The 123,728-nt window shown below is 42.5% G+C and overlaps 1 protein-coding gene across 1 annotated transcript; it reads right to left on the bottom strand.

Moving 5' to 3' along the window:
- Window positions 1-77,641: 77,641 nt before the first annotated feature.
- On the bottom strand, window positions 77,642-120,351 carry LOC149449890 (uridine-cytidine kinase 2). Its single transcript, XM_089692646.1, has 7 exons — window positions 120,191-120,351; window positions 103,049-103,208; window positions 98,581-98,677; window positions 93,673-93,815; window positions 83,991-84,088; window positions 80,546-80,594; window positions 77,642-78,181 (listed from the first exon to the last, which is right to left on the bottom strand). The coding sequence occupies exons 1-7, from the start codon at window positions 120,284-120,286 to the stop codon at window positions 78,039-78,041; spliced, it is 786 nt and encodes a 261-aa protein (XP_089548772.1). The 5' UTR covers window positions 120,287-120,351; the 3' UTR covers window positions 77,642-78,038.
- Between the last annotated feature and the right edge of the window lie 3,377 nt (window positions 120,352-123,728).

Below are 123,728 nucleotides of genomic sequence, written 5' to 3'. Positions count from 1 at the left end.
CCACTTCTTGCTTCAGTGCCCCTTTAACGTAGAGGTGTATAAACAGGTGGGAGGGGCTCTGGGTGTTCCTTTCCTCCATCGCATGTCGTATGCGGAGTGGGTGTACGGAGCATTCGAGAGTCGCATGGGTTTTAATTTGGACACCCTGTTTTTAGTCAGCTTAGTTGTCCATTATTACACTTGGATGGCACGGTGTCAGGTCTCCATTCGGCAGAAGGTCCTCCCTGTTCAGGTGGTGGCGAGTGACATCCTTGGTGAGGTGGGGAAAATTCGGGGTCTTGAGAAAGACAGGCTGCGACGCAGAGCTTGGATGGAGGCGTGGAGGAACATCAAGCCTGTTGCTGCGGTCTGTTGATCTCGGGTGGTGGGATCTGTCCCTAGTTTCTGCCTTCAGCACTCCCTAGATTTTTGCGTTCGGATCTTTTTGGTAGCCTTTTGCATGGTAGGTTGTAGGGGTCAGACGTGGAAGATTTGCGGGTTCCTTAGCCCTCCCCTGTGGTGTATATAATAGTATGGTTAGGTCCTTTGTATATAGTTTAGGCCATATAGGCCGTAAGCAGCAGGTTTGAATATGGAAATTGCATATGGTTTATGTTTTTGTCTGAGCCATAAAGGCTCTTAGTCATGTGGTCTCGGCCATAAAGGCCTTGTACTGTAAATATTGTATATAGTTTCCGTTTTTTTCCTTTCAGGTTATGGACTTTTATTTATGAGCCGTTCAGGCTATGTTTGAGTTTTGTTTTTGTTTTTTTTTTTCTGTTTTTTTGGGGGTTTTTTTGTTTTTTTTCCCCAGGGACTGTTGGGACATTTTAGTTTCCTTTCTGTTGAGTTTTGTATTTATTTATTTATATTTCTACTTTTATGCATAAGTCTGATGGATATGTATGACATCAATACATAATAAAAAATCTCCATTCCTGACAGATGCTCAGGTGATTACCAATGTGACAGTTACTGGAAACCTGAGATAATAGAAAAGTAACAGGAAAGTTGAATCAGGAATGAAGGGCAAATCAGCTAAAGGTGGGGGCTCAAAAAACCCCCAACTGAGTGCAAAAGCTATTCCAATAAAAAAATTCATGCCCCCCCAGGAGAAAAGCTCAGAGAATCAAACTCAGGAAAAACAACAAAAAGAAGTTAGAAAATATGACAGAGATCAATCTAGATTGTCATCTGGGTCCAGGGAAGGAACCAGACTATCGGATTGATAAGTTTGGACAGTGTCATGGAACAAAGTGTCACGGAACAACAAGGAGCCATGTCACAAATACCTACAAAAACCGATATGGTGGAAATGTTTGCGAAACTGGAGACGTTCTTGAAAAATGAGATGGGGGTACTACGCAATGACTTGGGTCAAATTCTAACGCGAGTGGAAGAAGTAGAGGGGAGAATGGAAGCACACGCTCAATTAATCAATAAATTAGAAACGCAAGTGGAGGAGATGCATAGAGAACAGAGAAAGTTTTCATTTAAATTGGAAGACCAGGAAAACTGTGATAGAAGAAAGAACCTAAAGATTTTTGGTCTACCAGAAGAACAGGAAGAGGATCTAAGGGAGAAACTAAAGAGACTGTGTAACCCAATCATTGAAATACCAGCGACAGAAAATCTGAAAATTGAGAGAGTACATAGGATTAGATGGCCAAAAGGAGTTTCGGCAGAAATCTCTAGAGATGTGATAGTTTGATTTCATCATTACGAAGACATAGAAAAAATATGGAAAAGTTTGCGTGACATTACTAAAATAAAATATGAGGAAACAAAGTTGCATATTTTTGCTGACATTGCTCCAGAGACAATGGCTAGAAGATTTCTGAAATCCCTTCTGCAGCATATGAGAGAGAAAAAATCTTAATATAATTGGGGATTTCTTGCATGCCTGATCAAATGGAAAGATAGGAAATCGGCAAGGCTGAGGTTCCCAGAAGATCTCAGTGACTTTTGTGAGAAATTAGATTTATAGAAAATGGACCTTGAAGGGCGGTCAGAGGGGCCTAAAGAGAGTGGTGGGCAGGGGTCAGGAGAATGGCAGCGGGTATCCAAGAAGAAGAAGTAGAGCGGTGTAGTTTGGGGGGGGATGGGGGGAAAGTTTGGAGAGAGGGTTTTTTTTTTTTTTGAAGCTCCTCCCTGCCCCCCGGTCCTCCACCGGCCGCACCATGGCTCCTTCGCCCTTGGTCCCTTCCTCCTTGGTCGAGAATACAGGTGGGAGGGATGGAGGTGTTGGGGGAGCTATCAAACCTGAAACCTAAACTCTGCAAAGTCAGAAATTTTAAATATCAATACACAAAAAGACTTTCCATTTACGTGGCGGGAAAAGGAAATAGGCTATCTAGAAATAAAACTAACACCTTCAATAAAGGGCCTATACCAGGCAAATTTCATCCCATTAATAAATAAAATAAAGGAGCAGCTGAGGAGACTTTTAAAAGGAAGAGCTTCCTAGATAGGTCGTATAAGTCTGGTAAAGATGATGATAGCACAAAAAATCCTGTATAAGTTTCACATGCTTCCAATACATCTACCAGGACTTTCTTTGGGATAATAAAGAAGATAACACTCAGGTTTATATGGGCTAATAAGAAAACGAGAATTAGGTATGAGGTATTATGTAGGGCAAAAGGGAAGGGGAGATTGGGTTTACCTAATGTTAGGAAATATGATTTAGGGGTGTTATTATCATGAATAGTAGATTGGATATTTAATTCACATAGGAAAGGTTGGGTTAACATGGAAGGGATTTTAAGTAAGGCACAGTCAGAGAAGATTTTTTTGGATTCCACATACATTTCACATATTGGATGTGAATACTAATCCATTGAGAAAGAAAGTTTTAAGTGTTTGGGATAGAATGTTTAACTACTTGCCGCCCTGCCACTGTAGAAATACGGTGCTGCCGCCCTATCTGTCCCGCCGATCACCGCCGCGGATGTCAGTCGCCGGGTCACAGCCAGTCCTTACTGGCTGTTTCCCGGCGATCGGCGGCAAACAGTGACAGACAGCACAGCTGCAGTAGCTGTGCTGTCTGTCACTTCCCTGACAGCTCGAGGACGAGCTGATCGAGAAAGAAGAGTTTCTCTCTCTCGATCAGCGGTGTCCCGTGCAGCACACACCCCCGCCCCCTAGTAAAACACTCCCCCTCACACAGATAACCCTTCCCTGCAAAATAAAGTTAACCCCTTCCTCCCCAGTGCCATTAGTACAGTGTCAGTGTTTTTTTTTGCACTGATCACTGTATTAGTGTTTTTGGGGATGTCAGTGACCCCAAGTCAGTACCCCCCAATGTCAGAAAGTCCGCCGCAGTCCCGCAGTCCCGCCATACGTCGCTGGTCGCTGCCATAAGTCACTGATCGCCGACATTATTAGTATAAAAAAAAAACTAAAAATCCCAGTATATTTCCCGCCATTTGTAAACGCTATAACTTTCACGTAAACCAATTAATTTACACGCACTGTTTTTTTTTTTTAGCAAAGACATGTCACAGAATGCATTTTGGCAGAAATTTATGACTAAATTTGATTTTTGCATTTTTTTTTACTGGACATGTTTTATAGCAAAAAGTCCAAAATATTGTTTTTTTATTCCTCAAAATTGTCAGCCTTTTTTTTTATAGCGTAAAAAATAAAAACCGCACAGGCAATCAAATACCACCAAAAGAAAGCTCAATTTCTGGGGAAAAAAAGAATGTAAATTTCATTTATGTACCGTATTGCATGACCGTACAATTGTCCGTTAAACTAGCGCAGCGCTGTATAGCAGAAAAATGGCGTAAATTGCAGTATTTATACCATAGTTTGTAGACGCTATAACTTCCACACAAAGCAATCAATATACACTCATTGGGATTTTTTTTACCAAAAACATGTAGCAGAATACATTTTGGCCTAAATTTATAACCAACTTTGAGTTTACTATATATTTTTTATAGCTGAAAGTAAAAAATATTGTTTTTCTTAAAAATTTTTGGCCTTTTTTTGTTTATAGCGTGTAAAATAAAAAGCACACAGATGATCAAATACCACCGAAAGAAAGCTCTATTTGTGTGAAAAAAAGGACGTAAATTTCGTTTGGGTGCAGCATTGCATGACCGCGCAATTATCAGTTGAATTAGTGCAGCGCCGAGTAGCAAAAAGAGGCCTGGTCATTAAGGGGGGTAAATCCTCAGGAGGGCAAGTGGTTAAGCAAAAAGGATAAAAATACAATTCAGTATTGACTCCCTTTGTGGGAACGGAGTATTTTCCCCAGGGAAGGATAATATCTCAGGGAAATTGATTAACCTCCCTAGCGGTATGATTATTTCAGATTTTTGGTGCTGAAAGCGGTACCATTTTTTTGCATGGAAATATGTAGTTTTTTTATTGTAGACCTGTAATTTAGGAATAACTCACTGAAATCTGTACGAACAAGAGTCTAGTAAACATTCCGGATATGATAAAACTTGAAACACGAAATCATAAATTATAATTTATTAAATACTCATAAAAAATAATAATATAATAATAAATTTATTTCAATAATATAATCAAACCAAAAACACTGAAATTTTAAATATAGAGCCAAGTTCGCACATCACTGAGCAAAGTCGCAGAATCGTTTTCAGTGTTTGATGATGAATTTCCCCACAAATCATTATCACTCAATTCTAGAAGTGGTTCTGATTTACTAACGCTGTTCTCTAGCCGGTCTAAAACCGATTTTGACACAAAGGGACGCTTTTTGGATGCCATGGACTTTTCTAAGTTTCCAGGCAGAAAGAACAGTCAAAATGCAGGCAGGGCACAGGACAAAGCAGTAGGGACAAAATGTATGTGAAATGCTTTGAAACAGCAATGTTTTGCTATGAAATAATCGTTTTAAAAAAAAATGTCATTTTTTAAATTTTCAAATTTGCAGCCGGTTCTGGCGCCCGTATGTCCCTGACGTCCCAGGGACCGGAACACGGAAGCCGGATGCTGGCATCGGCCGGAAGAGATGGTCGGGGACGCTGCAGGGGACGCAGCGCGGGAGCGAAGGACAAGGTAAGCGCTGCAGGGAATCCCTGTGCAACGCTGCATGGTAAGCCCGAGTGTAGCTCGGGGTTACGGCTTTTGGTACTGAAACTCTACCCCGAGCTACACTCGGGAATACCGCCAGGGAGGTTAAAGATAAAAATGCACGTTTAAAGGGTATTTTGAATAAAGAGAAATTGCGCACTTTTTAGATTTAACGAGGAAAAAATATTTAGTTTTTACATTAGATGAGTGGTGGTATGGTCAATTAGTTCATTTTGTTTCAATGCTCCCACAACCACTGAGGACATCAGAAGATCAGTATCTATTTGAAAAATTGTTGAATGTAACTACAAATCCAAAACAATCCACCTCTAGGATTTGTAAGATCCTTTTGGATATGGAAAGAGCTGATCCTCCCCAGTTCTGGGTAAAATGGGAAAAGGAACTTTGAACGGAATCGAACGAGCAACAAAGGAATAAAATATTTAATTTAACACACAAGGTGACAAACATGAGAACAATTGAAACGAACTATAAATGTTTGGCGATACGGTATATTACACCGAGTATGGCACATAAACAACAAGTAGAGGTATCACCACTGTGTTGGAGAGGTTGTGGGGAAAAGGGAACAATAGCACTTATATGGTGGGATTGCCCAAAAACACAGGATTACTGGAAGGGAATTACCCAATATATTCAGGAAATATGTGGGATTACTGTACAGAGGGACCCATCTAATTAGTGAGGCCAAGAGCTTGATTCCCAAGTTCAGGCAAGCGCTAGAGCCGTCACGAATAAATGATTGAATAAATAGAGTGGAAAATATTTATAGGATGGAGGAGCTATATCACATAGAGGAGAATAAAACAGAAAAAGTTGGGAAAACGTGGAGTAGTTGGTTGGATTTTAAAACATCTAAAAGATATCTGGAATTGGTCGGAGTCTAGGTGGATATCTAGAGAGGGCTCAACAGAGTACCCTAAAGAGTGAGTGGAGGTTGGCCACCCCTCTCTGTCAATCCCTCCACTGGCTTCCTGTTGCCCAATGGATAAAATTCAAAACATTAACAATAACGTATAAAGCCATTTATAACTCTGCCCCAAATTACATCACCGATCTTGTCTCTAAATATCACCCAAACTGTACTCTCCGCTCCTCGCAAGACCTGCTACTCTCTAGCTCCCTTATCTCCTCCTCCCATGCTCGTCTCCAGGACTTCTCCAGAGCTTCCCCCATCCTTTGGAACTCTCTACCCCAATTTATCAGACTATCGCCTACTCTGCTCACTTTTAGGCGATCTCTGAAAACTTATCTCTTCAGGGAAGATCCTGCCCTCAGCTAATACTGGAATCTTCTACTCTTCCAACCAGTCCATCCCCCACAGTTACTACCTTTTGTACCACTAGCCCCTCCCTCCTAGATTGTAAGCTCCAAGGAGCAGGGCCCTCAAATCCCTCTTGTATTGAACTGTATTGTTACTGTATTGTCTCTGTATTGTAAAGCGCTGAGCAAACTGTTGGCGCTATATAAATCCTGTATAATAATATAATAATAATAATAATAATAAGAGATATGGATATTGATAGACAACTATAACAAGAAGCTGGAAATTGGTTATAGGACGTGGACTGGGATAAACGGAGGAGGGGAGGGTGGGGGGAGGGGGTAAGGCGCTATAAAATGGAATTTTAAGTACATGTGAAGGTTGTTTCTTTCTTTGTTTTGTACTGGAAAATGTAATACATTTAAATAAAAAAAATATATATACAGTCAGTATCACATTACTTGCCGAATAATCACATACCCAGTGAAAACCAGTACACTTATATAATAAGGAAAGTAAGGACAATTAAATTTAATAATTTCCTATAAAGAAAGAAATATTTACTGTTAAACCACAGTATGCAGCTTTCTAAAAAGAAACATTCAACCAAAAAAATTTATATTTTAAAATGATGCCACAATAGCCCATACAGTACATTTACATTTGATATACTTTTCAGAGTGCTTGATTTGCACAGTTAAATATTTATTATGGTAGTATAGCATTGATCAGTATCCACGTGAAGTAAATTGAGGATTATGTGTTTAAGATAATAAAATCTTACTTTAAAGTACGGGATGAATCAATAGCTATTCTGGCATCTGTTAGAGAGTCATCAACATCATTACCACACTATGAATTTATAGTACCAACAATGACAGCATCATTTAGAATATCGCTCATCTGCCATTTAGTTCCTTTTAGATTTTTAAGAGCTGTATAATTTGCCTCACATGTCTGCCAAGAATATATGACTAATATGGACTACAGTCATTTCTCATTTTAGCACCTTGTGAGGTGGATTTTTTTTATTAAAAGGAAAGTGTAGTCTTTTTAGTAGTTTAGGGTTTTTGCACACTGTACTGATTTATGAGCATCGGACATTGCTGGCAGAAAAAACATGAGAATGGGCTGTATATCACTTTCGAGTGTTTGCAAGTATGAACACTCAAGTAGGAAGTGTGGCATTTTCTCATATTTGTGAGTTGTTGCACATAATTGCGATTATACATGCAAAAATACTGACCGGCAGCTCAAATTTCTGTATTTTTTTTTTTACTGATCAATATACAGAGCATACTTACAGGTCTGTGTGTACAGGCATATTGAAAACAATGGGCTGCATTTAGATCAGTAAAAAAAACACCCATATGCCTGAAAACTAAGCATTTTCAGGCAGCAAAGTGCAAGAGGCCTTAGATATACTTGTAAAAGAGATCAGATTAGAATAAATAATCAGTGTGTTTTGAAACCTTGTTTCCAGGAGAAGTGAGTAACCAGCATTTTGGGTATTCTACTTTCTCACTTTCTTTCGAGTTCTAAAATAAAACCCTAAAAATGGGAGGTGCTATGTTAGAGAGAATTCAGGAAAGTCCCCTAGCTCCCATTTATGGGGAAGCGAAAATCATTTGGTTTGCAGAGAAAGTGGATGTAAGCTTCTAGGAGAGGGTCATCTCATATGAGCCCAACCAAGACAGGGTTTCATAAAATGTGTGACTTTACAGTACAGTATATGCATATGGGGCAGCTAAATTAGCTCATTACATTTGCTTATTACTTTGCACTGTAAAACATGGTTGAATTTTTTCATATTGCATGCCTTATGTATTAAGTAAAGAACAGGAGCAGGGATAAATAACTATGATGCGCTTGTATCGTAGGTTTACATAAGCATGTGAATAAACTTGTGCATAGCAAACCGATCCCTGAACCCATCTAGCAAATTGAATACTGTTTACTGCGTACTGTGCAGGTATACCTAGCTGTGCACATTGAATAAATAATGTTGCTTTTGCACCTTCTGCTGTTATAAAGTACACTAAGGAATGCGAATGTCAACATTGTATTAAAAAAAATTAACAAACTAATTTGATTAGTTTGCCAAGCAATGTACCAAGAATGCACCAACTAAAGCAGCAGGTCAAAGAAAACAATACATCATGCTATCAGAGCCAAAAACACCTCTGTACATGTATTTATCATTAGGACCTCTATTAACTACTTTTCACCAAGGCCAACTCTTGCATTTCTCTCCTACATATAAAAACCATCATTTATTTGCTAAACAACTCCCAAACATTATATATTCGCAATTTTTTATGTCACACATTGAAAATTGCTGCGCAAACGCAATTTTTTTGAAAAACTACACTTTAATTAATAAAAAAAAAACACAATATATAACCCAATTTTTTTGTAAAATATAAAAGATGATGTTACGCCAAGTAAATAGATATCTAACATGTCACGCTTTAAAATTGCACACACTTGTGGAATGGCGCCAAACTATAGTACTTGAAAATCTCCATAAAATGCTTTAAAAAATGTTAACCATTCACTGCAAGTGTATCTACTTGGTGCATGTGTAAATTATCATATGGGGGTGAATGTTACATTTCTAAATATGTCCCAATGAGTTAAAGTGATTGTAAAGGTTTACATTTTATTTAACTAAAATAACAAACATGTTATACTTACCTGTTCTGTGCAATTGTTTTGCACACAGCAGCCCCAATCCTTCTCTTCTGGGGTCCCCTGCTGGGGCTTCTGGCTCCTCCCCCCTTTAAAGTGCCCCCATGGCACTTGCTATGGGGGCACTCATGTGGGCTCACACCCGAGCCACACTGTGTGTCTATTGACATACAAAGCATGGCTCAGCCCTGCCGCCCACTCTCTGTTCACTGGTTGTGATTGACAGCAGCAGGAACCAATGGATCCCACTGCTGTCTCTGAGCCTATGAGGAGGAAGAAAGTGGAGAGAGACGCTACTCTTGTGACCAGCACAGGATGGAGATCGGGCACTGGTAAAGTATAAGGAGGGGGGCTTTTGTTGACAAAAATGCAATTCCATCTATGTGGATTTTAGCAAATATTCACATATTAGCAAAAAACGAACCCTAATTGGAAGCATTACTGTCCATGGCTATTAATATAATAAAAATACCAGCAAAACACTGTACATACAAAGTGTTTATTATGCTCATGAAAAATGTTAATTCAAAAACATTTGGAAAGCGTAGATGGGCCATTATATCTAGTAAGGATTACAGTATTTAATGTCTTCCTTCTAATTGTCCTTTTCCATTTCACTTTTCTCAAAACCCATTGAAAATGTGCCCCATGCTCCTAGCACACTAGTGCTCCCAGAGACTTTTGCACTTGTATTCCTGTTCTCCCAGAGACCCTCAATCCTGTGTTCCTGTGCTTCCTGCATCTCAGTGCTAGCAGAGACTCTTACAGTCATTTCTTCATGCGTTCCTGCAATCCCATGACTACAGTTCTCCCAAACTCTTGATTTTTTGTTTCTGTGCTTCCAGAGATTCTTCTTCTTTCCACGTGACATCGTGGAGTAAGGCATAGAGCGCAGTGACGTACTTCCAGTTACGCACATCCGGCAGACGCCATCTTTGGACACCCAGCACCTTGCAGTACACCCACAGCACATGGGAGACCAGCTGTATGAGATCTGCAATACTGTGAGTGTTCTCTTTTGGCTTGTTTTCATCTGCTATATGGAATAAACGGTATTTCACTATGGAGGCTCTCTTTGTCTACCTCTCTATGGCCTTGTGATTATCCTGGGGGTATTAATATCTGAGGGCATAAGTGACCTGGCAGAGGAGACTGAGTGGTACTACAGGATCATTATAACAGAGATCCCCAGTCTGGTGGAGCATTATTACTTAAAGCATTGTGGCCCTTAGGGGTCGCATGGTTAAGGTGAGGAGGCACTTTAGCCACTTTTGGATTACGATATACACGTGTGGCATGCTAACACGCATCATGTTTGGAGTGAAGAATTGAAGCACTGACATCGCGGTGTTTGTTTGCACATGAAATGTCAAGCACTTGTTATTGCACTTTATTGTGGATTTGTATCTTTAACCAACATTTATATTCATACTGAGCACCTGTCACTTTCAGTTAGAGTGCGCAATGTTATTGTGTATTACTTTTACTTTGCATATATTGTATTTTGGCACGATCTAGTCAGCAAACGCATGACCTGTCTTGCACTGACAGCACTTGGCACTTATATATAATTTTTTTGGGGGGGGGAATACTTAGCACTAGTCATTTGTATCTTTCAATACAGCGTGGTCACTTTATATATATTTTATATTTTCATATCATTGTACTTTATATATTTAGTTCTTTATGTAAAGCGCTTCACCAACATTGGTTTTTTAAATGACACAAATGTATAGGAGATCAGAAAGAAAGTCATAAGCCAGGGCATTACAAGATATTCATAATGCCCATCTCTGGTATTGAGAGTTGTTTTCCACTCATGCATTGTTTTTAACGCATACTGTTAGACAGGTTAATTCGGTTTGTTTGCAGGCTGGTTGGCAAGCTGAGCTGGGAATTTTACTCTTTTGTTGTTTTCCACTCATCTGCCAGTTGGATCCTCATCAGATTGTATGTTCCATAGAGATCTAGCTTTGTGAAAATTCGAGTATCCCGAAGCCTGTCAAAAAGTTCAGAAACCAAAGGTAGCGGGTACCAATTCTTAATGGCAATGGCATTGAGATCTCTATAATCAATTCAGGGCTGGAGCATACCATGCTTTTTCTCCACAAAGAAGAAGCCAGCCCCAGCAGGAGAGCTGGACTTATGGATAAATCCTTTCTGTAGATTTTCCTGGACATACCTAGACATGGCTTGAGTTTCAGAGATGGAGAGAGGGTAGACTTTACCTTGAGCTGAAGTAGGTTGGAGGTCAATTGTGCAATTGCACAAGGACAGTGAGGAGGCAAACTGTCAGCAGATTTTTTTACAAAAGATGTCTTGGAAGGCCTGTTAATGCAGAAGGAGCATCTGACAGGTGGTGACGTCAGCCACAGGTACACATAGAAGTGAGAACACCTTGGAGTGACATTGCGACTCCTATGACAACACTTGGCCAGAGTTCCAGTCTAGATAGAGTGAGTGTCTCTGCAACCACGGAAGTCCAAGAATGATGAGACTAGAAGACTTAGGCTACGTTCACACTAGCGCTGTGTGCAGGCGGCAGAGAGGCGTTTGGGAAGCGTTTTTACCGCTTCCCAAATGCCTCTGCCAATTCTGCACATGGTGCTGTTCTAACGGGAGCGTTTGCGTCGCATCGCAGCAAAACGGACGCCTCTGGTCGAGTCAGGAGGCGTTGAAGCCTCCTATTCTCGTCTATGATGCCGCTCCGCAAACGCCCGGCCGGCGTTTGCGGTGCGGTTGCGTTTGCGGAGCGGTAACACCACTCAAACTGCATTATAGGCATTTGTGGGGCGTTATTAACGCTCGGCAAATGCCTAGCAACCGCCAATAAACCGCGCATGCAGCGTTTGGGGAGCGTTTGCCGAGCGTTAAAAAACGCTCCGCAAACGCCGGACCAACACTTGCCAAACGCTATAGGGGCGTTGGCAAGCGTTGGTAAAACAGCCAAGTGTGAACGAGCCCTTAGGAAGGATCAGGAAGGAGATTTCCTCACAATGAAGAACACCAACATGCATAGTTATGGAGGTAGTTCGGAACCGTAGGGATCCTAAGGCCAAGGTAGAGCCATCAACTGCTGATACTGATAGGGGCATTGCCAAGAGAACGAGAATAGTGCCCAATTCAGAGGCCAATGACTGCTCTATGAAGTTCTAGAGTCCACATATGCAGAAACTTGCGAAGAAGAGCTCCCCCAGCGGATGAAGTCCTGCCAGGCACTGTTAGGGACCATCGTGACGCATGGGTCTACACATGCGTAGGTGTCTGTCAAGACATGCAGGCAGCAGGGCACTAGGACCCAGGCGCACCCATCGTCTATGACAGTACTGGGCAGGCAATAGGACCTAGGCTGCGCCTCTCAGGTGCAGGGCGGGCTACTTAAACCAGCCCTGCACAGACACTTGTTGCCGAATGGTCTTTGCGTATCCTGTTGCCTGTGTTGTGAGTACTCTGATCTGGATTGTCTGACCTTGTTGCCTTCTCCTGTCCTGACCCCTTGGCTTGCCTGACTCTGCTCCTGGATGCTCCCTTATAGATCTGATCTTCTGGTATTGACCCTGCGTGTGACCCGACTATCCCTTGCCTACCGTCTTGTACCGCACCGACCCGCTAGTTACCGACACGGCCTGTTTGACTCTGATCTTGCTCATCCATCCCTCAAGGATCCCCGGGCTCCCTCACATCAGACTCTTAACCCACAGGAGCCTCTGGCAGACTCCTTTACCTCTGGTAGAGATACCCGGTAGCTGCGACCTGGTCCCGGAGCGATCCAAGTCCATCCCCACCATCAGGGCCCTGGTGAACAAGTGTTCCGGTACTTAGACTCCGCACTCTGGGGAGGCTCTATCAGGGGACTGATAGAGGTGCTGTCAGGTGGTCCGTTACAGGCACATTGAAGATTTTATGGAACGCTTGCTGTAAGGCAGAGAGACTAGTAGGTTCTTGATGCTCCCACAGTGGAGAAGCCCAAGCCAGAGCATCATCAGAAAGGAGTGAAATCATGTACTCCACCTTGGAACAGTCAGTAGTGTGACTGTGCCGTCCGTTCAGAGCGCATGTGCTGGTGACATTACTGGCTGCATTGTTAGGGATCCGGGTATGACCGGAAATGTGTGGGAACACAGGTGTAGTCAGGGCTGGAGAGGTGGAATGGTCAGGCAGGCCGTTTGGTACTGTTAAGCACCACCTGGCGGCGTCTCTAGCAGCCCACAGCACGGGGTTTCTCAGGGGCGCGGGGTCTAAGTCCCAATCTGCCTTTTCACCAGGGCCCCTGATGGTGGGGATGGACTTGGAGCAGACTGAGACCAGGTCACGACCCCTGAGTACGTCCAGCAATGGTAGAGAGTAGAGATGAGCGAAGAAATGAAAAATTCGATTCGACTGATTCGGCGAATTCGTGGACAATATTCGATTCGAGTCGAATAAATTCGCTGTGAATTTAACTTAAAAAAGGGTGTTTCTAGGCTTCAGAGAGACTTAATATTAGTGCAGAACACTGTACCTTTAATTTAAATGCCCTTGGAGTCTGCTGGGGAAGAGAAATAATACTGTCTGTCAGTATGACATGCAGATGAGTGCCGTCGATCTTAGAATCACTGCACACTTCACTCCTTTGGCCAGTCACGGGGCCAAAACCAGTGTTTGGAGCCACAGTGTGGCGGTGGAGGCAGCAGCAATGGGAGGCCATACAGCAACCTATGACAAAATGGAAACCAGCAGGAGCGTAAGGAGACCTGAAAGTGGCACATGGCAGAGTGGGAGCAATGGGAGGCGGTACAGGGACCCAGGTCACACTGTGGGCCCAGCAGCAGCGTGACCAGGCGGTACGGGGGCCCATGGCCGATATGGGGCTTGGTGGCACCTATGGAAGGCCTGTAATCTGCCAGCAACCTATGACAAAATGGACAACCGCAGGAGTGTGAGGAGATTTCAAAGTGGCACATGGCAGAGTGGAAGCAATGGGAGGCCGTACAGGGACCCAGGTCACACTGTGGGCTCAGCAGCAGCGTGACCAGGAGGTACGGGGGCCCATGGTCGATATGGGGCCTGGCGGCACCTATGGAAGGCCGCTAATCTGCCAGCAACCTATGACAAAATGGACAACCGCAGGAGTGTGAGGAGATTTCAAAGAGGTACATGGCAGAGTGGAAGCAATGGGAGGCCGTACAGGGACCCAGGTCACACTGTGGGACCAGCATCAGCGTGAACAGGCGGTACGGGGGCCCATGGCCGATTTGACCTCATTCATCCCATAGTCCTGCCGACTCTCGAATAGCGTGGCCTCCTCAAAGGGCCTGAGCAAGCGCAGGTGTCACACATGAGCTGACAATGGCTGACATCTAAGTTACACAGGGAGTACCTTTATCCGCTTTTAACATCAGGAAATCTGTGATGGCCTTTAGCTGTTCGTAAAGGCGGTCTAACATATGTAGGGTTGAATTACACCTTGTTGCAACGTCACAGCATGAGGAGTCGGTACGGGGGCCCATGGCAGATTACATGTCTGGCAGCAGCAATGGGAGGCCCGTAATCTGCCTGCACCCTATGTCAAAAAATTAAACACACCAGCAGTGTGAAGAGACCTGAAAGTGGCACATGGCAGCAGAGTGTGGCGATGGAGACAGCAGCAATGGGAGGCCGTACAGGGACCCATGAGAGACTCTAGACTTGGCAGCAGCATGAGGAGGCGGTATATAGGGGCCCATGGCAGATTAGGGGCCTGGCAGCAGCTATGTGAGGCCCGTAATCTGCCTGCACCCTATGTCAAAAAATTAAACACACCAGCAGTGTGAAGAGACCTGAAAGTGGCACATGGCAGCAGAGTGTGGCGATGGAGACAGCAGCAATGGGAGGCCGTACAGGGACCCATGAGAGACTCTGGACTTGGCAGCAGCATGAGGAGGCGGTATATAGGGGCCCATGGCAGATTAGGGGCCTGGCAGCAGCTATGTGAGGCCCGTAATCTGCCTGCACCCTATGTCAAAAAATTAAACACACCAGCAGTGTGAAGAGACCTGAAAGTGGCACATGGCAGCAGAGTGTGGCGATGGAGACAGCAGCAATGGGAGGCCGTACAGGGACCCATGAGAGACTCTAGACTTGGCAGCAGCATGAGGAGGCGGTATATAGGGGCCCATGGCAGATTAGGGGCCTGGCAGCAGCTATGTGATGCCCGTAATCTGCCTGCACCCTATGTCAAAAAATTAAACACACCAGCAGTGTGAAGAGACCTGAAAGTGGCACATGGCAGCAGAGTGTGGCGATGGAGACAGCAGCAATGGGAGGCCGTACAGGGACCCATGAGAGACTCTGGACTTGGCAGCAGCATGAGAAGGCGGTATATAGGGGCCCATGGCAGATTAGGGGCCTGGCAGCAGCTATGGGAGGCCCGTAATCTGCCTGCACCCTATGTCAAAAAATTAAACACACCAGCAGTGTGAAGAGACCTGAAAGTGGCACATGGCAGCAGAGTGTGGCGATGGAGACAGCAGCAATGGGAGGCCGTACAGGGACCCATGAGAGACTCTAGACTTGGCAGCAGCATGAGGAGGCGGTATATAGGGGCCCATGGCAGATTAGGGGCCTGGCAGCAGCTATGTGAGGCCCATAATCTGCCTGCACCCTATGTCAAAAAATTAAACACACCAGCAGTGTGAAGAGACCTGAAAGTGGCACATGGCAGCAGAGTGTGGCGATGGAGACAGCAGCAATGGGAGGCCGTACAGGGACCCATGAGAGACTCTGGACTTGGCAGCAGCATGAGGAGGCGGTATATAGGGGCCCATGGCAGATTAGGGGCCTGGCAGCAGCTATGTGAGGCCCGTAATCTGCCTGCACCCTATGTCAAAAAATTAAACACACCAGCAGTGTGAAGAGACCTGAAAGTGGCACATGGCAGCAGAGTGTGGCGATGGAGACAGCAGCAATGGGAGGCCGTACAGGGACCCATGAGAGACTCTGGACTTGGCAGCAGCATGAGGAGGCGGTATATAGGGGCCCATGGCAGATTAGGGGCCTGGCAGCAGCTATGTGAGGCCCGTAATCTGCCTGCACCCTATGTCAAAAAATTAAACACACCAGCAGTGTGAAGAGACCTGAAAGTGGCACATGGCAGCAGAGTGTGGCGATGGAGACAGCAGCAATGGGAGGCCGTACAGGGACCCATGAGAGACTCTAGACTTGGCAGCAGCATGAGGAGGCGGTATATAGGGGCCCATGGCAGATTAGGGGCCTGGCAGCAGCTATGTGAGGCCCGTAATCTGCCTGCACCCTATGTCAAAAAATTAAACACACCAGCAGTGTGAAGAGACCTGAAAGTGGCACATGGCAGCAGAGTGTGGCGATGGAGACAGCAGCAATGGGAGGCCGTACAGGGACCCATGAGAGACTCTGGACTTGGCAGCAGCATGAGGAGGCGGTATATAGGGGCCCATGGCAGATTAGGGGCCTGGCAGCAGCTATGTGAGGCCCGTAATCTGCCTGCACCCTATGTCAAAAAATTAAACACACCAGCAGTGTGAAGAGACCTGAAAGTGGCACATGGCAGCAGAGTGTGGCGATGGAGACAGCAGCAATGGGAGGCCGTACAGGGACCCATGAGAGACTCTGGACTTGGCAGCAGCATGAGGAGGCGGTATATAGGGGCCCATGGCAGATTAGGGGCCTGGCAGCAGCTATGTGAGGCCCGTAATCTGCCTGCACCCTATGTCAAAAAATTAAACACACCAGCAGTGTGAAGAGACCTGAAAGTGGCACATGGCAGCAGAGTGTGGCGATGGAGACAGCAGCAATGGGAGGCCGTACAGGGACCCATGAGAGACTCTAGACTTGGCAGCAGCATGAGGAGGCGGTATATAGGGGCCCATGGCAGATTAGGGGCCTGGCAGCAGCTATGTGAGGCCCGTAATCTGCCTGCACCCTATGTCAAAAAATTAAACACACCAGCAGTGTGAAGAGACCTGAAAGTGGCACATGGCAGCAGAGTGTGGCGATGGAGACAGCAGCAATGGGAGGCCGTACAGGGACCCATGAGAGACTCTGGACTTGGCAGCAGCATGAGGAGGCGGTATATAGGGGCCCATGGCAGATTAGGGGCCTGGCAGCAGCTATGTGAGGCCCGTAATCTGCCTGCACCCTATGTCAAAAAATTAAACACACCAGCAGTGTGAAGAGACCTGAAAGTGGCACATGGCAGCAGAGTGTGGCGATGGAGACAGCAGCAATGGGAGGCCGTACAGGGACCCATGAGAGACTCTAGACTTGGCAGCAGCATGAGGAGGCGGTATATAGGGGCCCATGGCAGATTAGGGGCCTGGCAGCAGCTATGTGAGGCCCGTAATCTGCCTGCACCCTATGTCAAAAAATTAAACACACCAGCAGTGTGAAGAGACCTGAAAGTGGCACATGGCAGCAGAGTGTGGCGATGGAGACAGCAGCAATGGGAGGCCGTACAGGGACCCATGAGAGACTCTGGACTTGGCAGCAGCATGAGGAGGCGGTATATAGGGGCCCATGGCAGATTAGGGGCCTGGCAGCAGCTATGTGAGGCCCGTAATCTGCCTGCACCCTATGTCAAAAAATTAAACACACCAGCAGTGTGAAGAGACCTGAAAGTGGCACATGGCAGCAGAGTGTGGCGATGGAGACAGCAGCAATGGGAGGCCGTACAGGGACCCATGAGAGACTCTAGACTTGGCAGCAGCATGAGGAGGCGGTATATAGGGGCCCATGGCAGATTAGGGGCCTGGCAGCAGCTATGTGAGGCCCGTAATCTGCCTGCACCCTATGTCAAAAAATTAAACACACCAGCAGTGTGAAGAGACCTGAAAGTGGCACATGGCAGCAGAGTGTGGCGATGGAGACAGCAGCAATGGGAGGCCGTACAGGGACCCATGAGAGACTCTGGACTTGGCAGCAGCATGAGGAGGCGGTATATAGGGGCCCATGGCAGATTAGGGGCCTGGCAGCAGCTATGTGAGGCCCGTAATCTGCCTGCACCCTATGTCAAAAAATTAAACACACCAGCAGTGTGAAGAGACCTGAAAGTGGCACATGGCAGCAGAGTGTGGCGATGGAGACAGCAGCAATGGGAGGCCGTACAGGGACCCATGAGAGACTCTAGACTTGGCAGCAGCATGAGGAGGCGGTATATAGGGGCCCATGGCAGATTAGGGGCCTGGCAGCAGCTATGTGAGGCCCGTAATCTGCCTGCACCCTATGTCAAAAAATTAAACACACCAGCAGTGTGAAGAGACCTGAAAGTGGCACATGGCAGCAGAGTGTGGCGATGGAGACAGCAGCAATGGGAGGCCGTACAGGGACCCATGAGAGACTCTGGACTTGGCAGCAGCATGAGGAGGCGGTATATAGGGGCCCATGGCAGATTAGGGGCCTGGCAGCAGCTATGTGAGGCCCGTAATCTGCCTGCACCCTATGTCAAAAAATTAAACACACCAGCAGTGTGAAGAGACCTGAAAGTGGCACATGGCAGCAGAGTGTGGCGATGGAGACAGCAGCAATGGGAGGCCGTACAGGGACCCATGAGAGACTCTGGACTTGGCAGCAGCATGAGGAGGCGGTATATAGGGGCCCATGGCAGATTAGGGGCCTGGCAGCAGCTATGTGAGGCCCGTAATCTGCCTGCACCCTATGTCAAAAAATTAAACACACCAGCAGTGTGAAGAGACCTGAAAGTGGCACATGGCAGCAGAGTGTGGCGATGGAGACAGCAGCAATGGGAGGCCGTACAGGGACCCATGAGAGACTCTGGACTTGGCAGCAGCATGAGGAGGCGGTATATAGGGGCCCATGGCAGATTAGGGGCCTGGCAGCAGCTATGTGAGGCCCGTAATCTGCCTGCACCCTATGTCAAAAAATTAAACACACCAGCAGTGTGAAGAGACCTGAAAGTGGCACATGGCAGCAGAGTGTGGCGATGGAGACAGCAGCAATGGGAGGCCGTACAGGGACCCATGAGAGACTCTGGACTTGGCAGCAGCATGAGGAGGCGGTATATAGGGGCCCATGGCAGATTAGGGGCCTGGCAGCAGCTATGTGAGGCCCGTAATCTGCCTGCACCCTATGTCAAAAAATTAAACACACCAGCAGTGTGAAGAGACCTGAAAGTGGCACATGGCAGCAGAGTGTGGCGATGGAGACAGCAGCAATGGGAGGCCGTACAGGGACCCATGAGAGACTCTGGACTTGGCAGCAGCATGAGGAGGCGGTATATAGGGGCCCATGGCAGATTAGGGGCCTGGCAGCAGCTATGTGAGGCCCGTAATCTGCCTGCACCCTATGTCCAAAAATTAAACACCCCAGCAGTGTGAAGAGACCTGAAAGTGGCACATGGCAGCAGAGTGTGGCGATGGAGACAGCAGCAATGGGAGGCCGTACAGGGACCCATGAGAGACTCTGGACCTAGCAGCAGCATGAGGAGGCGGTATATAGGGGCCTATGGCAGATTAGGGGCCTGGCAGCAGCTATAGGAGGCCCGTAATCTGCCAGCACCCTATGTCAAAAAATTAAACACACCAGCAGTGTGAGGAGACCTGAAAGTGGCACATGTTTGAGGCATGATTCATGGCGGATTTAGTCAGTTGTGTCAGGAACTGGTGGTTTGAAATCCAGACTAATCCACGCCTGATTCATTTTCACAAACGTGAGTCTCTCCACACTTTGGGTGGACAGTCGTGTCCTCCGCGGAGTTACAATACCTCCTGCCGCACTAAACACGCGCTCCGATGCCACGCTACTGGCCGGGCATGACAGCCTTTCAAGGGCAAATTCAGCTAGTTGGGGCCAAAGGTCAAGTTTCGTTGCCCAGTAGTCAAGGGGATTGTCTACCTCGGTTGGCAGGGTGCTGTCCAAGTAGGCCCAAGCCTGTTGTTTGAGCTCCTGCTCCAGGTCCACCTGATGCTGCTGCTGCTGCTGCGGCTGGTTAGTAGTTTCCTCACTGCGCTGGTGAAGAAAGCTACTCATCATCGACTGCAGACTGAGGCAGCCGCTGCTGGTGGAGCTGCCACTGCTCCTACCACCCCACCCCTCCCCTGCTGCCATGCCAGCGGAACGCGAGCGCACAGGGCCCACAGTGTCTGAGGATGGACGTTGGCGCACAAAGGCAGAGACCAACTGACTACATAGGTGGTTTTTATAGTACGTAATTTTGGCCTCCCTCTCAGCAGGTGTGAAAAAGGCCACCATTTTGGACCGGTAGCGAGGGTCCAACAAGGTGGACAGCCAAAAGTCATCCCTCTGTCTGATGGTTATTATTCGGCTGTTGCTACGCAAGCAACCGAGCATGCTATGGGCCATTTGTGCCAAGGAATGCGAGGGACTCCCTGCCTCCATCTCCACAGCATACTGCCACGGTGCGTCTGGGTCCTCTGTCTCCTCCTCCTCCTCCTCTACCAGATGCTCCTGCTCCTCCACTCCTGTCCGCTGAGTGGAAAAACCACCCATTTCACTCAATAATTCCTGAGCACAAATGTCCTCCTCTACCTCCTCCTCTTCTTCCTGTCCTGCCCCCACAGGGGTCATGTGGCGTTGAGATCTGTGCGCCACGTCTACCGCACCCTGACCAGCCATTGTTAACAGCATTTGTTCCAGGACGTGCAACAGAGGAATGACGTCGTTCATCCCATAGTCCTGCCGACTCACGAATAGCGTGGCCTCCTCAAAGGGCCTGAGCAAGCGGCAGGTGTCACGCATGAGCTGCCAATGGCTGACATCTAAGTTACACAGGGGAGTACCTTTATCCGCTTGTAACATCAGGAAATCGGTGATGGCCTTTCGCTGCTCGTAAAGGCGGTCTAACATGTGTAGGGTTGAATTCCACCTTGTTGCAACGTCGCAGATCAGGCGATGCTGTGGAATTCCGTTCTGCCGCTGCAGCTCAATGAGGGTGTTCTTTGCGGTGTAGGAATGGCTGAAATGCATGCACAGTTTACGTGACATTTTAAGGATGTCTTGCAGTGGGATGGTGGATTTTAGGAACCGCTTGACAACCAGATTGAACACGTGAGCCATGCATGGCGCATGGCACAACCTTCCTTGACGCAGAGCAGACACCATGTTCTTTCCGTTGTCAGTCAACATGGTTCCGATTTTTAGTTTGTGCGGAGACAGCCATCTGTCGATTTCTCTGTTCATTACACTCAGCAGTTCCTCCCCTGTGTGACTACGTTCGCCAAGGCATACCAGGTGCAGCACAGCGTGACACCGTTGCGCCCTGCACATGTGATATGCCGGTCGGGTAATGGGACTTGGCACGGGGGTGGCGGCTGAGGACACGGCGGAAAAAGAGGTGGTAGAGGCGGACATGCTTGCTGGACCAAGGACGTGCAAACGTGGAGGCAAAAGCGTCGTGACCTGTCCAAGTTGCTGGTGCGGCTGTGCCGGCACCACGTTCACCCAGTGGGCCGTAAATGACATGTACTGTCCCTGACCGTAGTTACAGCTCCACACGTCGGCGCTGCCGTGCACTTTGGCAGAGACCGACATGCTCAAAGACTGGCCCACCATCTCTTCTACATGTGAATGCAGGGCTGGCACTGCCTTTTGGGCAAAGAAATGACGGCTTGGCACTCTCCACCGCGGCGCGGCACAAGCCATCATTTCTCGGAAAGGTGCTGAGTCCACCAGTTGGAAAGGGAGGGACTGCAGCACCAGCAACTTGGACAGGAGGACGTTCAGCTTTTGCACCGTCGGGTGCGTGCTCGCAAACTGTTGTCTCTTGGATACGGATTCCAAGAAAGACTGTTGACGGAATCCGAGAAGAGGAGTAGCAGGAGAAGGAGCATCTGAACGAGCGGAAGATGCCAACGAGCGACAACTCCCCTCAGCAGAGGTGTTGGAGCCTTGACTGGCTGATAGAGGGCGATTGACGACGTCGGGTGACGGAGCAAGTAACGGATCGGGTGATTGAGCGGGGGCTGGGGCAGGCAGAACCGCCGTATGTTTATCACGGTTTTCCCAGGCCACCGAATGGTGACGCTGCATATGCTGACGCAACGCTGTAGTCCCAACATGGGCCCCCTGGCCACGCTTGCATTTCTGGCCACATAGTCGACATACGGCTACGTTTACTTCCTCGGGCGGCTTGAGGAAAAATTGCCACACCACCGATTAGGAAACTTTGCCCCCGCTACTCTTCACTGGCTGACTGCTACTTCCTCCGTGCGCACCGGCACCACTACTGGCCGTGGTGGTAGGCTGCAGTGGAGCTGGTGCTCTACTCCGTGGACGTTTGGCTCCACTGACACTGATGCGACCCTGCTGCTGTCTCCTGGGCAACCCACCGACTGTTTTGCTCGCTGCCAAGCTGCCACCCTCTTCTCCTGATGATGCGGAAGAAATTGCCTGATGACGACGAGGCTGCCAAGTGCGATCAACCTCCTCATCATCAAGTAGGGTCTCCGCCTCACTACTAGCCCCCTCGGCTGCGTCTGGGTCAGGAGACAGACCTGTCTCTAGACCGGCTACCGAGCCACTCTCCTCGCCAGTACTTGTTCGCTTGGCTGCTGAAAAGGCCGATGTCTCCCCCCGTTCCTGACCGCCCTCTGTTAGCTCTTCCTCACTGTACAGTGGGGCTGAGCCCACAGCATGCGATACTTCGCTTGGTGAGGGAACAGCAAAGGACAGGGGCAGGTAGAGGACACGTGATTTCAGTGGGCTTGCTCCCGGGCCATGCCAACTAACGGTTGTGTCTGACGTACCCACCGACCGTTGGCTGTAGGTGTCAGAGGTGACCTGGGAAGAGGAAGACGACCGAGCCAACCAATCAATGACGGCAGGGTTGTCGGTGGAGACACGACCGCTGGATGACACCGGGAGCACTGGCCTCTGGCTGCGAATACTGCTGCCTCGACCCCTTCCTCTGCTGCCACGTCTGCTCGCTCCTAAAACATTGCCTCCTCTGCCACTCCTCTGCATGTTGTCTGACATACTATTTAATTCAACGATTAGGTGTCCCTGAGTAACAATTCTCTGGCACTCAGTAACAATTCTGTCTGTCCCTGAGTATGAATTCTGTGGCCCTGAGTAACAATTCTGTGTCTGTGCGAGTAACAATTCTGTGTCTGTGCGAGTAACAATTCTGTGTCTGTGCAAGTAACAATTTTGTGTCTGTGCGAGTAACAATTCTCTGGCACTCAGTAACAATTCTGTCTGTCCCTGAGTAACAATTCTCTGGCACTCAGTAACAATTCTGTCTGTCCCTGAGTAACAATTCTCTGGCACTCAGTAACAATTCTGTCTGTCCCTGAGTAACAATTCTCTGGCACTCAGTAACAATTCTGTCTGTCCCTGAGTAACAATTCTCTGGCACTCAGTAACAATTCTGTCTGTCCCTGAGTATGAATTCTGTGGCCCTGAGTAACAATTCTGTGTCTGTGCGAGTAACAATTCTGTGTCTGTGCAAGTAACAATTTTGTGTCTGTGCGAGTAACAATTCTCTGGCACTCAGTAACAATTCTGTCTGTCCCTGAGTAACAATTCTCTGGCACTCAGTAACAATTCTGTCTGTCCCTGAGTAACAATTCTCTGGCACTCAGTAACAATTCTGTCTGTCTCTGAGTAACAATTCTCTGGCACTCAGTAACAATTCTGTGTCTGTGCGAGTAACAATTCTGTGTCTGTGCAAGTAACAATTTTGTGTCTGTGCGAGTAACAATTCTCTGGCACTCAGTAACAATTCTGTCTGTCCCTGAGTAACAATTCTCTGGCACTCAGTAACAATTCTGTCTGTCCCTGAGTAACAATTCTCTGGCACTCAGTAACAATTCTGTCTGTCCCTGAGTATGAATTCTGTGGCCCTGAGTAACAATTCTGTGTCTGTGCGAGTAACAATTCTGTGTCTGTGCAAGTAACAATTTTGTGTCTGTGCGAGTAACAATTCTCTGGCACTCAGTAACAATTCTGTCTGTCCCTGAGTAACAATTCTCTGGCACTCAGTAACAATTCTGTCTGTCCCTGAGTAACAATTCTCTGGCACTCAGTAACAATTCTGTCTGTCCCTGAGTATGAATTCTGTGGCCCTGAGTAACAATTCTGTGTCTGTGCGAGTAACAATTCTGTGTCTGTGCAAGTAACAATTTTGTGTCTGTGCGAGTAACAATTCTCTGGCACTCAGTAACAATTCTGTCTGTCCCTGAGTAACAATTCTCTGGCACTCAGTAACAATTCTGTCTGTCCCTGAGTAACAATTCTCTGGCACTCAGTAACAATTCTGTCTGTCCCTGAGTAACAATTCTCTGGCACTCAGTAACAATTCTGTCTGTCCCTGAGTATGAATTCTGTGGCCCTGAGTAACAATTCTGTCTGTGCGAGTAACAATTCTGTGTCTGTGCAAGTAACAATTTTGTGTCTGTGCGAGTAACAATTCTCTGGCACTCAGTAACAATTCTGTCTGTCCCTGAGTAACAATTCTCTGGCACTCAGTAACAATTCTGTCTGTCCCTGAGTATGAATTCTGTGGCCCTGAGTAACAATTCTGTGTCTGTGCGAGTAACAATTCTGTGTCTGTGCAAGTAACAATTTTGTGTCTGTGCGAGTAACAATTCTCTGGCACTCAGTAACAATTCTGTCTGTCCCTGAGTAACAATTCTCTGGCACTCAGTAACAATTCTGTCTGTCCCTGAGTAACAATTCTCTGGCACTCAGTAACAATTATGTCTGTCCCTGAGTATGAATTCTGTGGCCCTGAGTAACAATTCTGTGTCTGTGCGAGTAACAATTCTGTGTCTGTGCAAGTAACAATTTTGTGTCTGTGCGAGTAACAATTCTCTGGCACTCAGTAACAATTCTGTCTGTCCCTGAGTAACAATTCTCTGGCACTCAGTAACAATTCTGTCTGTCCCTGAGTAACAATTCTCTGGCACTCAGTAACAATTCTGTCTGTCCCTGAGTAACAATTCTCTGGCACTCAGTAACAATTCTGTGTCTGTGCGAGTAACAATTCTGTGTCTGTGCAAGTAACAATTTTGTGTCTGTGCGAGTAACAATTCTCTGGCACTCAGTAACAATTCTGTCTGTCCCTGAGTAACAATTCTCTGGCACTCAGTAACAATTCTGTCTGTCCCTGAGTAACAATTCTCTGGCACTCAGTAACAATTCTGTCTGTCCCTGAGTATGAATTCTGTGGCCCTGAGTAACAATTCTGTGTCTGTGCGAGTAACAATTCTGTGTCTGTGCAAGTAACAATTTTGTGTCTGTGCGAGTAACAATTCTCTGGCACTCAGTAACAATTCTGTCTGTCCCTGAGTAACAATTCTCTGGCACTCAGTAACAATTCTGTCTGTCCCTGAGTAACAATTCTCTGGCACTCAGTAACAATTCTGTCTGTCCCTGAGTATGAATTCTGTGGCCCTGAGTAACAATTCTGTGTCTGTGCGAGTAACAATTCTGTGTCTGTGCAAGTAACAATTTTGTGTCTGTGCGAGTAACAATTCTCTGGCACTCAGTAACAATTCTGTCTGTCCCTGAGTAACAATTCTCTGGCACTCAGTAACAATTCTGTCTGTCCCTGAGTAACAATTCTCTGGCACTCAGTAACAATTCTGTCTGTCCCTGAGTAACAATTCTCTGGCACTCAGTAACAATTCTGTCTGTCCCTGAGTATGAATTCTGTGGCCCTGAGTAACAATTCTGTCTGTGCGAGTAACAATTCTGTGTCTGTGCAAGTAACAATTTTGTGTCTGTGCGAGTAACAATTCTCTGGCACTCAGTAACAATTCTGTCTGTCCCTGAGTAACAATTCTCTGGCACTCAGTAACAATTCTGTCTGTCCCTGAGTAACAATTCTCTGGCACTCAGTAACAATTCTGTCTGTCCCTGAGTATGAATTCTGTGGCCCTGAGTAACAATTCTGTGTCTGTGCGAGTAACAATTCTGTGTCTGTGCAAGTAACAATTTTGTGTCTGTGCGAGTAACAATTCTCTGGCACTCAGTAACAATTCTGTCTGTCCCTGAGTAACAATTCTCTGGCACTCAGTAACAATTCTGTCTGTCCCTGAGTAACAATTCTCTGGCACTCAGTAACAATTCTGTCTGTCCCTGAGTAACAATTCTCTGGCACTCAGTAACAATTCTGTCTGTCCCTGAGTATGAATTCTGTGGCCCTGAGTAACAATTCTGTCTGTGCGAGTAACAATTCTGTGTCTGTGCAAGTAACAATTTTGTGTCTGTGCGAGTAACAATTCTCTGGCACTCAGTAACAATTCTGTCTGTCCCTGAGTAACAATTCTCTGGCACTCAGTAACAATTCTGTCTGTCCCTGAGTAACAATTCTCTGGCACTCAGTAACAATTCTGTCTGTCCCTGAGTAACAATTCTCTGGCACTCAGTAACAATTCTGTCTGTCCCTGAGTAACAATTCTGTCTGTCCCTGAGTATGAATTCTGTGGCCCTGAGTAAGAATTCTCTGGCACTCAGTAACAATTCTGTCTGTCCCTGAGTAACAATTCTCTGGCACTCAGTAACAATTCTGTCTGTCCCTGAGTAAAAATTCTGTGGCCCTAATAACGTTTCTGTGGCCCTAAGTAACAATTCTCTGGCACTGAGTGAAAATTCTGTCTGTCCCTGAGTATGAATTCTGTGGCCCTAACTAGCGTTTCTTTGTCCCTAAATAACGATTCTGTGGCCCTCATTAACAAGTCTGTGTCCCTGAGTAATGGTTCTCTGTCCCTAAGTAACTTCTCTCTGTCCCCAATTCTCGTTTCTGTGGCCCTAACTCTGTCCCTGTCCCTAGTACAGAGCGGTCTGCCTCTGTTCAATGACTGCAGGCAAATGAAGATTTCCAAAATGGCCGCTATATATACCTCGACCATTACACAGTGCTGGCTGGCTGGCTGCTGATTGGCTGATGCGATCACATGTCGTTAAGGAATGCATTATGGGGCAGCGCGCCTTGTCTGCGCGCCTTCCCCGACATCCCCGCTCCGTCGCCGCACGTCAGCCGCCATTTTCGGAAAAATTTCGATTCGCGCGTCCGAATTAGGCTGTTTTTCGGATTCGGCACGAATCGAAATTTTTCCGATATTCGACTCGAATTCCACTTCGGATACTTCGATTCGCTCATCTCTAGTAGAGAGCGCCGTCAGAGGTGTGCGGGGAAAGGAGCCTGACGTGAAGAGGCTGACAGACCTGGTAACAGGGACAGATCCGTGCAGGATAGATGGATCGTCTGGGTTGAGTAAGGCGTAGTCAGGCAGGCCAGGTCAGCAACGTGCGGGCAGCGAGGTACTGGAGGAGCAGGCAGAGAATGGTCAGGGTCACAAGCCGGGTTCAGTAACTCACAGGCAGCGTGGTACAGAAGATCAGGCAGAAGGATGGTCAGGCAAGCCAGGGTTTAAACAGGAGATTGTCAGCAGGGTCAGGAACAATGCAGAGTTCGGCAACAGAAGATTCACAGGATACCAGGTACAGGGCCTCGTGGGAAACAAGCACCAAGGCACTGATTGCAGGCCTGGTCGTGCTTAAATAGACCTCCTGCAATCAGCCTCAGGTGATGGCTTGATTGCAGGAGTGAGACCTTGGCTGCTGAAAGCACCCTCTGGTAGGAGCTGGTACTGCAGCCCACAGAGCAAGTAAGCCACAGCACCACCAGTGGTGAGTCCATTCCTGACATGCATGCTGTGTGAATATCTCCTAAACGGTGTACGTTTACAAGATATACACTGTACCTGCAGGTAAGCCTTAACCATTAGCAGCCCGGCCAATGGCCGTTTGGCGGCTTCAGATGTGTCTCTCCATTCCGGGTGCACGCCATTTGGCGTGCTCCCGCACATGTGCCGTTTGCGCGAATGCAGAGCGGCGCAGCAGTGCTATCTGTCACCGGCCGTGCACCTCGGACACGGCCGATGACAGATCCGTGTACAGGCTCCCATTGCTGGTACCATGTGACCTGCTGTGACCAATCACAGCAGGTCACATGACAGTTGTATACATGGATGGCTTCATTCATGATGCCATCCATTGTATACTAGTGCCTAGCTGTGAATGGTCAGAGCTAATCACATGCACATGTCATGTGATTAGCTGTGACCAAATCACAGCTAAGCACAAAAAAAAAAAAAAAAAAAAAAAAAAAAGCTGAATGAATCGATTTCATTCAGGTAAATGCTTGCTTATAGCAAAGTAATTCTTTGCTATAAGCAAATTGTGTAAAAAAAAAAAATAAAATACTGATCACTTCCCCAAAGTAGTACAATGTTACTATGGTAACATTGTACTATTTTGGTCATAGTAAAATATGAAAAAAAATCTTAAAAAAAATTTTAAAAAATGTAATAAAAAATTAAATATAATAAAAAAATAAAAAAAATTAAAAAATATATATATTTTTTTTTTTTCATACTGTCACCAGTCAGTGTCCCTGTTCACCGCCATGCCAGTTATATGATGACGCTGTACTGCACTGGTGACAGTATGTAAAAAAAAAAATAGTGAAAATCATTTTTTTAATTTTTTCATTTTCCGAAAAATTATGACAAAAAAATACAACTTCAAAAAACTTGCCATGCCTCTTATGAAGTACGTTGGACTGTCTACTCTGCAAAAAGGGGTCATTTGGGGATATCTGTACTATTCTGACATTCTTGGACCTCAAGAAATTAGATTGGCTGTCAGTACTTCAGGATTGATCAATTTTCAGATCTATACCATAGTTTGTGAACTCTATAACTTTCCTACAAACTAAAAAATACATCCTAATTTGGGTTATTTTCACCAAAGACATGTAGCAGAATACATCTCGGCCTAAATTTATGAAGAACAATTATTTACCGTATTTTCTGGCGTATAAGACGACTTTTCAACACAAGAAAAACTTCTGAAAAGTCGGGGGTCGTCTTATACGCCGGTATACGGCGAGCCGGTGTCAGGGCGGCACTTTTTCGAGGAGCGGCGCGGCGCCGCCCCCCCTTCTCCTTCCACGGACAGTAAGTACAGGGGTGGGCAGAGGGGCTGCTGTACCTTACCTGGCTCCGGTCCAGGTCCCACGACGATCCGGTCCAGGAAGCGCAGCTGCTCCTTCTTTCAGTTCGGCCGCTCGATGGTCGCGCGGCCGCTCGGCTCCGCCTCCTCACCGGTGATTGGGTGCCAGCACTGGAAAGGCACACAGGCGACCAATCACCGGCCAGGAGGCGGAGCCGAGCGGCCCCGCGAAAATCTGAAAGAAGGAGCAGCCGCTGCTCTCCCCCACTGACACCAACGATGGGGCACTATTCCTCCTCCCCACTGACACCAATGCTGGGGCACTATTCTCCCCACTGACACCAATGATGGGGCACTATTCTCCCCACTGATACCAATGCTGGGGCACTATTCCTTCCACTGATACCAATGATGGGGCACTATTCCTCCCACTGACACCAATGATGGGGCACTATTCCTGCCACTGTTACCAATGATGGAGCACTATTCCTCCCACTGACACCAATGATGGGGCACTATTCCTTCCACTGATACCAATGATGGGGTGCTATTCCTCCCACTAACACCAATGATGGGGCACTATTCCCCCCACTGACACCAATGATGGGGCACTATTCCTTCCACTGATACCAATGATGGGGTGCTATTCCTCCCACTGACACCAATGATGGGGCACTATTCCTCCCACTGACACCAATGATGGGACGCTATTCCTCCCACTGACACCAATGATGGGGTGCTATTCCTCCCACTGATACCAATGATGGATCACTATTCCTCCCACTGACACTAATGGGGCACTATTCCTCCCACTGACACCAATGATGGGGCACGATTCTTCCCACTGACACCAATGATGGGACACTATTCCTCCCACTGACTAATGATGGGGTACTATTCCTCCCACTGACACTAATGATGGGACACTATTCCTCACACACTGACACTAATGATGGGGCACCATCATTGGTGTCAGTGGGAGGAATAGTGCCCCATCATTAGTCAGTGGGAGGAATAGTGCCCCATCATTGGTGTCAGTGGATGAAATAGTGCCCCATCATTGGTGTCAGTGGGAGGAGTAGTGCCTCATCATTGGTATCAGTGGGAGGAATCGTGTCCCATCATTGGTGTCAGTGGGAGGAATAGTGTCCCATCATTGGAATACCATACTGAAATAGCATACCATATTGAAATCAAATCTTATGTTTTTTCATTTTTATTTGGTGTGCGTTGGAAGAGGGGTAGTCTTATACGGCGAGTATAGCTCAAACCCTATATTTTAACAGGAAAAGTAGGGGGGTCGTCTTATACGCCCAGTCGTCTTATACGCCGGAAAATACGGTATTTGTAAACTTTTATAACAGAAACAAAGAAAATGTGTTTTTTTTTCAAAATTTTTGGTCTTTTTTTGTTAATTTAGCAAAAAATAAAAACTCCGGCGGTGATTAAATACCACCAAAAGAAAGCTCTAGTTGTGTGAAGAAAATAATAAAATTTTAGTTTGGGTACAGTGTTGTATGACCGCGCAATTGTCATTCAAAGTGTGAGAGCGCTGAAACCTGAAAAATGGCCTGGGCAGGAAGGTGTAAAATTGCACGGTATTGAAACGGTTAATATAGGCTTACCTGTACACATAACTTAAAAAGTGGACTTTAGTACCACTTTAAGTCTTAAAGTGGTTGTAAACCTCAAACATGAAATATGAAAAGCATATCCTTCTATACTGTGTACTTGTCTCTCTCCAAAACACTGAGTGTCATTTCTCTCTTCTGCCTGGTTCCTCTGTTATCAGCATAAGTCACTTCTGGCAGCTTTTCCCGATATCAAGGTTTTAAAAAGGTTATGGGGAGGCAGCTGCATGACTCAGCCTGTGACTCATATCCACAGCTGTGCTTGTTTTCTGTACTATATGAAGGGGGAAGTGTTTTTTCTCCAATCAGGGCTCAGAGCTGTTGGCTGCTTGAAGACTTCAGATCCCCGCCCCCTGCTCCCAGATCAAGTAAATACCCTTTCTTCTTTGAGCTTGCAGAACAATTTACAGAAGAGAGGACTGCAGATACACAGCTACAACTTATGCAGGAGGATTTGTTTCATCTCTGTGTATCACCTAAGGCCAGTCACTTCACTGGGTATATGTAAGCGTGTACAACCACTTTAAGTTATTACTAAAACTGGTAATAACCGAATGCAGAGGCTAGCATTTAACATTATAAAGAGTAGATACATTTATATAGTCTTACAGATACAACCGGCCCTTTGAGAGCAACCATAATGCTGATGTGGCCTACAATGAAATTGAGTCTGACACCCCTGCTTTAGCAGTAGGCAAGCTCTAGGGAGCATCCCTTCAAAAATTAAACTCCTGTTGCAAGGGATTTCAAAGGCCCTGTTCACACAAGTGCAATTTCTCTTGTTTTTGCGGTTAAACTGTAGTGCGCAAAAATGGAAATAATATTATTCGTTATGGTGCCTGTTCACCTTAATGCAACATGATGCAGTGTGATTTCTTTTGGTGCAGGTTACTGCATTTTTGACCCCACAGATTTCAATAAAGAGCGCTTGAAAAGCACATGTACATGCATTTCTAGTGCGTTATTAGCAGGCTTTTGTGCTTAACAACCAATCTCCCCCTCCAAAAAATGCATGAAGCATGAAAGGGTATCAAATACACACATAAAAACTTGTTACAAAAATGCACTGAAAAAAATATGATTATGCAGCAGACCTGATGTGAACCAAAGTCAACCTGTATCTCAGTGCAGACTTCTGGGAAAATCCTTAAGCCATCACACAAAGCAGGAAATTATATGTCTGGGGCATTCTGTATGCCTGCGGGTTGTCATATTGGAGAGGGGAGATTTTCAGAAGATTACAGATGTTACAGACTGAAATAGAAAGCTAATTTTTATTAATTTTACTACTCAAAACTGTAGCAATTATACAGGTTATCTATTTTTTGAGCAAAATTTTCCTTTTAACCCCTTTGTTGCTGCTGTGCTCCACTTTTAAGCCCAGCTGGCCAGACTATTTTTGCAATTTTTCCATTTTTTATATTTACCACACAGCTTTCAGAGTTTGTAAAAGACCCCCCAAACCATATATTTTGTGAATGCACTTGACCAGTAGAATATAAAGAAGGTGCTATTGATTTTTAAGGCTTCGCAAAGCAAATCAAATTGCGCAATTTGCACAAATCAGTTTATCAAAGCAATATTTTTGTTGAAAATACACCATTTAGCAGATTATAAAATCATTATTAGCAGATAAAAAATTCCTGCTAAATATAAACGTTTAACCTGTACTGAGTTAATAAATAACAGATATTTGTCAATTTTAAATTGCACCTTTTTGCAAAATGGTGAAAATCAAACGTATGCAAAAATGTAAATAACTAAATCTCTAAAAATCTGAAGGTTTTAATTTTTCACTCACAGCTTTCAAAGTTTGTTGAAGATCCCCTAAACCATGTATTTTCTGAAAGCACATGCCCAGTAGCATAAAAAGAAGGTGCTACTTTTAATGCCCCGCAATATTTGCATAAATGTTTATCAAAACAATATTTTTGCTAAAAATACACTAAAATCATTATTAGCAGAAACAAACACATCAAATTTTACAAAATGCCTGCTAAATTCCTACTAAATATAAAAACTTAACCTGTATTGAGTTAATAAATACAAATATATGTCAATTTTCTATTGTGCCTTTTTGCAAAATGGTGCAAATTGAACGTATGCAGAAATGTAAATAACCAAATCTCTCTAAATATCTGAAGGTTTTCATTTTTCACTTATAGCTTTCAGAATTTGTAAAAGACTCCCCAAACCATATATTTTCTGAAAGCACATGATCAGTAGAATAAAAAAAAGGTGCTACTGATTTTTAAGGTCCCACAATATTTGCGCAAATGTTTATCAAAACAGTATTTTTGCTAAAAATACACTAAATCATTATTAGCAGATAGAAACATAGCAAATTTTATGAAATTCCTGCTAAATTCCTAATATAAAAGCTTAACCTGTATTGAGTTAATAATTAACAAATATTTGTAAATTTTAAATTTAGCACAGGTATAAAATCTATGTCCAACACAGGACCTGTTCAGCCTCCAAAGAAGCAAGCAAGTCTAATTCTGCAGCCAGAGCGTCCCACGTTCGTTTATGGGATGTAGATGGGTGCAACTTCCAATGAGCATCCGCAGAGGCTAGTAAAGAGTGGAAGTCTGAAAGACGATGCTCCCTCTTCCAAGCCGCAGCCAGCTCTATCATGTGGCCACGCAACATGGCTTTATGCGCCTCCCATAGAGGTACTGCTGAAGAGACAGATCCCGAGTTCTCCGTGAAATATGTACGTATGAAAGATTCTATTTTGTTGGCAGGTGACCTGAGTAGTCAATAAAGATTTGTTAATGCGCCAGTGAAAAGGGCACCGTGCTGACCCCAATAGGGCAAGGAGTAGAACCAGGGGATCATGAACTGACCAGGACAAGGAAGGGATAGATATCCGCCTGACTAAGAGAAGCTGTTGGACATACATAAATATGTGGTCAATTCTGCAGAAACTGTTTTCGGGATTTGAGCAGAATGTGAAGTCGCACTCAACTGGGTGAAGTTCCCTCCAAACGTCCGCCAGTCCTGCAGTCTGCAAAAGAGAGAGCATACGTCCCTCTAACACTAAGTCGTGAGAAGGGGCCGTCCCCCGGGCATAGCACCAATCTAAAACAGAATCCAAGGTAACATTCAAATCTCTCAAAAGAAGAAGAAGACCCTTGGAATGTTGGGAAATGATAGTGCAGATATTGGAAAAAAATTTATGCTGAAAGTGATTGGGGGCATAGTAAGAGACAAAAGTAACCTCCTGGTCCCAAAGGGTGCCCTGCAGGAGCAAGTACCTGCCCGTGGGGCCCGCTATATTCTGAGCGCAGACGAAGGGAAGATTACATTTAAGAGCTGTCAGAACACCCTGCTGTTTCTCAGGAGTCAAGGCTGTATAAAAGGTGGGATAATGAGGTGAAAGATACTGTGGGGAAGAGGACTAGAAAAACCTGGTTTCCTGCAAGCATACCACGTCAATTTGTTGCGATTTGAGGTGATGGAAAACTTTAGACTGCTTCTGAGGTAAATTAACACCTTGGATAGTTTGTGAATGTATTTTTACAAGGGGTAAAGCCATGGCGGGATCGCCATAATCCACTCAGCAGAAAAGGTATAAGTCGGCCAATAACTGCCATTCCCAAGGATGGTCGGACCATGGCGTCCCGAAATCCTGCCTAAAACAAAAACAAGTAAACCAGGAAAGAAAAGAAAAGAGAGGAGGAAAAGAACACAGAAGAAATGTACAATAGCACAATCGTATCACACCAATGGTGAAGTACATCCTACACTCAAAGCATACCAGTTGGGGGTGGCTCTACCACCAGACACATGGCTGCAAATGGATACATTAGAAACATAAGCCCTCAGAGGGCAAATGGCAACAAACATAACATAACGAAGTCCCACATTTTCAGATACATGAGTCCCCAGAAGCAGGTCACATCCACGGAAGCCTCCCTGTTGGAAACCCAGCTAGGCTTGGGGGCCCAACCCCTCTGGGGGGATGACTACAGGCCATAATGAAACCTAAACAACATAGCCCAGGTGTTACCCCACCCCAGCGTCCCAGCAGGGCTGTCATCCCAGCACCGAGTAGAGCCCCCCCTGAGCCAATCGCTCCTCCTGGAGCCCGAGGGAACTATCAGGCCGGTCCACTAACAGGAACCCAAACAATGTCACCGGGACCCGTAACATTCTTCAGTGGCCAAAAGTTAGAGACCTCAAGTCCAGGAGGTGACCCCCCCACTCAAGGATGGAACCCAAGGGAGCCACCCGGGTGGAGCCCAATCATGAAACGCTAGCAAACTGGGAAAGCCTAAAAGGCCAAACTTACGGTCCCGTCAAAAGGATCCAATGGTGAAACACAACGGAGGAAGTCCTGGATAGGACTTCAGATTGGGAAAGAGCAGGATGAAATGGATCGTAGAGGGGTCCGAGGTAGGGCCCTCTTCCTGTTAAATGTCGTCTTCCAGAGGCAGCCCAGAGGAAGCTGCCCCGCTGGAGATCCAGATGAATGCTCCGGACTCTGCACAGCACCTCCCGGCGGAAGACGGTGTAGGGATTCCAGGAGAGAGTGGCTGCAGTCCTGGTAGGCGATGGTGAGGCGGAATGGAAAGCCCCATGCGTATTTAATTCAGTGATTCACCAGGACCAAAGGGAAGGGCTTCAACTGGCGGCGCTTCTGAAGAGTGATCTGGGAGAGGTCCACGAAGAGCTGTTAGCGATGCTCCTGGAAACTGAGGTCTGGGTTGTTTCTGGCCGCCAAGAAGACGATAATAAGTATATTTGATAATAATGTCTCTTGGGGGCCCATCCAGTCGTCTGGGACTCAATGCATGGTGTATGCGGTCAAATTCGAGCCGGTCAATGGGAATGGTGAGCGTCAGCTCCTGAAACAGGGCAGTAGCTGTTGAGGTGAGATCTGTAATGGTTTCTAGGATACCCCTTAAGCGTAAATTGCAGCGGTGGGAGCGGTTCTCGAAATCCTCAAGCTGGAGCAGCGCATCCGACAATTGTTTCACACAGATCCTGTTTTTGGCTTTCAATGACCGTGGCTGCAGCGTTCATTTTATTTTTGAGATCATTCGTCCGATTGCCCGACTCCCGAATTTCTCTCGAGAGACGGTCTGCCAACTTGGAGGTAATTCTGACTGCAGCATGGACCTAAAGTGACACAGGAGCTCAGCATCCCTCAGAGTCGGAGTGGGTGACTGCAGGGATGCCTCTGATGCCAGGTCCTCTTCGCTGGTGGGATCCAGTGCACCAGCGAGTAGCGGCGGCGGCGGCCCTGAAATTGAGAACGGGGCTTAGGATGCGGCCTCTGGTGGGTAGGCCACAATTTCCGTTTTCTTGCCCATCGGGGCGGTGGATGACAGCAATCTGGGGAAAGCTGGATGGAAGGTGGTGAACTCCCCCCCCCCCCGAGGGCCGGCAGATCGGCCGATGTGTCCAGTGCCCCCCCCCCACATTTTTATATTTTCTACATTGATTTTTTTTGGGGGGGTTTTGGAGAGACATCAGGGGTATAAACAGGCCTCTAATGTCTCATTCTTGAAACAGGGAAAGGGACTGTAGACAGCTGCTCTTGCGAGACATGCGGGGCTGCCATTCATTCTAAATGGTACCGCCCCACATCTCAGTTCACAGTGAGATTGCAAGTGCGTGAACCGCATGGTGAAAAAGAGCATGCGGTTTTCCTGCGGATGCATTTTGAAAAAGGCGCATGCACCTTTTTTTGTGTGAAACCTCGGTACAGCAGCCCATTCAAATGAATGAGCTGCCGTGCCCCTGCAAATATGGGCCACACTAATGTGAACCTAGCTTTACTATTCTTTTTCTTTTTCTTTTTTTACAGTTTACTTGATTTATCTTTGTTAACTAAATACATTTTTGTATACGTTTAATATTTGTTAAATCATTTTTTTTTGGGGGGGGGCTTTGGAGAGACATCAGGGGTCTAAACAGACCTCTAATGTCTCTTTTTTGCAACAGAGAAAGGGGCTAAAACAGTCCCTTTCTCTGCAGCCTGAGCTGCACTGTAGGTGAATGAGATAGGAGTCTGTTACTATGTTTCATTCACAAATTAACACATAGTAACGGTTTATCTGTCAGTGATTAATTAATACAGAAGCGATCTGTACTGCCCTCCCCGCTCTCAGGAAAGGAAGAGGGCTGGTAAACACACGTTTACCAGCCCCCCTGCTCTTTATGCTGGCAGAAATCTGTCAGCGGCTGCAGCTGGCAGGAGGGGGAGGAGAGAGAGCCGGCTGGCAGCTGCAGGGAGAGGCACCCGGACACAAGAGAGGTGGAGGGGCACTAAAGGAGGGGTTGTAGCAGCAGGGGGACATCTGTTCTTGCAATTGGATACCTCTGTGGCTGCCCTGCAGCACTGAAAGTTGTCAGGAGAGGCAGAGGAGGGTAGTCAACAGCTGCAGGGCAGCTACAGAGGGATCAGGGTTTGAGAGGGGGGGGGATTGGAGCTAGGGGAAGTAATCAGTGCAGACAAGATAAGGCAGTGTAAGGGGCAGTTAGAGGGGGTGGGGGGGACATTTCAGCTGATGAAGCCACGTGACCTGGTGGCGTAACGTGTAGGGGAGGGGCTCTGACGTCACGACACTTAAAGGCAACCACACGGCAAGTATATGCAAGTGTGGCAAACATATTAAGGATCGTAAAAAATTGTACTAAAGGTGTTTTTTATCTTTATATTATGTGAGTGCACTACATTTATTTAATCATTTTTTTTTAAAAAAAGAAGATAAGGCACTATATTCTCTCTTTAATTACATGATATATATACACATGGAGGAAAAAGTTTGAAAGGAGTCAAGAGACCCCCTAGAGGGAAGAGGGATAACTCCATCCATCCATCCACCTCCAGGAAAAAGATCCCTAGGAAATGGCGAGACACCCTGCTGGGAAAAAAGGAGAAACTCCATTCATCCATCCATCCATCTGGAATACAGGGATTTATCCATTTGTCCACCTCTGAGCCCAATTAAAGGTACACAAGCTTGTATGACCTCACTTAACGGTTTGGTAATATACGTCAGGTGAGAGCACAACTGGTAAAGGAGCAAATTATATATGAATTGGTGGACTATATTTGTTTTGTAATACACCATTAGAAGACACCATAGGATCATGGACTTTTCAAAGATAAGCACTAGCGTGATTGCAATATCACACCGTGGAAATATATCAGGACTCAGTCATTTGATATAATCTGTTGCAATTTATTTAATTATTAATCTAATATAATTTATATTATGTATATATTTATATGTATATTTAAATGTACTGATAGTGGAGCGCAACACCACGGGTTTTGATTTGTTTAGACACACTGGTATGAGTATATGTATAGTGTATGTGCCTGATGAAGGGATCCTGCAAGACTCTCAAATGTTGCCTTGCTGTATAATATGAATAAATACTTGTGAGCTACTACATGGTATTTTAAATATATAATTAAATAAAAAATTACTAACACCTAATGCAGTGGTGTATCAACACTAATACACATACCCATAAAACTGTGTCAAATTGATTAATAATAAATCCAATGAGTGTCGTGCTCCACCTACTGACAAATTGAAATAAACTGTGCTAAGCAATCCTTATAAGTAAAAACTCCATATATATACCTATGTGCCAATTGATCAATATATTCAATATACAATGTTGCACATTGTTTGTATATTAAATATATTGATCAATTGGCACATAGGTATATATATGGAGTTTTTAATTATAAGGATTGGTTAGCATGGTTGCCTTGCTGTAACTATGTGATTGTTCATTAAAACTTTTGGACCCATATTTGTGATCCTCGGTGTGCTGGTGACATTTTCCCTCAGTGTAGGTGACCCACTCATTTATTTAATTATTTTTTTATTTGTTTATTTATTTACTCAATTATTTGTATACTAGTTTAATTGATATAATTTATTGCACATACAGGTGAAACTCGAAAAATTTGAATATCGTGCAAAAGTTCATTTATTTCAGTAATGCAACTTAAAAGGTGAAACTAATATATGAGATAGACTCATTACATGCAAAGCAAGATAGTTCAAGCCGTGATTTGTCATAATTGTGATGATTAGGGCTTACAGCTCATGAAAACCCCAAATCCACAATCTCAGAAAATTAGAATATTACATGCAATCAATAAAACAAGGATTGTACATAGAACAATATCGGACCTCTGAAAAGTATAAGCATGCATATGTACTCAGTACTTGGTTTGGGCCCCTTTTGCAGCAATTACTGCTTCAATGCAGTGTGGCATGGAAGCTATCAGCCTGTGGCACTGCTGAGGTGTTATGGAAGACCAGGATGCTTCAATAGCGGTCTTCAGCTCTTCTGCATTGTTCGGTCTCATGTCTCTCATCTTTCTCTTGGCAATGCCCCATAGATTCTCTATGGGGTTCAAGTCAGGCGAGTTTGCTGGCCAATCAAGCACGGTCGTTGAACCAGGTTTTGGTGCTTTTGGCAGTGTGGGCAGGTGCCAAGTCCTGCTGGAAACTGAAGTCAGCATCCCCATAAAGCTCGTCTGTGGAAGGAAGCATGAAGTGCTCCAAAATCTCCTGGTGGACGGCTGCGTTGACCCTGGACTTAATGAAACACAGTGGACCAACACCAGCAGATGACATGGCTCCCCAAATTAACACAGACTGTGGAAACTTCACAGTGGACTTCAAGCATCTTGCAGTGTGTGCCTCTCCATTCTTCCTCCATACTCTGGGTCCTTGGTTTCCAAATGAGATGCAAAAGTTGCTCTCATCAGAAAAGAGGACTTTGGACCACTGAGCAACAGACCAGGTCTGTTTTTCTTTAGCCCAGGTAAGATACTTCTGACATTGTTTCTTGTTCAGGAGTGGCTTGACAAGAGGATTACGACATTTGAAGCCCATGTCCAGGATCCGTATGTGTGTGGTGGCTCTTGATGCACTGACTCCAGCCTCAGTCCACTCCTTGTGAAAGTTCCCAACACTTTTGAACGGCCTTTTCCTGACAATCGTCTCCAGGCTGCGGTCATCCCTGCTACTTGTGCACCTTTTTCTTCCACACCTTTCCCTTCCACACAACTTTCTATTAATGTGCTTTGATAGAGCACTTTGGGAACATCCAACTTCTTTTGCAATTACCTCTTGAGGCTTTCCCTCCTTATGGAGGGTGTCAATGATGGTTTTCTGCACAACTGTCAGGTCAGCAGTCTTTCCCATGATTGTGATTCCTACTGAACCAGACTGAGAGACCATTTAAAGGCTCAGGAACCCTTTGCAGGTGTTATGGCTTAATTAGCTGATTAGAGTGGGACACTTTGAGCCTAGAATATTGCACCTTTTCACAATATTCAAATTTTCTGAGATTGTGGATTTGGGGTTTTTTTGAGCTGTAAGCCATAATCATCACAATTCTGACAAATCACGGCTTGAACTATCTTGCTTTGCATGTAATCAGTCTCATATATTAGTTTCACCTTTTAAGTTGCATTACTGAAATGAATGAACCTTTGCACGATATTCTAATTTTTTGAGTTACACCTGTATATCAAACACACGGTGATATATTAAATAATCTGTTAGATTTTTTATACATATATTCACCTAAAGTATACACCATAGTAGCTCACAAGAATCACATTTATTAATAGGCATTTTAACTGTTAGCATGGGCTGCTGAACAATTCTACTATACGTTCATGGTCACTTAAGTGACCATGAGCTTATAGTAGAGGAGGAATGCGGGTCCATACAGTGTACAGACCTGGCCAGCTAGAAGCAGTGCTGTATGGACCTGGCAGTGAAAGGGTTAAAGCTTGAAAACAGGTTTCATTAAATGCTGTAACATGCCCCTGGGACATTAGATTGCTGCATTGTTGTACAATAATTCCAATCATACCATCATGTTAGCAGGCTTTTCAGATCCCTGTTGCAAAAAAAAAAAACCTCCCTTTGTTTACATTTTTAACTTTTCTGATTTACAGAGTATTTTAAAACTACAGTGACATAGAAGTTTAACATACTGTACATACTGATCATTCTTTCAAAAACAGGAATTTGTTATGATTTACAATTATATCATATTTTACCATAATGTAGCATTGTGCCTTAAGGGCCAGTTCACACTACATGTGTTTCACTGTGCTTTTTTTCTGCATCAAAAATGCACAGAAAGTAGGTTATATTTTTGTTAATGTCATAGTTCACATCAGTGCTTGCAGTTCCACTGTGTTCCAAATGCAGAAACAAAAGTAGAACAGGCTGCATTTTTCCTGCACAGAACTGTAAAGTGGTAAAATGCATCAAAAACGCACTGGAACGCATCACAATGTGTATTGAATTAAAAATATCCACGTTCGGACGCCTGTTTAGGCTCACATACAAGTGGCATACCGCAGCAATATGCTGCCCAGCAATGTATCAAACACAAATGAAGGTAGCCCTCATGTCTGAGTCTGGGATCCCATAAGGCCCTGAAACATCAATACACATTGTAATGCATCATGAGCTCAAAAATAAGCATAGAATTGCAAGTGTAAATTCCAATATGGGCCTGGTCCTATGTTCGACAGTGAGGCCTGACGTGGATATTTTTTTATTCACTAATGAATGTAATGTTTGTTTTCTGTACCCGTGTTGTCTTCATGAATTGAATTTGTGGTATAAGATGTCCAAATCCACACTGAAGTCTCACTTATAAACAAAGTAATAAAAATTTATGTTTTAGGATACCTGGTACTAAAGACTGATTTTTCTGAATTTTTCAATGTATATGTTAACTGTCACCATAGTAACAACTTTTTGCCCACCTTTTTGGCATTTTTTTTTTGCCATTGTCTAGCCTGTAGAGGTCTGTGTATCCCTCCAAGGATATGCCTCACCAGACCATCACTGACCCACCACCAATATGGTCATGCTGAACGATGTTGCAGGCAGCATAACGTTCTCCATGGCTTCTCCAGACCCTTTCACATCTGTCACATGTGCTCAGGGTGAACCTGCTCTTATCTGTGAAAAGCACAGGGTGCCAGTGGCTGACCTGCCAATTCTGGTGTTCAATGGCAAATGTCAATCGAGCTCTATGGTGCCGGGCAGTGAACGCAGGGACCACTAGAGGACATCAGGCCCTCAGGCCACCCTCATGAACTCTGTTTCTGATTGTTTGGTCAGAGACATTCACACCAGTGACCCTCTGGAGGTCATTTTGTAGGGCTCTGGCAGTGCTCATCCTGTTCCTCCTTGCACAAAGGAGCAGATACCAGTCCTGCTGATGGGTTAAGGACCTTCTACTGCCCTGTCCAGCTCTCCTAGAGTAACTGCCTGTCTCCTGGAATCTCCTCCATGCTCTTGAGACTTGCTGGGAGACACAGCAAACCTTCTGTCAATGGCACGTATTGATGTGCCATCCTGGAGGAGTTGGACTGCCTGTGCAACCTCTGTAGGGTCCAGATACCGCCTCATGCTACCAGTAGTGACACTGACCCTAGCCAAATGCTAAACTAGTGAAAAACAGTCAGAAAAGACAAGTATGGAAAAAAATGTCAGTGGCCTCCACCTGTAAAACCATTCCTGTTTTAGGAGTCTTCTCATTGTTGCCCATTTAGTGCACCTGTTGTTAATTTCATTAATACCAAAGCAGATGAAACTGATTAACAGCCCCCTCTGCTACTTAACTGGCCAGATCAATATCCCAGGAGTTTAATTGACTTGATGTTATACTCTGATTAAAAAGTGTTCCTTTAATCTTTTTGAGCAGTGTACTTGTATGGAACATATCCTATTCTCATTGTATCTATTCTGTCCTCACTGCACGTTTCTCTGTGTTTAGCTCAACATGCAGCTAAACCCTCCTATTCTGCAATAAGCCAGATTGAATGTAACCTTGAAGCTTTATTAACAAAACAGGGTGAGGTGAAACAATTGGATAAAACAATTAAGTACATACAATCAATGTATGAAACATATATTGTAGAAACATAATGAAATAACTAGGCTGCAAATGGCTAATAATTCTCTTTACCAGAGAATCTGCCTCTATGGGATGAAAGTTTAATACCTTCTTGCCTAAGAGTAAAACAAATCTTAACGCCTAAGCAACAATTTTTGCAACTTTGACACGTGTTAGCAAAACTGTACATATCATCACAACTACTTTGTACATCCAGGAGGATTATAACTTGTTTTTTTTTCAGGACAAATTGGGCTTTCATTTGGTGAAAAATGGTAATGGATATCTGCTGATTTTTTTTTATTATCAAAGGAAAACTGATCCAAAATAGTAGAAAAAGATCATCTTGTAAAAAAGTTTAGCTGTATTTTTCTTGCTACTAACCTACTACCAAAGAACAACCCAAAATAATTGCTCCTGCTAATTGCAGCAATACCACATATGTGTATGTTAGTTGTTGTTTGTACCCATAGTACAGCCCAGGAACAATAGTGCGCATTTTGCTTTTTTTTTAATCCTGCCATTAACTGACACTGATACTAATTTAAAAATTAAATCCTGACCAAAAACAAAACCTTGACCCAAACACTGACCATGGCATTGACCTAGATCAAATCTTGATCTAGTTATTTTTTGTGTTATTTTTTTTATTATTGTAGAGGGGCCAGTGCTGTTTCCCTTTTAAGCATTAGCCGTTCCGGGTGGACGCCACCCCGGAATGCGCAGTTTGCGCACCTGCAGAGCCGCGCAGCGGCACAATCTGTCACCGACCGTGTACCTCGGACACGGCCGATGACAGATCTGAGTACCGGCCCCGTTGACGATACCATGTGACCTGCTGTGACCAATCACAGCAGGTCACATGACAGTTGTATACAATGGATGGCTTCATTCATGCCATCCATTGTATACTAGTGTGTGTAGCTGTGATTGGTCACAGCGATCACATGCACAAGCTGGGCTAATCATAGCCCAGCTGTGTCATGTGATTAGCTGTGGCCAAATCACAGCTAAGCACAAAAAAAAACAAAATCAAAAAAAAACCCTGAATGAATCGATGTCATTCAGGTAAATGCTTGCTTATAGCAAAGTAATTCTTTGCTATAAGCGGATTGTGTAAAAAAAAAAAAAAAAATGCTGATCACTTCCCCAAAGTAGTACAATGTTACTATGGTAACATTGTACTACTTTGGTCATAGTGAAATATGAAAAAAAAAAAAGAAAAAAATTTAATAAAAAAAATGATATTTTTTTTTTCATACTGTCACCAGTCAGTGTCCCTGATCACCGCCATGCCAGTTATATGATGACGCTGTACTGCACTGGTGACAGTATGTAAATAAATAAATTGTGAAAATAATGTTTTCATTTTTTCATTTTCTGAAAAATTATGACAAAAAAAATACAACTTCAAAAAACTCGCCATGCCTCTTATGAAGTATGTCAGACTGTCTACTTTGCAAAAAGGGGTCATTTGGGGGATATCTGTACTATTCTGACATTCTTGGACCTCAAGAAATTAGATTGGCTGTCAGTACTTCAGGATTGATCAATATTCAGATCTATACCATAGTTTGTGAACTCTATAACTTTCCTACAAACTAAAAAATACATCCTAATTTGGGTTATTTTCACCAAAGACATGTTGTAGAATACATATTGGCCTAAATTTATGAAGAACAATTATATATTTGCAAATGTTTATAACAGAAACAAAGAAAAACGTGTTTGTTTTTCAAAATTTTCGGCCTTTTTTTGTTAATTTAGCAAAAAATAAAAACAACAGTGGTGATTAAATACCACCAAAAGAAAGCTCTAGTTGTGTGAAGAAAATGATAACATTTTAGTTTGGATACAATGTTATATGACCGTGCAATTGCCATTCAAAGTGTGAGAGCGCTGAAACCTGAAAAATGGCCTGGGCAGGAAGGGGGTAAAAGTGCCCGCTATGGAAGAGGTTAAGGAACTGTTTCCCTTTTAAGACTGCATGTTGTCAGAAAAGGTTTGATTGGCTCAGTTCTCTGCAGTACTGGAGTGTTTGTGGGAGTTGCAGTTTCACCACAGAGGCAGATAATGTAACTTTATACTGCACAGGACTACAGGACCAGGATGCTTTGCAAGAAGAAAGGGGGTGGGTGAGCCACGTGTGCCTTAGCAGAGGACATGTGGGAGCTAGTCTGCAGCCCCTACTGTTGAAGTACACTGACTGTTTCCAGAACAGCAGAGGTTGTTAAGGGCAACGGTTATCTACAGCAGCTGAAGTCAGCAGCAGCTGTGATTATTGGTACCAGTTACCTGCAGTTATCAACAGCAACGACATCTCCCAACGCAGAGAGAGGTCAGAGTGTTGGAAATTGCAGAGGAGGCTGTAGCAACTGGGTATACGGAGATGGTTGCGGTCTTCCATTTTGCTCCAAACCCCTCCCTCTTGCATCCCTCACTCCCAAAGCAGCTTCCCTCATCCCCCTCCCTCTCTGTTGAGTGACATGTGGTCTGGGTGATGACAGAGGTCACAGGCAATCAAGGCACAGCAGGAAAGCTCCAGAGCTATAAAAACCCCAGCCTAGCTGGTGCCTAGCTGTCTGTTAGCTGTGCAATCTGGGATATCGTAAAAGCTTAAACCAAGTCCTTCACGGAGTTCAAAAGACCTTCCAAGGGGTCGTAAAAACAGACTTACATTTAAAAACTCACTTTTTCATATAAGTCATATCTTCAAATAGGATGTAATTACACAAACATGGAGCACATATTCGGATGGCTGACGTTAATACAAATTCCCTGGTATATTACACCCCCTATCTGACATATAACGGAGAGCAGAAAATTATATCTCCTGAACCATTCAAGCGAATATTTCATATTTCATATCTAACCGTTCCACAAATGCGTCTGCATATTAATATACTAGTGGCAAGGCTGCTAAATGCACCGAGAATAAATTATGAATCATAATAGAAGCTAGGAGAGTTTTTCGTCAAAGCTTAGGTCTCCACCTACACCTCCCTCCCCAAATGAGGCGATTGGTTTACTGCTCCAGACACCCTGTGGAATTGCTAGAAAAAGCTGAGCTGTGTGTAAGAGTTGAAGAATCTCCCTGCTTTAACACTGAAGCTGACAGTGGGAGATAAGAAATCCTTTTGCTCTGAAAACTGATCTGCTTAACCCAGGACAATTGGCAAGTACTTTAACCCTCTAACTTCTCTCTGTTATCTCTTTGCTGTGCTATTGTTCTCCGTATATTTATATATATATATTGGCTACATCTTTTCTGTAAATATTTTTATTGCACCCCTTTGACCTTTTAGTAATAAATCTTATTTTCTGAAAGTGTTGAACTGTTTCTAAAGCTCCTTAATGCAACTAAGAATCCCTGCCTCTGAAGAACGCTACTGTGTGTTTTAAACGTCTGCATACATCTGTCTGCGGTGAAATTGTGTATACAAATGATTATTCAAACATCATAGTGTATTGCTAATATTGCCGAGTTTCCTCTTTCTCTGTACAAAAAGGAGGTGGTGGCAGTGTGAAGGGTTAATCGTGTAATTAACCTGACCCAGTAACAATCGCTCTCAGGCTGCAAGTGCACAGGTTGTGGTCCATTAGCTGGAAAATCTGTGTGCAGGGTGCAGCTGGGTGTGGCATTGCTACACACATGACAGCGCGGTTTTAGATTGGCTAGTCCTTCGGTCACGAGTTTGGTGAGAAGGGCTGGGGTCTGACGCCGCGATCGTCACTGAGGCGTGTGACCATCCCAGGTGAGGCACCTAAGAGATTGTGCAGCACCGGCAATTGACAACAAAAAAAACTAGCAGAGAGACAGAGCCCCAGTCATCATCACTTCAAGGAGATAACCCCTGGAGACTGTTCTTTGTGGATGTGGTGAGCAACTGCTAACCAGTAACATGTCAGCCCTTAAGAGCGCTACATTATTATTATTATTTATTTATTTATTTATTTTTACACGCGCATTTGTTTTTCTCTCTGAAAGGACAGAGAGAGATACAATGTATCTCTCCCCTGTATTCAGAGAGGAAAAACAAGGGGGGCAGGCTTCACAGTGAATAATCACTGTGATAGCCAGTCAGAGGCTATCATAGCAATCAGATGACCCCCGATCGTCAGAATGGGACCCAGGGCTTTCAGTGAGACCTCGGTCTCTGTGCTGGGAGCAGGCTGTGAGGCACGCCCCCCAGCACAAAGACAGATATGCAATTTAGAGGTAAAAAATCTCAGTTCAGTGGGGCCACATATTTGCCTACAGTTGGCGTGAAGGGTTTAATCTATGACATGTGTTGCAGGTGATGATATATAGTTCCTCTTCATTGGTTCTTAAAGCGTAGCTCCATCCAAAAGTGGATGTTCTGCTTTAATGCTTCCTCCCCCCTTCTCTACACCAAATGGCATTTTTTTTTGTTGTGGGGGGGCATGTACCTGATTTTGGCAGAGTTCTCCTCTCCCCCTCCCTCCCTGCAGCCTTCTGGGACACGTCACAGGTCCCAGAAGACTATAGGACCATTCACAATGTGTGGCAGTGGCACCACGGCTATTAGACAGACTTTATAGTAGGATTTAACTGATGGGGAGGGAGATCAAGATTGCATTATTTTTTCTGGGAGACACTACACATTCCTAATCCTATTTGATGTCCCTTTTTACACAATGTGGCTCCTTCTAAGGGTTTATCATTAATTTGGACAAGTCATTGTAAATTGACCATATTAGCCAGGAAATCCCTTGTCTGTGCTTCTCAAATCAAGGTAGTTTGAGCATCAACATTTCTGACACCCCAACAAACTTTCTTAAACTTGATCTCTCTCCTGCCCTGGAAATAATTAGGGACAAAAGTAAAAGTTGGTGCAAATTGCCATTTGCTGTTATTGTTAGGGCACAACTGCTGTATATTGTACATTTTCTGCTACGAATATCACAGAAGTGTTTTAAATGCTAGATTCACTTTTTGTGGAAGAAGCAGCATCCTCACATCAAACTTTCTAATTTTAAATTACCCATTATGTTTAAATTACCATTAAATTATGCAAGGTTAGTGTGTATTGCTGTTCCATATGATAAAACCTACTTAATAGCATCCCAAATGGAAAATGTAGCTTACTGGAGTAACATTAGACATGTGCATTTCATTTCGTTATGATTTGTATTTTGGGCGAAGATGTAATTTTCGGAGATTTGGATGTATACGAATCTCCGAATGGACATAGTAACGAATGTCAACAAACCTGAAAAACAGTTATCTAATGATTTTTTTGGTTGAATTATTGCTTGAAAAAGCAAATATTCCTTGTGTTTTTATTCAAGTACATCACCTTTCAAATGAACACCTAATGTTTGTCTGTTCAAATATGTTGAAAAGTCAACAATTTCCATGGGGTGTCTCTCCTACCCAGAGGCTAAGTAAACTCTTCATATAAACCATTGTCTAACAAATTGTTTCAGTGAAGCTGGAGGAACACTCTAGTCTGTCCTAGGAGCCAAACCGTGTTAACCTTACTCATTTGATATGGAGATGTCCTAAACTTTTCCGCTACTGGGCACTATTGACTGCACTTTCCATGCCTTGATTCCTCTAGACCTGTTTATACTTAGCCCCTTCAAGGTATTCATCCTAGTAATTAGACTTCTATTCATGGCATGCAAAAATGGCTGTCCTCTAACCCACCAAACTTTGCAGCGTAAAGGAACGAAATTACCCTTATGTTGTCTAGGGTAAAGCTAGTTTTCTGGCACAGAGGATGTTTGCATACAATTACTAAGCTTTGGGATCCTTAGTTACTAGTACCTGGTGTAGTGCCCATTGCATTTATTACTAATAGACTGTTCCAATAAAACACACTAGTCCATTTGTTTTTTAGTTAAGCCTAGTGGAGCTATTGCAATTGCATAAGACATTTCTCAAACTCATGCACTTCAATCCAATCCTTTGCACTAAAATTGACAGGAGCTGTTTGAAGTGCTGTCAGGCTGTTAAGTTAATGTATTCCATTATCTGAATATATAAATTCTGTTTGTAAAATCATGCTGATATTACTTAATATACATGGCAGAAAGATACATAGCCTCCTAGTACTGTCTTTATATTGTGCTGCGTGATATGCTGTGTTGATTTGTATTGTAAAACCTGCTGTAATACCTTTCGTTGGTCATGTACCTGTAACACCTGGGGGCAAAGAAACATGGGATAATAGTTTTATCTTGTATATGTGTTTAATTTTGAAAAACCCAAAAAAATGAATTAATACAAAAACGTGTATCCGAGTCAGTGTTTACATAGGATAATGGTTTATGTTTTATGAGCTTGTTTCCTAGATGTATCATACTATGTACCAAAAGTTGTTCTAATTCCAGCATATATTTTGCAAACAACTGGTTTTGAGGTCATACAAATACATTATTTTAGTAGATCTCTCTTATTAAATATTAGTCACCTTATGAATTTATTATATACAGAACATTTAAAGGTCTGCAGAACACACACTAATTATTCTGCCTTTTCAAAACATCTGTGTGTGCCCTTATCTGCAATTCTCCCCACTGCCTATAAACCTCAATCCAGAGTTCACCCCACAAATACAGCCTCATTCATGCCAAAGCAGTAAGTCACAGGCCAGCCTAAACCAAAGAGTCTAAGTGGTGTGCTTATTACTGCATACCACTCTCTCACAAGACAGTACACCACTACTGTTTCTAATCATTAAGCAAACCATAACGCATTTATCAAATTTGGTTTAGAGCATGAGCTAGTCACTAACGGACAATAGTTCTAAAGGTTTCAGAGTCTAGAGATCTTCTTTCCAAAATGTGATGAGAGACCTAGGGCATATTAATAAATCAATACATTTCACAGTGGCCATTGAAACAATGGGACAATATGGGTAGCAGCAAAAGGCCCTGGAGCCATGGAGCAAGAAAATACAAAGCAGAGAGTGAAGATGCAGCAATATTGTTTATAAGCAGCAGAGAGGTACGGCGTTAATGGCACACATGTGCAGTAGACAGCTAGTAGACAGGACAATGGGACATGTACATGTAATGCAAATAAAGAAGTTAGGCAGGTGTCCTTGTACTGGGGTGTAGGAGAAACAATGCAAGCTGAGTCAGCAGATCAAGCAACATTGAGGGGAGATTTACTAAAACTGGAGCACTCAGCTTCTAACTTCAGCTTGTTCAATTAACCACTTCATAGTCTATAAACGGCGGATGGGAAGCTATGCCGATGCCGGCTAACATACCTGTACATTAGCCCACATTGTTGGCTCCTCTGTGTTCGGGCAGTCACATGGTGTTTTACCATGTGATTGTTGTGTTCAATCACAGCGATCACAGAATAAACACTAGAAAGTGAAAGTAAAGATCGGTTCACTCTGCTCTCACAGAGATGCAGCAGCCTGTGAGTGTACAGCAACCTATCAGGCTGCATGTACACTCACAGAGTGCAGTGCCAGACACCCCAGTGTACATGATCACTGCCCATTGTAGTCCTAATAAATAAAGGAACCAGCCCTTGTTACCTGTCCCAGCACTCACAATAATACCACCATACACCATACCAATGTCATGATGACCACTATATCAGCACCATTATCACCACCATACCCCAAACCAGCGTCCTGATCACCACCAAACTCCATACCAGTGTTCTGATCACCGCCATACCCCATACCAGCGTTTTGATCACCACCATATCAGCATTATGATTACCGTCATGCCCCATACCAGCATCCTGATCACCAGCAAACTCCATACCAGCATTCTGATATCCGCCATACCACATACCAGCGTTCTGATCACTACTGTACCTCATAATAGCATCCTGATCACCATCATACCCCATACCAGCACCCTTATCACCCCATAGGCCATGCCAGCATCCTGATCACTTCCATACCTCATGCTAACAAGCTGATCACCTCCATACCCCATACCAGCATCCTGATCATCCCATATGCCATATAAGCATCCTGATCACTGCCATGCCCCATGCAGCATCCTGATCACCCCATATGCCATACCAGCATCCTGATCAGCAACAAACTTCATACCAACATTATGATCACCACCATAACCCTTACCAGTGTTCTAAACACCACCATATCCCATACCAGTGTTCTGATCACCCCATATGCAATACCACCATCCTGATCAGAGCCATACCAGTGTCCTGATCATCACCATACCTCATGCTAACATCCTGATCACCATCATACCGCATAATACCAGCATTTTGATCACTTCCATACCAGGATACTGCATTTTAGGGTCTCAACTGATTTATTTTCATATATATCCCATAGTTTACAGACTCTATAGCTTTCACACAGATTAAATATTATAAACTGTTTTGGGTTATTTTTACCAAGAAAATGTAGCAGAATTCATTTTGGCCTACATTTCTGAAGAAATTATTTATTTGTAAAATTTTATAACAAACACTAAGCAAAATATGATTTTTTTTTCAACATTTTTGTTATCTTTTCATTTATATAGCAAAAAATTAAAAACCCAGCAGTGATTAAATACCACCAAAAGAAAGCTATATCTGTCTCAAAGAAATTATATAAATTTCATATGGGTACAGTGTTGCATGACTGAGTATTTGTCACTCAAAGTGTGATAGTATTGAAAGCTGAAAATTGGTCTGGACTGGAAGAGGGTGAAAGTGTCTGGATTGGAAGTGATTATGCTTTGACAATATAACCTGGAACCTGCTTGGTTTCTATGCAAAGCTGCATCAGATTTTGCATGCTTCAGTTTTAGTAAATCTCCCCCAAAGAGTAGGAAAAGAAATGCACAAATTTGGGAATGGGGGGTAGAATTCCCCAGGGTTGTGAGGAATAGCATTTCTTCCTCATTCCAAAGCTCAGCTATAAGATTTTATAACCAGCCCTCCTTGCTTTATATATTTTGAACTTCTCTCTTGTCACTTTATTATTACAGATCTTAGATGGCTATTTCTATTTTTTATGATTATTATTATATTATTATACAGGATTTATATAGCGCCAACAGTTTGCTCAGCGCTTTACATTATAGTGGGAGACAATACAGTAACAATACAGTTCAATACAAGAGGGATTTGAGGGCCCTGCTCCTTGGAGCTTACAATCTAGGAGGGAGGGGTGAATGGTACAGTAGGTAGTCACTGTGGGGGATGGAGTGGTTGGAAGAGTAGAGGATTCCAGAATTAGCAGAGGGCGGGATAGGCTTCCCTGAAGAGAAAGGTTTTCAGTGAGTGCCGAAAGGCAAGTAGAGTAGGTGATAGTCTGATAGATTGGGGTAGGGAGTTCCAGAGGATGGGAGAAGCTCTGGAGAAGTCTTGGAGACGAGCATGGGAGGAGGAGATAAGGGAGCTAGAGAGTAAGAGGTCTTGCAAGGAGCGGAATGTGCGGTTTGGGTGATATTTAGAGATACGATCGGTTATGTAAATTGGCACAGTGTTGTGAATGGCTTTTTATGTCATTGTTTGAGTTCTGAATTTTATCCGTTGGGCAACTGGGAGCTAGTGGAGGGATTGGCAGAGAGGGGTGGCGGATACAAAATGATGGCGCTTCTGAGTCATTTTCTAAGCTATAAAATAAGACTTTTTACATTTTTCTTTCCTGTATGAACATATATTTGTTTAACAGGTAATTTTTAGATCAACATTATAGTTTTCTCTTCATTTACCAATTAAGATTTCATTTTTAATTCTACTTATCATGTCTCAACTTAAACTCTATCATTACTACACTAGGCTCTTTATTCCAACGTATTTTAAAATGTTTCAAAGCAAATTAATTTCTTTTTGCTCTTGTGCGATTTAGGCTGTGCCTTGATTCTTTCCCATGTTGCCTTTCTTAATTTCTCATGAAACCAATCTTCATTTCTTTGTAGTTTCATAGCCAGATGTACAATATTTCAACTCCTTTTCTTATTTTCTGCCATCTTTTATCTATTTTTTGTTTTCTCTATACTTTCTATATTCTTAATTATGTCTTAAAGATGCCTACTTTATACAGTCAGGTCCATAAATATTGGGACATTGACACAATTCTAACATTTTTGGCTCTATACACCACCACAATGGATTTGAAATGAAACAAACAAGATGTGCTTTAACTGCAGACTGTCAGCTTTAATTTGAGGGTATTTACATCCAAATCAGGTGAACGGTGTAGGAGTTACAACAGTTTGCATATGTGCCTCCCACTTGTTAAGAGACCAAAAGTAATGGGACAGAATAATAATCATAAATCAAACTTTCACTTTTTAATACTTGTTTGCAAATCCTTTGCAGTCAATTACAGCCTGAAGTCTGGACCGCATAGACATTACCAGACGCTGGGTTTCATCCCTGGTGATGCTCTGCCAGGCCTTTACTGCAACTGTCTTCAGTTCCTGCTTGTTCTTGGGGCATTTTCCTTCAGTTTTGTCTTCAGCAAGTGAAATGCATGCTCAATCGGATTCAGGTCAGGTGATTGATTTGGCCATTGCATAACATTCCACTTCTTTCCCTTAAAAAACTCTTTGGTTGCTTTTGCAGTATGCTTTGGGTCATTGTCCATCTGCACTGTGAAGCGGCGTCCAATGAGTTCTGAAGCATTTGGCTGAATATGAGCAGATAATATTGCCTGAAACACTTCAGAATTCATCCTGCTGCTTTTGTCAGCAGTCACATCATCAATAAATACAAGAGAACCAGTTCCATTGGCAGCCATACATGCCCACGCCATGACACTACCACCACCATGCTTCACTGATGAGGTGGTATGCTTAGGATCATGAGCAGTTCCTTTCCTTCTCCATACTCTTCTCTTCCCATCACTCTGGTACAAGTTGATCTTGGTCTCATCTGTCCATAGGATGTTGTTCCAGAACTGTGAAGGCTTTTTTAGATGTCGTTTGGCAAACTCTAATCTGGCCTTCCTGTTTTTGAGGCTCACCACTGGTTTACATCTTGTGGTGAACCCTCTGTATTCACTCTGGTGAAGTCTTCTCTTGATTGTTGACTTTGACACACATACACCTACCTCCTGGAGAGTGTTCTTGATCTGGCCAACTGTTGTGAAGGGTGTTTTCTTCACCAGGGAAAGAATTCTTCGGTCATCCACCACAGTTGTTTTCTGTGGTCTTCCGGGTCTTTTGGTGTTGCTGAGCTCACCAGTGCGTTCCTTCTTTTTAAGAATGTTCCAAACTGTTGTTTTGGCCACGCCAAATGTTTTTGCTATCTCTCTGATGGGTTTGTTTTGTTTTTTCAGCCTAATGATGGCTTGCTTCACTGATAGTGACAGCTCTTTGGATCTCATCTTGAGAGTTGACAGCAACAGATTCCAAATGCAAATAGCACACGTGAAATGAACTCTGGACCTTTTATCTGCTCATTGTAATTGGGATAATGAGGGAATAACACTTACCTGGCCATGGAACAGCTGAGAAGCCAATTGTCCCATTACTTTTGGTCCCTTACCAAGTGGGACGCACATATGCAAACTGTTGTAATTTCTACACCGTTCACCTGATTTGGATGTAAATACCCTCAAATTAAAGCCGACAGTCTGCAGTTAAAGCACATCTTGTTTGTTTCATTTCAGATCCATTGTGGTGGTGTATAGAGCCAAAACTGTTAGAATTGTGTCGATGTCCCAATATTTATGGACCTGACTGTATCTGCATCACGTCATTAACATCAAATCTTTTTCATTTGCTAATCTTCGTGCATTATATTTTCTCTTTAATAAAAATTGTTGGAACCAGCATCTGCTTCTCTTACATGTGAAACATTTATTATAACTGTTACATGCTTTCTATCACTAAAACATCAATCTGGTTTCTGTGTTTTGCCATCCAGATATATCTATTTTGTTTTATCTTATTATGCTTTTTTTTTAAATCAGATTTTATTTTCAGCCAGTAGGCACAAAGCAATACAAAGACAAACATTTCAGTTAAACAGGCAATGATAATTGTAAATGCACTGCAATACAGAGTAACTATGAAAGAACACAGTACAAAAAAATATCAAATGGTTGGTTCATAGACAACAGGCATAGGCAGTATATGCAGTCAACTTGTACATTGGAAATGAAACAGTAGAGAATACCAATGTGCATTATTTTCATGCCTAGCCCCAAAAAAAGCTCAGACACATCTTTGTGTATACATTCCTGATCCCAGATAACTAACCTAAGCCATCCCCAGCCTCATGCTTTTATTTTCAACATATTTAACACTAATGACCAGTTTGCCAGACATTTACTTGAATATAACTGATTTCAAATGACCTGTTACTCCCTTAAAGTGTTACGAAACCCACAACAGTAAAATCAGTCTGTATATGCAGTAAATCATGCTTGTTATACTCTATGTGGAACCTAAGGGGTTAATCCTCTGCATTGTGTAGAAAAACACTGTTCAATCCTGATTTCTCTGATCCTCCCCTTCTTCTAGTGTCCCTCTCTTATCTCCTAATAAGGTGTGGAGTCAGTCTGCACGTGTTCAGTTTGGCTGTGTATTGCTAGCAAGGTTTTTTTTCTTGGGAGACTGCATGTGATCAGCACAGGGCCAATCAGCACTGTCCAGACAGAGGTCAGGGGTTCTGCATCCTTCTAGAACAAAATGAAAACTCCTCCTACAAGCTTTAACCAGTGCTCTGCTGGACCCCGATAGAAGTCACAAGACTGCTCTAACTGCTGATAAGAAAAGGTATTTAGCAGTTTATATTTACTAAATTAATTGCACTTCCATGTTCTGTGTACTATGGGAGACCAGTGAATGCAGAGTCCTGGGTTTAATAACACTTTAATACAAGGGTCCTGTTGGTCTACAGTATATGCTCTCTTTTGCTGTCTTCCTGAGATTTCTGCATGACTTCTTGGAATAACTGAGAGTTAGACTAAAGGAAGGCTAGCTTATCTTGGACAGCGGGCAACTCTGTTTATGGCATGATATCTGGTAGGAAGGTAGGATGAAAGTCATAATTGGCCCAGAACAGAGCTTGGTTTGTGGAATGGTGAGTTGTATGCGAATTCTGCAAGTGGTAGCAAAGACGCCCAGTCATCCTGTGAGAAAGACAAGAAGCAACTAAGGTACTGTTCCAGGGTTTGATTAGTATGCTCTGTCTGACCATTACTCTGAGGATGGTAGGCAGAGGACAAAGTAACCTCGATCTTCAAGGCCTTGCAGCCTGATTTCCAGAATCTGGAAGTGAATTGAACTCCCCTGTCAGATACAATATCCCTAGGTACCCCATATAGCCTTACCACTTCCTTATTGAAAGCATGTGCTGACTCTGAAGCTGTGGGAGAGCCGATCATGGGAATAAAGTGGGCCATATTGGACAAATGGTCCACAACCACAAAAATGGAAGGGGGAAGGTCAACGATGAAGTCCATAGAGATAATTTTCCAGGGATATTTGGGAATAACCAATCGTCTTAAAAGACCACACGATTTAGATTGGTTATCCTTATTGCAAATACAAGTCGTGCATGATCTTATATAGTCTTTGCAATCTCGACTAAGGTTCAGCCACCAGAAAGAACGTTGGACCAGCCTTAATGTTTTGAAAGTACCAAAGTGACCAGCTAGAGGGTGGTCATGGTAAGGTGCCAAGCACTTGTGTCCGAAACTTCCTGAGGAATGAAGATTTTATTATCACCACACTCTCTCTTGTTTCTGACAAGTGGAGTTCTCAGGCTTCGGACAGAGTGCCGAAGCTTGTTTAATGGAGGACATCAGATCAGGCTGTAACAAAAGAAAGTTCTGAGATGAAAGCATGAATGGTATCTGATGAAGATGATTAAGAATTATCTGGAAAAATGCGAGATAAGGCATCTGCATTGCGATTCTTGGTTCCTGGACGATACGTGATATGAAAAGAAAATCTTGAAAAGAACAGGACCCACCTGGCTTGTTGAGGCCTCAGACAATTAGCGGTCCTAAGCTATTCAAGGTTTTTGTGGTCAGTGAAAATTAGAACAGGGTGTGCAGATCCTTTCAGCAGGTATCTCCACTCCTCAAATGCCGATTTCATCGCCAGCAATTCCCTGTCACCCACGTCATAGTTCCTCTAAGATTGGCACAGCTTCCAAGAGAAAAAGGCAACAGGATGAAGTATGGCTTTTGCTGAATTAGTATGATGGAGAACTGGAGCTGAAGTGAAGAGGGTATTTAGTTTGTCAAAGGCAGTTTGAGCCTCCAGGATCCACTGGAACCGTGCATGTTGGTGGGTAAGTTGTGTGACAGAAGCAACGATGGCAGAGAAACCTTTTATGAATTTGCGATAAAAGTTAGCAAATCCCATTAATCTCTGAAGTCTCTTCATGCCCTTGGGTGTTGGTCCTTCAAGGATGAAGGACACTTTTTGAGGGTCCATAGCGATTCCTTCTAAGGAGATCACTAACTCCAGAAATTGAATAGATTGTCTTTCAAACTTGCATTTTTCCACTTTTGCGTACTGTCCATGCACTTTCAAGATAGTTAAAACTTTCTATACATGAATGCGATGCACTTCCAGAGATGGAGAAAAGATCAGGATGTTGTCAAGGTATATGACTAGAAAGAGGTCTAGATACTCTCGGAAGATGTTATTTACAAAAAGGTTGAAATGTGGCAGGGGCATTGCATAGGCCAAAAGGTAGCACCAGGTACTCGAAATGCACAAAGCAAGTTCAAAATTCTGTCTTCCACTCGTCCCCTTCTCTGATGCTTACCAAGTTATAGGCCCCCCGCAAGTCAAGCTTAGTGAATATCCAGGCCACCCTGGAATCTTTAGAAGAGTTCAGGAATTAAGGGGAGTGGGTAACGTTTTTTAACTGTAATTTTATTTACACACAAGGTCGGAGAGAGTGGTCTTGTTTTCCACAAAGAATATGCCAGCTCCAGCTTGTGAAGATGAACGGTGAATGAAACTTTTTTGCAAGTTTTTGTCGTTGTATTGCCGAAGTGCCTCTAGTTCCAGTTCAGATAAAGGAAAGGTGTGTTCGAACAGAATCTCTGCCTACGGAAGCAATTCAATGGAGAAAGGGTTTCAAGCACCTTTCTTGTCAAAGACATTGAGAAAGTCATGGTATATTGGGGGTACAAGAAAGCAAAGATTTGAGTAATTTTGGCTGCTGAGAACTAATGTTGGATTTGTAGGACTGGTGTTGAGGCAGTGTTGCTGACAATAGGGTGATTGAAAGGTTAAAGTTCCCTTACCCCAACCCACCAAGGGGTTGTGTGCTTGTAGCCATGGCATTCCGAGAAGGATTGGGAACATGAGGGAACTTAGAACACTAAAATGTAACAGTTCTTGGTGCCCAGAGCTAGTGGTAGTCAAGACAGGGATAGTCTCTTGGGTAATGGGCCCAAATTTTGGATATGTACTGTTCACCAGGTGGATATTAAATGGTGGCCTCTTGGGAACCAGAGGAATTCTTACAAGTCCCTTGTAAGATTAATGTCCATGAAAACAATATAGGCCCCAGAATCAACGATGGCTTGATACGTTTTCCTTTCCAGCCACCTGCAATGAAACAGGAAGAACAACATGAGCTGACTGTGTTTCTGAGACTTGGAGGTAGGAAGGCTGAATGGAAAGAGGCTTACTTACCAGACCATTTAAGAGGGGGTACAGGCGTTGCTTGTGCGGGCTCTGAGGAAGAGGCAATTCCTCAAAAAACGCATTAGCTTGTTGGAGGTCCAGGGTTCCTATTGTGCACAGTCATGTAATGTGGACTGGACAGTGCTGTTCTTTTATGATGTGCCTTTGACATATTTTTCATTTGTGAGTATATTACTTATCACCTTTTTATTAATAAATGTGTTTTAAGGTAATGCACTAGGCCAGTGTGCCCTCTGTTTGTTTTCTTTGCATTCAGTGTTTTTGGACTTCCCCGGTCCTTTGAGGGCAGCAAGGCATGCACTATCCAGGACAATCGAGATGGAGCTGTAGCCTCTGTTGAGTCCATCCCCAAGTGCAGGAATATTTGTGTTTGCAGAATATGATCATGGTGAACAGATTCTGTATCTGTACCTCTAGCAGGAAGTATCCCATCCCATCGGTCATTCAGGTAAATGCTTGCTTATAGCAAAGTAATTCTTTGCTATAAGCAAATTGAGTAAAAAAAAAAAAAATACTGATCACTTCCCCAAAGTAGTACAATGTTACTATGGTAACATTATACTACTTTGGTCTTTGTGAAATATGAAAAAAAAATCTTAAAAAAAAGATACAAAAATGTAATAAATATTTAAAACTAATAAAACTTTTTTTTTTAAATTATAATTTTTTTTTCACCAATCAGTGTCCCTGATCACCCCCATGCCAGTTATACGATAATGCTGTACTGCACTGGTGACAGTATGTAAAAAAAAAAATAGTGAAAAAAATTTTTTAATTTTCTGAAAAAGTATGACAAAAAAATTACAACTTCAAAAAACTCGCCATGCCTCTTATAAAATACGTTGGACTGTCTACTTTGCAAAAAGGGGTCATTTGGGGGATATCTGTACTGTTCTGACATTTTTGGGTCTCAAGAAATTAGATTGGCTGTCAGTACTTCAGGATTGATCAATATTCAGATATATACCATAGTTTGTGAACTCTATAACTTTTCTACAAACTAAATAATACATCCTAATTTGGTTTATTTTCACCAAAGACATGTAGTAGAATACATCTTGGCCTAAATTTATGAAGAACAATTATTTGCAAATTTTTATAACAGAAACAAAGAAAAACGTGGGTTTTTTTTTCAAAATTTTTCGTCTTTTGTTGTTAATTTAGCAAAAAATAAAAACCCCAGTGTTGATTAAATACCACCAAAAGAAAGCTCTAGTTGTGTGAAGAAAATGATAAATTTAGTTTGGGTACAGTGTTGTATGACCGCGTGATTGTCATTCAAAGTGTGAGAGCGATGAAACCTGAAAAATGGCCTGGGCAGGAAGGGGGTAAAAGTGCCCCGTATGGAAGTGGATAAATTCAATCTTCTCCAGCAGTTTGTAATTCTTTCTACATAAAAAAATAGACCTCCAGGGTCTTTAATATGGGCTAAAATGCACACACTAGGTTTCTTAAAGCCATTTTTTATAGTATTGATATGTTCATTTATACTGTTTGACAATAAAAATGATGGTCCTACCCATGTACTGGAGGCCACAAGGGCATTCCAGTACCTAGATAACATTATCACAAGATATAAATGTATCAGTTTTATTTGTACGCATGGATTTTGATCTGAATTCTATTCTTTTTTTTATTAAATACCATTTACATGGCTGGCATCTGTACAAACCCTCTTGGTCAAGAAACATAACTGTCTTTCTTGGGGGGTCTGAGATATTATAGACTATTTTAGTCCTTAATGCTGGGGCCCTCCTATAAACAAAATTATTTATTTTTTTTTAAACTTCATCAAAGTCCTACCTCTCAAAAGAATTGACCAATGCTTCCTAACAATAAGCTCTATTTATATATATTGCCTATTGAAGCATGTGATGAACGCCACCTCATGTTATTGGTTGTTACGATGACTGGGTTGTATTAATTTTTCTATATTCATTAATTTACGCATTCTTCTAGTACTCTCTAATCCTCTATCACAACCTTTCTCTCTAAACCTCTTGATGAGTACTTCACTTCATCATAACTGTGCCATTTCACATTAAATTGGATTGGATGGGGTTTGAACCGCAGCCAATCCACATGACATGTGAAATAACATTGTTTCCTATGGTGCCTGTTCAAATCTGTCCAGTGCACTGGCTTTGTGGATTCAGTGCGGTTTGGAAAACCGCACTGAATCCACGATTCCGCACTGAATGTACGATTTCTGAGCAGTGCCTTCAGGTTCAGGTGAGGATTACATGCTATTGACTTCTATGGGAACCGTTTCTAAACCACATATATGTGAACAGGATAAAATCCTGACCTAATCCTATCCTGCACCTGATGTAAACGTGGCATGAACCGCTGAACAACTACTTCGTAAATTAGCTTTGAAACTTGAGCTTAAATCTGCACCGCACATGTGTAAATCAGCTCTAATTCTTACAAATTAGCTTTTATGTATACTTTTTAGCCATAATGAATGATGACAACTCTTTACCAGAATAAAACTATTCCAGTCAGTGTCCCTAAAAAATGTATTACAGCTTATCCTACTAAATCAAGAAAGTTTACTTGTTCTGTATTCCAATTCCCAGTAAACCATATACCATATTTATTCTCATTCATATGCTTGATGAAATTTTACAATGTTTCTATGGGACACACTATTATGATGTCATCAATAAAGTGGTTGTACATCCTCAAACTCTGCCATTGTTTGCAATAAATTTCATGTTCCCATTTATTCATAAATAGGTTGGCAACACTAGTTGCATATTTAGCAATCATGACCATGTCCTAATTTGATTATAGTACTGATTATTATAACAAAATTAAATATTCTCTATTGCCAATCCTAGGCTTCTAAAATAAAGGCGATCTGTGCTACTTTCAAATTAGACTGATTTACTAGTGTCCACTTAACTGCATCTAGATCAAGGTTGTCCAAGCTTTTAACCTTGCTGGGCCTCATTGGAAGAAGAGAAATTGTCTTGGGCCACACATAAAAAACACTAACACTAAAGATAGCTATTGATAAGAAGAAATCGGGCAGATCATTAGTTAATGATCACTGATATAGATAATGAACCTATCGCTATTTCGTTGATATCGCTAACATTCGTTGATATGCCTTGAATTTTTCTGAATGGTTTTGCATATGATGGATGCAAATGGATTGGATTTAAACCATATATATGACACTGTTTCCACCTGTCAATAAATTATACACACCATGTTTGGAGGTCAAATGGCACTGCACATCACCCCAAAAACACCATACCAACAGTGAAGTTTGGAAGTGGGAACATCATGGTGTGGGGCTGTTTTTCAGCATACAGTACTGGCAAACTTCATATCATTGAAGGAAGGATGAATGGAAAAATGTACCAAGACATTCTTGATAAAAATCTGCTGCCATCTACCAGAATGGTGAAGATGAAATGAGGGTGGAAATTTCAGCAAGACAATGATCCCAAACACAAAGCCAAAGAAACTCTCATCTGGTTTCAAAGAAAGAAAATAAAGCTGCTAGGAACGCCCAACAATCACCTGAATTGTATCCAATAGAAAATCTTTGGAAAGAACTAAAGATTAGAGTTCATAGAAGAGGCCCACGGAACCTTCAAGAATTGAAAACTGTGTGGAAGAATGGGCCAAAATCACACCTGAGCAATGCATGCGACTAGTTTCTCCACACAGGAGGCATCTTGAAGCTGTCATTACCAACTAAGCTTTTTGTACCAAGTATTAAATAAAATTTCTGTTATCGTGTTCAATACTTTTTCCCTGTGTCATTCCATTTTATTATACATATCTTAGTTTCTGAACTTAATTGTTTTGGTTTCTTTGTATATATGGATTGCATAGATTGTTACCGACATGTGGTGAAAATAACATGTCAATAGCACCTTTAGAAATATATTTACTGAGAAAAATGATGACGTGTTCAATACTTATTTTACCTGCTATATACATATATATATATTCCCCCAGTCAGGAAAACATGAGTTTACACCACTTACGATCGATCTTTCTGGGGGAGTTCTTGTCTTTGATAATTGATATATGACTGGTATTTTCAGTGCATTAGGGACCAAGTATCTGGCTTCTGTTGTATTCAGGATCTTTTTCTTTAAACCTTTCGTTATTTTTTTTTTAAATTTAAATATTTATTAATTTTCAAATAAATTATACAGTACTCATACTTTAAAAAATCATTGACACACTTATAATACAATTATCACTTCACTTTAACTTATACTCCTACCCCTCCAAAAAACTCTCCCCCCTAATCCTCTTATCCCCCCCCCCCCCTCTTCTTGGGACTCCACCACCTCTAAATTGAAGAGATTATTTTACATTACATTATGCCCCTCTATATTCCACATTTAATTTTGGCTTTTTATATTTTGAAATTCTTCCCATCTATTCCATCTCACATAATATCTCTCCATTTTATCTTCATACATATGGCAAAGTTTCTCCATCTTACATATTTGATCCACTCGGTTGACCCAGTCCTCTACCCTAGGCACCTCACATCTCCTCCAAAACTTGGGTATCAAACCCTTTGCTGCATTCAAATAATACCATATACCAGATTTTTTATATTTGTTAACTGATAACTCTGTACTATGAAAAAGGCAAGTCTCCAGGTCTAATATAATATCAACTTCATTCATTTCCCGAATCAGGTGCACTATTTTCTCCCAAAATTCCTGTATTTTTTAACACTCCTACCATATATGATACATGGTGACTCTACCACCACATCACCTCCAACACATTGGTGAATTCTCTACATTTAACCTATGCGCCACACTTGGTGTGATATACCATCTTCCTAAAAATGTATAGTTCATTTCTACTTCCTGCATATTTACATTTTCATGGATCAATCTATACATTTTCTTCTGTTTTTCCTCATCTATTACCACTCCCATATCCCTTTCCCATTTTTCTATATGGGCCTAATATCTGTGTCTATTTCAGTGAAAATCTTATATATTTTACCCATATTTATATATTTTTTCCCATCTCCCCGTGTTTCCAACAACCGTTCAAAAGGGTTCCAATCCTTTCTAGTTCTTAAGGGTTTCGGAAACTTCCCTACAAAGTGTTTCAATTGATTATACCGCCACTCATCCTTTCTTGTGAAAACTTCTCCCTTTTTCTTTTTCAATTCCTTAAAAGAACCCATTTCCTCCCCCTCCATTACATCCCTTAACTGTGCATCCTCCTTCTTAATCCACTTTCCTTTGATACCCTTTTTACCTGGCGGGAAAAACTCTGTATCCCCTAATGGCATTAACTGTGAATTAAATTCCCATCCCTTCTGTCTATGCAACACATCCCAAACTCATAAAACATTTAAAGTGTATAAACTTGTGCTATCTACTAATCCTCGATATTGTGTGGGCACCCATATGATCCTACTTAAATTAACTTTGCTAAGTACATTTTCAATTTTAACCCAGCTTTTCCCTTTTGGATTATGCGTCCAATCAAAATTTCTTGCCATTATTACTGAATTGTAATATCTTTAAAGATCTGGGACTCCCAATCCACCCTTCTCTTTATTTCTACATAATATTTTATAACCTATTCTAGGTTTTTTATTCCTCCAAATATATCTTGTTATCATTTTTTTGATTGTTTTAAAATATACTTCTGGGAGCTTATTGGTATCATTTGAAATTTATATAAGATTTTAGGAACAATTACCATTTTTATCAAGTTTATACAACCTATCCATGACGGGTTTCCTCCTCCTAATTTCCTTAGTTCCTCCTTAATCTCATTCAACAATGGAATATAATTTAATTTATATAAGTTCTTATAAGAGACAGCTAATTTTATTCCTAAGTATTTTAATTCTTTTTCTCTCCAGATGAAGGGAAATTCGTCTTGTATCTTAATTTTCTCTCTATTTGGGATATTTATATTTAAAATCTCAGTTTTTGTTGGGTTAATTTTTAGATTTGACAACTCCCCATATTCCTTCAGTGTCCTCATTAAGTTTGGCAATGTTATCCTGGGGTTCCCCACATAAAACAGCAAATCATCCGCATAAGCTGCCACCTTATGCTCTGTGTCTCCTATCCATATTCCCTTTATGTCTATATTATTCCTTATTGTAGACAGCAAAAATTCCAATGACAAAACATACAATAATGGAGACAGAGGGCATCCCTGCCTTGTTCCCAAAATACTCTGACAAATCCACATTAACCATGATTGCTGCGGAGGGCACACTATATAACTTCCTTATCCACTCTCTCATTCTAACTCCCAACCCCAATACTTCCAAAGTGTCCATCATATATCCCCAATCTACTCTATCAAATGCCTTTTCGGCATCAATTGAGAGCACCACCACTGGGGTTTTCTCTTTCCTACTTTTCTGTATGAGGAGCAAAGATCTCAACCCATTGTCTCTACCCTCCCTCCCTGGGACAAAACCCACCTGATCCATATGTATCCACTCAGGCATTAAATCTTTCAACCTATTTACTAAAACCTTTGCATATAATTTAGTATCTGTGTTCAGTAAGGAAATCAGTCTATAGCTTGAACATTGAGTAACATCCTTTCCTTCTTTATGGATAAGAACCACATGTGCCTGTAGGGATTCTCACCTCATTTCCATCTCTCCCCCCAATGCATACTGTACATATATATCTTCAATTTGGGTACTAATAGTTCTTTATATTTTTTATAATACCTTACAGCGTATCCATCTGGTCCTGGACTTTTCCCAACCATGGTACTTTTTAATGCTAGTTGTATTTCCTCCTGGGTTATTTCTGATTCTAGGGAATTCATTTGCACTTCACTTAATTTTGATAATCCTGCGTTTTTAAAATATGTCCGTCTTTTTTCGATTTTCCCTGTTCCATCACTATGTATAGAATTAGGGGGGTTAATATTATATAGCTTACTGTAATATTCTTTAAACACCCTAGCAATATCTTTGGTTGAATGTACCAATTCTCCCTTGGGATCTCTTATTTTCTCTATATAATTCCTAGCCTTTTTTTCTCTGCGCCCTCATTAAATACTTTCCAGGTCTATCTCCCCATCTATACCTCTCGCTTATCATTTTATTAAAGACTCTTCTCTTTTCTTCCTCCAACAAATTATTTAGTTCTTCTTTCTTATTTGTTACCCTCTGCATTATCTCTTTTGTTATTCTACTCTTATGCATTTGTTCAAGTTCAGAGAGTTCCTTGAGGAGCCCCTTAATTTTTTCTCTCCTTTCCCTCTTCTTTTTTGCCCCAATTGCAATAAGGATACCTCTGATATAAGCCTTATGAGCCTCCCATACAGTTGCCACTGACACATCTCCTGTATCATTTTCCTTAAAAAATCGCTCTGTTTCTTCCTTTATTTTTCGATCGGTCTCCTGATCCAGGAGAAGTGTCTCATTCAACCTCCATACTATTCCTCCTTTCAACTCTTTTCCCCATATTAATTTCATTGTAACAGGAGCATGATCCGATATTGACATTACTTCAATTTTTACTTTGACCAAGGACTCTATAAGTCAATGTTCCAGCAATATATAATCCAGTCTCGAATACATCTCATGTGCATGTGAGAAAAAAGTATAGTCTCTATCCTTCATATGCTTAATTCTCCATATGTCCACCAATTGACATTCATACCTCATTCTCTTTAATGATCTCAGAGACCTACTCTCCTCCCTTTGCATCCATCTGCAGATCCATACAAAAATTTAAATCTCCTGCTACAATCAAACCACCTTTTTTGAAATCCATCAATTTTTTCAGGACATGTTTCAAAAATACCTCCGGTTTCTTATTTGGGCAATAAATATTTGCTACTGTACACTCTATTTCTTGTAATTTAGCCTTTAAAAACAGAAATCTTTCTTCAGGGTCTGTCACTCTATCCTCCAACTCAAACCTTATATTCTTTGCAAACCCTATTGCCACCCCCTTTGCTCTTCTAATTTTCCTTCTAATTAGCTGATAGTCCTCTTTTTCCATAGCCCATGTCTCTCCTTCTTCTTCCCATCCAGGTATCTCCATTCTCTTCAATTCAAGTTTGTCACAAAAGTCTCTCATATCTTCAGGAAATCTCAAAATTGCTGTAACTCCATTTTTCCATCCGATTAAACACGCCGGGAAGCCCCATCTATATTGAACATTTCGTTTTTTCATCTGTTCTAATACTGGTTTCAAAGATCTCCTTCTCAGCAGTGTCCAAACTGCTAAATCTGCAAAAATCTGAATTTTTATTTCTCCATACTTAATACTTGTTTTTCCTTTGATCTTTTTCCATATCTCTTCTTTGTCTCCATAAGTATGAAATTGTACAATTATATCTCTCTATTTTACTTTACTTCTTTCTTGTTGAAACTTTCCTATTCTATAAACACCATCCAATTTAAAAGTCTCAGAAACAGATATGTCCATTATAGTATTTAACATTTTACGTGTTATTTCCTTTAAATCTTCCCCTTGTGAAATCTCTGGTACTCCTTGTATCCTTAGTTTACATCTCCTATCCCTATTTTCTTGATCCTCCATCTTATAAAGCAGCTTTCTTTGCTCTTTCCTGATTTCTAATGTCCACTTTTCCATTTTCGAGATAATTTGGGCATGATTTTTAACTTTTTCTTCCGTTTCTTCCACTCTAGTTAAAAATTGCCCCAGATCTCTCTGAATTATCCCCATCTCTTGCTTTATTGATTTCTCCAGTTTTTTAAACATTTCTGTCATTTCTTTTTTATTTGGCATTTGTAGTTCCTCTTCATGTTCTTTCACCTCCATTCGCTCTATCGTTTGTTGGCTGCTAGGGGATAGCCTAGGACTATTTTCCATACTGATTTCCATTTCGCTCCTTTCACTTGCTGCCTGAGATCTTTCTGGGGTCACATTCCCCTGTGAAGTATATTTAGTAATCGTTCCTGTTTGGGAACCCTTAGGCCCACTTCCTTTAACACTTTTATTTTTCATGCCACCGGTGAGACTTGCTTCTCTCATTTATTTATTTAAGCGCTGGGATAATTTAGAATTTTTTATTGACCCACTGCTCCTTTTTCTATATCCTTTTCCATGAATTTTATATCTTCTAGGGCCAATTACTTCCCACTTTATCTTCTCCTCCTTCAGACTCCCTGGGAATCACCCCCCTCTACATTACACAGCACACATTAGACATCCTTCTAGCCCAGCCGCTCTCACTCACCTTCCCTTTTCTTCTTATTTCTTCAGGCACTCCTTCTGGGGCTTAGCTTCCCCTTGAATGTGTCCTCTCTTTGGGGGGGATTCCTCTGGGTCTCATGCCTCTATGTCCACCCAAAACGAGCCGGGGGTAAACCAGTGTCTCTCTCCCTTCCTGGGACGCCGGCTGGCTTCCCCACCTCCCAGCGCTCCTCCGCGGCACTCCATCTAGAGACCGCCGCTGTCCGACAGCGATCATCACAGGGTGCCTTGCCTTGTCACCTCTTCACCCGACCAGGCCTCTATTCCTTCCTCCGGGACCACCCCTCTCATGGGCAGCTCTCAGGAAAGTAGACAAGCATCGTCCACAGCTCACGTGGGCACCAGGGAAGGTAGGAAGGGTGGCTGTCGGAGAGTGCTCACACCGCACTCTCCATCGCCGCCATGCTCAGGCCCTTCCCTCCTGCGCTGTTCACAACCAATACACCTAAACCTTTCGTTATTAAACTTGTCTTTCTCTTCATATCTTCATATGGATTATGGATTTTCGTATAACCACAATTCTCTGCCACACATCTTGGATTAAATTTACATCCTCTACAGGCAGCATAGCTGTTGAGCATGGACTTTTTGCCATCAGCAATCTAATGATTTTATTGTGTTTTGTATGTATCATACATTGATTGTATTTCTCATCTGTTTTTACCAAGGGTTTCACCCACCCTGTTTTGTCAAAAAAGCTTCAAAATTACATTCAGTCTTATTGCATAATAGGAGGGTTTAGCTGCATGTTGAGTTACACACAATGAAATGTGTGGCAGGGATAGAATATAGTTTTGAATTTATTAAAGTTCCTATTGGGTGCATACTTTAAACCTAAAAAGAGAATTCTCAATACTTCCTTGGGTAAAATTGCATCAAACTAAAAATCCCCCCCCCCCTAAAATTCTGTTTTCCTTTTGCCTCTTGCCTACATTAGGGACTCACTGCAGTTATTAGAAGCCCTAGTTACACTTGGGACCCGTCCTGCCAATGGTTAGCCATGGATGTCAATTCTTTATATACCTCCATCCCCTATAAGATTGTACTTTTTGCCCTCAGTTACTTTCTAACTACACACTTCAGTCTCCATCATGCCAGTTTATTTTGGAAGGTACTAGCTTTTGCCTTGAACACAATTATTTTTATTCAATAAAGATTCCACCTGCAGGGCACTGCCAGAGAGACACCAGCTTTGCACCCAGTTTTGCTAACTTGGCCATGGGTCACTGGAAAGAGTCCTGCATCTGCAGAAATAATCTTTCTCTGCCCATTTTATTTTTCAGATGCTTTATCAATATATTATCATCATATGGGATGGTTCTCCTAGTACATGACAATTGTGTGGTCATGCAACGCTGTACATAAATTCAATTTTTCATTTTGCCCCACAAATAGAGTTTTCTTTTGGTGGTATATCCAGCACAAAAATTTTAAAAATACCATTTCTTTTTAAATTTAGGCCAAAATGTATTCTGCTACATGTCTTTGCTAAAAAAAAAAAAAGAAATCCCAATAAGTGTATAATTAGTTTACATGAAAGTTATAGTACCTACAAATGGTGGTATATATATTAGAACTTTTATTTAAAAATTTTTTATACTAGTAATGGCAGCAATCAGCGACTTAAAGCGGGAATGCGGCGGGCATTCTGACACTGGCTGGGAACTAACTGCCACTGACATCCCCAGTGACACCAATACAGTGATCAGTGCTAATAAAAAGCACTGACACTGTACTAATCACACTGGGCAGGAAGGGGTTAACATCTGGGGTGATCAAAGGGTTAACTGTGTGCTGTGTGTGTTTTACATTATGTGCTGTGTTGTGGTTTACTACGAAAACATGCTGCTTTGTATTTCTCTGCTGTGCAGAAAAATACAAAGCAGCATGTCCTTGCTGACAGGAGAGAGACCTGTATTGTTTACACACAGATCTCTCCCGTCAGCTCTGCCAACATTCACCCGGCCAAGAATCACCGGCTGGGACCTGGTCATTGACCTGTCCAGCAGCCAATAGCGGCGCGGATAGGGTGACGCTTGCACCCCCTACCCATTTTCATTGCCGATGTAAATAAATGGAGAATATCATCAAGTGCCATTGGGGTATTCTATTGGAAGATCCCAAACTAGGCCTTGTGATTGGCAATAAGCTGGGATTTATCTTCAGAAAGGCACTTAATATTAGAGGGAAGATAGCCCCCACTAAGATACATTCCTTAGAGACCCCCATACTCCACCTGTTAGCTACTTTCTGTAAAATTGACAAGCATGTATTAATCCAAGAAAAGAAAGTGCAAGATGTGTCCCTTTGTTCACCACAAACAGAAAATCTTTCACAATGACAATGGTACTACATACACTCTTGGGCTACGTTCACACTAGCTTTGTCAGCAGGCGTCAGACAGGCGTTTGGGAAGCGTTTTTAACACTTCTGAAACGCCTATGAAAATTCTGCACATGGCAGCACACAGTGCTGTTCACACTGAAGCGTTAGCGTCGTGGCAAAACTGACACCTTGGGGTTTATTTACTAAAGCTGGAGAGTCCAAAATCAGACTCCCTTCTGCATAGAAACCAATCAGCTTCTAACCTCAGCTTGTTCAATGAAGCTTTGGCAATGAAACCTGGAAGCTGATTGGTTTCTATGCAGAAGTGAGTCTGATTTTGCACTCTCCAGCTTTAGTAAATAAACCCCCTCATGTCAGGAGGAGTTGAAGCCTCCCATTCAAGTCTATTGTGAAGCTTCTCAAATGCCTGGCAGGCATTTGTGGGGCGTTTGCGGAGTGTTAATACCATTTAACTTCATTTTAGGCATTTTTGGTGCAGTTTTAATGTCTCAAAAACACGCATAGGGCGTTTGGGGTGCGTTTGAGGAGCATTAAAAATGCTTCCCAAACGCCTGTCTAACGCTATAGGGGCGTTTGGCAAGAGTTAGAAATAAGTCAAGTGTGAACGAGCCCTTAAATCCTTTTTAATGTGCTTTACAGAATGTGTGGCCAAATGCCTCTCATGCCCCTGTGGCTTCCTTTTTGTGAGATGCACCATTCCTATTGTGCGCTACAGGTCTGGTGAGAAAAGGGGGCTCCGTGTAGGAGACATGGACCAGTGTTCCTAGGCATTTCACCCTAAAACATAAGTCCACAGAGGGCCTTGCCGTTTGGGTTATAGAAACTATCCTATGATTCACATTGTAAAGAGCTGCGCAAACTGTTGGCGCTATATACAGTAAGCAACAAAAGTGAGTACACCCCTAAGTGAAAATGTCCAAATTGGGCCCAAAAAGTGTCAATATTTTGTGTGGCCACCATTATTTTCCAGCACTGCCTTAACCCTCTTGCGCATGGAGTTCACCAGAGCTTCACAGGTTGCCACTGGAGTCCTCGTCCACTCCTCCATGATGACATCACGGAGCTGGTGGATGTTAGAGACCTTGCGCTCCTCCACCTTCCATTTGAGGATGCCCCACAGATGCTCAATAGGGTTTAGGTCTGGAGACATGCTTGGCCAGTCCATCACCTTTACCCTCAGCGTCTTTAGCAAGGCAGTGGTCGTCTTGGAGGTGTGTTTGGAGTCGTTCTCATGTTAAAACACTGCCCTGCAGCCCAGTCTCCAAAGCGAGGGGATCATGCTCTGCTTCAGTATGTCACAGTACATGTTGGCATTCATGGTTCCCTCAATGAACTGTAGCTCCTCTGTGCCTTCAGCACTCATGCAGCCCCAGACCATGACACTCCCACCACCATGCTTGACTGTAGGCAAGACACACTTGTCTTCGTACTCCTCACCTGGTTGCCGCCACACACGCTTGACACCATCTGAACCAAATAAGTTTATCTTGGTCTAGTCAGACCACAGGACATGGTTCCAGTAATCCATGTCCTTAGTCTGCTTGTCTTCAGCAAATGGTTTGCAGGCTTTCTTGTGCATCATCTTTAGAAGAGGCTTCCTTCTGGGATGACAGCCATGCAGACCAATTTGATGTGGTGTGCAGCATATGGTCTGAGCACTGACCGGCTGACACCCCCACCCCTTCAACCTCTGCAGCAAAGCTGGCAGCACTCATACTGGACGTATGTCCCAAAGACAACCTCTGGATATGATGCTAAGCACATGCACTCAACTACTTTAGTCGACCATTGCGAGACCTGTTCTGAGTGGAACTTGTCCTGTTATCCCACTGTATGGTCTTGGCCATCATGCTGCAGCTCAGTTTCAGGGTCTTGTCAATCTTCTTATAGCCTAGGCCATCTTTATGTAGAGCAACAATTCTTTTTTTTCAGATCCTCAGAGAGTTCTGTGCCATGAGGTGCCGTGTTGAACTTCCAGTGACCAGTATGAGAGAGTGAGAGCGATAACACCAAATTTAATACACCTGCTCCCCAGTAACACCTGAGACCTTGTAATACTAACAAGTCACATGACACCGGGAAGGGAAAATGGCTGATTTGGCCCAGTTTGGACATTTTCACTTAGGGGTGTACTCACTTTTGTTGCCAGCAGTTTAGACATTAATGGCTGTGTGTTGAGTTATTTTGAGGGGACAGCAAATTTACACTGTGATACAAGCTGTACACTCACTACTTTACATTGTAGCAAGGTGTCATTAATTCAGTGTTGTCACTCGAAAAGGTATAATAAAATATTTACAAAAATGTGAGGGGTGGACTCACTTCTGTGAGATATTGTATATCGTATGAAAGTTCAGGTTTTCACATTAAACACTCTGGCCCAAGGGGCCTGAATAAAAAATTAGAAGCCTATATGACACTTTTGGCTTATCTTTCCTTTTGATATTAATGAAATTTAGTTTTCAAATAGCTCTGGTATATGGACATGTCTGTTTTTTAACATTCATATATATTGAAGGATAAGTTCACCTGTAATAAAAAAAATTATTAAAATGAACATTTTTGTGAAGGTTAAAAAAAACAAAATGTACATTTACTTTTTTTTTTGTAGGAGCCTGAAAAGCAATGCACCATCATCAGATCGCAGGTGCAATGTAGGACTCCTATAGACTGTCAGTGTAAGCAGTCTGCCTGTACCTCATACAGACAGGCGGTTACACGGCAGGAGGAATCAATGCACTACTAGAGTCCGCGCCAGCATCTTTGCAGACCATTGAGAACTACAACCCATCAACTGCAAAGGCTGTTGGTACTTGTAGTTCATTCACAGAACTCTATGAATGAATGACATGGCCACACTTTTCAAAAAGTGACATTGGGGAGAAAATCCCTGGCCCGCTGTCACAAGGAGAGATGGGAAATCAAGGAATGGCTGTAGGAGCGGGAACATGTTACATGTTCTACCCTAAAAACGGGTGTAACATGTTCCCAAAGGTGAACATGGCCTTTAATAATTTTTAGTGTATTTGTTATAAATCTCTATATGAGATACCTTATCAACAATATAAAGTCCAGCTGGTTTCAATACGTTCACATGTGATACAGCAGGTAAAACAAGTGTTGAACATGTCACCATTTTTCTCAGTAAATAGATTTCTAAAGGTGTTGTTGGCATGAATATTTCACCAGGTCTATAACAACCCATGCAATCCATATATACAAAGAAACCAAAACAAATATGCTCAGAAATTAAGTTATGCATAATAAAATGGAATGACAAAGGGAAAAAGTATTGAACACGCTAACTGAAATGTAATACTTCGTACAAAATCCTTTGTGTGAAAGAATGGCCCAAAATCACACCTGAACAATGCATGCAACTATTTTCTCCATACAGGTGTCATGAAGGTCTCGCATCTTGAAGGTACCGTGGGCCTCTTCTATGAACTCTGATATTTAGTTCTTTCCCCAAATTATCTATTGGATTCAAATCAGGCGATTGGCTGGGCCAGTCTAGTCTAGCAACTTTATTTTCTTTCATTAAAAAAAATTGAGTTTCCTTGGCTTTATATTTGAGATCATGGTCTTGCTGAAATGTCCACTCTCGTTTCATCATCATCCTGGTAGATGGCAGATTTTTTTTTTTTTTTTTATCAAGAATGTCGTGGTACATTTTTCCATTCATCCTTCCTTCAATGACATGAATTTTGCCAGCACAGTATGCTGAAAAAGAGCCCCACACTATGATTTTCCAACCTCCAAACTTCACTGTTGATATGGCATTTTTAGGGGTGATGTGCAGTACCTTTTGACCTCCAAACATGGTGTGTATTATGGCATCCAAAGAGTTAAATTTTGGTCTCATCTGACCAGACTATATTCTCCCAGGATTTTGCAGACTTGTCTAAATGTTGTGTAGCAAACTTTAAACATGCTTTTTTTTTTTTTTTCAGCAATGGAGGCTTGCGTGGTGAGCTTCAGAAAGCCCTGCTAAATTCCAGGTCTTTCTGATGCTCTCCCCAAGTGGTCCTTGACAACTCTTCTGTCAGAAATCTTGGGAGGAGGACCTAGTTGTGGCCAGTTTATGGTGAAATTACATTCTTTACACTTCTGGATTATGGCCCAAACAGTGGTCACTGGAACATTCAGAAGTTTTGAAATCTTTCTGTAACCAATGCCATCAGTATGGTTTTTTTTTTTTGTTTTTTTTCAGCAATAAGGTTGCGAATGTCTTGGGAGATGAGATATTTCTTGTGTCACACCTTGGTAATGAGACACCTTTTTATAGGCCATCAGCTGAGACTGAACCAGCGGACGTTAATTTGCTCTGACAAGGAGCAGATTGCTAATTACTAATAGATTTCAGCTGGTGTCTTGGCGTTCCATGCCTTTGCACCTCCCTTTCTTTGTGTTCAATTCTTTTTTGCTGTGACATTCCATTTTATTACACATAACTTCATTTCTGAACTAATTTGTTTTGGTTTCTTTGGATGAATGAATTGCATGGGTTGTTACCGATGTGTGGTAAAAATTTCATGTCAATAGCCCCTTTAGAAATAGATTTACTAAGAAACATGGTGACGTGTTCAATACTTTTTTTTTACCCAAATGAATATATATATATTTAAAAAAAAGACTAGCTGGAATAGTTATACATTTTTGGCTTGCTTGACAATGTAGTTCATCTGTTTTCTCTTTTCTAGCCTATGTCTTACATGTGTCCTTTTCCTTCCACTTCAACACCATCTGACATACCCCTTTGGACAGGCTTGAGAAAGAAAGTTGTTCTCCCAAAGACATTGCCATACCCACCAAGTCTTGTAAGAAGGGTTACACCATCAAGCTCCCCTTCACTCTGCCAATGCTGAGTCTGTACCTGTCAGAGCTGCTCAGGTAGCAAGATGATCCTGGCTTTTCCTGGCATAAAGGGGCACCCCACTTCCAATTGTTGCTGTGGATATACACTTGATATCACTTTGAGTGCTTTTTTTTTTTTTTTTTTTTTTTAAATAAACTGCACTTGGCTGCTCCCTCTGTGTATTTCTCTGATCATCAACAATGGGCCTCGTCTTCTGATCCACTGCAGTTGAGGCAGGAGAAGAATGCCTGTATCATCCCACCAATTACCGAGCAGCTGAGAGCTGCTGTTTTGGAGGACTGCACTATTTAGATGGACAGATCTGGTTCATTGTCTGCTACTAGTTCCATAGTTTCATATGGCATTTATTTATATTGTTGTGCACAGTCACATAGTTGTACAAAAAAAAACTAAGGGATATGCAACAGAACAAGCAATGCTAATAAGCTCTCATCACAAAAGGATCAAGGAAAGGGCTTAAAAGTAATCAGAGTAGCTGGCAGCAGCTTATGCCCAAAACTGGCAGCAGAAGAGGGCTGGACAAGCACTTGGTAAAATGTAACAGCCCATATATATCCTTCACCTTGTAAAATACATGGCAAAAGACATGGCCCTTGCACCGCTCCTGCAGCTATAGCACCCCAATCATCTCTTCCCCCACCTTATCCCAGCAACAGAGAGGACAGAAATGCTGTCAGATCTTGCTCTTCTCTGTGCACCCACATCAGCCCCTCATCTCAGCATTCAGCAGACCTTGCACTTTCTTCCCAGCAGCAGCACAAGAAGACGGTGCACTGTAATGTAAGGGTGGGAGACTCTCTACTTCCGGGTGGGGGGGGCTAGTCTTACAAATACAACCAGCCCTTTATAGCAACCATAATGCTGATACAGCCTCTGATGAAATGGAGTTTGACAGCCCAGTTGTAAAACAACCCATTCAGTTTACAAATAGAAATGAAAAAGGCAAAACATTATCAATAACTTTTTAATAGAAGTGATTGAATACTGTCTGTTCTCAGCAGCACAAGCTCAGTACACCGAGCTTCCTAGTAATTGGCTAAGGAGGGTGTTAGCAGAAGTCTAATTAGTTGAGGAGAGCAGTCTGAGCCCAGGGGCCCAGCTACAACACTGACCACAACTTTGCTTTCATGCCTAGTGTAGTCAATTTTTATAGGCAAGCAGAGGGACTAGCAGGAATACTAGAGATTTCACATAAAAAGGAAGCAATACAAATAATGGGATACTATTTCATACATGTAAAGGGTATAGCAGGCACATCAGGAATATGAAAGGCTGGGTTTACATTTTTTTTTTTTTTTTTTAAAAGAATAAGGGAAGGGGGGGGGGGGGAAGAAGTACAATGTCCCGGTTGAGGTAGGAAACCACCCTAAGGAGAAGAGGCCTCAGGACAACCTTGTCCTTGTTTAACCTCCCTAGCGGTAGGATTAGGTCAGTATTTCTGTGCTCAAAGCAGTAAATTTTTTTGCATGGAAATAGGTCTCTTTCTTGTAGGCTTGTAATTCTTAGGAATAACTCACTGAAATCTGTCCAAACAAGAATTTAGTAAACATCCCGGGTATGTTATAATTTCGGGTTTCAAATTTTAATTTAATAATCATAAAAATATAAAAATCAATAATGTAATCAAACAAAAACACTGAAATTTGAAATAGAGCGCCAAGTTCGCACATCACTGAGCTTAGTTGCAAAATCGTTTTCAGTGTTTGATGACAAATTTCCCCACTAAACATCACTCAATTCTGCAAGTGGTTCCAATTTACTACTGCTGTTCTCTAGCCGGTCTAAAACCGCTTTTGACCTAAAAAAAAAAAAAGGGACGCTCTTTGGACTTCTCAGTTTCCAGGCAGAAAGAACAGTAAAAATGCAGGCAGGGCACAGGACAAAGCACTAGGAATAAAAATGTATGTGAAATGGTTTGATCCAGTAATGTTTTACCATGTGATTTTAGTGTATTAAGTGAATGTCACTTTTTAAAATCTTTAAATTTCCCGCCGGTTACGTCCTTCGCAGGGAACGGAACCCAAAAGACAGATGCCGGCATTGGCCGGAGGACATTGCCAGGGACGCTGCAGAGGGGACAACGCAGGAGCGAAGGACAAGGTGAGTGCAGAAGAGATCGCGGAGCAACGCTGCAGGGTATTCCCGAGGATAGGTTGGGGTTACCGCTTGTGGTGCCGAAACTTTACCCCCGAGCTACACTCTAGGGAGTGTAACGCTCTTTACTACGCTAGGGATATTATTTCGTCGTGGAAGGTCTGAGTTAATGGGTTAAAACTGATCTCTGAAAGAGCCAGAATAAAAAGGTCCCATAGAAAAATGTATATGGAAAGAAATGTGTGTAACACCCTGCACAAAAGCAATTACTATGAAATAAAGCCAATTGTGTCTGCAAGACTTCCTATCCTTCAGGAGGGTAAGAACAATCCATTCAAGTCAGTAACCAAGTGGTAGAGTAAGTCAAGTACTACATCCTCTTCAGTCAGTTAGGTGCGCAAAAAAAAAAGAAAAGGGCATGCGGTTAAAATGAGGCAACCTATGAAATTGCAGTCCAACAGGGAACACTTTCATCAACCATTTAACATATCATCAACCATTTAACATAACTTGCAACATATGCAATAGTACAAACACCTTGAGCAAGTTTTTTTTCTTTTTTAAGTATATATTTTTCTGCCGTTCATAACAGCTTTTTATTAGATCATTATTTAGAAAGGGAACAATACAGTAGAGATTTAAAAAAGAAAGCAGTAACAGGGTAGAAAGTAAATAAAATAAATACTTCGCCAACTTTAAACAATGCAAATATGAATGTCTCCCATTAGTAACATTATAAAACCCACAATCATGCTTTTTGGCACTGGAAAAAAAGGCAAGTCTGTTTTAAAGTGGTGATGCCCTGCTACCCACCTTACCAAATCATCAGATGTTTAACATCTAGAAACAAAAAAGAAAGCCTTACAAATATCAAGTGGATAGCACACCTATCTTGTGGTGTTGTGACACTGCCTCAATTACTGCACATTTATCCAATCTTACCCCTAGAAATAACACTCAAATAGCAAAGTTATGAAAATACTTTTGTGGCAAATAACTGCAGGATTTCACATTATGACAAATCTATATTTAATGGGATATCAGGGTAGTTTATGGACATTTTTTTTTCAGTAGTCAGTATGGTTGTTCAAGTTTAGATTTTTTTTTTTTTTTTTTAGTCCAGGCTTTCCTTTTCTCCATTCAAAAATTAGAAGAAAAAAATGAAAGAAAAAAAAAAAAAAAGGCATCATATTAGGCCACAGCTTCCCAATTATGACTCAGCAAATTCCAGCATGTTTTGTTCTTGTTGCAGTAGTCAGGTTAAATTTCTTGCAGAATAAAGGCCAGAGCTCATATAGCCCATAGGAAACTATTTCCTCCAAAAAGAGAGCTGGTTTGTCTCTCCAGGTTTTAGTGGAATACTTTGTATTGGTGTAAAGTATATACAGATTCCATAATCACAGGGCACTTTAGTGAGGTCGGCTGCTGCTGGATTCCGAGGGATGCCTACTCCGATGGCTCGTGTAACCGTTCACATAACCATTAGTCTGCCTCTTTGTTAATCCACCATTTAGGATATCTTGGATGTGCTGAACAATCAAGTTGATGGCCACTGTTAAGAAAAAAAAAAATTTATGTTAAAAAAGATGTCATGAAGTGGGACAATATTTGGCATATCTCTGGGATGCTCACTTACCTATGAACTACCAGCTTAGGCATGCAATGCTACATAGGAGGTCAAAACTAATTTCCATTCATTTTTGTTTTGGTGTCCATGGCTTCAGAAACCGGTTTACCTTTCAGGCCTTAAACTGCACAAATTGTTTTCGCATGTGTCAAAAAGGTGTGTAGAGCAGGAAGAAAGTCCACCACTTTCTGAGACCAGACAAGCATATTTCTCCTGCTACTATAGCCATTTTGCACATCTTCAAATTTATATAGTGTACATTTTTAACATTAGTTAAAACCCCCACTTGTAGGTTTTCTGAAAACCAGCCCTGGAGAAGTGGTGATAGTTGCAATTTTTTTCATCAATACAGCCAGAACAAGATCAAACCTATATGTCCAGAAAACACACTTCTATTTTATTGCACACAATATATTACCCAATTTTTTTGCACATGCCCATGAAACTGACAAACGTCAGTACACAAAATGTTCTAGAGGTCTCTACAGGTCATCAGTTTAGTGTTAACTTAAATGCACAGTGAGAGTAAGATCTCTACAGCCATCAATGTGCAGCAACACTTAAATATATGTTTAGAGCCGGGATATTGAATTAAAATTCACTGAGGTCCGGGCAGTAAAATTTTAATACATCAGAGGTCTGAATCTCACGTAGGCTCCCCTGTGGTGAATTTTCACGTGCACCAAACCATGTGTTGCTGCAATTTTGAAAAAAAGTCGTGACTTCTAAGCGTTTCTCGCAGGTAGTGCAACACTTTAAAATGAATGGGCTGACCTACCCACGATGTGTGCACCAAATGCACATGTACAGATCTGAGCTGGTGTCCTCAATCCCCACTGCACGTCACAGTCCCCTCCTTATTCACAGCAAGATCCCCCTTGATGAGGGTCCTCAGCTCCCCCTCACAGTAGTGTTCTCACACTTCCACCCCCCAACATTACTGTCCTCTGCCGCTTTTTACATCATCACCCCACATTACTGTCCTCAGACCCCCCCACACACGCTACTGTACTTCCTCAGCCCCCCCCACATTCAGTCCTCAGCTCCTTTCACATCAGCCCTCCTTCACACTAATGTCCTCAGCCCCTTTAACTTCGCCCCCCCCCCCCCCACCACTGTCCTACGTTACAGAGTGATTAACAGACAAGACTGCCCTTCATCCTAGCAACCAATCACTAGCTTGATAACCTCAGCCAGCTCCCGCCCTCCATCCAGAACTGTCCAGCCTCCAGCTGTCAGCTCTGAGGATGACTGCAAGATGGCTGGGGGAAGAAAAGGCACCTAAAATGGCAGAACAGCATGGGTCCGGATGGGATAGTGACTTTGTCTGCATGGTACCTAAATACACTTAAATAACATAATTAGTGCATAAATATAAATCTCAAATAAACTAACAAATAGAAATACACAAAAAAAAAAAAAAAAAAAAAAAAAGGGACAACATGTGATAGAGAGAGATACATACACACACGAGAAAATGGGGAGACAATGTACATGCATCCCTTAAACTGTTTATTTGTGATTTATGTCACTTTGTCCAAAGTGATAAGTAAATGGCATAAAATATGCCTGAAAGTGCCATGACCAGAAGACTCACGATTGGTGTGAATAATATACAGTAAGACTGTCAGGATAAAATTGGCCCAATCACTTTCATCTGAAATCCAACAGTTCGCTTGTGAAATTAATGTGGCACTGCCTGTCAAACTGGTGGCTTCTCAGTTGCAGTTCATGCTGCAAGACAACCCACAGTGGATTGCTTTTCAAAACAAGTGTGATCTTAACCTTAAAAGTAGAATTACATTTTTTGCTTGAAATCACCCTGTACATTTTTCTCATATCTCTGCCCACCACCGCCATTATCTGTGCCACTTCCCCAAACTTCCAGGTGGACGTAGTGGCGCACGCTTCCTGTACCCTTCACAGGCACAATACAGCAGCGACTGAACAGGCTCTAGCCATGGTCATTCAGTAGCTGGTGGGAGGAGCAGGGGTGTGACTTGATGGCAGAGCTTCAGTGGACAAAAGTAAACTGCATGTATATTCCCAGAAAACTCTGGGTAATTTCATCCGCTAAAGGGCCCCATAGAGCCACCTTTCATCTACAAAGACAGAGCTCAAGTAGAAGGGTTTGTAGACCTGCTGAGGTCTACGTCACGACAGAAACCTATGCTACTTTCAGTGCTATTAAACCAAACTAAGGCTTTGAGTAATAAAATAGCAAATTTGTGGTAAAGGAACAAACTATTTTCACCATATCAAACCAATCATATTCTGATATTCACTTACCCAGGTTATCAGCACCTCTGGGAATAATCACATCCGCGTATTTTTTGGTCTGCATTCAATGAGGGAGGAAAAAAAAAAAAACACATTGTGAAACTTTACTGTAGTAAGTTATGCCAAATTCTGTATTGCTCTACTTTGTTTTCATTAGCCTATACCTTTTAAAGCTCCTTACATTAACACAAGATACATACTGGATTCTAGAGGCCAGTTCAAAAGGTTTTGCTACAATAGTTTCAGAATTTAGATGTAGTAGAATATATTTTATGTTGAGGAAAGGTCACCCCTTAGTAGTTTAGATATAGCATAACATGGTCATTCATGCCTAATATCTATTATATGGCAGGGCTCGACAAATCCCAGGCACTTGGTGGCCATGGCAACAACAAATTGCATCCTGGCGCCAGGGTTTGTCAGCCCATGCACGGTTGTCACCAGGCATGAGATTCTGCATTTTGGGGTAGGGGATGCACGTGTGTGGGCACCCCCTACTGCGGTCTCACAGGCTTCCTTACATAGTGATCACAGGGTCCCTGCCAATGATTCATGGCCAGGACCAGCCGGTCAGAGTAAGTGGCATGAAAGCTGTTTTTACAACACAGATGTATCTACTGACCTGCAAAGCAAGAAGACCAAAAAAAAAAAAAAAAGGCACACCCTTTAGTAATAGTACACAGTGCTGTTACATTACACTTCCAGGTGTTAACCCCTTCCTACCCATTGCTAGTGACACTAATGCAGTGATCATGGTCAATAACCTGCACTCACTGTACTGATGTCAATGCTAGAATGCCCACCTTACTATTACAGTGCCACTATAAGACACTGACATTACTAGTTAAAATTCACGCATGCACACTTTGTGACATTAGGGATCATTCGCTCTAGCAGTGGATGCATGTTCAAGTGAGTTCATGTCAGCCAGGAACTCTAAAAGGCCTGGTAGGCCATGTTTACAACCCCCCCCCCCCCACACACACACAAATTAGTCCAGCATAAGCTTTACCACACAGGAGCTCTTCTCCAGCCAAAATACAAATTAATAAAATACCGAGCCTAGCACAGCCTTGGGCTTCTTGAACTCACATCCTCGAGCCCTTAAAAAAAAAAAAAAAAAAAAAAAAAACGCACATACTGCATCTACACACTCTATGGCAGCCACTGCTCCAACTGCCCTCCACTCCCCCTACAACTCTCAGCAAACCAACATTAGAAGGCTGTGTGCATTTGGGTACACACCCTGCTGGCTGTCTACAAAGCCCAGATAGTTGGGTTGGAGGTTTATTCCCTCTCAAAAGGAGCTTTGAAGTTTCCAAACTACGGAGCCCCATCTAGAAATATCAAAATCTGGAGACATCTGCAATAAAAAATGTTTCCACCCAAAGTTAACGCTTTACAGTAATGCATTCAGATGTACACAAACCCATGTCCTTTTCCTGATCATTTCTACCTATAGTCACCCTGTGAGAGCACACACTAAATTTTCAAGCAAATCAATTAGTATACACTTTAACCAAAAGACATGTAGCAGAATACATTTGGCCTAGATATATGTAAAAATTATTTTATTTTTTTATGGGATAAAAACAAAAAAACGCTCCATTTATACACAAATTAAAATTTTATGTGTTTTCCCCAAACAGACCATGCAGTCCATTAAAGTGGCGCACTGCCGTATAGCAAAAAATGTCCTGGACATGAAGGGAGTAAATCTTCCAAAGATCAAGTGGTTAACATCTAAAAACTAAAGTTTTTTTTTCCTTCTTCACATACTGGCCCATGTATTCTCCGCCCCTCCCCCCCAGTAGATCCGCTGCTGTGTGGAAAGGTTCCCCCACACTCCCCTTTGACATTAGCTAATCTGTGCGCATAGTGGTTATAAAGCAGGGGCCCTGAAACTATAGCCTGCCAAAGATGTTATTTTATTTCCTTTTTTCGGCAGGCCAGATAAAATACACCAGCCGGCAAATAGCTAGGCTGCTCGCTGGGTCCTCGGCCATAGAGGACACTGAGACAGCCTGGCAGCCCAGGATTTCACCTGCTGTGGCCAGAGGGGCAACAGGAGAGTAGGAGCGCACATCAGGCACAGTGCATTGTCATGTCCAGTGTATTAGAGTCCAGTGTGCTAGTGTACACTGCATTTTGTTGTCCAATTCATTGCAGTGCATGGCGGTATCCAGTGCATTTTAAAAAATATTGTATTTTTTCACACTACAAATAAGATGTGCAGTGCGCATAGGAATTTGTTAATTTTTTTTTTTTTTTGTTAGAACTATAGTCCAGCCCTCCAAGAGTGTGAAGGTCCGTGAACCGGACCCCTGTTATAAAGCTTTGTTAGTTAAGGCTAACTTTTTAAACTGGCTCCTAGATTCACTAGCACACTTGCCAAGCCCTGCAAGGGAAAAAAAAAAAAAAAAAAAAAAAAAAAAAACCACCACACACAAAATCATGGCCTAGCCTAGAAGACCAGTAGTACATTTTGGATGGTGCAGGGAAGCTTGCCACCACCAGGAAGTGCTTAATGTGGTTGAAAATCCTTACCTATACCCAGAGAAGTGACCATATGATCAGCATCAAGTGATGGATGAAAAATTCTCCTGCTTAAGTTGTACCCTTTTATCAGTCAACATCTCTTCTCTACAGCCTTCCAAAAACACATTTTACACAGCATCTCACAGCTATAAAAAGCAAGAATTTGAAGACTCACACTGCAGAGCTCGGTGAAGAAAAAAAAAAAAAAAAAAAAAAAAAAGCTGAGCCCTGACTGGAGGGAGAGGAAAACCCCCTCCTCACAATGCAGAGAAACATCAGATGTAGCTGCAATCACAGGATTGTGCTGGAGCTCTCTCCTCTGTCACCAAATATGAGGGAAAGCTGTCAAAAGTGACTCATGCAGATAGAGAAATGAAGAAGCAGAGGAGGAATTAAACTCTGTGCTTTGAATAGAGACAAGCACACAGTATAAAACACTGTGCTTTGTTCATATTTCACTTTTGCCTGAATACCATGACTTTTTTAAATTAAAGTGTATGTAAACCTCAAAACGGAGGGCAAGAAAAGCCGTCTGCAGGTACCTCTCGTTGCCACTTAACCATCAGCTATTTTTTTTTCCTCAGAGTGACTACAGAGTTGCCCTATACCTCAAAATGATAAGTACACATCTTTAAGGAAAACTCAACAAAAAAGTGGAAGTGAAGATTTGTGGTTTATTAAAAAAAAAAAAAAAAAAAAAAACACAATCCACAGTTCTTCAAATTAAATGTTGATACACGAACACTAAAACCATACACTGCGCAATCACTCCAAAATGAAGCTCAAAATTATCTAGATTTTACAATGCAAAACAATGTTATAGTATAAGGCAATATATACAATATGAAAAAGTATACATTTTTATTTGTTTTACACACACTTATTTAAATTGCAGCAAAAATAAAAAGATACTTACAGGCAGACAGAATTCTTCAAATGCTGGCTTCACAAAAGTGATATATTGCGAGAGAATCTGCTCCAAATCACGACCTCGTTCATTGATGTCTCTAAGTACTGCATGGGGGGGGGGGGGGGGGGGGGGAGAAAGTAAAGTACTTACAATTATGTCTATAGTTAGAATAGTGTATTAACAAAAGCGTGAATTCTTATAACCTTCCACCTGACAGTGAAATGTCTGCCTACCCTTAAAATATATCAGTCCCACCATAATATTTAATTAGGAACCCTGGGGATGACAAAGTGGCATAGACTGTATTAACACATTCTCAAAGTTTATTTTCAATCCAGTTAGAAATCTCTGTACGTAATAAGCTTTTCTGATAGTTGAACAGTCTTGAAATTGGTGTGAATTAAAACTATGTATATGCATCTCACTTTGTGATGTAGCGTTTTCCGGTGAGTTCACACAAACAAGGAATATGCAGTTTCAGTGCTTGGTCGGCCCACTTTTATTAAGAATGAAAGTTCAAACAAAACAGCTTCCCTTGCGGGGGTTTCACTCATTAAGTTAAATTTTTATATTTATATAAAAAAAATTTAAACGATGTAAGCCCCCAGGCCCTCTTGTAGGGAAGGCCTCAAAATGAAGACCTTTTGCTGGTCCTTCTGACATGTGCTCATGTACACCTCTGTACCTTAGCTCCTTGCTACTCATTGGGCTCACTGTGCAGACACCACACCACTAGTGGCTTCCAGTCTCACAGACTCCTGGAAAGGGTGAAGCACAAAAAACAGTCTTAAGGATGGAGTCTTGAACTTTGTTCAGGTCTGAATTTAAAGGCTGTGCACACCTGTATGTACAGCATGCCAGTCTCTGGTAAGACCTGGACACAGGAGTAGAGGCTTCTTTCCTAATAAAGATCTTTAAAGCCTCCAAACTCTGGAAAGCCATCTTGGTATACTAAAACCCAGAGGCAACAGTAAAACCACCCTCCTCTCACCGCAAACTTTCTGGAGCCCCTCAATCTGCATTCATAAGAACCCTGTGTGTTTTTTACCTTTATGTTCACAGTAGCAGGGTCTAGCACTGTCATGTACTCTATAGACACACAGCAGGGCTCAAAAGTAAGCCCACTCGAGTGCCCTGACAGGAAGTGACTTGCTATGGGGGGCACTTATTGGAGCCCAGAGTTCCAGACTCGCCCAAAAAAAAAAAAAAAAAAAAAAAAAGGGTGGTGATTAAATACTGCCAAAAGAAAGCTCTATTTGTGTGGGGGTAAACAAAATACATTTTATATGGATACAGTGTTGCATGACCACGCAATTGTCAAAGTATGAAAGCTGAAAATTGGCCGGGGCAGGAAGAGGGCGAGTACTGTACTGAGGAGCCAGGTTTTTTTTGCCCTGCCTACTTTAAGCCGACTCCTAAATTCAAAGCAAAATTTGTCAAGACCTGGCTTTGCCCAAAAGTTCAGTGATGCCCTTTCTTTCTATAGGTGTAGGCCATCTACGTCCCTAATGAAGCCTGAATAGGCAATTTGCACATACACCATCAAAGGGGCAGCAGCCACCAGTACCACAAGCCAAGTCCCTGGTGGGACCCTCTTCAGCAAAAGATCAGAACATACAGAGCCCAGAGGGACAAACACCACAGGGGCTGAGGTAGCAATGGCAAACTCCTCAGAAGTGAATGGAGCGACCAAGGACAAAAACGTTCCCTGAGAGAAGTCCTTCAAGCAGTCAATAACCAAGTCCTCCTTGCTCAAAAGGTTTGACCAGTTCAAGGGTATTAAAGAATATGTGTATCCTTCCCTAGACAAAATTTGCAAAAAAGGTGAGCAAACAGTATTGGAGGGCAGGATTAGCATGGTGGAAAATGTGAAACCGATGGAAAAGGAGATGAAAGCAAAAAAAGAGAAAAAAAAAAAAAAAAAAGTAGGAGGACTTTGAGAACAGGCTGTGCAGGAGCAATACAAATTTTGGGCTTTCCTGAACAAAGTGAGGGCTAAAATATTGAATTTTTAGAAAAATGGCTGGCAGATACTTTTGGGAGAGACTTCTTTACAAGTCTATTTGCCATAGAAAGAGCTCTCAGGAAGCGTTCCAGAACTTCACCAACAGGGGGTCACCCTAGATCTCTACTTATTAAAATGTTACAAAAGGATGAGGTGACTATATTGTGGAAAGCCAGGGAAATTAAGGAAATACACTGTGTGCACATTAGGCAAGTTGTATTTTTGAGAGTTTTATTATTGAACTACAGTGCTTTATGTCAATTCAAAATGTTAATCCTCAAACCTGAACATTTAAGTAAAAGTAAAGTTTTGGCTCTTCTTAGGAGAAAATCGGTGTGCACAATTACTAGGCAATTATTAGTGCGCAGAAATATACAACTAAATGAAAATAAACAAGTGAGATGGGAATTTTTTTCTTTTTCATCTGTCAAAGTGAGAATAACTAAACTCCTCAAAACATACAAAAACATTCGGGCATTTCAAAAAATAAATAAAAATTTATCAGTAACCAATATAGCCACCCTCTTCAATAACAGTCATAAGCCATCCATTCATGGAGTCTGTTGATTGTCAACTTTTTGTGCAGCAGCAACCACAGCTTCCCAGACACTGTTCAGAGGCGTACCATTTTCCTTCACAGTAAAGCTCCCATAAGTGCTTAATAGGCTTTAGCTCGGGAGAGGAAGGGGGGGGGGGGGGGGGGGAACATGTCATTCTTTCATCTTTGAGGTCTTCACTGGCCAGCCACACAGTGGAGTACTTTATGCAGGATAATGCTCCCATTGCATGCATCAATATTAGCACGGTCTTGAAAGATACATACTTTCCTGTACCACTGCTTGAAGAAAGTGTAAAAAATACTGGCAGTAGGTTTGGGAGTTGATTTTGAGTCTGAGTCTATCTTCAACCCGAAAAAGTTCCAACTAGATCATCTTTAAATATTACCAGCCCATACCATACCAGTACCCAACCTCCGCCTCGCTGGTGTCAGAGTTGAAGTGGAGCTCTGTGCCTGTTACTGATCCAGCCACAGACCCATCCAACTTGTCTGTCAAGAGTCACTCATCCTATCAGTCCATAAAACCTGTCTTCAGATACAGTCAGGTCCATAAATATTGGGACAGCGACACAATTCTAACATTTTTGGCTCTATACACCACCGCAATGGATTTGAAATGAAACGAACAAGATGTGCTTCAACTGCAGACTGTCAGCTTTAATTTGAGGATATTTAAATCCAAATCAGGTGAACAGTGTAGGAATTACAACAGTTTGCATATCTACCTCCCACTTGTTAAGGGACCAAACGTAATGGGACAATTGGCTTCTCAGCTGTTCCATGGCCAGGTGTGTGTTATTCCCTCATTATCCCAATTACAATGAGCAAATAAAAAGGTCCAGAGTTCATTTCAAGTGTGCTATTTGCATTTGGAATCTGTTGCTGTCAACTCTCAAGATGAGATCCAAAGAGCTGTCACTATCAGTGAAGCAAGCCATCATTAGGCTGAAAAACAAAACAAACCCATCAGAGAGATAGCAAAAAAATTAGGCGTGGCCAAAACAACTGTTTGGAACATTCTTAAAAAGAAGGAACGCACCAGTGAGCTCAGCAACACCAAAAGACCCAGAAAACCATGGAAAACAACTGGTGGATGACCGGAGAATTCTTTCCCTGGTGAAGAAAACACCCTTCACAACAGTTGGCCAGATCAAGAACACTCTCCAGGAGGTAGGTGTATGTGTGTCAAAGTCAACAATCAAGAGAAGACTTCACCAGAGTGAATACAGAGGGTTCACCACAAGATGTAAACCATTGGTGAGCCTCAAAAACAGGGAGGCCAGATTAGAGTTTGCCAAACATCTAAAAAAGCCTTCACAGTTCTGGAACAACATCCTATGGACAGATGAGACCAAGATCAACTTGTACCAGAGTGATGGGAAGAGAAGAGTATGGAGAAGGAAAGGAACTGCTCATGATCCTAAGCATACCACCTCATCAGTGAAGAATGGTGGTGGTAGTGTCATGGCGTGGGCATGTATGGCTGCCAATGGAACTGGTTCTCTTGTATTTATTGATGATGTGACTGCTGACAAAAGCAGCAGGATGAATTCTGAAGTGTTTCGGGCAATATCTGCTCATATTCAGCCAAATGCTTCAGAACTCATTGGACGCCGCTTCACAGTGCAGATGGACAATGACCCAAAGCATACTGCAAAAGCAACCAAAGAGTTTAAGGGAAAGAAGTGGAATGTTATGCAATGGCCAAGTCAATCACCTGACCTGAATCCGATTGAACATGCACTTCACTTGCTAAAGACAAAACTGAAGGGAAAATGCCCCAAGAACAAGCAGGAACTGAAGACCAATGCAGTAGAGGCCTGGCAGAGCATCACCAGGGATGAAACCCAGCATCTGGTGAGGTCTATGCGTTCCAGACTTCAGGCTGTAATTGACTGCAAAGGATTTGCAACCAAGTATTAAAAAGCGAACGTTTGATCTATGATTATTCTGTCCCATTACTTTTGGTCCCTTAACAAGTGAGAAGCAGATATGCAATGGTTGTAATTCGATGTCACAATACTTATGGACCTGACTGTATTTCTTGGTCCAGTCTTGACATTTCAACTTCATGTCTTGTTCAGTGGTGGTCAGGTTTCAGCCTTCCTTATCTTGGCCATGTGTCCGAGCACTGAACACCTTGTACTTCTGGGCACTCCAGGCAGGCTGCAGTTCTAGAATACGACAGCACTAAAAGGATAATGGGTTCCTGGTAGCTATACGTTTGATTCTTCTCAAATCTTTGGCAGTGAACGTTGCAACCCTGTTACTATTTGATGGTTTTGTGATCAAGCCCCAATATCTTAGCAATTTCAAGAGTGCTGCATCCCTTTGAAAAGTCAAACATTGTAAACAGTCAGTCAGTCAAATTTTTGACCCATTTTGCCTGTGGAAAAGAAGCTGCCCATTATTCACACCTTGATCTAGTGTGTTTATCACCCTTAGGCCACACCCTTCCTCATACAAATACACATCACCTGATATGCTTAATTCCAATAAGCATTTAAGTTTATACAGCTTGGAGTTGGACAATAGGCCAGTGAATATTTTTAACAAATAATCATTTTTATGTATAATTGCCCCCATCATTGGTGTCAGTGGGGAGGAATCGTGCCCCCATAATTGGTGTCAGTGGGGAGGAATCGTGCCCCCATCATTGGTGTCAGTGGGGAGGAATCGTGCCCCCATCATTGGTGTCAGTGGGGAGGAATCGTGCCCCCATCATTGGTGTCAGTGGGGAGGAATCGTGCCCCCAAACCCTATATTTTAACATGAAAAGTATACACCAGAAAATACGGTTTATCAACCACTGTTTTTGGTATTATATTTCTACGTGGCAAATTTACTAGTAGGTGTAGCAGAGTAACAGAAAACCAACAGACCCAATAGTCATGACATGCATGTTGGTGTGTAATTGAATGGTGTGTGTTCAAAATAACAGCATGGAGGAACAGCATTTAGGAAAGTCAGTCTGAAGAAAAAAAAAAAAAAAAAAAAAAAAAAAACACCCACACAACCACAGGTGGCCCTTGTTTGACAAAAGCGCACTTCCCTGAAAATCTGAATAAAATGAGTTATAGATATGGGATTCACAGTGACTGATCACTGATATTCAGAGGTTCACAGTGATCATGTGAATTGGCAGTTCAGGGTCCCGATTGTTAGAATGGGATCCAGGGCTCTCACTGACACCCCAGGCTTTGTGTTGGGAGAGCACCATGTGCCACGCTCCCAGCACAAAAGGCAGGTACGCAAATTAGCGGCCTGAAGGAAAAAAGCCCAGTCCACTGGGGCCACTACTTTGTTTACACTCAGTATCAAGGGGTTAACTTACAGAACAACATTAAATATGGGCAACACGTTAATACTGGTAACACGTTTAATTTTTGTTTATATAAAAATGGTGTTGTACTATGGTATGTTTGTTTCATTTTGCACAGATCTGGAGTTTAAAGAAGCATAATACGTGGAAGGAACACGTCACGGATCAGAAATTTGGAGACACATTTTCCTTATAAAAGCGAGTTTTTGGCCTATTATAATCTATAGGTCAATGGTCAAGGTGAGCAGGTAGTGGGGTCACAAGTCAAGCACGGTGTTTATTATTGCTGGATGATAAACACAACATATACTGGATTGGACGTTTATTATTGGGAAAAAAAATTTCTTGGACTGTCACGGCTTCTAAAGCTTATGGTTCTATTTAGGATGTGATAGCGCATCACATTTGTTTCATTTATTAAATTTGTGCTTGATCAGCCAGTAGTGACACTGACCCTAGCCAACACGCATAACTAGTGGAGAAAAAAGGGGAACAAAAACAAAAAAAACAAAAACAAACAAACCACACAGAAAAGAGTAGGGGAAAATATGCCAGTGGCCTCCACCTGCAAAACCATTCCAGTTTTGGGGGTGGTCTTATTGTTGCCCATCTAGTGTACCAATTAGACACCAAAAGCAGCTGAAACTGATTAACAACCCCCTCTGCTACTTAACTGACCAGATCAATATCCCAGGAGTTTAACTGACGATGCTATACTGTGATTGAAAGGTGTTCCTTTAATTTTAGCAGTGTATTACATAACTCCCCAATATGGATCCCTAAACAGTGGTTTCAGAGATTGGAAACTATTTTTAGATTTGCCTCACCTCTGCAGTTTACTTGCTTCAGAGTTATAGAACTTAAAGGAATAGTTGATTGACAGAAGGGGGGAATGCATGTAGAAATTTGGTAATGGTTGTGCATACTGGGCACACAATTAGCTGTGTATAGCAGCCAGCCATTTTGTCATGTCACAAGTCTCCTATGCCATCTTGTCATAAGGCAGCATAACCCAGTGACCTCCCCCCCCCCTACTTCAAGTTTTTTTTTTTTTTTTGGTATTGTATAAACTAAATAGGTTTAATATTGAAAAGTATCCCTGAACATACCTGTCTGTGGTGACAGTGCATTTTGAGTTGATTAATAAAAAGAAAAAAAAAAAATTGCTTGAAATAACTTATCCCAGTGACAAAATCAATCAGGCTGCGGCACCTAGATTACGGTCCCATTAGCTGGAAAATCTTTGTGCTAGGTGCAGCCGAGTGTGGTACTGTTACGCAAGTGACAGCAAGGTGCGAGACTGGCCAGTCCTTTGTCACATGTTGATGAGGACAGGGGTCAGGCACTGCGGTCGCCACCACCTGTATTAGCGGTGCATTAGTGGTGGGAGGCTTTAGAAGCAGAGTCTTGTTTTGAAGTGCCCTACGCTGTTCGTAACATTGTGGCAGGTAGTTAAGGCACTAATAGGGTATTTAGGATTCACAGAATTCTCCCCAATTTGGGATAACAAAAACTTGCAGGAGCTGTTTAGTATAGGAAGAATTAAGGAATGGGAAAACTGTGGGACAGAACACCTGGCCCAGTTGTAAATGACGTATTCCCTGAAAACATTTAAAGAAGTAAAAAAGGAATTTGCCATTCAGCATCAATCTTTCTACAGATTAGACATGTTCTGAGGGAGCAGTTTCAAGGAAAGGTATTAGAGTGGAGTGGGATACCCCTGCTAAGCAAAGTAATGTTTGCATCATCTTTTAAAAAGGGAATTATATCTGAGGTTTATTGCTGCAATATGTATAGCAGCAGAGGAGGGAAATGTTGATCTCCCATGTAGAAGATGGGTGGAGGATATAGGGGATATTACTGAAGAGGAGTGGAAATACAGTGCCAAAAAAAAAAAAAAAAAAAAAAAAAAAAAAAAAAAAAAAGTATTCGTAGCCCTTGCAATGCTCCACATTTTGTCATGCTACAACCAAAAACGTAAATGCATCTTATGTGATAGACCAACAAAGTTGCACATAACTGAAATGGAAGGAAAGTGATAAATGGTTTTAAAAATTTTTTACAAAGAAATCTGAAAAGTGGGGTGTGCATTTGTATTCAGCCCCGTTTACTCTGATACCCCTAACTAAAGTCTAGTGGAACCAATTGCCTTTACAAGTCTTCAATTAGTAAACAGAGTCCACCTGTGTGTAATTTAATTTCAGCATAAATACAGCTGTTCTGTGAAGCCCTCAGAAGTGTGTTAAGAGAACATTTGTGAACAAACAGCATCATGAAAGCCAAGGAACACACCAGAAAAAAAGGTCAGGGATAAAGTTGGAGATGTTTAAAGCAGGGTTAGATTTAAAACAAAAATATCCTAAGCTTTGAACATCTCACTGAGCACTGTTCAAACCAGCAGCCGAAAATGGAAAGAATATGGCACCGCAAACCTACCAAGATATGGCTGTTCACCTAAACTGACAGGCAGGGCAAGGAGTGCATTAAAACTAGAGAAGCAGCCAAGAGGCCCATGGAGGAGCTGCAGAGATGTACAGCTCAGGTGGGAGAATCGGTCCACAGGACAACTATTGATCATGCACAACGCAAATCTGGTCTTTATGCAAGAAAGCCATTGTTGAAAAAGTCCCCTTTGCTGTGAAAGGCCATGTGCGGGAGATGACAAAACATATGCAAGAACGTGCTCTGGTCCAATTATACTAAATTGAACTTTTTGGCCTAAAATCTAAACCCTATTTGTGGTGGAAAACTAACTTCACATCACCCTGAACACACCATCCCCACCAGGAAACATGGTGGTGGCAGCATCATGTTGTGGGGAGGCTTTTCTTCAGCAGGGAAAGGGAAGCTGGCCAGAGTTGATGGGAAGATGGATGGAACCAAATTCAGGGCAATCTTAGAAGAAAACCTATTAGTCCGCAAAAGACTTGAGAATGGGGCAGAGGTTCACCTAAGACAAAAACGTTGAAAGTTTCAAGGGGTATGAATACTTTCAAGGCACTGCATATATTGGAAGTAATACCATTGGTGTCGGTGTCCTTGCGCCGGCTCCCCCTGAGAATTTTACTTTTTATTGCATAGCACTTACAGTACCCCCCCAAATGATTTACATTTGGAAGAAGTCGAGATGCTGCATGCCTGTGATGTGGGAATCAGACTGGTGACCTCATTCATATGGTCTGGAGATGCCCCAAACTGAAAAGGTTTTAGGCAGATATTCTTGGTAGCATAAATTCTGTGTTTGGTGTGCCACGGGACTGGATCCCAAGTTATGTATATTGGGCTATATGAATGAGGGGACTTTGCCATACAATACACAAATCATTGTGTTTAGGTGTTTATATCAGGCTCAGAAATCAATTGCACAGAGATGGCTTATATTAGACCCTTCAACAAGTATAGAAAGTGTTAAAATAGTAAAATACTGTAAGAAGTAAAAAAGTTACAAGAACTGATTAAGGCATTTGATTATTGGTTGCATTAGCACCTCTCTATGGTCTGTCATCATTAGCGCTCTATTGTTATTATTGTGCAAAAGAAACTATGTGATTGACCTCGAATGAGAGAGATGGTAGAGAAAGTGTGAATATACATTCATTTCTTCCCACATTTTATAATTTACTCTATGTTCATATTTAGAAAACCGGCTAATTGACTTAATCATGTGGGCAAGAGTGGTAAACCAATGTGTGGGATGGGTATATGATGTTATTTGTATGTATGGAAGATACTATGTATGTAGATTGAAAAGAAAAAAAAAAAAAAAAAAAAGCCACCCCAACACACAAATATTCAGGCTCACCTCTTCGTGATAGCCGTGTATCTGCGTCTGTGTCCACAAACAATTTCATTCGGAACATGTCCCTGATTTCTTGAACGTAAAATGCCAGTATACCTTCAAAAAGCACCACATCAGCTGGGTATATTGTTACAGGCTCTTCTTTCCTTGTGAAAGAAACATTCATGCATTAAACAAAAAAAAAAAAAAAAAAAAAAAAAAAAAAACCACACACACACAACACACAGGTCTTGTGTGTATTACTGAACACAAGTTTTGCAGTCAAACTAATTTTTCAAGACATTGGCCGATTTAAGTTCTGTATTCTGTGACAAAGCAACTCTTCCCCACTCTGCTCATGCACTCTACCACCTTTCAATTAGAGTGAATCTGAAAGAGCACAGCTTCTGCTCTAGAAATGAGGTATCAATTGCAATTAATACAGATGTCTAGTAGCCACAATACGATCATTGATTTTGACAAACTTACCCTAAATAGCACAATGTGAAATGGATTTTAATTTAAAGTGCAATAAAGGCAAATCAGAACAGCCATTATTTCTAAAAACTTCCATAAAACACATCTTCGGTAGAAGTGAAATACAAAAGGCTGTTTAGATGGTATCTGGTTCCCACAATTTGCTCCACCAGCCTTTTCTCAATGCTCTAGGGGCTGTTTAGAGGAATGATCTATGATTCTTATCTGGTGGTCATGCCCAAAAACGTACAAAAATTTTCCCTGATCAACACCTTGAGCTTCATTGCCCTTAAAAGATTACCTATAAAAAGGTAATCTTATAGCATACCTTCAGAGGGCCAGTGAAGCACATGCCTCAACAGGTTATGGTGGATTGTCAGGTTGGGGCTGATCATTGCATAGGTTTAGTAATAAATATACTAAAAAGCACACAACAGGCAGCAAAACTACAGTACCCAAAAAATGTCCATATGAGATACCTAAAAAAAGCCTATAGTTATCCATCCCTAAAACGTAGCTCTGAACCCAGTGTGCATAACAATCCCCAATATAGGCAGGAGTCGGGCATTACAGTAGACAAACTATGCTGCTATAGCAGGCTGGGTGGTAGTTTAGGTGCCATCTCTGATTCTGTCAATAGTCAGGACAACAAAAAGTATTAAATCTATCCTTCAGCTGGGAGGGAGCCATTGCAGACCTCCTGAAAAAGCCTGCTGTCTAGGTGATGCTAACAATAGGAAGGGTCAGCCACACACAGGGGGACAGATAAATATAGTGTATATTTATTGTATCGTGAAGTGTATCATGATTAAGGCACGAGGTCGTGTTAACAGGTCCTGTATTCATGTCCTGGTGTTCTGTGTCCTATGGATCAATAAACACACACTATATTCATCTATCCTCCAGTCTGCAGCTGACTCCTCTTCCTATTGCGTCGTGTGTGGTGGCAAGCCAGAGCCTACACCTGTTGTGGATTGATCTGGATTGTTTGCCTGAGTGGTATACCTCTGTTCTTAGGGGATTTTAACTGCTTGAGTCAGTGTCCCCAAGCAGGTTTCTAGATCAGGAAACAAACAAACAAAACAAAAAAAAAAAAAGAAGCGAGGTTACACAGAACATCAAGACATAAAAGCAAGAGGTTTCAGGAAAGGCCAAAACCTGTCCTTTCAGAGTGCTTTTTGGTCAAATCCTGACTTTAGGAAGGCTAAAATGTGAGGCCCAGAATAATCTATGGAGCTGAAGGGAAGTGACTGTTTATACCAGGTAAATATGGATTTCCAGGTACAATAGTAGATCTTTTTAGAAGTAGCCTCTTGCTTTTAGCAAGGTAGACATGGAATGACAGGCCAGCCAGTGATTGTGAAGCTGAATAGAATAGTGGGCCCTAAGACAAGCAGGTCTGCTTGTTCAGAAGAGGCAAGGGGTTGTCTCCTAGTAATCAAAGTATGTCTGTGTACCAGGTTCTTCTAGGGTTAGTTTGGTGCACCGAGAACCAGCTTCTTTTGCTCGATTTTGCAGAGCAGGCAAGTTAGAATTCACCCTGGAATAAAGGCACATTCTTCTGAACTGAGAGACCGGAGAATTATCAAAGCATCTGGTGCCAGTACTAAGAAATCCTTGGCCCAAGATACAAACAGATGCAAATTTGTTGTATCTGGAGGCCAGGGTATCCACATACAGGGTCCCCCATCTGACACATTCGGTTTAAGATGTCAGGGTAATGGGTTCATTTCTTTTGGTCCAGGTGGTGACGGCTGAAATATTGAAGTCCGTGCCTTGGATGTGGACAGCAGAGATTCACTGGACAGGTTCTCTTCCCATGAGATGTTCTGGCTTGCTTCTTTCAAGGCTGCATGACTCCTGGTGCATCCTTTGTGACCGATATAGGTCACAGCGGTGGTGTTGTCTGACTGCACCCTAAATTCCTGTACCTACAGAAGAGGGAGGTACAGTGGTGCACAACATCCTCATCGCTCCAAACTCGGGAACGCTGATAGGTCTCCACTGACGACAACAGTCTCTGAACTGTGAGGGATTAAATATTACTACCCAACTCAATACTAGCATTTGTTATTCACTTTCCAGTGATATGGCAGGGATTGTTTCCCCATTTCCAAGGCTGGATTGGTGATCCACCAAACTAGGAAATTCCTTGCTCTGCTGGAGAGGAGCATGGGTAGGTCGAGAGAAGTCGCTGTCTGTCTCATTTGATTTGGGTAATACAAAGTTATCATGGCTAATGAAAAATTAACTGCCATTGTAAATGAAAGTGAAAGCCTTTGAAAATATATGGGACCATAGGATACAATATCTCAGGTGAAAAAAAAAAAAAAAAAAAAATACAGAACTTGTCCCCACAGGTCAGATAAGGGACATTAGAGAATTACATGGCTTGATAGCAGGCCTCTTGTATGCCTCTGCTTTGTGTTACTGCATTATCCTGTGTTACAGATGGTTTGCTCAATGGTCAGTTGGTTGGACATTGTGTCAAACTCTGAGGATTGACTTTTAGTGCCACATTTGCAAAAACGTTTCTATTTAAAAAGGTAAAATTACAGACAGGCACAGTTTCCTTTAAACTTATGAACACATACTATTCAAGACTGTGGGGATACAGCAACGGTCGGAGATGCAGGGTAATCTTTAGTCTTACCTGTCCATGGTCTTGGACCCTGTATAGGGTCCAGCATTTACCCATCACAATGGGCATACACTTGGAGGGGTCTTCAGTGTCTGAATTCCATAGGGATGGACCACAGCCATGAACCTGTAGAGTGCCCTGGGGCCAACTAAACACATAGGACAAAATGCCAAGGTGAAAGCCCAAGCAGGATACAATGGCTCTATGGCTGAAGGTTTTACGGAGGTTGCACTGCTTCTATTGCTGCATTTGAAGCCCATGAACAGTTCATTAAAGAATTGTAAGAGAAAATAAACTAAACTAGTTAAGCAAGGTAAGGACACTAGCAAAGGAAGCAAAGGCCTCACAGAGCGAAGTATAGTTGGGAAAAGGGGGGGAATCCAGGGTTTAAGACTATTCAACCTATTTTATACTGTACATTTTGAACTGGATATACAGTACAGCTTTGACCAACAATTCCATGGCCCTTTCTTTCAAAAAATATATAGTGTTTGGGACTCTATTAATAACTTCAAGTCAATGTGCCTTCTGCTGTTCAATAAGGAAAAAAAAAAAAAGTAAAAAGTAAAAGCACAAACAAAAAAACGAGCTGCCGTTATGGATTTCTAAAAAAAAAAAAAAACCAAAAAAATGCAAGCTGCAAAAAATTTACTTGATCACACGTTTTCAGCAACAGTTACAGCAGTCTGGAGATATCTATCAATGTTCAGCAAGTACAGGTTTAAGCTTGTAGGAGTGTTCTTTCTGCTCTAGGAGGATGCACAACCCCTGATCTCTGTCTGGACAGTGCTGATCACATGCACTCTCCCAAGAAAAATAAAAAACTAGCAATACACACCAAACTGAGCATGCGCAATGTGTCTCCACAAAGTATGTCTTATCAGGAGACACTGGAAGAAGGGAAAGATCTGAAGGATCAGCCAGCATTTTTTTTTCTTTTTTTTTTTTTTTAACACAATGCAGAGGATTACCTCTTAGGTTCCACAGAGAGTATAACAAGCATGCTTTACTGCATATACAGACGGATTTTATTGTTGTGGGTTTAGAAACACTTTAATTATCCAATCAAGTGCAAGCAAAAATTCCGTTTTTGTTCCTTGCATATTAGGTATTTTTGCAAAGTGAATTTTTCTTTAGCCTCACCTCAAACTGGCCTTGGTGAAGTGAACATGCTCTCTTCTTTCAGTAAAGCCTAGTCGTGGCAAATTGAGCCTTATGTGGAGTATATTGAAATAAGAAACCAGCACTTATAAGGGTGTCTGTTAAAAGTTAAAACATATTTGTAGAACACACAGTTTTGATGCAGTGCCAGAAGAACAGTTACAACCTGCCAGAATAAATATCACCATTTAGGCTTCGTTTAGATGAATGTTGACCCCCCAATACTTTATGCAGGCCATTTGTTATTGCACCTACATGGTCACAGTCACATGCCATAATCTGACAAGTGGGTACACTTATTCGGAGACTGTATGACAAGCAGTTAGGAGCAGGTGAATGGATCTGAACAAAATTCCGACATGAGGCTATCGGCATCCACCTCTACAGGCTGCGAGCACACAGCTTGTGGCAGATATAGGTGCAACATAAAAGGAACCTGCACACAGGATGTGACAGTGTCCATCTGAACAAACCCTTACATACTTTACTGATGAGGCAAAGAAGGACAGCACATCACTGTCCTAGTAGCGTACAAAACATGTATATATGATCAGCAAAGTATTCCCGGACACCATTTTGCAGACAGTTAAAAAAAACAAAACAAAAAAAAAAAATCATCATAACCACTACAATGGCAGCAAAGTTATAAATACCTGGAGTGTGAAACAAAATCATATACAGGAATCTGTACAGTCTTCCCTTCCATGATCTCTCGAAGAGTTTTCAAAATAAGTTCATTGTCAAAGGCATCTGAAATAAGGACAGTCATATTTATCAACTATAATGGTTGTGTGTGCGAGAGATATTAGATTACCTAATAATGCTACTACCTAAAAACCTGGAGCATTTGTGCAACAAAAAAAAATAAATAAAAAAAAACCACGTCTGCAAGAGGAAGAAGCCAGGCTGAATTTAACCTCAGGCCCCATTCATGCCTTGGCCACCCTGTTGATTTTTTGCACATTTTGTTGCACTTTATGGAGCAGCACCATTTCACGTCTGGACCTAGAACTATGGACATAGTACCCACATTCTCAGATAGCGGAAGCAGCACTCATGCTAGGTTAAACTGCCTTCAAGTGATTCCTGTTCAATCTTGGACGTTTGTCCCCTTCTGCCAACTAAAATTATGTTTATCTGACATGTGTGGATGAGTATGATTGCATGGTGTGCAGGATGTACAGCCCTTCATTTTGACTAGACAACTTTGTCTTTTTAGTCTATTTTTTTTTTTTTACGTGTCTAATTCTTGAAAATAAAGCCTGCTTTTTATTCAAAAGCAATCCTGTAGCCAATGGGATTGCTTTTACATGAATGCCAATCACCAGCTGAAAAAATAACTGCCAGAAATAAAAAAAAGTGTGGTATGCCCACCATTAGAATATACTGCTCTGCATCCACCCACTTCTAATGGTGGGCATACATGAAGTTTTCATTGTCATTCAGTCCACAGGCAGGAACCCCCCCCCCCACCTCTGTAAAAAAATGGTTTTAAAAAATATATGGCGAAGCATAGGGGCTATCCACCCCAGGCCCCCTGCTTGGGCATATGATATATTTTATCCAACAGCGCTACACAGAGACCCTGTTGCTGTCAGAACAAAAACAGGTCGGTGCTGAAGCTGACTGGCATTCCAGCAAAGAAAACATCAAATGGTTAACAGTAAAACACACACTTAGTTTTTAAATTTTTTTAAACCAGGATTGTAGGTAGGGTCTCAAAATGCAATAGCCAGTTTCCTGACAGTTTCCTGACTAACATCTTTCAAGACCCTGTGTACCCTATATGAAATAGTCCACTAGTGTGTGGTAATGACGGAAGCAGTCCTTGAGGCAGAGGCCAGGATAGCCAGGGCAGGAAAGACAAAGAAAAAAAAAAAAGGGGAGGGCGTCATGCCTAATCCTGTGTCTGCTAGACATTTTTTGGGGTGTCCTTTGGGTTGGGGTACTAGGAATGGCATTGGAAATATGCCTCATGCAGCCGGCTCGCTGCATCTGTGTTAGGGGTTTGGGCCACAGCACCTTCTGGATACAAAAGGGCTGTGATGATCTCTTCCTGGAATTTTCAGAAGGATTCACTACGTCCAGTTGCATTGTAAAGCACAAAAAGCATTATATAGAGCCAACTGGAACAAACACTTTTTTGTGCCAGCGTCTGGCTTTTTGGGAAACCAAGTATGGCTTCATCACCTGGTCACTGAAGTACACTCCTCTCACGTTAAGGTTATAGTCGTGGACACAGAGGGGCTTCTCAACATCAGCTGCCGTGGAAATCTGGATGGTCATGTTTGTGTGAATAGAAGACAGGACAAAAACATCTCATTTGACCTTCCACTTCACTGCGAGCAATTCATTTCTCAAGAAGGCTTTTTCCCCCTTTTCTAAAGCGGGTATTTACAAGCTGTTGGAGGAAGCCCTGACAATTAGGTCACATGGTGCCACATGCCCCAATTCCAAGATTGTACAAACGTCTAAATAGTGGCATGCTTTTATAGAAATTGTCCACGTATAAGTGGTACCCCATATGAAAAAAAGGATGACACCAAGTCCCAAACTATCTTGCCACTGTTGCCCATGTAGTCTGGGTATCTGGGGGGGGGCTCTTTTTCCTCGTAAATCCAAAAATTACATGTCTTCTACGTTTTGACCCCATATCTGGCACACTTGCAGGGGAGAAAAATTGTTTGAATGCAAGGCAGCCAGAAAAACTAATGGGACTCATCAACACAGATGTTTTGCTGGGGAGTATAGATATCTGCAAATTTTTGGTTAAGGTAATTCCGAGGGGCCGAATTTTGTGGAGCTGGTCAAATTCAGAGTCACCCCAAAGTCGACAGAGTATTGTTGTTGAAATGCATAAAATCGCATTATATTCTCATATCTTTGCCTGGCCATGGCAGCAGAGAACATGGGCATATGATGAATCGGGTCTGTGATCCAATACAACTGCAATTCATTTTGTTTATTCTTTTAGGAATTGCCCACGTTGAGGGTTAGGCCCCAAAAAACCTTTACTTACTTTCCAAAACTAATAGGTTTCCATGCGAATGGTCTGGCAAGGTTTGAATTTGGGCTGGTGGCGATAAACGGTTGTGCATATAAATTGCTTTGATCCACAATCAATGCATACAGATCTTGTGTGGAAAAACAGCTCAAAAAAAAAAAAAAAAAAAAAAAAAAAAAGAGGAGTATTCTTGTTGGCTGCGGGACACTACTTGTGCTAGCCACCGCACCAGCTTGTACTGCACCTTATGAGATTTGCCATGTTACCAAGCGTGCTGGTATGCACACGACCAGGATGTACTAGGCCGCTGGTGCTAGCCAGTTCACCAAAAGGTAGAGCGGCACTAATATTGGCACTCTACTGCATATAAGAATCGTCACGAGATTGTAACAACTCAGCAACCTGGGAACGGGGGTCGGTTACGCCTGCCCTTAGCAGGGACCTCTTCATCATCTGAGCTATCTGTCAGGGTGCTGCTGTTGTCTACAGGTTCATATTCTGGAGGCAGATTCTGTCAATGAGACTTCCCCTTCGCCCTCATCTGACATGGCCAGACTCCTGTAGGCCTCTTCATTGAAGTACCTTTCACTGGACATTTTGGCCACTAAATCTATAATGTATCAAGTGACAGTGACCTACTGACACTGCACTTCCAGGGGGAGAAGGGGGGAGGGGGTTCAGCGTAGGGGCTAAAAAACGCAGGCGCTAGGGCTCATCCCACTAAAGCTAGGTTTTTGGGGACACTATACTAACGTGAACACTTATAGTGCTGATCTGATCAAAGATATTGATCCATTCAGACACTATACTAGCAATGGAGGTTTAATGGTGTATGCAAGCGTGTTCCTAGAAATCAATGAGTTAAATGTGATGACTGGTAAAGTGGCGGACAATCTGACGCTAACGCCATCTGAAGTCGCCGGTGACACCAATACAGTGTTCATAAAAAAAAAAAAAAACACCAAACTGTACACTGTACTAATGACACTGGTGACAGGGCAGTGAATGGTTTGGGGGGGTGCGATCAGTGGGTTAAATGTGACCTATAGGTGTTTTTACTCATGTGGATCTGCTTTTCTCTCTGGGACAGAAAGTGCCCAGAGAGAAAATTGCATCATTTCCTGTACCTGTGTAAATGTAAACAGTTACAGAAAGATGTCTGATAGGACAGGGATCAATCAGCAGGTCCAGACCAAATCGTGCCCCGGCACACGATCACGGCAAGAGCAACACACAAATTTTGCGCAGGGAGACAGCCCTGTAGCAGTATTCCTGCTATAAGGCAGACTTAAAAGATGTTAAATGAGCCATTTGACAGAAGTAGGAATGCTCATGCCTTAGTGTTGTGGTAAATTAGTACATATAAACATATATAGTGGTTGTTTGAATTAAAAATGCTTGCATCTCTTCCCAGATATGATCAATTACCAACACTTTACAAAACGCGAACATAAAATTCTATTGAAAAACGTCAGCCTTGTTCACAGGGCAGCAAGAGATGGGGATTAGTAAAAAACAGCTTTGCGGCTAAAGCAAAACCGAATTCGACATGTCAACTCCGCAGCATCACTTCCTGCATGAGTAGAAGACCCTGCTCTGCCACCCTCTGAGAAGCAAGTCACTAAGAATAGCTTTTCAAAGGGGCAGTAGAGATTGCAGCTGGTTTAAACAAGGCCGTAAGAAGCCAATCAGCTCCTTCCAGGGTGCGGAGATTGCAGCATAAAACACTTGTACAACACTGATGCTGCCAGCGCTGGACAAGGATTGGATTGTAAACATCCACATAATCAAAGGACTTGCTGAACTGTTGAAACTAAGATAAGCCATGTACAGTGCATATTGTGGCTGTCTAGTTCATGTCCAGTTTAGCACTTAAGCAATAAAAAAAGGGTGTACTTTTATTACATAAAAGAAACAATTATAAACATTTCTTGCTAGGAACAGGAAATAAAGAATTCTTGCACTACACTATGGTTAGAAACAAAGCCCCTCACATTTAAAAACCAATTTATACTGCTACCAATTAGGTCTAATTTTCAAGTTTCAATAAAAGAAAAAAAAAAAAAAAGTTGCTATGAAATGGAAACGCAAGTCAACACTGATATAGAGCACCTTACCTGGGTGATCAAAGTTAAATTGGCCTTTCAGCGCCTTGCTTTTCTGCTCCGGAGTCAGTATCTGATAAAAACTGTCCTGACTCAACATGACAACCTGCTTCTGATGATGGTCCACCTCATTTTGTCCCAGAAGCTGTACAATCTTTGAACAAACAGATGACTGAAAAAAACAAACAAAAAAAAAAAAAACAAATAAAATTAGCAAATTTCTGTTGCAATGATGAAAATCGAGTTCTGTCTGAAATGCGACAGACGGCCAACATAGAACAATGCAGTGTTTGCACAGAGAATGGGAGTTCTTATTTAAAGTGGAAGTTCAGTCTCATACTAAGGCTAAACCTACTCACACCCTCCATTCTATCTAAACCTATAGGATCCCTATACCTACCTATTCTGAAGCCACTCCAGTCTGGTCTCCAGCAGCTTCTGTTTGCAAGAGAGAAAGCCTACAGCTGCAAATGCCTGGGAGACTACATCACCCATAGACTCGCTATGGGGTATCCATTGTCAGATGTCCCTCTTCACAGATGATGCCAATAACAGCTATTCCCAAGTCCTCCTAAAAAAGGGCAAGACTAGCTGGTCAAAGTAGGAAGGCCGTGAAGCTCACAAGGACATCTACCTCTATAAAATGTTAAAAAAAAAAAAAAAAAAAAATCAATCAATCAATAACCCCAAACACAAGCACACAGCTACAATGGGTGTGAAGGTGGGCTGCTCACAGGTTTTGACTGACAGCAGCAGAGGTCCATGGTTTCTGCTGCTCTCGGCCAAGCCTGAGAGACATGGGCAAGGGGAGGGGAGTAGAGCTTCTGCAGACATACACAGCTCTGGACCACAAGATCAGGTGAGACTTTGGGGGGGCTGCTGCCCATAATGTATTCTATGCATTTAAGCTAAAAACACAAAAGACACCTTTACAACCAATTTAAGCCCCATTCACAATTTGTGCAGCAGGAATGCATCGTTCCGCTCGCTTTTTTGGGAGCATTTCCATGCTTTGCACATGGGGCAAAGCATTTATTTGAATGGGCTGTCTTATGCACGACAAACGCACTACAAAATTTCCCACGTGTTTTGGGGCATGGAGCATTTTTTCATTGTTTTTGTAGTGTGGCAAACCATGCGTCTGCTAACCACATGTGGGGAACAATTACAATGGCTCCCTTTCCCTTTTTCCTGTGTGATCAGGAAACACAAAGTGTGAATGCAGCCTTCGTGAAAGGTCCGTTATATTGTCCACAGTCTGGACACGTGTACATTTTAAAGAAACAAGATCTAAATATGTTAGAAATGAGAACAGAAGGCACGAAGAATTAGCAAGTTCACTTTTTATAGTTATGTATTGCAACATCTTAGAATTGCCAGAGCGCAGTCTGAGATTCTTTCAATTCCTCCTAATTCAGTGATTTAGCCGATTCATTTTCTTCTTGCTGCAAGTTCTCACAAGCCAAAACAAGCTAAAGTACACAGTGCACAGTTTTAGAAAGCCAAAGCTCCCCCCCCCCCAAAAGCGGAGTTCTAGGTGTGATCTTTACTGCATAGTTACATTGGTCCATCTCATACCCAAGGGTACACTGGGGAAGCTAGGAAAATCACTGTACTAATCAACACTACTACAGCGAACCCCTGTGGTCAGCGTGCATAGGGGAAGCTGCTGGGCACAGGACCCAAAAGATCATGGCTATTGCTGTAGTGGAGACAACAAGCACAGCGATTGTCCACTTCCCAAGGGTATGAGATATACAGGTGAAACTCGAAAAATTAGAATTTCGTGCAAAAGTTCATTTATTTCAGTAATGCAACTTAAAAAGTGAAACTAATATAGGAGATGCACTCATTACATGCAAAGCAAGATAGTTCAAGCCATGATGATTATGGCTTACAGCTCATGAAAACCCCAAATCCGCAATCTCAGAAAATTAGCATATTACATGCAATCAATAAAACAAGGATTGTACATAGAATAATATCGGACCTCTGAAAAGTATAAGCATGCATATGTACTCAGTACCTGGTTTGAGCCCTTTTGCAGAAATTACTGCCTCAATGCGGCGTGGCATGGAAGCCATCAGCCTGTGGCTCTGCTGAGGTGTTATGGAAGACCAGGATGCTTCAATAGCGGCCTTCAGCTCTTCTGCATTGTTCCGTCTCATGTCTCATCTTTCTCTTTGCAATGCCCCATAGATTCTCTATGGGGTTCAGGTCAGGAGAGTTTGCTGGCCAATCAAGCACAGTAATCCCACGGTCATTGAACCAGGTTTTGGTGCTTTTGGTAGTGTGGGCAGGTGCCAAGTCCTGCTGGAAAATGAAGTCAGCATCCCCATAAAGCTCATCTGCGGAAGGAAGCATGAAGTGCTCCAAAATCTCCTGGTAGACGGCTGCATTGACCCTGGACTTAATGAAGAACAGCGGACCAACACCAGCAGATGACATGGCTCCCCAAATCAACACAGACTGGAAACTTCACACTAGACTTCAAGCATCTTGCAGTGTGTGCCTCTCCATTCTTCCTCCATACTCTGGGTCCTTGGTTTCCAAATGAGATGCAAAAGTTGCTCTCATCAGAAAAGAGGACTTTTGGACCACTGAGCAACAGACCAGGTCCGTTTTTCTTTAGCCCAGGTAAGACGCTTCTGACGAGTGTTGTTCAGGAGCGGCTTGGCAAGAGGAATACGACATTTGAAGCCCATGTCCAGGGTTCGTCTGTGTGTGGTGGCTCTTGATGCACTGACTCCAGCCTCAGTGCACTCCTTGTGAAAGTCCCCAACACTTTTGAATGGCCTTTTCCTGACAATCCTCTCCAGGCTGCAGTCATCCCTGCTGCTTGTGCACCTTTTTCTTCCACACTTTTCCCTCCCACACAACTTTCTATTAATGTGCTTTGCAAAAGAAGTTGGATGTTCCCAAAGTGCTGTATCAATTACCTTTTGAGGCTTTCACTCCTTATGGAGGGTGTCAATGATGGTTTTCTGCATAACTGTCAGGTCAGCAGTCTTTCCCACGATTGTGATTCCTACTGAACCATAGAACATTTAAAGGCTCAGGAACCCTTTGCAGGTGTTATGGCTTAATTAGCTGATTAGAGTGGGACACTGAGCCGAGAATATTGCACCTTTTCACAATATTCTAATTTTCTGAAATTGTGGATTTGGGGTTTTCGTGAGCTGTAAGCCATAATCATCACAACTATGACAAAACATGGCTTGAACTATCTTGCTTTGCATGCAATGAGTCTCATTAGTTTCACCTTTTAAGTTGCATTACTGAAATAAATGAACTTTTGCACAATATTCTAATTTTTTGAGTTTCACCTGTAGTACCATTTTGAGATTATACTCACTTTTACAGATTGGTTTGGGGATTTGTATACTTACCCGCTGCATAGCTTTCTTTGCACTGGGGGTGCACTTGCTCATATGGCCCCCCAACATGGAGATTGTTACTATTACACCAGGAGCTGTTGACAGTTCAATCAGGATCACTGATTAAACTAGATTCCCTGTTAGTATGCACATTAAAAGTTTTTTTTTTTTTTTTTTTACTGCCAATTTCCTCATTTGTTTCTCAAGAAGCCCTGGGCTAGCTTTGGGGAGTAGCCCAGAGCACTGGAAGGGGTAAATAAAAATATAAGAAAACATTCAAAACAACTGTCAATCATATCAAGTTCTTGTGGGAAAAAATGTTTTTATCATTAGTTCAGAGAGAAAGTTTCTCTACTAGTCATTCACATCTCTGGAGAGAGTACGAAGTGGGTTGAAAGCTTTCCCAATAGAGGAGCTCTGGCATGCTTTGAAATTCTGTAATCCAATTTCTTTGTACTTCTATGAGCTGTTGACCAGGTCATTCCTCCGACTCGGCTCATGGAAGCTGCAGGGCAATCACCCCCCCCCCCAGCCTGGAGCCTAAAAGCACAAGTTCAGGTTAGAGATTCGTTTGAAGGATGTTAAAGCTCATCCCAGTTAGCCAATTTTCTTCAAAAACTGAAAAAAAAAAAAAGGGAAGGGTACATCTTACCAACATGAAAACATCATCCTGACAGGGAAGTATGGTGGAGGCAACAGTATAATTTGGGCTTGGTTTGCCACCTCATGGCCAGGACTACTTGCCATTGAGGGAAAAATGAATGAATTCCCAAATTTACCAAAATATCCTACAGGATGCCAGCTGAAGCTTAGTGAAAGTTGAGCAGCAGGGGGCTTATTTACTAAAGCTTAGGAGTATAAAATCAGGCTCACTTCTGCATAAAAACCAATCAGCTTCTAACCTCTTGTTTTGCTTGTTCAGTTAAGCTTTGGCAATAAAGCCTCAAAAGCCAATTGGTTTCTATGCAGAAGTGAACCTGATTTTACACCCTCCAGCTTTCTGGCTTCAGAAAGAAAAATGTGCCATTTGGAGTGGCCCAGTCAGAATACAGACCTAAACCCTATAGAGATTCTGCAGAATTAACTCAAGAGAGCCATTCACACCAGACATCCAAAAAAAAAAAAAAAAAAAAAATGTGAGCTGAAGCAGTTTTGTAAAAAGGAGGGGTGAAAACTTCCTCCTGAACATTACGCAGGTTGATCCAGAACTACCAAACGCATCTGCTTAAAGTCACTTGCCAAAAAGATTCGACCAGCTATTAATTCAAACTGTTCCCTTACTTTTTCCTCCAGCACTGTGAATGTTTAATAGGAGTGTTTAATAAAAGACAAGAAGCATGTTAAAATAGGAGTCAGTACACACCTGCCATCATTTAAAGTGCCTCTGATTAACCCCAAATAAAGTTCGGCTGTTCTAGTAGGTCTTTCCTGACATTTTCCTAGTTGCATGCTACAGCAAAAGCCATGGTCAGCAGAGAGCTTCCAAATCATCAGAGGGATCTCACTGTTAAAAGTGGTCAGGAAAAGGGTACAAAAGAATTTCCAAGGCATTAGATTTACCATGTAGCACAGTAACCATCAAGTGGAGAAAATATGGCGTAACAGTGATATTACCAAGAACTGCACGTCCCTCCAAAATTTAAAAAAAAAAAAAAAAAAAAAAACCAAAAAAAAAAAAAAACAAAAAAACTGGTCTGGAAGGCTGCTAAGAGGCCTACAGAAACATTAAAGGAGCTGCAGGAATATCTGGCAACTACTGGCTGTGTGGTAAATGTGACAACAATCTCCAATATTCTTCATATGTCTGGGCTATATGGTAGAGTGGCAAGACAGAAGCCTTTTCTTGGGAAAATGTGTTATGGTCTGATGAAAACAAGGTTGAACTTTTTTGCCAGAATCCCAAAAGATAAGTTTGCCGCTAAAAGCACTACACTTCACCAAAGCACCATACCCACAGTGAAGCATGGTGGTGGCAGCATCATACTTTGGGGCTGTTTTTCTTCAGTTGGAACTGGGGCCTTAGTCAAGGTAGAGGGAATTATGAACAGTTCCAAATACCAGTCAATATTGGCACAAAACCGTCAGGCTTCTGCTAGAAAGCTGAACATGAAGAGGAACTTAATATTTCAGCATGACAACGACCCAAAGCATACATCAAAATCAACAAAGGAATGGCTTCTCCAGAAGAAGATGAGAGTTCTGGAATGGCCAAGCCAGAGCCCAGACCTGAATCTGAAAATCTGTGGGGTGATCTGAAGAGGGCTGTGCACAGGAAATGCCCTTGCAAGCTGACAAATTTATTTTTGCAAGGAAGAGTGGGCAAATATTGCCAAGTCAACATGTGCCATACTGATACTCATACCTAACAAGACTGAGCGCTGTAATACAATTTAAAAGGTGCTTCAATAAAGTTTTAGTTTACAGGTGTGCACACTTCTGCAACCATAATTTAGTTTTATTTTTACTTCCCTCCACCCAAAATACTTCTTCAGTTTGTTGTTCAACTCAGTTGGACAGTTTATAGGTTACATTAAAGATGGTATACGTTCTGAATTTATCCTTGTCTCTTTTTTTACATCACAGAAACCTGACATTTTAACAGGGGTGTGTAGACTTTTTATATCCACTGTATGTAGCATGAGGCTGTATGTTCTGCAATATTTAAATTTTTGGTAAACAATGAATCCAAGCTCCGCAAGCTAACATGCGTTGCATTGATGCAATTTCACAGTAACCATAAGAAAAAAAAAAAAAAAAATAATAATAATGAGTAGTTCAACTATGTGAACCTAAAATCTGTTCTGATATCGCTGTTTTACTAACCTGACAGCTTATTTATTATTTCAAAAAGTAAACCATTTTTAAAGAGTCTAACTACCAGCAAGAATGAGTTGTATTCCTTATATTTAAAGAGCACCTGTCATTTTAGATCCATCATGGCAGCGCCTGTTAGCGGGCATCCACTCAACTGCTGCCACCACACCCCTCACCTTGTTGTATCACTGTCGCATCACCAGCTTTCCCATTAAAGTGAATGAGACTGTAGGCGAGTCAACAGCGGGTCAGAGGAGGAGCCGCTGCAGGACAGAGATGACAGCTGCTCTTTAGTGAAAAGGCTCGATTAAAATCATCATTTTTAGTGATTTCAATCCACCCTGTTGGTAACCTAATGCGCAGTCATGGATTTAAATACTGCAGCACCCTCAAGGTCCCCCTCATCAAGGTGGCACATGTACAGGCCCCATGTGAAGTTTGCCAATTAACATCTAAAATGATAAAGAGAAGGATTGGGAGAAAGTGTTGTGGTCAGACGATACTAAAAATGAGCTCTTTGGCATTAACTTGACTCGCTGTGTTTGGAGGAAGAAAAATGCCGACTACGACCCCAAGAACACCATCCTTACAGTCAAGCGTAGAGGTGGAAACATTATGCTTTGGGGCCATTTCTCTGCTAAAGGTACAGGCAGACTGCCACATTGAGGGGCCAATGAACAGGGCCCTGTATTGTAAAATCTTGGATGAGATAGGTCTTCCAGCATTACAATGGCCCAAAACATACAGTCAAGGCAACAAAGGAGTTCGTCAAGAAGCACATTAAGGTCATGGAGTGGCCTAGCCAGCCTCCGGACCTTAATCCTATGGAAAATGTATGGATGAAGCCGAAACGTCGAATTGCCAAGTGGCAGCCAAGAAACCTTAAGGATATAGAGAAGATCTGTAAAGAAAAAATGGACCAAAATCCCTCCTGAGATGTGCAAACCTGGTAACCAACTACAAGAAACATCACCTAAGTACTTTGTGGAGAAACCCTTGTTTGCAAGCACAGTCATGTTTTACTTGGGGAACAAAAACTTATTTTACTCACTGAACTGCAACTCCATTTAAAAACATTTGTATCATGTGTTTTTTTTTTTTTTTGGATATTTATTTCAGGTACTTAAATAGTGCCGTCAATTTACGCAGCGCTTTACATATATATTACATTCACATCAGTCCCTAACCCTCAAAGGGTGTACAATCTAAGGTCCCCAACTCCCATTCATACATACACATACTAGGGACAATTTAGACAGGAGCCAATTAACCGACCAGCATGTCTTTGAAGTGTGGGAGGAAACCGGAGTACCCGGAGGAAACTCACGCAGGCACAGGGAGAACATGCAAACTCTAGGCAGGTGATGCCGTGGTTGGGATTTGAACCAACGGCCCTAGTACTGCCAGGCGGAAGTGCTACCCATTTAGCCACTGTGCTGCCCACATATATTCGGTTGATATTCTGTCTCGATCATTTAAAATCATCACACCTATGATAAAATTATAGACCCTTCATTTCTAGGTCAGTGGGCAAACTTAAAAAATCTGCAGAGGATCAAATAAATCTTTTCCCCACTGTAGATGTAAACCAGCCACCTAGGAAAGAATGGTATTAATTGAAATGCATTTTACGGGAAGACAGACAAGAGTGAATAGGCCTTAAAGGAAATCTCCAACTTATGCTGCATAATTGTAAGCAACATATTTGTCATTGTCTCATAATATGGCAAACCAGGGGCATCCTGTACAGCGAGGACAATTCAGTAAGGCATATGCAACATTTCTGGTAGAGTTAGTACCCACATGTGCAACAAATTTATGTAGTTCCTATTTGCAACACTTTTGCTGCGCTGCTATTGTGAGAAATCCATAAAGAAATGCTACATATTGTGATCAGGAAAGTGCAGAACATAGGAGCTCTTCCTTGTGTTGTATATTGTGTAAAATATTTGAGTTGTGAAATAATTCTGCATCAAAACTCATGTACAACTTACCTACACATATATGAATCTGTTACAACTGCCACCATGTCACATGACTGAAAGACTGATTTCTAATGAGCATCTACAACACTATAAAATGTCAGTGTGCGTGTTTACAGAAAGCCTCAAATGTAATTTCCTCTGTGTGAATGGGTGAATGATTTCAAGCTACGTGCAGACTTTGGAAGGCACTGAGCCAAATTAGAGGCTTCTCCTGATACAGCAGCTTCATTTTATGAAGGAAATTTCTGAAGCTGGCTACACGGCAACTTTTGGCCAATTTCTGAGGCAAAATTCACATCATGGTTGAACCTGTGGAGATATACTTGATTAACCAGAGCTAGTTTTTGAACAGACATTTGTTGAAGGAAGTGAGTGAAGTCAACATCCAAACACTATCGGCATCCGATCAGATGCTGCCACTGTTTGGGCGTTGACAGCAAAAAGGAGCAGGCTGCCAAAATACAATAGCCAGCAGGGTAGCTTACCTCTTTGCGCCGGCCGAACGCAAATGTGCGGCCTCCTGGCGTCTGGGCCTAGATGTGGAGCGGCTGCACATTTTTTTTTTTTATAGAAAATAAAACACAAACCACGTGCTGAGTGCACGCACCCTGTGCACTCCCAGCACACATGTCCGGTACTCACGGAAAGGTCCCGATCGCCTCTTTCGATCGGGACCTTTCCCGATCATGTGACAGCCGTGACGGTGTGTCACAGCAGTCACATGACCTTAAATTCCGCCCCCCGAAAACTTTAAATGGACTGGAGGCGCCAGCGCCATGGGGTTAAAGAAGTACAGCCAAAGCTCTTTTGGCTGTAGTTCTGTAGATCACAGGAGTACAGTTTGTTCTGAAGCCCACTATTGGCTGACGTCACTTAGCCGGTCCAGGCTGGCTGGGGAAAGATCCCAACTTTAAAGTCGGGATCCACTCCAGAGTGGAGTGGCACCTGGCTCAGCCACTCAGCAAGCCGCTGAGAGCCTGAGCCAGCTGCTCCCTCCCACTCCACAGCCCAGCGCGAGAACTCCGCAATCATAGTTGTCACCCTTAGAGCTGGTGGGGCACAGATGCAGCATCGGACCAATGCTGCATCCACCTAGGCAAGTGTAAATGTACCCAGCTTGCTGGGTAAACAAAAAGAAGTCTACTGTATGTGTGTATGACCAGCTTTAGACATAAGATTTAAAGCAGAATGTCACACTCTTAAATCAATAGACTATTTTTAATCCTTATGCTGCTAGCATTAGTAATAGTAAAGCATGGGATTTACTTGTTTTATTTAGAACATTTCTTTAGTTACTTCTTGGTTTCCAGGCCTAGGCAAATTAGGTCATACATCCCAGGAATCTTCAGGAGGAGCTCTCAGCTAAGCACACCCTCCTGTCTGCATGCCTGAGCTAATGGAAGATGGATTACAGGAAGTAAATGCTACATAAATCATCTACCCTTGTTCAAGATGGCCACAGCCAGAAATCCTAGGGGTGTTTTTCACAGTGATTTCTCAACAATATAAAAGCACTGAAACATGGATTGGGGAGTTCTCTTTGAATGGTAAAGTGTTACTAAACCCACAATAGTAAAATCAGTCTGTATATGCAGTAAAGCATGCTTGTTATACTCACTGTGGAACCGAAGGGGTTAATACTCTGCATTGTGTAAAAAGGCTGTTTGGTCCTGTTTTCTCTGCCCCTCCTCTTCAAATATTTACCTGATAAGACAGACTAAACCCCTAGTCATTCTGCACATACTCAGTTTTGTGTGTATTGCTAAAGAGTTTTTTTATTCCATTGAAAGATTGCATGTGATCAGCACAGGGCCAATCAGCACTGTCCACACAGAGGGTCAGGGGTTTTCCATCCTCCTGGAGCAGAAAGGAAACTACTACAAGCTTTAACCAGTGCTCTGCTGAAGTCACAAGACTGCTCTAACTGCTGATGAGAAAAAGTATTTAGCAGTAAAATAATTGCATTCCCATGTAGTGTGTACTGTGGCAGACCAGATGGAGTGAATGCAGGGTCCTGGGTTTAGTAACACTTTAAAAGTGAATTAAATAGCGCTTTTGGTTTGTGGTGATCAGATACAGTGTAGTTCCACTGAAAGAAATGCAGATAAGACGTCAACACCAAGATGCCTCTCCTCGAGCAGAGAGAGAAGGCATAGCCACCCTTACCCTTTCAGTCTGAAATGGGCATGGTAAGGCAAACATTTCCTTCTGATAATTTTGTTTACTCATCAAGAAAACAGGAGGCTACCCCAATAACAAACCTCTAATTCTGTTTAAGCCCAACTCCAGCCAAAACAAACTCCTCCCTTGCAATGGGACGATGCATGCACTACTAAAAGGATTAAGGATCAGTTATGTCAAGAGGACAGTAAAAGCATTTTATTTACCCTTTCCCTCCCTTCTCTCTCCAGCAGACAGGGCTCCCCTATGTTCCAGCAGTAGGCTATTCCTCAGCGTCCCCACATCTATGGCATGGCTATGGACCCTGCATTGGTCTTAAGGACATCAGAGGACTGTAAACAATCGAAGCATAGGGTAGAAGAGGCTGCAGGAACTAGCTGTCAGAAATGGAAGTTCAGGTAAGTAAAAAGTGGTTTTATAAATCCCCCTACACCTAAACAAGCAAGTTCCCCCCTCTGCAGTGAAGGTGCTGCCCCACTGCAAGGGTAGGATTTTTGTTTTACTGGAGTTCAGCCTTAAATATACCACTGAAAGTGCCTTTAACCAACTGTGCGATAATTGCAAGAAACTACCTGCTGATCTTGCCAGAAATCTTGTGCGCTTACTGTGCTCTCTGCCTGTGGTTACATATTTCACATTTTTCATAATTCTCTGTGGACTACAAAACAAATATCTACTTTGGGGAGGTGTTCTGTAGTCCTACCTTAGGGTGACCATATTGCTTCTCTGTAGATTCAGCAGCAAGCATTGTAGTTACTGGCAGGATCACCAGGTGAACAAGGTATGAAAGCATGAAAGAAAAAAAAAAAAAATACACCGATGCAACCACCACACCTAAAGCAGTGGTAAGGTTGAATGTATAAAGATTTGTTTAATGGGTTTAGACACATTTTAGGGCTTGTTCACACCAGCAGCTGTGCAAGAATGCAGCCACTGACATGAATATGTTAAAACGACGCACAAAACACATTTTAGGCCTCTTGTACACGTGAGTTAAAAAAAAAAGCTGCTTTTACAGGCATTTCAGCTTTTTCCTGCATCTAAACACCCTTCCATGTTAACCTGTGTCTATATACACAAAGGAGTCTGGAGGCAGATGCATTTAGAGACAGAAAAAAAGGCCATCACCATGCCTTCAGGAGAGGAGCTTTTGAGCATAAAAATGCTCAAAAGTGACTAAATGGCTATTAAACGTTGAGTGTTTAGGCGCATTCCTGCATTAATACATTCTAATGGGCAATAGAATGTATTAACACCAGAAGTGAGAATGTCCATGGATAAATAGGGCTTTTTACCACAATTTTTGTGGCTGCTAAACTCCTGTAGAAAAGAAAAAAAAAAAAAAAAGGCAATCAAATACAGTGTACGTGTATCCTTGCACAGGATCTTGCTGCCACTTCTGTTTTGAATCTTCTGAATCTGCCAGATTCTGTGTATTAGTTGCCATAATTTCACATGGCTGTGTGAGTATAGTGTTTTGCCTGTAGATGCAGCTCAGTGTTCTATGTGTCCATGACATTAGGCATATTTTAAGCTCAGCATTTACAGGAAAGAAAAAAAAAAAAAAAAAAAAACACAGTTTTCTGGCACAAGAAAAAAAAAAAAATTATGCTGAGTGCTAATAAAATCTCCTACACTCCTGTACAAAAATGCTATAGTTCTCTTTTCTGTCAGACGTTTTGTTTTGCCCTGTGTGCATGGACCTTCCTGGACAGCTTGGCGTGGTTGTAATGGTAGACGGATAGTCATCAAAAGGTATTAACCTCCAAAGAGTTCTTAAAATACAGCATTTTTCACTAGAGGTGAGCTGAAGCGTTCAGTGTCTAAGCCGCAGTAACAGGAAGCAGGAAAAGACTTTCCCATGCACTGTGCATGCTTTTGTTTTGAAAAATATATTCAAGACAGACCACAAAGAAAACATCACCCTTATCTACAAAAACTACATTTTCTCAGAAAGAGCCAGAGATGTCAGCATGTGGTACGCGAGTAGTGACGCAAGAGCCATAACTGATGTGCCACCAAGGCAAGATACAGTACTTCTTACTCATCGCAATAATAAAAACAGGGCACACTGGCCTAGTGCATTATCCTTTAAAAATTAACTTATATAAAATGGTAAGTATTATACTCACAAGTGGATAAAAATACATGTACATCTCATGACAGCAGCACAAAGTAATCCGCAAAACATCAAGATGTAACGGAACAATGGAATCTAAACAGGCTGACACTGAGGACTTCTCTTCCTCAAAAGCCCACAAAAGGTGGGCTCTGAGGAAGAGGATAAGTCCTTGAAATGAGTTAGCCTGGTGAGATTCCATGGTTCCGTTACATCTTTATGTTTTGCGGATTACTTTGTGCTGCTGTCATGAGTTGAACATGTATTTGTATCCACTTGTGGAGTAGAATACTTACCATTTTATAAATCTAAAGTAAATTTTTAACCCACATCCCTGCCACCCTATAGCAGATATACTGCTACAGGGCAGCAGGGGTGTATTAAATCATGTATATACACACATGTCATTTTGTATTTCAGGGTAGAAGGCGCACACCCGCCATTTGTAGCCGAGGATGCCAGTGACACCAAGTCAGTTCCCCCAGTGTCAGAATGCCCGCCGCAGTCCCGCTATAAGTCGCTGATCGCCGCCATCACTAGTAAAAAAAAAAAAAAATATCCCAGTATATAAACACACCGCCATTTGTAAAACGCTATAACTTTCACGTAAACCAATATATTTACATTTATTTTTTTCCCGCAAAGATGTAGCAGAATACATTTTTTTTTTCTCAAAATTGTCAGTCTTATTTTTATAGCGCAAAGAAATAAAAAATGCAGAGGTGATCAAATACCACCAAAAGAAAGCACGATTCGTGAAAAAAAAAAAAAAAAGTAAAATTTTAATTGCGTGCAGTGTTGCATGACCACGCAATTGTCAAAGTAATGCAGTGCCGTAACGCAAAAAAAATGGCCTGGTCAGGAAGGGGGGGGGGGTGTCAATCCTCTGGAGGGCAAATGGTTAAAGGATAATGCACTAGGCCAGTGAGCCCTCTATTATTGCAGTGCATCTAGACTCCCCCAGTCTTGTGAGTGCAGCAAGGAGAGCCCATCCAATGAGGGCCAAGATTTGACTGCAGTCTACTAACTCTTTTTGGACCTACTCTCCAAGTACAGGAGGATTTAAGTTTGTCCACTTATTACTCAACTAAAATACTGCACACTGCCACCAGGATCTGTACACAGCAATTCATGGGTCACAAACCCACACTGGGGAAAACCATGCCTCACTCCAGAATACAACACAACAATGTCTTAGGCCTCATTCACACCAGTACTCCTACGATTAGCTTTCCGAAAAGCAGAAGTCACCCGAGAACAAATAAACTTTCATGCCCCCCAGAACACGTCCTGCATTCATGTTCTGCCTTTCAACTTTCTGCCACTAAAGCCTTGTACACAACTACAATGGACGAGTGATAGCCCTTTATTTTGCACGCTAGTCTCATATCAAAAATGGAGATAACTAAAGTTACAGAAATTCTCATACAACAGAACACCACTTTAGATGTAATGTGTTGTATTGTATTCTTTTGTTTCTGAGCACATGCGGTCTTGCGCTTCAGATGTGTTTCAAACAAATACTGTAGTGATTAAACTAAAATCATGCGATCTGGTATCGTACAAAAACAAAAAATGTTCGGGTTTGTCACTTCGAATAATTTCTGATGAAAGGTGTGCCAACAATCATTATCGTATGAAAAGTGACATTTTTCACCTGATTTTCTGTTCGTGTGTACTAGGCTTACGGATGGGGTGGGGGGGTTACACACTGTAGCAGCCAGGAGCATGTACACTAGTTGAGCCAACTGTCAGCTTTCTCATGGAAGTGATCTAGTCACTTTACAGCTGCCTGATTGCTTACTGTGACCTCCGGAGCAATCTTCACGCCACTGCTTCAATGAAAGAAAGGTGAGATATCGGGGGCGGGGCTTAATTACCCTGATGTCACAAAGAGAGCCTGCCTTCTAATATACCAATGCAGGGGGCTTTATCCCTGACGTGATATCAAATTTTTAGCTTGGGGGGGGGGGGGGGGATACACCCAAGCACATAAAACCCCTCCTGCAAACGTGTCGGGTGTCGGGGGGGTGAGTTCATGACGCTGTCAGAAACAAATGGTGGAGCATTGAGGCTGGAGTGTCCAGACTAGATACTCCCATTTCCAGAACAGGCTCAGCCACAACCCCAAGTTCACAGCACCCCCCCTCCAAAGTACAACCCCATTCGTTTTTAAGAGGTGGTTGGCTGTGCAGCCTCCAGCGTCATAACCACCAATGATTTATTCCAGGCTCATTCAGCTGCCAGCTCAGTGGTCCCTGTCAAATTTGAGTAATGACATCACCAACATGGCCTCCCCTTTGTTTACAATTAACTGTCAGCTGAATGGGGCAGGGGAAAAGGCACTGGTTGCCAAGATGCCAGGGGACAGCCAGCTCCATAGCAACCAAGAAACCCTGTGTGGGAATCCATCATGCACCTGTTGGCCTTCTAGCACAGACATGCCTCACTCTGAGCACTGGTGTATCTGTACAACAGATAACTGATCCGTCTGAGCACTGACAAAAGGCTGCATTCACATGGATCCGTTTTTATGTTAAAAGAAGAAAAATGCATGACCATTAAATCCTATGGAACGTTTCACATTGGTTGGTTACGTTTTTCAAAGTTCTGCTTGCCACATGTTTAGCACAAAAAAGCAAACACACACCTCCCCATTGAAATGAATGGAAAGGCATTACAATGTGGAAAGAAGAAAAAAAAAAATATTCACAAAATGAACCCACAGTTGCACTTTTTTTTGAGTCACCTGTGTTTTTTCAGTTGTAAAACCACAGTAAAACAGTTACCACCAGTTAGACTACTTTAGCACCGCTCTTTCAAAAAAAAAAAAAAAAAAAAAAGTAAAAAACACATGTGCCTTTTTTGCTGTGTTTTTGAAAGGGTACAGCATGAGAGGAGCCTAACTGGCAGTGATCTTTTTTTATTTAATCTGGAGCAGCCATGGCAACACATTCTTAAAGTGGAACTAAACCCATCAATTTAACAGTTTAAAAGAAACAAAAAAAAAAAAAACCCACACAACAACAGTTACATTCCCATCACATTTTCTTCGGCTGTCAACTAAACTGTCAAACTATCAAATGGCTGGTGTCATAACTGATCACATGTGCAGCTCAATGGCACTTGCAGATCAAACAGAAGTTAAAGCAGAGCTCCACCCAAAAGGGGGAAGTTCTCTTTAAGCATTTGTCCTCTGCCCCCCATTAAGGACTGGCAACTTTGGGGAGCTGGGAGAGGCAGGTATCTGAATATGACAGGTACCTGCTACTACTTCCACTGCAATCGCCTAAGGCACGAGTGTCAAGCTGTCGGCCCTCCAGCTGTTGCCAAACTACAAGTCCCATGAGGCATTGAAAGATTGAGAGTTACAAGCATGACTCCCAAAGGCAGAGGCATGATGGGACTTGTAGTCTGGCAACAGCTGGAGGGCCGCCTGGTTGACAGCCCTCAGGTGAGCATAAGCAGAGGTTGTCCTCCCCCCCCCTCCCTCCCCATAGTCTTCAGTGACATGTGAATGGTCCTGTAGTCTTCTGGGACCTGTCACAAAGCACAGCGCTTCTTGCGGATGCACAGTGGGCACCCGGCTGTGAAGCCGCAGGCTGTTCCAGCCAGGTGCCCACACTGAACGTGCCGGCTCCAGGGAGTGAAGACGGCCGGTGAAACCAGTGGTGGTGAGGACACCGCAGGACAGGTAAGTGGCTGTATTTTAAAAGTCCGCAGCTAGTATATGTAGCTGTCTTTCCAGCTGGAACTCTGCTTTAAGGTGGCAGTTTCCTTGGCTGAAACCAATAGGAGGGTTTAGTTTCAAATTTAAAGTGGAAGAAAGCTAGGAACTACCTGAACCGGTAACCAAACCTGTGATCCCCATCATGCACAGGCTGTTTTATAGGGACAAGGACAGGATTCTGGGAATCCCCCAGCATAGTCTGCTCACAGGTGCCATTGGTGGCTGTCTGTACATGGCTCCCGTCATCTGTCACACAGGGAATCAATCGTTTCCTGATGGTCCCATCTATGTCCTCATCACAGATGACATCACCAACCACAAAATAATCAGGATCATCCTGGAAAGGCTGGAACGTACACTGATCAGAAGTCCCATGGAGGCAGTGACATCTTTTATACACGCAGAAAGCAATCACAAGGCCAGGAAGGGTTAACCCCATCCTCCCCCAGACACAGCATGGCGCACACGTTGGCAGAGCGATGTACAGAGTAGACTGTCCACTCACATGGCAGACTTCCCATCTGGAATCTGGTGATTTCCAGTCCCTGGCTGAGGATCTGAGTATGGAATCTCCCTCCATCATCATACATAAGAATGACTAATATCACAAGGCTGGACCAGATGGGGCCCCAGCCTCCCCGGATGTCGCACACGTTAGCAGGAGCGCAGTGTACACCAGTCACGTGGCCACCTTCCCAGCAGAAACCCGGTGATCTCTAGGACGAGGATCTCTGAGCGGATCCCCTGGGAGGATCTAGTACGAGGACCCAGGAGCGGCTCCTCCTCCTCCACTAACAAGACGTGTGTCATTCATTGTGAGCCCAGCTCATCCTTTGTCGGCGGACACAGCCATGCGCTCCCTTCCCGTTATCGGTCACATTGATCTGTTGTGGTCCCATCTGCTCCATGCCCAGCCTCCCCTCCCCCTGCACAGCCCCCCTCATTCACCTTCCCGCTCGCCGTGCCTCCGCTGACCCCGATGAGGAATGGTGGCCCGTTCTGCGGCGTGTGGTTGGGCAGAGCCTGCTCGCTGTCTCCTGCCATGCTTCCCTGGATCTCCAGCCTCCTTCTATGGCCGGTCCTGACTCACGTCTCCCTCTGTTATGTCCACCCCGCCCCCGCATGACGATGTCTGCTCTCTTATTGGTGGAGGGTGAGGGGGCGGGATCACTGAGCACACTGATGCTGGAAGATGTGTGTCATCACTGGCCGGCCTCAGATCCTCCTCTACTCCGGGGAGAGGGCACAGGAGCTTACACTCCATCTAGGGCCAGCTCGCTACATCACATTACAGAACGGCGAATTTGGGGGAATTTATAAAGTGACTAAATCACTTCCCACCCAGGCCACTTCTGACATTCCTCTACATGTAAAAGCAGCATTTTCTGCTAGAAAATTACTTAGAACCCCCAAACATATTATTTATATATATATATATATATATATATATATATATATGGAGAGAGAGATATTTAACCATTTGGCCTCCAGAGGATTTACCCCCCCTCCCTTCCTGACCGGGTAATTTTTTGCGTTATAGCGCTGCATTACTGTAATTGACAATTGCGCAGTCATGCAACGCTGCACCCAACTGAAATTTATATCCTTTTTTCTCATGAATTGAGTTTTCTTTTGGTGGTATTTGTTTGCCTCTACATTTTTTATTTTTTGCGCTCTCCAAAAAAAAAAAGACTCAATTTTGAGAAAAAAACAATATTTTTGACTTTTTGCTAGTAAACATGTCCAGTAAAAAAAGTAAAAAATTCAAATTTTGTCATGAATTTATGCCAAAATGTATTCTGCTACATGTCTGCTAAAAAAAAATCCCAATACGTGTAAATTAATTGGTTTACATGAAAGTTCTAGCATTTACAAATGATGGTATATATACTGGGATTTATTTTTACTAGTAATGGTGGCGATCAGCGACTTATAGCGGGACTGCGCCGGGCATTCTGATACTGGAGGAAACTGACTTAGTGTCACTGACATCCCCAGTGACACCAATACAATGATCAGTGCTAAAAAAAAAAGCACTGACACTGTACTAATGGCACTAGACAGGAAGGGGTTAACATGAGGGGCGATCAAAGGGTGAACTGTGTGCTGTTTTACATAGTGCTGTGTCTGTGTGCTGCACTGTAAGGACACTGCTTTGGATGGCTGTGCTGTGGACAGCCATCCAAAGCACTGTGCACGAGCTGACAGGGAGGAGAACTGTATTGTTTACAAACAGTTCTCCTCCGCGTTGGAGATGCTCGGCAATCACCGGGCACTGGTGAGTAATCACTGCCCGGGACCTGGTGATTGACAGCCACAGCCACGAATGGTGGCATAGGTAGGGCTCGCGCACCTCCTACCCGGAAAGGCAAAATCATATATATACAGTTGTGTTCAAAATAATAGCAGTGTGTTGAAAAAAGTGAATAAAGCTCAAAATCCTTCTATTAGCTTTTATTTCCATACACACAAATGCATTGCGAACACTACACATTCTATTCCAAATCAAAACATGAAGAAAAATACATCAAATTTGTGTTGTTCCTCTAAAAAAATTGAAGAAAAGTGAATATTAGACTGTTCAAAAAAATAGCAGTGTTTGTATTCTTCTTTACAAACTCAAACATTCACTATATAAACTGAAAAATGTTTGAAGATTTTGCTTTTCTTTGAATCACTTAATTAATATTTAGTTGTATAACCACTGTTTCTGAGAACTGCTGTACATCTGTGTTGCATGGAGTCAACCAACTTCTGGCACTTGTGAACAGGTATTCCAGCTCAGGATGATTGGACTACATTCCACAGTTCTTCTCTATTTCTTGGTTTTGCCTCAGAAACTGCATTTTTGATGTCACCCCACAAGTTTTCTATTGGATTAAGATCCGGGGATTGGGCTGGCCACTCCATAACGTCAATCTTGTTGGTCTGGAACCAAGATGTTGCACGTTTACTGGTGTGTTTGGGGTTGTTGTCTTGTTGGAACACCTATTTCAAGGGCATTTCCTCTTTAGCATAAGGTAGCATGACCTCTTCAAGTATTCTGATGTATTCAAACTGATCCATGATCCCTGGTATGCGATAAATAGGCCCAACACCGTAGTATGAGAAACATCCCCATATCATGATGCTTGCGCAACCATGCTTCACTGTCTTCAGAGTGTACTGTGGCTTGAATTCAGTGTTTGGGGGTCGTCTGACAAACTGTCTCCGGCCACTAGACCCAAAAAGAACAATATTACTTTCATCAGTCCACAAAATGTTGCTCCATTTCTCTTTAGGCCAGTCAATGTGCTCTTTGGCAAATTGTAACCTCTTCAGAACGTCTTTTTTTTAACAGTGGGACTTTGCGGGGGCTTCTTGCAGATAGCTTGGCTTCACATAGGCGTCTTCTAATTGTAACAGTACTCACAGGTAACTTTAGACCTTCTTTGATCTTCCTGGAGCTGATTGTTGGCTGAGTCCTTGCCGTTTTGGCTATTCTTCTATCCATTTGAATGGTAGTTTTTCACTTTCTTCCACGTCTTTCAGGTTTTGGTTGCCATTTTAAAGCATTTGTGATCATTTTAGCTGAGCAGCCTATCATTTTCTGCACATCTTTATATGTTTTCCCCTCTCCAATCAACTTTTTAATCAAGGTACGCTGTTCTTCTGAACAATGTCTGGAACGACCCATTTTCCTCAGAATTTCAGGGAGAAATGCACTGTAACCAGCATGTACAACATTTGCTGCCTTCCTTCCTTAAATAAGAGCAATAATTGCCACCTGTTTTTCAAAGAATGAACGACCTCACTAATAGAACTCCACACTGCTATTATTTTGAACATGCCCCTTTCAATGAGTGATTCAATTACACAGAATCAGCAGCCTGCATGTCATGACTGTTGGGTCTGTTGGATTTATATTACTCTACTACACCTGCTAGTAAATTATTTGCCATGTAGAAATATCATTTCTACCAAAAACAGTGATTGATCAGGTTAGTGATGTCTGACTGCTATTATTTTGAACACAACTGTGTATATATATATATATATATATATACACCCAAGCCTTCAAATACCACTTCCCCCCATACACCAGACACCATCCCCCATGGCGAGAGAGAGAAAGACACTTACCTTCACAGCTCCGGACATCCCCAGGTACGAGAGTCAGGCTCTGCATATACCCTCATGAAACCCACAGCATCTCTCGGAACCCACCAGGTCACCATGCCGTGTGTGTCCCTTCTTCCTTCCCTTCTTCCAAGGGGCAGTGCTGCCCCCCCTGAAAAATTCCACCCTAGGCAAATGCCTTGTTTGCCTTGTGGTAAATACACACCTGCATACACGTGCTTTTGCGCACCCGTGACTCCCCGTAGCAATATTTCTGCTATAGGGCGGTTGGGAAGCAGTTAAATAGAGGACCGAGAGAATACAATGGTGGGTGTTGCAATTTTTTATGTCACATGGTGTCAGGGATCTCCTTGATCCCCGCCACGAT

Source organism: Staurois parvus, unplaced genomic scaffold (genome assembly GCF_062004578.1).
Source record: "Staurois parvus isolate SC_StPar_1 unplaced genomic scaffold, SC_StPar_1.0 ptg000597l, whole genome shotgun sequence".
NCBI classification, from domain to species: domain Eukaryota; kingdom Metazoa; phylum Chordata; class Amphibia; order Anura; family Ranidae; genus Staurois; species Staurois parvus.
This window is presented reverse-complemented; position numbering and strand designations above follow the sequence as displayed.

What these genes read in the sequence shown, in the direction of transcription:
- LOC149449890 (XM_089692646.1), bottom strand. Translation starts at nt 120,286, where the DNA reads ATGGCAGGAGACAGCGAGCAGGCTCTGCCCAACCACACGCCGCAGAAC. An exon ending in GATTTTGTTTCACACTCCAG is followed by an intron (nt 93,816 to 98,580) that starts GTATTTATAACT and finishes TTCTTTCACAAG; the next exon opens with GAAAGAAGAGCCTGTAACAA. An exon ending in TTGAAGAATTCTGTCTGCCT is followed by an intron (nt 80,595 to 83,990) that starts GTAAGTATCTTT and finishes CATTGAATGCAG; the next exon opens with ACCAAAAAATACGCGGATGT.